This window comes from Salvelinus alpinus, chromosome 7 (genome assembly GCF_045679555.1).
Source record: "Salvelinus alpinus chromosome 7, SLU_Salpinus.1, whole genome shotgun sequence".
Taxonomy (NCBI): domain Eukaryota; kingdom Metazoa; phylum Chordata; class Actinopteri; order Salmoniformes; family Salmonidae; genus Salvelinus; species Salvelinus alpinus.
Window position 1 is genome coordinate 33,761,496 of NC_092092.1, and position 101,054 is coordinate 33,862,549.

General features: G+C 42.8%; 3 protein-coding genes, 1 long non-coding RNA gene and 1 pseudogene across 6 annotated transcripts; 2 read left to right on the forward strand and 3 right to left on the reverse strand.

Moving 5' to 3' along the window:
• Positions 1–31,022: 31,022 nt before the first annotated feature.
• Positions 31,023–32,217, reverse strand: LOC139580842 (uncharacterized). The gene is made up of 2 exons (XR_011676107.1): positions 32,086–32,217; positions 31,023–31,410 (listed from the first exon to the last, which is right to left on the reverse strand). It is a non-coding gene; the product is annotated as an uncharacterized lncRNA (long non-coding RNA).
• A 3,016-nt stretch (positions 32,218–35,233) lies between these two features.
• On the reverse strand, positions 35,234–41,754 carry LOC139581865 (regulator of G-protein signaling 9-like; annotated as a pseudogene).
• Positions 41,755–56,458: 14,704 nt separating this feature from the next.
• LOC139580843 (guanine nucleotide-binding protein subunit alpha-13-like) lies at positions 56,459–67,463 on the forward strand. Its single transcript, XM_071409905.1, has 6 exons — positions 56,459–56,878; positions 57,490–57,716; positions 64,570–64,620; positions 64,725–64,925; positions 65,044–65,178; positions 65,396–67,463. Exons 1-6 carry the CDS (start codon positions 56,596–56,598, stop codon positions 65,630–65,632), a joined length of 1,134 nt encoding a protein of 377 aa, XP_071266006.1. The 5' UTR covers positions 56,459–56,595; the 3' UTR covers positions 65,633–67,463.
• A 4,017-nt stretch (positions 67,464–71,480) lies between these two features.
• Positions 71,481–72,915, forward strand: LOC139581866 (proteoglycan 4-like). Its single transcript, XM_071412085.1, has 2 exons — positions 71,481–72,098; positions 72,166–72,915. Exons 1-2 carry the CDS (start codon positions 71,481–71,483, stop codon positions 72,913–72,915), a joined length of 1,368 nt encoding a protein of 455 aa, XP_071268186.1.
• A 3,796-nt stretch (positions 72,916–76,711) lies between these two features.
• LOC139580844 (BRD4-interacting chromatin-remodeling complex-associated protein-like) lies at positions 76,712–99,852 on the reverse strand. 3 transcript variants are annotated; one of them, XM_071409906.1, is made up of 13 exons: positions 99,625–99,852; positions 97,210–97,261; positions 96,621–96,666; positions 96,385–96,433; positions 96,212–96,277; positions 94,933–96,120; positions 94,790–94,835; positions 94,657–94,706; positions 92,372–92,421; positions 89,409–89,554; positions 80,458–80,552; positions 80,276–80,378; positions 76,712–80,174 (listed from the first exon to the last, which is right to left on the reverse strand). In XM_071409906.1, exons 2-13 carry the CDS (start codon positions 97,235–97,237, stop codon positions 79,693–79,695), a joined length of 2,349 nt encoding a protein of 782 aa, XP_071266007.1. In that variant the 5' UTR covers positions 97,238–97,261; positions 99,625–99,852; the 3' UTR covers positions 76,712–79,692. The 3 variants fall into 3 exon arrangements, with proteins under 3 accessions (XP_071266007.1, XP_071266008.1, XP_071266009.1); XM_071409907.1 differs by lacking the exon at positions 99,625–99,852 and adding an exon at positions 99,377–99,521; XM_071409908.1 differs by lacking the exon at positions 99,625–99,852 and adding an exon at positions 97,399–99,370.
• Between the last annotated feature and the right edge of the window lie 1,202 nt (positions 99,853–101,054).

The following is a 101,054-nucleotide window of genomic DNA, read 5'->3' on the forward strand; positions in this document are numbered from 1 at the left end:
GATACAGAATTCAGCTGATGGTAATAGATACAGGAAACAGCTTATGGTAATAGATACAAGAAACAGCTGATGGTGATAGATACAGGAAACCGCTTATGGTAATAGATACAGGAAACAGTTGATGGTGATAGATACAGGAAACAGCTGATGGTGATAGATACAGAATTCAGCTGATGGTAATAGATACAGGGAACAGCTTATGGTAATAGATACAGGAAACAGCTGATGGTGATAGATACAGGAAACCGCTTATGGTAATAGATACAGGAAACAGCTGATGGTCATAGATACAGGAAACAGCTTATGGTAATAGATACAGGAAACAGCTGATGGTGATAGATACAGGAAACCGCTTATGGTAATAGATACAGAATTCAGCTGATGGTAATAGATACAGGAAACAGCTTATGGTAATAGATACAAGAAACAGCTGATGGTGATAGATACAGGAAACCGCTTATGGTAATAGATACAGGAAACAGCTGATGGTGATAGATACAGGAAACAGCTGATGGTGATAGATACAGAATTCAGCTGATGGTAATAGATACAGGAAACAGCTTATGGTAATAGATACAGGCTACAGCTGATGGTGGTAGATACAGGAAACCGCTTATGGTAATAGATACAGGAAACAGCTGATGGTCATAGATACAGGAAACAGCTTATGGTAATAGATACAGGAAACAGCTGATGGTGATAGATACAGGAAACAGCTGATGGTTATAGATACAGGAAACAGCTGATGGTGATAGATACAGGAAACAGCTGATGGTAATAGATACAGGAAACAGCTGATGGTAATAGATACAGGAAACAGCTGATGGTAATAGACACAGGAGACAGCTGATGGTAATAGATACAGGAAACAGCTGATGGTGATAGATACAAGAAACAGCTGATGGTGATAGATACAGGAAACCGCTTATGGTAATAGATACAGGAAACAGCTGATGGTCATAGATACAGGAAACAGCTTATGGTAATAGATACAGGAAACAGCTGGTGGTGATAGATACAGGAAACCGCTTATGGTAATAGATACAGAATTCAGCTGATGGTAATAGATACAGGAAACAGCTTATGGTAATAGATACAAGAAACAGCTGATGGTGATAGATACAGGAAACCGCTTATGGTAATAGATACAGGAAACAGCTGATGGTGATAGATACAGGAAACAGCTGATGGTAATAGATACAGAATTCAGCTGATGGTAATAGATACAGGAAACAGCTTATGGTAATAGATACAGGAAACAGCTGATGGTGATAGATACAGGAAACCGCTTATGGTAATAGATACAGGAAACAGCTGATGGTCATAGATACAGGAAACAGCTTATGGTAATAGATACAGGAAACAGCTGATGGTGATAGATACAGGAAACCGCTTATGGTAATAGATACAGAATTCAGCTGATGGTAATAGATACAGGAAACAGCTGATGGTAATAGATACAGGAAACAGCTTATGGTAATAGATACAGAATTCAGCTGATGGTAATAGATACAGGAAACAGCTTATGGTAATAGATACAAGAAACAGCTGATGGTGATAGATACAGGAAACCGCTTATGGTAATAGATACAGGAAACAGCTGATGGTGATAGATACAGGAAACAGCTGATGGTGATAGATACAGGAAACAGCTGATGGTAATAGATACAGGAAACAGCTGATGGTGATAGATACAGGAAAGAGCTTATGGTAATAGATACAGGAAACAGCTGATGGTGATAGATACAGGAAACAGCTGATGGTGATAGATACAGGAAACAGCTGATGGTGATAGATACAGTAAACAGCTGATGGTAATAGATACAGGAAACAGCTGATGGTAATAGATACAGGAAACAGCTGATGGTAATAGACACAGGAGACAGCTGATGGTAATAGATACAGGAAACAGCTGGAGGTGATAGATACAAGAAACAGCTGATGGTGATAGATACAGGAAACCGCTTATGGTAATAGATACAGGAAACAGCTGATGGTGATAGATACAGGAAACAGCTGATGGTGATAGATACAGAATTCAGCTGATGGTAATAGATACAGGAAACAGCTTATGGTAATAGATACAGGAAACAGCTGATGGTGATAGATACAGGAAACAGCTTATGGTAATAGATACAGGAAACAGCTGATGGCGATAGATACAGGAAACTGCTTATGGTAATAGATACAGAATTCAGCTGATGGTAATAGATACAGGAAACAGCTTATGGTAATAGATACAAGAAACAGCTGATGGTGATAGATACAGGAAACCGCTTATGGTAATAGATACAGGAAACAGCTGATGGTGATAGATACAGGAAACAGCTGATGGTGATAGATACAGAATTCAGCTGATGGTAATAGATACAGGAAACAGCTTATGGTAATAGATACAGGAAACAGCTGATGGTGATAGATACAGGAAACCGCTTATGGTAATAGATACAGGAAACAGCTGATGGTCATAGATACAGGAAACAGCTTATGGTAATAGATACAGGAAACAGCTGATGGTGATAGATACAGGAAACCGCTTATGGTAATAGATACAGAATTCAGCTGATGGTAATAGATACAGGAAACAGCTGATGGTAATAGATACAGGAAACAGCTTATAGTAATAGATACAGAATTCAGCTGATGGTAATAGATACAGGAAACAGCTTATGGTAATAGATACAAGAAACAGCTGATGGTGATAGATACAGGAAACCGCTTATGGTAATAGATACAGGAAACAGCTGATGGTGATAGATACAGGAAACAGCTGATGGTGATAGATACAGGAAACAGCTGATGGTAATAGATACAGGAAACAGCTGATGGTGATAGATACAGGAAACAGCTGATGGTAATAGATACAGGAAACAGCTGATGGTGATAGATACAGGAAACAGCTGATGGTGATAGATACAGGAAACAGCTGATGGTGATAGATACAGGAAACAGCTGATGGTAATAGATACAGGAAACAGCTGATGGTAATAGATACAGGCAACAGCTGATGGTAATAGACACAGGAGACAGCTGATGGTAATAGATACAGGAAACAGCTGATGGTGATAGATACAAGAAACAGCTGATGGTGATAGATACAGGAAACCGCTTATGGTAATAGATACAGGAAACAGCTGATGGTGATAGATACAGGAAACAGCTGATGGTGATAGATACAGAATTCAGCTGATGGTAATAGATACAGGAAACAGCTTATGGTAATAGATACAGGAAACAGCTGATGGTGATAGATACAGGAAACCGCTTATGGTAATAGATACAGGAAACAGCTGATGGTCATAGATACAGGAAACAGCTTATGGTAATAGATACAGGAAACAGCTGATGGTGATAGATACATGAAACCGCTTATGGTAATAGATACAGAATTCAGCTGATGGTAATAGATACAGCAAACAGCTTATGGTAATAGATACAAGAAACAGCTGATGGTGATAGATACAGGAAACCGCTTATGGTAATAGATACAGGAAACAGCTGATGGTGATAGATACAGGAAACAGCTGATGGTGATAGATACAGAATTCAGCTGATGGTAATAGATACAGGAAACAGCTTATGGTAATAGATACAGGAAACAGCTGATGGTGGTAGATACAGGAAACCGCTTATGGTAATAGATACAGGAAACAGCTGATGGTCATAGATACAGGAAACAGCTTATGGTAATAGATACAGGAAACAGCTGATGGTGATAGATACAGGAAACAGCTTATGGTAATAGATACAGGAAACAGCTGATGGTGATAGATACAGGAAACAGCTGATGGTGATAGATACAGGAAACAGCTGATGGTGATAGATACAGGAAACAGCTGATGGTAATAGATACAGGAAACAGCTGATGGTAATAGATACAGGAAACAGCTGATGGTAATAGACACAGGAGACAGCTGATGGTAATAGATACAGGAAACAGCTGATGGTGATAGATACAAGAAACAGCTGATGGTGATAGATACAGGAAACCGCTTATGGTAATAGATACAGGAAACAGCTGATGGTGATAGATACAGGAAACAGCTGATGGTGATAGATACAGAATTCAGCTGATGGTAATAGATACAGGAAACAGCTTATGGTAATAGATACAGGAAACAGCTGATGGTGATAGATACAGGAAACCGCTTATGGTAATAGATACAGGAAACAGCTGATGGTCATAGATACAGGAAACAGCTTATGGTAATAGATACAGGAAACAGCTGATGGTGATAGATACAGGAAACCGCTTATGGTAATAGATACAGAATTCAGCTGATGGTAATAGATACAGGAAACAGCTTATGGTAATAGATACAAGAAACAGCTGATGGTGATAGATACAGAAAACCGCTTATGGTAATAGATACAGGAAACAGCTGATGGTCATAGATACAGGAAACAGCTTATGGTAATAGATACAGGAAACAGCTGATGGTGATAGATACAGGAAACAGCTGATGGTAATAGATACAGGAAACAGCTTATGGTAATAGATACAGGAAACAGCTGATGGTGATAGATACAGGAAACCGCTTATGGTAATAGATACAGAATTCAGCTGATGGTAATAGATACAGGAAACAGCTGATGGTGATAGATACAGGAAACCACTTATGGTAATAGATACAGAATTCAGCTGATGGTAATAGATACAGGAAACAGCTGATGGTAATAGATACAGGAAACAGCTTATGGTAATAGATACAGAATTCAGCTGATGGTAATAGATACAGGAAACAGCTTATGGTAATAGATACAGGAAACAGCTGATGGTGATAGATACAGGAAACCGCTTATGGTAATAGATACAGAATTCAGCTGATGGTAATAGATACAGGAAACAGCTTATGGTAATAGATACAAGAAACAGCTGATGGTGATAGATACAGGAAACCGCTTATGGTAATAGATACAGGAAACAGCTGATGGTGATAGATACAGGAAACAGCTGATGGTGATAGATACAGAATTCAGCTGATGGTAATAGATACAGGAAACAGCTTATGGTAATAGATACAGGAAACAGCTGATGGTGATAGATACAGGAAACCGCTTATGGTAATAGATACAGGAAACAGCTGATGGTCATAGATACAGGAAACAGCTTATGGTAATAGATAAAGGAAACAGCTGATGGTGATAGATACAGGAAACAGCTGATGGTAATAGATACAGGAAACAGCTTATGGTAATAGATACAGGAAACAGCTGATGGTGATAGATACAGGAAACCGCTTATGGTAATAGATACAGAATTCAGCTGATGGTAATAGATACAGGAAACAGCTGATGGTGATAGATACAGGAAACAGCTTATGGTAATAGATACAGGAAACAGCTGATGGTGATAGATACAGGAAACCGCTTATGGTAATAGATACAGGAAACAGCTGATGGTCATAGATACAGGAAACAGCTTATGGTAATAGATACAGGAAACAGCTGATGGTGATAGATACAGGAAACCGCTTATGGTAATAGATACAGAATTCAGCTGATGGTAATAGATACAGGAAACAGCTGATGGTAATAGATACAGGAAACAGCTTATGGTAATAGATACAGAATTCAGCTGATGGTAATAGATACAGGAAACAGCTTATGGTAATAGATACAAGAAACAGCTGATGGTGATAGATACAGGAAACCGCTTATGGTAATAGATACAGGAAACAGCTGATGGTGATAGATACAGGAAACAGCTGATGGTGATAGATACAGGAAACAGCTGATGGTAATAGATACAGGAAACAGCTGATGGTGATATATACAGGAAACAGCTTATGGTAATAGATACAGGAAACAGCTGATGGTCATAGATACAGGAAACAGCTGATGGTGATAGATACAGGAAACAGCTGATGGTAATAGATACAGGAAACAGCTGATGGTAATAGATACAGGAAACAGCTGATGGCAATAGATACAGGAAACAGCTGATGGTAATAGACACAGGAGACAGCTGATGGTAATAGATACAGGAAACAGCTGATGGTGATAGATACAGGAAACAGCTGATGGTGATAGATACAGGAAACAGCTGATGGTGATAGATACAGGAAACAGCTGATGGTGATAGATAAAGGAAACAGCTGATGGTGATAGATACAGGAAACAGCTGATGGTAATAGATACAGGAAACAGCTGATGGTAATAGATACAGGAAACAGCTGATGGTAATAGATACAGGAAACAGCTGATGGTGATAGATACAGGAAACAGCTGATGGTAAGAGATACAGGAAACAGCTTATGGTGATAGATACAGGAAACAGCTGATGGTATTAGATACAGGAAACAGCTGATGGTAATAGATACAGGAAACAACTGATGGTAATAGATACAGGAAACAGCTGATGGTAATAGATACAGGAAACAGCTGATGGTAATAGATACAGGAAACAGCTGATGGTAATAGATACAGGAAACAGCTGATGGTAATAGACACAGGAGACAGCTGATGGTAATAGATACAGGAAACAGCTGATGGTGATAGATACAAGAAACAGCTGATGGTGATAGATACAGGAAACCGCTTATGGTAATAGATACAGGAAACAGCTGATGGTGATAGATACAGGAAACAGCTGATGGTGATAGATACAGAATTCAGCTGATGGTAATAGATACAGGAAACAGCTTATGGTAATAGATACAGGAAACAGCTGATGGTGATAGATACAGGAAACCGCTTATGGTAATAGATACAGGAAACAGCTGATGGTCATAGATACAGGAAACAGCTTATGGTAATAGATACAGGAAACAGCTGATGGTGATAGATACAGGAAACCGCTTATGGTAATAGATACAGAATTCAGCTGATGGTAATAGATACAGGAAACAGCTTATGGTAATAGATACAAGAAACAGCTGATGGTGATAGATACAGAAAACCGCTTATGGTAATAGATACAGGAAACAGCTGATGGTCATAGATACAGGAAACAGCTTATGGTAATAGATACAGGAAACAGCTGATGGTGATAGATACAGGAAACAGCTGATGGTAATAGATACAGGAAACAGCTTATGGTAATAGATACAGGAAACAGCTGATGGTGATAGATACAGGAAACCGCTTATGGTAATAGATACAGAATTCAGCTGATGGTAATAGATACAGGAAACAGCTGATGGTGATAGATACAGGAAACCACTTATGGTAATAGATACAGAATTCAGCTGATGGTAATAGATACAGGAAACAGCTGATGGTAATAGATACAGGAAACAGCTTATGGTAATAGATACAGAATTCAGCTGATGGTAATAGATACAGGAAACAGCTTATGGTAATAGATACAGGAAACAGCTGATGGTGATAGATACAGGAAACCGCTTATGGTAATAGATACAGAATTCAGCTGATGGTAATAGATACAGGAAACAGCTTATGGTAATAGATACAAGAAACAGCTGATGGTGATAGATACAGGAAACCGCTGATGGTAATAGATACAGGAAACAGCTGATGGTGATAGATACAGGAAACAGCTGATGGTGATAGATACAGAATTCAGCTGATGGTAATAGATACAGGAAACAGCTTATGGTAATAGATACAGGAAACAGCTGATGGTGATAGATACAGGAAACCGCTTATGGTAATAGATACAGGAAACAGCTGATGGTCATAGATACAGGAAACAGCTTATGGTAATAGATAAAGGAAACAGCTGATGGTGATAGATACAGGAAACAGCTGATGGTAATAGATACAGGAAACAGCTTATGGTAATAGATACAGGAAACAGCTGATGGTGATAGATACAGGAAACCGCTTATGGTAATAGATACAGAATTCAGCTGATGGTAATAGATACAGGAAACAGCTGATGGTGATAGATACAGGAAACAGCTTATGGTAATAGATACAGGAAACAGCTGATGGTGATAGATACAGGAAACCGCTTATGGTAATAGATACAGGAAACAGCTGATGGTCATAGATACAGGAAACAGCTTATGGTAATAGATACAGGAAACAGCTGATGGTGATAGATACAGGAAACCGCTTATGGTAATAGATACAGAATTCAGCTGATGGTAATAGATACAGGAAACAGCTGATGGTAATAGATACAGGAAACAGCTTATGGTAATAGATACAGAATTCAGCTGATGGTAATAGATACAGGAAACAGCTTATGGTAATAGATACAAGAAACAGCTGATGGTGATAGATACAGGAAACCGCTTATGGTAATAGATACAGGAAACAGCTGATGGTGATAGATACAGGAAACAGCTGATGGTGATAGATACAGGAAACAGCTTATGGTAATAGATACAGGAAACAGCTGATGGTGATAGATACAGGAAACCGCTTATGGTAATAGATACAGGAAACAGCTGATGGTCATAGATACAGGAAACAGCTTATGGTAATAGATACAGGAAACAGCTGATGGTGATAGATACAGGAAACCGCTTATGGTAATAGATACAGAATTCAGCTGATGGTAATAGATACAGGAAACAGCTTATGGTAATAGATACAAGAAACAGCTGATGGTGATAGATACAGAAAACCGCTTATGGTAATAGATACAGGAAACAGCTGATGGTCATAGATACAGGAAACAGCTTATGGTAATAGATACAGGAAACAGCTGATGGTGATAGATACAGGAAACAGCTGATGGTAATAGATACAGGAAACAGCTTATGGTAATAGATACAGGAAACAGCTGATGGTGATAGATACAGGAAACCGCTTATGGTAATAGATACAGAATTCAGCTGATGGTAATAGATACAGGAAACAGCTGATGGTGATAGATACAGGAAACCACTTATGGTAATAGATACAGAATTCAGCTGACGGTAATAGATACAGGAAACAGCTGATGGTAATAGATACAGGAAACAGCTTATGGTAATAGATACAGAATTCAGCTGATGGTAATAGATACAGGAAACAGCTTATGGTAATAGATACAGGAAACAGCTGATGGTGATAGATACAGGAAACCGCTTATGGTAATAGATACAGAATTCAGCTGATGGTAATAGATACAGGAAACAGCTTATGGTAATAGATACAAGAAACAGCTGATGGTGATAGATACAGGAAACCGCTGATGGTAATAGATACAGGAAACAGCTGATGGTGATAGATACAGGAAACAGCTGATGGTGATAGATACAGAATTCAGCTGATGGTAATAGATACAGGAAACAGCTTATGGTAATAGATACAGGAAACAGCTGATGGTGATAGATACAGGAAACCGCTTATGGTAATAGATACAGGAAACAGCTGATGGTCATAGATACAGGAAACAGCTTATGGTAATAGATAAAGGAAACAGCTGATGGTGATAGATACAGGAAACAGCTGATGGTAATAGATACAGGAAACAGCTTATGGTAATAGATACAGGAAACAGCTGATGGTGATAGATACAGGAAACCGCTTATGGTAATAGATACAGAATTCAGCTGATGGTAATAGATACAGGAAACAGCTGATGGTGATAGATACAGGAAACAGCTTATGGTAATAGATACAGGAAACAGCTGATGGTGATAGATACAGGAAACCGCTTATGGTAATAGATACAGGAAACAGCTGATGGTCATAGATACAGGAAACAGCTTATGGTAATAGATACAGGAAACAGCTGATGGTGATAGATACAGGAAACCGCTTATGGTAATAGATACAGAATTCAGCTGATGGTAATAGATACAGGAAACAGCTGATGGTAATAGATACAGGAAACAGCTTATGGTAATAGATACAGAATTCAGCTGATGGTAATAGATACAGGAAACAGCTTATGGTAATAGATACAAGAAACAGCTGATGGTGATAGATACAGGAAACCGCTTATGGTAATAGATACAGGAAACAGCTGATGGTGATAGATACAGGAAACAGCTGATGGTGATAGATACAGGAAACAGCTGATGGTAATAGATACAGGAAACAGCTGATGGTGATATATACAGGAAACAGCTTATGGTAATAGATACAGGAAACAGCTGATGGTGATAGATACAGGAAACAGCTGATGGTGATAGATACAGGAAACAGCTGATGGTAATAGATACAGGAAACAGCTGATGGTAATAGATACAGGAAACAGCTGATGGCAATAGATACAGGAAACAGCTGATGGTAATAGACACAGGAGACAGCTGATGGTAATAGATACAGGAAACAGCTGATGGTGATAGATACAGGAAACAGCTGATGGTGATAGATACAGGAAACAGCTGATGGTGATAGATACAGGAAACAGCTGATGGTGATAGATAAAGGAAACAGCTGATGGTGATAGATACAGGAAACAGCTGATGGTAATAGATACAGGAAACAGCTGATGGTAATAGATACAGGAAACAGCTGATGGTAATAGATACAGGAAACAGCTGATGGTGATAGATACAGGAAACAGCTGATGGTAAGAGATACAGGAAACAGCTTATGGTGATAGATACAGGAAACAGCTGATGGTATTAGATACAGGAAACAGCTGATGGTAATAGATACAGGAAACAACTGATGGTAATAGATACAGGAAACAGCTGATGGTAATAGATACAGGAAACAGCTGATGGTAATAGATACAGGAAACAGCTGATGGTAATAGAGTTGAAGCTCTTACAGTGTTACTCCATGAACTGCCAACCCACATTAAGAGACAGTGTTAGCCAGATGAGCTGAAGGAACCACATGTCCCTATGCGAGGTGGTCAATCCCCCCAAAACATTTCAGTGACCCTGATTGAGCCAGAAGAAGCCTTAGCAAAACGTGTGTGTGTGTGTGTGTGTGTGTGTGTGTGTGTGTGTGTGTGTGTGTGTGTGTGTGTGTGTGTGTGTGTGTGTGTGTGTGTGTGTGTGTGTGTGTGTGTGTGTGTGCGTGCGTGCGTGCGTGCGTGCGTGCGTGCGTGCGTGCGTGCGTGCGTGCGTGCGTGCGTGCGTGCGTGCGTGCGTGCGTGCGTGCGTGCGTGCGTGCGTGGTGGCTAGTTTATTTGTTTGTGTACACAGGTGTCAAAGGGCTGCTGTTTGGTGAGTAAACAATTGTGGAGTGTATGATGGTGGGGATGGAGAGAGAGAGAGAGACTGTTGACAACCCTGTACTAAACTTGATTGAAGACAAAGGGAGAGCTATGGGGCAGGGACACAGAGGCAGAATTATCCCACTGAGCTAAAGCCTAGAATAGATAATAGCTGTGGGGAACTAGAATAAGTATTCGGGTTTCAGGCAGGGAGGAGGAGGTTGCAACACTGTTGCGTAGGGGTTAAGATCCTCAGGGCTGGTTGACGGTCAAACTGTCAGGCATTTTACCATAATGTAACATACTAGCAGGCATAATGGAACTCGGACCACTCTGCTCACTACGCCAACTGCAAATAGCTGACTGTCTGACTGACTGTCCGCCTGTCTGTCTGTCTGTTTGACCGTCTGCCTGTCTGTCCATGCTTGATTGTCCACCCGTCTGTCTTTTCATTCCTTTGACCGACTTTGAGGGTAAAAATTGTGTGTGTGTGTGTGTGTGTGTGTGTGTGTGTGTGTGTGTGTGTGTGTGTGTGTGTGTGTGTGTGTGTGTGTGTGTGTGTGTGTGTGTGTGTGTGTGTGTGTGTGTGTGTGTGTGTGTGTGTGTGTGTGTGTGTGTGTGTGTGTGTGTGTGTGTGGCTTAACTCAGCTGACAGAGTTCTTCGAATATTTTCTTCGACAGCGTCCCACCTCAGCCAGGTCACTCGAATTCCAATGTGTTATTCAACATTCGTCCAGGTCATCAGGTCGTCGTGAGATGCCGTCAAAAGCGGCCACTAGGGGCAACGGTGAGCACTATTACCATCAAGTAGGCTTAGGGCATTGTGGAGAAGGATGGTGGATGAGTCAAAGCTGCGAGATCCAGCTCCGAGAGTTGCGTGTTCAATCCCACTGCTAGGCACTCGTTTTATTTCATTTTAACCGTATCTCGAGCCTTAACCTTTACCTTAACCTTTAAGAACGAATGCCTAAACTTAACCGTTGAGTTGTTTCTGTTGTAACCCTATCCCAAACCTTAACCCTTACCTTCAAGGTCCCGCACATTCATCATATTTCCCAAGTGAAAAGAGACATTGAGTGACTAAAACATCTCCCATAATATTTCTACACTATTAAAATGCTCAGAATTGAAGAAATTGTATCTTTTCTCTCATCTCAAACTATCAGGAAGCCTGAAAGAACAGGCTGAGTGGCCGGGGAGCTTATATTCATGAATTCACCTTGAACGACAGCACTTTGAAACGCCATTGGGGTTGTTGCCATGTGACAAGGTAAACAATGAGCCAGATGTCATTCCGAGCCTAAATAGTATGCATCAACCCATTTTCTCAGCAAAATTATCTCACAGGGCCCGATTCTGAATTTTTACGTCTTTCTTAGGGCCCATTCCAAAAATGACCCTTTTTTTACGCACTCCTTTCCTACGCACTTCTCAGTAGCTGATATTCATACTTACCTTATAAAGTTGCATAACGGGCTCTGCTGGTGTGGTTCCCCTGCAAGCACTGAATAAATATAATTAAACCCCTGAAAACCTCTTACTTCCTGGCTAACAGATTTTCTCCGGGGTTTTCATACGGTGTACCTTTAATTTTGTCAACAGACTAGACCACATTGAGAGAACGGTTTCAGAAAATCTCGATCAATGAAAGAATGGCATCTATGCATCTCCGTTTCAGCACCAACTGGTAGATAAAAAAAGACTTTCATCTTGTAGATTATTTAGGAAGATTGTAGGATTAGGAAAGTATGTATGATTCATTAAAAAAGGTTTTGGAGAGCATTTACGCAGTGCATTTATTGAGGAATAAAAAAATACAGTGGTTTGATTCATCCTGAACATTTTCATATTCAAGTGAAATCCGTGAAATATTGGAAGGTGGAAAAAAGTTTACAGTAGAGGTTGAACAATAGTCCTATTAATCTACCGTAATTCTCACTAATCATGGAACTGTATGACAACGGTCCCGTCACCGTGAACCGTGCGCCAGGCTCCAGGTTTAACTTGCTACGAGTGGCCTGAATTCCATAATGATACAAATAGGCTACATGTCCCAAATTATTGCACAACGTTAGCCTAATATGATCGCCTAATGCAAGCGACCCTCAGGAACAACTTACCCGGATGTGACAGAGGAAAGAAGTCAAACGAATGGAATGGAAGGATGCAAAATGGAAGCTACAAAAACACTCAAGTTACAGTTATAAATGTATATGGGTATTACTGATGGTGGCTCCCAATGGTGGCTATTAATATATACATGATACAAATTGTTAAATAAAACGTAGAAAATCCCAGGCATAGGCTCTTAATTAAAACATTCTAAAGCGAAAACATCAACTCGGCAGGCTCAGCCCTACAGAAGCCTGTAGCTTGGGTGTCTAAATTTCATCCACGCAAATTATGGGGGCGCACAATAAAAATTCGGAATAACGGCGCAGCTATTTATAGCCTTTTTCACTGTGGAAAACGGGCCGCAATACATGTCATGTTGATATGATTTTCAGTTTGCTTCCATATGACTGGTTTCACATTAGTCTCCAGTATCATAAGAATAAATCATCCAAAACAATTGCTATGTGTATTTACAATCCCCTTCCCCAAAGGGATTACTCATTTATCTAGCTCTTATCAATAGCTCTTATCCATTTATAAATTACAGTGCATGGAGAATGCTGTTTTTCTATCGGAGAAAATAAAGTAGATGCTTTTTCCACTTGGAACCTGCATGTTTGCTCAACCTTATTCGTGGTTTCCTTGCGCGTATAGGTATTAAATCAAGGTCAGAATACAGCGTATCTGTAGACACCTCCGCCACACATTCATTTCTTAGATTTCCACTCCGAACGAATGGCGGAAGAATAGCATGCTAATTCCCATGTTTAAATTCAAGGTCAGAATACGCACAGAGAGAAAAGGCATAAACAGGGAATAACGTTCCATGTAAGTGCTTTTAACTCATGGATTGTTGGATATCAGACAAACAGCAGCAATACACAATAGCATTTATGTTATTTTGTAACTAGTTACAGAATACAGTTCACTGATACACTTCTTCAAAATAATTACTAAAGTCAGAGTCACCTTAGAAGCTTAGACATGAAAACAGCATACAATCAGTGTACTGGACAAGTTATTGGTACCTCTGCCTTAGCATTATAAATTACAATATGATCAGAATTGTATGTATTGATTTTAGCCAAAATATTGATCGACATGAACACTCATGAGAAATAAAGGTGAGAAATAATGGGGAGATATCATTAGACATAAAAAATATATATATAAGAGCCATAAGCCTAATACAGTGTGCAGGACCCCATTGATTCGTACAATTTGGAACACTCACCCCCCTCCTGAATTCTTGAAGAAAAAAAACTATACAAAGTAACAAAATGTGATATCATATCATGCAAAAGTCAATTACTTAGTCTTTAGGAAATGCAACCAACTACAGTGATTGATGGGGGGGAGTGGGAGAGGAGGGGGACCCATGTACCCTCCTTCAATCAAGCATTCCTTCAATCAAGCAGGCTTCAGTCACCCACTTGGCTTCAGTCACCCCCAAGATTGAAGTGGGAGACAAATCCAGCTATGGCCTCCTCCTTGTCAGGCCTCTCACACTGGGAAAAAAGGGGTTCCGGGATGGACAGCTCGCACATCTTTGCCACATACAGCGTTGGATCAAGGGCGACCTCATTGAAGAGGAGATCCAGGAGCCTGTAATGTTTTGGAAAGTTAAAAGAGTACTGAATTGAATTTCCTTTTATTTGCTGTTTATTTATTGATAGTTATGATGCTATCAATTCGTTGATGTAGAGATCTACTCATTCTACAATGTGTTTTCTGGTGTTTTTGAAGTACTCAGTTTGAAATATGCAATATTTGGTCGTACACTTTTTTGTGAAACTTTTCAATGTTTGTATTTGTAATTTTGATGAGTTGATTTTGTATCACAGAATTCCTTCTGTGGTGGTTGCCTGGGAAGCTGTGCAGACAGAGTAGATGTTGAATTTTCTTAAATATCTCTCATTACAGCTTGATGATAGTGGGAAAACAAAAAGAGATGGAAAGTGAAATAATGATACTTTGAAGTACTACTTAAGTAGTTTTCTTGGGTATCTGTATTTTATTTTTGACAATTTTTACTTTTACTCCACCACATTCCAATAGAAAATATGTACTTTTTACTTCCATGCATATTCCCTGACACCCAAAAGTACTTGTTACATTTCGAATGCTCAGGTAGGATGGCAATATGGTCCAATTCTCACACCTATCAATATAACGCGTTGTCATCCCTACTGCCCTCAATCTGGAAGACTCACTAAACACAAATACCATGTTTGTAAATTATGTCTGAGTGTTGGAGTGTGCCCCTGGCTGCCCGTAAAATAAAATAAAAATATATTAAAATTGTGCTGTCTGGTTTGCTTAATATAATAAATTTTATGTATAGCATTTACATTTGAATTTTACTCTAGAATGAAAATTGAATAATTTTTGCACCACTGTACATTTAAAACCAGATACACAACATTACCAAAAGTATGTGGACACCTGCTCGTCGAACATATCATACCAAAATCATGGGCATTAATATGGAGTTGGTCCCCCTTTGCTGCTATAACTGCCTCCACTCTTCTGGGAAGGCTTTCCACTAGATGTTTTAACATTGCTGGGGGACTTGCTTCCTTACAGCCACAAGAGCATTAGTGAGGGCGGGCACTGATATTGGGCGACTGCAGTCGGCTTTCCAATTCATCCCAAAGATGTTCGATAGGGTTGAAGTCAGGGCTCTGTGCAGGCCAGTCAAATTCTTCCACACCGATCTCGACAAACCATTTCTGTATGGACCTCGCTTTTTGCACTGGGGCCAGGAAAGGCCCTTCCCAAACTGTTACCACAAAGTTTGAAGCATAGAATAGTCTATAATGTCATTGTATGCTGTAGCGTTCAGATTTCCCTTCACTGGAACTAAGGGGCCTAACTAAGCGACAAACAGGTTTTTCGAAATGTTTGCAAATGTATTAAAAATAAAAACAAAAATAGCTTATTTACTTAAGTATTCAGATTTGTCTGAGTGTTGAAGTGTGCCCCTGGCTATCCGTAAATTAAATAAAAACAAGAAAATGGTGCCGTCTGGTTTGCTTAATATAAGGAATTTGAAATGGTTTATATTTAAAACCAAATACTTTTAGACTTTTTCTCATATAGGATTTTACTGGGTGACTTTCACTTGAGTCATTTTCTATTGAGGTATCTTTACTTTTACTCAAGAACAATCTTAGAAATAAAAGGTGCCATCTAGAACCTTAAAGGGTTCTTCGGCTGTCCCAATAGGCGAACCATTTGAAAAACCCTTTTTGGTTACAGGTAGAACCCTTTTTGGCTGTAGCTGTAACCCTTTCTACAGAGGGTTCTACATGGAACCCAAAATGGTTCTGCCTGGAACCAAAAAGGGTTCTCCTAGGGGGACAGTCAAATAACTCTTTTGGAACCCTTTTTTCTAAGTGTATGACAATTGGTTCTTTTTCCACCACTGAGCCAAAGAAAGGAATAGGCGCACATGTGATAACGGTTTATTAAATGTCCGGCTTTATGTAACGTTGAATAACGCCGGAAGGAAATCCTTGGTTTGCCTGCCTCCTGAATCCAAGTGTTTGACCCGGGAGGAGGGGACCGTGAGAGTTTTGAATAGAAAAAGGGAAGAAGAGGTCAACTATCCAGAGGAGGAAGAGAGTAAGATTACCCGAAAGGAACTGTTCGTGTTCATTTTATTTCTATTTTACTAGGCAAGTCAGTTAAGAACAAATTATTATTTATAATGAGAGCCCAGGAACAGTGAGTTCCTGCCTTTTTCAGTGGCAGAACGACAGATTTTTACCTTGTCAGCTTGGGGATTCGATCTAGCAACCTTTCGGTTACTGGCTCAATGCTCTAACCACTAGGCTACCTGCCACCCCATGTCAAGGTAAGTCGCTCTGGATAAGAGCGTCTGCTAAATGACTTAAATGTAATGTAAATGTAAGGTCATAGTCTCTGTTACTATGGCGGAATGACAGGCATGTACTCCAGTGTTCTCCAGCTCTCTCCTCTTCTCCCTGTTTCATCTTGTAAATCAATTATTATATGTCTCTGTCGCCCCTAGAGACTCACCATGATTTCAGGTGACCTGTGACTGGGATTAGAATCTTGACACACACACCTGCATACACACATGCACTTGCCCACACACATACATATACAGCGCATTCGGAAAGTATTCAGACACCTTTACTTTTTCCACATTTTGTTACGTTACAGCCTTATTCTAAAATGTATTCATATTAATTCTCATCAATCTACACACAATACACCATAATGACTAAGCGAAAAACAGGTATTAAAAATAAAAACAAAAATAGCTTATTTACTTAAGTATTCAGACCCTTTGCTATGAAATTTGAAATTAAGCTCAGGTGCATCCTATTTCCATTGATCATCCTTGAGACGTTTCTATAACTTGGAGTGCACCTGTGGTAAATTCAATTGATTGGACATGATTTGAGAAGGCACTCACCTGTCTATATAAGGCTCCATAGTTCACAGTGCATGTCAGAGCAAAAATCAAGCCATGTGGTCGAAGGAATTGTCCGTAGAGCTCCAAGACAGGATTGTGTCGAGGCAGAGAGCTGAAGAAGGTACTAAAAAATGTCTGCAGCATTGAAGGTCCCCAAGAATACAGTGGCCTTCATCATTCTTAAATGGAAGAAGTTTGGAACCACCAAGACTCTTCCTAGAGCTCCAGTGTCACACTGGAGGAAACCTGGCTCCATCCCTAAGGCGAAGCATGGTGGTGGCCGCATCATGCTGTGGGGATGTTTTTCAGCGGCAGAGACTGGGAGACTAGTCAGGATCGAGGGAAAGATGAATGGAGCAAAGTATTGAGAGATCCTTCATGAAAATCTGCTCCAGAGCGCTAAGGACCTCAGACTGGGTGAAGGTTCACCTTCCAACAGGACAACGACCCTAAGCACAAAGCCAAGACAATGCAGGAGTGTCTTCGGGACAAGTCTCTGAATGTCCTTGAGTGGCCCAACCAGAGCCCGGACTTGAACCTGATCGAACATCTCTGTAGAGACCTGAAAATAGCTGTGCAGTGAAAATACCTGTGCAGCGACGCTCCCCATCCAACCTGGCAGAGCTTGAGAGAATCTGCAGATAAGAATGGGAGAAAATCAAATCAAATTTATTTATAAAACCTTTCTTACATCAGCTGATATCTCAAAGTGCTGTACAGAAACCCAGCCTAAAACCCCAAACAGCAAGCAATGCAGGTGTAAAAGCACGGTGGCTAGGAAAAACTCTCTAGAAAGGCCAGGAACTCCCCAAATACAGGTGTGCCAAGCTTGTAGTGTCGTACCCAAGAAGACTCGAGGCTGTAATCGAAAGTACTGAGTAAAGTGTCTGAATTATGATGTAAATATGATATTTCAGTTTTGAAAACATTTGCAAAAAATCTAAAAACCTGTTTCTGCTTTGTCATTATGGGGTATTGTGTATAGATTGATGGAAAAAATATATATAAACCGTAAACCATAAACCCTTGTTTCACAGCAGACATAAAAACAAAAGACTCCTCCATGCTAATGTCATGTATTATAATATACAGTATGCATCATCTGACAAGATACAAACGTCTCATCCAGCATAAACAAGTCATGTTGACTAAATGAATGACTGGATAATCGGTGGTTGTAGCTCCCTTTGTGGAGTAGCTTGTGTGTGTATAAAGTCTTTGAGTGTGCGTGAGTGTAGATCCCTCTTTTTTCTGTGGGTGTTTGAATACAGGCTCTTCTGTGGAGTAGCGTTTGTTACAGGGGAAGGTGTGAGACTGGTTCCTCTCAAGGTGTCCAACTCCGTGTTTAGTTTTTCTGCTGCGCTGCCTGACTGCACTGTCCACTGTGCTATTTGCTTGGTTGTTCACCTTCATCATTCTTCTCATAATAAAGTCACCAGTGGGGGTTTAGACATGGGCTGCCACTAGTGTGAAATACATTAGTGAAAATATGTCCACAAAAAAGCATAGCCATTAAAAGGTACCTGTATTATTAGCTTGACTTCAGCCATGAAAGGTGCGGAGAACTCCACCCAGTGGTGGTTGAGCATAACCACTGCCCAGAAGACAGATACAGTAGAATGCCATACACTAACCAGGTTTCCATTTCATGCAGATGAATTACCTGAACCATGAAAAAAGTCAAGACCACACTGATGAAAACAGGAAATGGCAGTACGATTTTATAAATGTCCACAGACAATGTGTTGGTTAGACATGGTGGGATCTTTTTTTGTCTGTAAAATAAATGATGTGAGAAATGGAGTTGGAAACGCCTTTATGCGCAAATATTGATACAATAACAAATCATATCGCAGTAAAATTGGAGTCACCGACGATATGTTGTGTGGTCCTCCCACTACGACTCGTGAAAGCATGCAGTTTATTAGGCTACACATTAAATCAATTAAAGTGAACTTCACAGGGTGGTGAAAGAGCACGGTGATGAGATTGATGCTCCTTCCCAATAAATATCGAGGGTCTTATTCTGGTGACATGATGATTGATGCTTGGCTGCCATTTGACAAATAAAAATTATCTTATCCATAATAATCTCATTATGTAGTAAATTTACCAGCACTGTACAGATTTAGAATCTTAATTTGAGCCAGTTTGCTACAGCAGTAAAATAATCATGCAGCAACAGGAAATGTGAATTATTATGTGGATTATAATTAATGCACATTTTTTGTAGGGGTTGATACATTTTTTGTTAGGGCAAATCAAGTCTGAAATGTTAAAGTGGGAATTGCAAATTTTAAGATCCTTTTAAAAATGTGAATACAATACAAATTTGCAGGAAAATTCTCAGCAACAGACGAGTGATCAAATTAAGATCCTACATCTGTATCTGCAAGCTGTTGGCTAGAGCACACATGCCAAGACCAGAGTGGGCACGTTTTCTACATAACAATTTTTGTGAGAAAACCATCAGTAGAGTTTCAAATTCAATGGAAACTCATTTAACTTGTATTTTTATTCGGTACATGGGAATAAAATTGCTAAAGTTATTTTATGTGCACTACGATTTTAGAATATCTGTCGCCAATTGGATGGAAAACTATTGTCGGTCAGTCTAGTTACACACAGAGATAAATTCATTCTTCACCCTGTTATGGTCATGTTTAGTCATTTATTGAGGCACTTACACAAGTCATGGTATGTATAAATCATACATTACAGTTCAAATGCTTCACATTCTGGTATCTGTAAACATAGAAAAAGGTACAGGGTAAAATACATTCTGACATTTATCTCATTGCACCATCCCTTAGGAATGACACAGCGGAAAAACATAACTTAACCCTAAAGATGAAGACAAAGGCTACCCAACAGGATTCTGTATGAACCAGTGATGTAGACAGGTCACTAAACCTCGGGTCCGAGTCGAGTCACAAATCCCTAGTGTCCAAGTGTGTCCAAGTTCGAGTCCTTTATCCTCGAGGCACGAATCTCTTGAGTGCTAAAAGTTGCTGTCCAACCATTTTTAAGCTACATTTCATTATTATAGTGTTGTACATTTGTAAGGCTAAATAGATACTACAGCTATCTAACATGTTCTGTTCTAGCTAGTATGTTGAAATATGCAGAGAAAGATTTTCTGACAACAGTCACAACAAGTCACTACTGGTCGAGACCGAGTCAAGTCAAGAGTCATGAAAATAGTGACTTGAGTCCAAGTCCTGGACTTGAGTACTACAACACTGTATAAAACAGCAGAAAAGCCAAATGCCAAACTCTACAGAGCAGCAGCATGGCGGAGACACACTGTAGACGTTCTAATGTCAGAAAACTAAACAGAGTTTAACTCACTAGACTATACAATGAGTATACCAAGCACTAGGAATAACCCCTTTTGCCCTCAGAACAGCCTCAATTCGTTGGGGCATGGATATGATTCAAATGCTTCAAGGTGGCTGGATGTCCTTTGTATGGTGGACCATTCTTGATACACACAGGAAACTGTTGAGCATGAAAAACCCAGCAGCGTTGCAGTTCTTGGCACAAAACCGGTGGGCCTGGCACCTACTACCATACCACATTCAAAGGCACTTAAATCTTTTGTATTTCCCACTCACCCTCTGAATGGCACACATACACAATCCATGTCTCAATTGTCTCAAGGTATAAATATCCTTCTGTAACCTGTCTCCTCCCCTTCATCTACACTGATTGAAGTGGATTTAACAAGTGACATCAAGAAGGGATCATAGCTTTCACCTGGATTTGCCTGGTCAGTCTGTCATGGAAAGAGCAGGTGAATACAGTATATATATATATATATATATATATATATATATATATATATATATATATATATATATATATATGTATATGTACTGTTTATTGTTAAGAGATGTTGTGTAAACTCACAGAAAATAAAGATGTGGGATGTATAATAAAGAGCTTTGTTGATGTCAATGGGCAATGCTTAGCTAATAGTAACTTCTGCTACATACAGTGATTTCAGAAAGTATTCACACCCCTTTACTTTTTCCAAATTGTGTTGTGTTACAGCCTGATTTTCAAATGGATAAAATTGCGATATTTTGTCACTGGCCTCAAGACAATACATCAGATGTCCCAATTGAGATGGTTTGGGATGAGATGGACCGCAGAGTGAAGGAAAAGCAGCCAACAAGTGCTCAGCATATGTGGGAACTCCTTCAAGATTGTTGGAAAAGCATTCCAGGTGAAGCTGGTTGAGAGAATGCCAAGAGTGTGCAAAGCTGTCATCAAGGCAAAGGGTGGCTACTTTGAAGAATCTCCAATATAAAATATATTTTGATTTGGTTAACACTTTTTTCGTTACTACATGATTCCAAATGTGTTATTTTATAGTTTTGATGTCTTTACTATTATTCTACAATGTAGAAAATAGCAACGAAAAAATAAAAACCCTTGAATGAGTAGGTGTGTCCAAACTTCTGACTGGAACTGTCTATACAGTCAGATCCATACGTTTTTTTACAGTGACACAATTTGCATCATTTTGGATCTGTACGCCATCACAATGGATTTGAGAAAAAAACAATCAAGTGAAGACAGCGTACATCATTACAGAATGACGACTCACCAAAGGGAAGCATCAGGGAGTGTCTTTTGTTTTGTTTTTGTGTTGGGGGTGATGTCGGGTCCTGGTGTTGGAGCCGGAGCTACCTGGCAGGCCTCAGCCGGTTTGTAGGCTCCCATGCCTCAGCGGGTTCGATAGGCTCCCATGCCGAAGCTGGGTGAACCGGTTCCCGTGCCTCAACCGAGGCAACTGGGGAGGTCTCAGCCGGCTCATCAGGTTGCTACGCCTCAGCAGAGGCGACCGGTCCGCTCCGGATCCCCGGGATCGTCCCTGTGGTTGGCGTCCTGCGGCTGGAGCCGAACGCGCCGGGGAGGGGGTACTATCACATATGCTCTCTCTCCGGCACTGTAGGTTGTCATGCTCCCGCGCCTCAGCCAGATCGACAGGTTCCCGTGCCTTAGCAGAGGTGACCGGTCCACTCCGGATCCCCGGGATCGTCCCTGTGGTTGGCGTCCTGCGGCTGGAGCCGATCGCGCCAGGGAGGGGGTACTGTCACGTATGCTCTCTCTCCGGCACTCTAGGTTGTCATGCTCCCGCGCCTCAGCCAGATCGACAGGTTCCCGTGCCTTAGCAGAGGTGACCGGTCCACTCCTAATCCCCCGGGATCGTCATCTTGGTCGGCGTCCTGCGGTTGGAGCCACGCGTCGGGCAGGGGGTACTGTCACGTGTGCTCCCTCTCCGGCCTCTAGGTCACCAGGCTGCTCGTTAGGGCGCACACCTGTCAATCAGCGTAAGGCACATAATGACATTCACCTGGATTCCATCACCTCCTTGATTACCTGCCCTTCATAAGTCACTGCCTTTGGTATCTTCCCCAGTCGTCATTGTTCCTGTTCTATGTTGGTGCGCTGTTCGTGTTTCTTGTTTTGTTCTTTTATTTATTAAATGTATTCACTCCCTGAACTAGCTTCCCAACTTTCAGTGTTCATCGTTACACATAATACATTTTGAGTTTTAATACTTGGTTGCAAATCCTTTGCAGTGAATGGCTGCCTGAAGTCTGGAACCCATAGACATCACCAGATGCTGGGTTTCTTCCCTGGTGATGCTTTGCCAGACCTTTACTGCAGCTGTCTTCAGTTCCTGCTTGTTCTTGGGGTGCTTTGCCTACAGTTTTGCCTTCAACAAGTGAAATACATGTTAAATTTGATTCAGGTCAAGTGATTTACTTGGCCATTGCAGAACATTCCACTTCTTTGCCTTAAAAAAAGTTGTGTGTTGCTTTCACAGTATGCTTCGGGTCATTGACGATCTGCACTGTGAAGCGCCGTCCAATGAGTTTTTAAGCATTTGGCTGGATCTGAGCAGATAATATAGCCCTAAACACTTCAGAATTTATCAAGCTGCTTTTGTCAGCAGTCACATCATTAATAAATACAAGGGAACCAGCTCCATTGGCAGCCATAAATGCCCACAGCATAACACTACCTCCACCATGCTTCACAGATGAGGTGGTTGGCTTCGGATCATGAGCAGTTCCTTCCCTTCTCCATACTCTTCTTTTCCCATCATTCTGGTACAAATTGATCTTTGTCTCATCTGTCCATTGGATGTTGTTCCAGAACTTTACAGGCTTTTTTAGATGTTTTTTTGGAAACCTCTAATCTGGTCTTCCTGTTTTTGAGGCTTACCAATGGTTTACATCTTGTGGTAAACCCTTTGTATTTACCCTGGTGAAGTCTTTTCTTGATTGTTGACTTTGACACAGATATGACTACCTCCTGGAAGGTGTTCTTGATCTGGCCAACTGTGAAGGGGTTATTCTTCACCAGGGAAGGAACTCTTCTACCATCCACCACAGTTGTTTTCCGTGGTGTTCCGGGCATTTTGGTGTTCCTGAGCTCACCAGTGCGTTATTTCTGTTTAAGAATGTACCAAATAGTTAATTTAGCCACATCTAATATTTTTGCTATCTCTCTGATGGGTTTGTTTAGATTTTTCAGCCTAATGATGGCTTGCTTCATTAGCAGTGACAGCTCTTTGGACTTCATATTGAGTGTTAACAGCAAAAGATTTCAAATGCAAATGACACTTTTGAAATGAACTCTAGACCTTTTATCTGCTTACTTGTAAATGAGCTAATGAGGGAATAACACACACCTGGCCATGCAACAGCTGAGCAGCCAATCGTCCAATTACTTTTGGTCCCTTAAAAAGGGGGGACCGCATACTAAAAGTGCTGTAATTCCTACACCGTTCACCCGATTTGGATGTAAATACCCTAAAATGAATTGGTTATTTAATTTGAAATCCAATATGCTGTGGTAGACAGCTAAAATAATAATAATTTGGTCAATGTCCAAATATTTATGAACCTGACTGTATATACAGTTGAAGTCGGAAGTTTACATACACTTAGGTTGGAGACATTAAAACTTGTTTTTCAACCAAAACCATTTCTTGTTAACAAACTATAGTTTTGGCAATCTACATTGTGCATGACATCTACATTGTGCATGACACCAAACATTTTTCCAACAATTTTTTACAGACAGATTATTTCACTTATAATTCACTGTATCACAATTCCAGTGGGTCAGAAGTTTACATACACTAAGTTGACTGTGCCTTTAAACAGCTTGGAAAATTTCAGAAAATGATGTCATGGCTTTAGAAGCTTCTGATAGGCTAATTGACATAATTTGAGTCAATTGGAGGTGTACCTGTGAAAGTATTTCAAGGCCTACCTTCAAACTCAGTGTCTCTTTGCTTGACATCATGTGAAAATCAAAAGACATCAGCCAAGACCTCAGAAAATAAATTGTAGACCTCCACAAGTCTGGTTCATCCTTGGGAGCAATTTCCAAATGCCTGAAGGTACCACGTTCATCTGTACAAACAATAGTACGCAAGTGTAAACACCATGGGACCACGCAGCTGTCATACCGCCCAGGAAGGAGACGTGTTCTGTCTCCTAGAGATGAATGTACCTTGGTGCGAAAAGTGCAAATCAATCCCAGAACAACTGCAAAGGGACCTTGTGAAGATGCTGGAGGAAACAGGTACAAAAGTATCTATATCCACAGTAAAACGAGTCCTATATCGACATAACCTGAAAGGCTGCTTAGCAAGAAAGAAGACACTGCTCCAAAACCGCCATAAAAAATCCAGACTACGGTTTGCAACTGCACATGGGGACAAAGATCGTGCTTTTTGAAGAAATGTCCTCTGGTCTGATGAAACAAAAATAGAACTGTTAGGCCATAACGACAATTGTTATGTTTGGATAAAAAAGGGGGATGCTTGCAAGCCGAAGAACACCATCCCAACCGTGAAGCACGGGGGTGGCAGCATCATGTTGTGGGGGTGCTTTGCTGCAGGAGAGACTGGTGCACTTCACAAAATAGATGGCATCATGAGGAGGAAAATTATGTGGATATATTGAAGCAACATCTCAAGTCATCAGTCAGAAAGTTAAAGCTTGGTCGCAAATGGGTCTTCCAAATGGACAATGACCCCAAGCATACTTACAAAGTTGTGGCAAAATGGCTTAAGAACAACAAAGTCAAGGTATTGGAGTGGCCATCACAAAGCCCTGACCTCAATCCTATAGAAAATGTGTTGGCAGAACTGAAAAAGCGTGTGTGAGCTAGGAGGCCAACAAACCTGACTCAGTTACACCAGCTCTGTCAGGAGGAACGGGCCAAAATTCACCCAACTTATTGTGGGAAGCTTGTGGAAGGCTACCCGAAATGTTTGACCCAAGTTAAACAATTTAAAGGCAATGCTACCAAATACTTCTGACCCACTGGGAATGTGATGAAAGAAATAAAAGCTGAAATAAATCATTCTCTCTACTACTATTCTGATATTTCACATTCTTAAAATAAAGTGGTGATCCTAACTGACCTAAGACAGTTTACTCTGATTAAATGTCAGGAATTGTGAAAAACTGAGTTTAAATGTATTTTGCTAAGGTGTATGTAAACTTCCGACATAAACTGTATATTTTTTCCATTATTATTTTCTCCATAACTCTACCACCCCTCCCCTAATTGGAGGAACTAATGGAACTACTGGACAACAACACTTTGGCTTCTACTTCCATCTATATACATTTTACGGACACAGTACGTTTTACAATTGTTATCTTTTGTTTGTTTTTAGTCCCATCCTTCAGCTACCCTCAACCCCTCCCATCTATCTCTGAAGAGCATCCAGTTTTGATTTCTATTTGCCATATATTTTTCAACTGTGCTGTTTCACAAACATTCTGAACCTATATACATTTTACGGACACAGTATATTTTACATTAGTTATCTGGTTATTTTTAGTCCTATTCCTTCAGCTCCACTCAACCCCTCCCATCTATCTCTGAACATCATCCAGTTTTGGTTTTCTGTTTCAACTGTGCTGTGATGTTTCACAAAAGTTCTGGACCTTTCTATTCTCATAGTTTCTAAAGATAATAAATTAAAGATAACATTTTTGCTAAGAGTATTATTATATTATTGATCGATTGACTATGACTTTTCAAATCACCCAGCAGTACTATTTGCAGAGTTAGGTAAATGTGGCAATTCTTCAGCCATTCCTGAACCTGCGACCAAAAACAAGCTACTTATCCTCTAACGAGTCACAACCCCGGATCCGGGATCCCCCCCATCAAAAAAGCTGACTAGCATAGCCTAGCCTAAAGCCACAGGGATATCATATAATCAAATGTTCATGAAATCACAAGTCCAAGACACCAAATGAAAGATACAGATCTTGTGACTCCAGCCATCATTTCCGATTTTTTTAATGTTTTACAGGGAAGACACAATATGTAAATCTATTAGCTAACCACGATAGCAAAAGACACAACTTTTTTTTCTCCACCATTTTTTTCCTGCATGGGCAGCTATCAAAATTTCGACTAAATAAAGATATATATAGCCACTAACCAAGAAACAACTTCATAAGATGACAGTCTGATAACATATTTATGGTATAGCATATGTTTTTTTAGAAAAATGTGCATTTTTCAGGTATAAATCACAGTTTACCATTGCAGCCACTATCACAAAACTCACCCAAAGCGACTAGAATAACTACAGAGAGCAACGTGTATTACCTAATTACTCATCTTAAAACATTTCTGAAAAATACACAACGTACAGCAAATGAAAGCCCAACATCTTGTGAATCCAGACAATATTTCAGATTTTCTAAGTGTTTTACAGCGAAAACACAATATATCGTTATATTAGTGTAACAGTATAACTTTAGGTCGTCCCCTCGCCCCGACACGGGCGCGAACCAGGGACCCTCTGCACACATCAACAACGGTCGCCCACGAAGCATCGTTACCCATCGCTCCACAAAGGCCACGGCAAGGGGAAACCCTACTTAAAGTCTCAGAGCAAGTGACGTAACTGATTGAAATGCTACTAGCGCGTACCCGCTAACTAGCTAGCCATTTCACATCCGTTACACTCACCCCCCTTTCAACCTCCTCCTTTTCCGCAGCAACCAGTGATCCGGGTCAACAGCATCAATGTAACAGTATAACTTTAGTACGTCCCCTCGCCCCGACACGGGCGCGAACCAGGGACCCTCTGCACACATCAACAACTGACACCCACGAAGCATCGTTATCCATCGCTCCACAAAAGCCGCGGCAAGGGGAAACCCTACTTAAAGTCTCAGAGCAAGTGACGTAACTGATTGAAATGCTACTAGCGCGTACCCGCTAACTAGCTAGCCATTTCACATCCGTTACACTAGCATACCACATGAGCTAACATCACCCCAGCATTGATTCGAGGCAAAAAGCGCGATAACGTTATCACCACCAAAATATATAAATTTTTTCACTAACCTTCTCAGAATTCTTCAGATGACAGTCCTGTAACATCATATTACACAATGCATATAGAGTTTGTTCGAAAATGTGCATATTTAGCATCACAAATCGTGGTTATGCTATGTAATCAGTCAAAACATGGCATGCATTCTGGCCGGCGCCATCTTGGAAGGGCACCTAAGTTTACGATTATTTATCGATTAGATTGACAAAAAAAATACAGGTTGGACAGCTAATGAAAGATGCATTGGTTATTAATGCAACCGCTGATTTAGATTTTTAAAATTAACGTTACTAGACATACAGTGTGCGTTACAGCCAGACTAGTGCCGCAATATTGGCCGAAAAATACGTTTACATTTTTCCACATAAATACGGAATAAAATCATAAATAGTTCTTACTTTTGGACGAGCTTCCATCAGAATCTTGGGCAAGGTGTCCTTTTGTCCAAAAGAATCGTTGCTTTGTTGTAAAACGTCCACTTCAACTTCGGAACTAGCAGCTAACAGTAGCTACGTGGCACACACATGTCCAAATCCTCAAACGCAATACTACGAAAATTCCGAAAATAGCAATATACTCGCATAAACTGATATAAATCGGTTTCAAATAACTTCGTTATGATGTTTCTAACACCTATACCGAATTAAATTACAGACGGACATATCTAAGGCCGATAACTGAGCGTTTCAAAATGCTATCCTGGGGTCTTGCGTTGCGTAATGGCGGAAGTCGAAAAGGGAGCGCACCTCGTTCCTTGCCCTTTTATAAGCTCTGAGAAATACGTAGAAACACCATTCCACTTCTCATTGGTTACTGACATCCAGGGGAAGGCGGGTGCAGTTCATTTCGATCCATCCATCAGACCTTCGCATGTCCTGTCATGATTTTCGCTGTAGAAAGAGTTCTGGTTCACCCACAGACATAATTCAAACGGTTTTAGAAACTAGAGATTGTTTTCTATCCAATAGTAATAATAATATGCATATTGTACAAGCAAGAATTGAGTACGAGGCAGTTTAATTTGGAGACGCAAAATGTCGAAGTTGAAACTGCACCCCCTGTAGTGACAAGAAGTTATGGACAGTACCAAAACAAATTATCTATTGATTCTGGCTCTTTGCAGCAAAATTTGCAGAGCTGGGATGGTTGTATCCCTCATATAAACAAAGCAAAAAAAGAAACGTCCCTTTTTCAGGACCCTGTCTTTCAAAGATAATTCATAAAAATGCAAATAACTTCACAGATCTTCATTGTAAAGGGTTTAAACACTGTTTCCCATGCTTGTTCAATGAACCATAAACAATTAATGAACATGCACCTGTGGAACGGTCGTTAAGACACTAACAGCTTACAGATGGTAGGCAATTAAGGTCACAGTTATGAAAACTTAGGACACTAAAGAGGCCTTTCTACTGACTCTGAAAAACACCAAAAGAAAGATGCCCACGATCCCTGCTCATCTGCGTGAACGTGCCTTAGGAATGCTGCAAGGAGGCATGAGGACTGCAGATGCGGCCAGGGCAATAAATTGCAATGTCCGTACTGTGAGACGCCTAAGACAGCGCTGCTGGGGGACAGGATGGACAGCTGATCGTCCTCGCAGTGGCAGACCACGTGTAACAACACCTGCACAGGAGCGGTACATCCGAACATTTCACCTGCGGGACAGGTACAGGATGGCAACAACAACTGCCGAGTTACACCAGGGACGCACAATCCCTCCATCAGTGCTCAGACTGTCCGCAATAGGCTGAGAGAGGCTGGCTTGAGGGCTTGTAAGCCTATTGTAAGGCAGGTCCTCACCAGACATCACCGGCAACAACATCACCTATGGGCACAAACCCACCGTCGCTGAACCAGACAGGACTGGCAAAAAGTGCTCTTCGCTGACGAGTCACGCTTTTGTCTCACCAGGGGTGATGGTCGGATTCACGTTTATCGTCGAAGGAATGAGCGTTACACCGAGGCCTGTACTCTGGAGCTGGATCGATTTGGAGGTGGTCTGGTGCGGTGTGTCACAGCATCATCGGACTGAGCTGGTTGTCATTGCAGGCAATCTCAACGCTGTGCGTTACAGGGAAGACATCCTCCTCCCTCATGTGGTACCCTTCCTGCAGGCTCATCCTGACATGACCCTCCAGCATGACAATGCCACCAGCCATACTGCTCGTTCTGTGCGTGATTTACTGCAAGACAGGAATGTCAATGTTCTGCCATGGCCAGCGAAGAGGCCGGATCTCAATCCCATTGAGCACGTCTGGGACCTGTTGGATTGGAGGGTGAGGACTAAGGCCATTCCCCCCAGAAATGTCCGGGAACTTGCAGGTGCCTTGGTGGAAGAGTGGGGTAACATCTCACAGCAAGAACTGGCAAATCTGGTGCAGTCCATGAGGAGGAGATGCACTGCAGTACTTAATGCAGCTGATGGCCACACCAGATACTGACTGTTACTTTTGACCCCCCTTTGTTCAGGGACACAATATTCCATTTCTGTTAGTCACATGTCTGTGGAACATCTTCAGTTTATGTTTCAGTTGTTGAGTCTTGTTATGTTCATCGAAATATTTACACATGTTAAGTTTGCTGAAAATAAACGCAATTGACAGTGAGAGGACGTTTCTTTTTTGCCTCAGTTTATATCTAGCCTTCTATTGGTTGCAAGAATTTTGTATAATAATTTAAATTAAAAAACTTAAACCATCGAAAATCTCTTCCCAACTATTTTGCAATCAATATGACATATATTTGAGTTTAACCATATAATGTTGTAATATTTGTTCTGCCTTTTCTGGTGGATTAAACTGAAATTGCAACCACATTTCTATGGCTTGTTTTAAAAATAGAGTAATTTAGGTGATTATTTCATTTTCAAATAACCGAAAGTGAGAGTTTGTAATCTGAATAAAGTGAAAAAGGCCATTCTTGAACATGGGGTGAGACATACTTACAAATCTGCTGTTTTCAAATAACCCGAAAGTGAGAGGTTTGTCAGAAGGTGGGTGTAGCTGGTGCATGAAGTCAGGCGCAGGACAGCAGAATGAGTGAGCAACGTACTTTACTCAAATATAAAGGCACAAGGTAACAATACAGTTGACCAACAATAAACGGTAATCAATTACGCACGGGTGAAAACAGCACCCGTCGAAAACCAGCCATAACGTACCGAATGAACATAGAAACAATCACGCACAAAAACATGGGGGAAACAGAGGGTTAAATACATGAACATGTAATTGGGGAATGAAACCAGGTGTGTAGAAAACAAAGACAAAACAAATCGAAAATGAAAGGTGGATCTCCGATGGCTAGAAGACCGCTGACGTCCACTTCCGAGCGCCGCCCGAACAAGGAGAGGGACTGGTGTCCGAACGCCGCCAGAAGAAGGAGAGGGACTGACGTCGGTGGAAGTCGTGACAAGGTTGTAATCTGAATAAAGTGAAAAAGGCCATTCTTGAACATGGGGTGAGACATACTTACTAATCTGCTGGAATACCAGTTTGGATTTCAGTATACATTCTGTATGATTGAAGCATTTAGTGAGAGGTTTAATGCTTTAATATTTAATAATTTCTGCCCTCCAAATTCATATTTATTATATAAATAGGCCCGCTTAATTTTGTCTGGCTTACCGTTCCAAATAATATTGAATATTTTTTTCTCAAATAATAAAAAAAACAAGTCGCTAGGTGTAAGCAAATAGGTAAACTGGGATATGACTAAAGAGTTAATCAGGTAGATTTTTCCACCAATAGACATCTTATCTATTTTTGCTAACATTATTGTAGTGAGATCATTTCTTTCTGTCACGCCCTGACCTTAGAGAGCCTTTCTATTTCCTATTTGGTTAGGTCAGGGTGTGATTTGGGTGGGCAATCTAGTTTTCCTATTTCTTTGTTTGGCCTGGTATGGTTCCCAATCAGAGGCAGCTGTCTATCGTTGTCTCTGATTGGGGATCATACTTAGGCAGCCTTTTTTCCAACCTTAGGTTGTGGGATCTTGATTTTGTTAGTTGCTGTATAGCCTGCAGAACTTTACGTTTGTTTTTGTATTTCGTTTTTTTTTTTGGTGTTCATTTGAAATAAAAGTAAGATGTTCGCCTACCACGCTGCACCTTGTTCTCATTCCAATGACGGACGTAACACTTTCTTTAGGGATATTAATACAGAGTATGTCCACTTCACCGTCAGACCGTCTTTCCTGGGAGATGAATTCACCTTTCAGCAGGACAATAACCTAAAACACAAGGCCAAATCCAGTGCTTAATTTGTAAATCGGGAGGTGCCGGAACAAAAAGAGAGAGGTGGGTGACCTGGGGAGTTCTGAGGTACTGGAACGCATGAGATAAAAAAAATCACCTATATAATAAAGCATTGCACGCATATCATCACATTTGTGTAATGGCATAGAGCACCAGAGAAGAGTCACTTACAGAAGTTGAACACATGCCTAGGATCCGGGAAAAATTTGGCCTTTTATAAATGCATTTCATGCCTTTCCACGTCATTTTACATGGCTGGAGACTTTGGCAGAATCTTTTTTAATACAGCACAAATTATCAAAATGCTACTTTGACACTGACAAACTGAGAATCTGAGATCAATAAAAAACGACCTTGTCTTGAATACATCAACAGCCTAGGCCTAAGTGTGTGGAGACCAGTGGCGACCCGTGTTTCAGGGCAGTTTTGAGCCCCACATTTTTAGCTAAAATAAAATGTTTTGCATGTTTTGCCATTAATACGTGTCACATACAATGTATAAAAAAATATATATATAATTCAGTTAATAAAGCGCATACAAACATGGTCTCATTTTTGTTTTCTTGAGTGAGGCAGCTCCAAAATGCATGTGTTTCAGCCTAGCTCAGTGCTTTCTGTGGTGGTGTGGCAAGTCGGCAGAAAATACGTAGCGTTGCACTGTGATTGGCTCAGTGTTCTGTCACTCATGGGGACACTACGTCACCACCAAGGTTAAGGGTAGAGCTGGAAAATTCTAGCCCCTTGGGTGCTGCCATAGAGTTACGTTAGAAGTGCCCATCCAATGAGGCTCAAGGTCATTGGCCACAGATAAAACGATGTCAATTCACGTTATATGTACAGTAGCTTTGATTGGACTGATCATGTCAACATCATACTTTCAAAATCTTAGCTAGCAGTCATCATCATGAATCAAGTCGGCAATCTACTGGCAAATCCTTTTCAACCCTTGTCAAATGAAGAGAAATAATGAAGAGAAATATAGATAAAACGTATCGGTGCTCATCGGCCATTGGACATAAACATTTCCAAGTTGGAAATTGCAAATTCAACAATGAGTGGTTTGGACGGAATCAGTGACAGTGGCTAACTGAAAGCATTGCAAAGCAATCATTTAAAATGATAAACATTCAACATTGGCCATGCTGTCAATGAAGCATGAATTGTGCCGTGCTCAAAACAACTGTTAACTCTGAACTGCGAAAAACTTGACTTCAGCGAGTTCAAGACAACTGGGAAATTGGGAATAAACGAGCTCCGACTGGGAAAATAAATTTTGAACCGTCATCCAACTCGGAATTGTAAATCCGGCATCTTTCTAGAGCTACGACCTGAAGATCAATGACGTCATCATGATTCGACTTTGTTTTTTCTGAGTTCCCAGATGTTTTGAAAGCACCATAAATCCAGAGAATGCCAGACATTGTTGACAAAATGTGCCCACTAAGGACCGCAGCGCCACCTTCCTGTTCAAGTGAGCACAGCACAACAAGGTAAGTCCAAAAACGTATTGCATGCTGCTGCATAAATTAATGTAAATTGCCAGGGAGATATGTATACTGTAGCTAAGAAAGTAAAGCTAAATGTATGTCGTGTAGTAAGATGTTACAAGCCCATGTGCCTCACCCAAAATAATTTGGTATATTTACCCCTCTTAATTCTGCCTACTGTTCTGACTTGGTGGTGCACATGTAGCCTATAACCTGTTTTAGATAAAAGTAATCATCAAATATTGTAAGAGCTTTCATTGTCTGGTTATATGCCCCCTTTATTTATCCTACCGGTTCTGACTTGGTGTACAGGGAGAACACTGTAAGAACTGCCCATGTTCTGAATTCTGTCGCTGTACATTTCAAAAGTGCTAAACAAATAGTTATATTGACCACGTCCATCCTTAAAGGCAGTAAATGAGGCTGAATGAACTGTTTTGCTGCCAGACAAGGCTCCGCTGATAGCCAGGTGTAGCAGTGGTAAGATGTTGGGACTGCTGTTGGGCCAGCTTTATGTAGGCCGTTTGTGGTCACCGTTTGTCACCATTACAGTGCAATTAATATATTGTTTAGTGTTGTGGTGGCTTTGCTGGCATGCATCCGACTTTAAAAAAGAAATCCCCACCAAGATTACATGCTAAAATTGCCACTGGTGGAGACCCATATCGTAGGCTACAATATGAGGGGGAAATGATAGTCATAACAATGCTTTCCAGTTTCACTGACTCACCCAATGATGGGCAGCTCACTCACTGGTGATGGCCGATGAGCTCGTGCCAAAAGCCTCTCTCTCTTGTTTTACTTTGTAAAACAATATTTGCAAGTTGATCAAATATTTTGGTAGACTGTGTTTTCCCTCGATTTGCATTTTAAATATTGCGAAAGCCCTGTTTTGTCTGCATGCTGTTTTTTCTCTAAGGCTTTGAACACACCGACAACATTATTGCGCAAAATAGTACGCAGCATCATCTGGATACGTATGCAACAAAACAAAATGTCTGTCAAGCTGTCTAGGCATACAGTTTGACGCATACGTTCGATAAATACAAGGTATGCACCACACCGAACCACTGCCCTCCGAATTCATATTTATTATATCAATATGCCCGTGAGAGTTGCAGGGTTATGTTTATCAGAGCAGAGAGGGAGAGAGATCATAGAAAGTGAATCTCATTCTAGTTATGTGAGAGATAGCTACTGGCGCTTCTCACACAGCCACGGCCACGTGATGGCCGGCCCAACCCAAATCAACTCTTAGAATATTAGGCCAAGGCTGAAAATCGACTTTTTCACATCGTTCTTTTTTGTGTGTGCAGGAGAATGAAAGAAGAGGCAACTCGAATGAACTTTGATTGCTTTTGTAAAAATGTGTACACTGCAAAAAGTTTTTCATGCCACCAGAGGTATTGGATCCGGTGTTGTGCCGAAACTCTCCCCCCTGCCAGAATTCTCCCCCCCCCCCTACGCGTTCTTCATTGCCGCGCCCGCACCCGGCGGCTGCCCATGTCGCCCCTACCTAAATCCGCTACTGAATTCTGTACTAGTCTATAAATAAATCTCTTTGCCAAAATTCGTCATCCCTCCCATGTCTTATTGGACTATTATTTTTGAAAGTGTAAGGATAATAATTCAGCCATAGTTGTTCTGAAATTATTATTGATTGCCAACATTTTACTCCCTCCTCTATGTTTAATATAACACACATACATTAATTATTAATTTCAGTTGCCTATCCTGACGTGAAGTTCGTTCTATAGAAAGTATTTGACTCTAGCCACAAAATTAAGGAAATTAGAAGGGGGGCAGAGAATCCTGGCAGGGGGAGATTTTCGGCACAATACCGGGCAAATAGGTTCTAGAACAAAACAGTCCAAAATGGAGAGGTGCAGGATCATGTTACGGCAGGATCTGGCTCAAATGAAGCACTGCTAATCTACACTGGATTTGCTTACCAAGAATACTGTGAATGTTCCTGAGTTCGTTTTTTTCCTACTTGAGACCTGAAAATTATTGTCTAGCAATGATCAACAACCAATTTGACAGAGATTGAACATATTTTAAAAGAATAATGGGCAAGTGTTCCACAATCCAGGTGCGGAAAGCACTTAGAAACTTACTCAGAAAGACTCACAGCTGTAATCGCTGCCAAAGGTGCTTCTACAAACTATTGACTCAGGTGTGTGGAATACTTATCTAAATTTGATATTTCTGTATTTCACTTTCAATACATTTGCAAACATTTCTAAAAACATGTTTTCACTTTGTCATTATAGGTTATTGTGTGTAGATGGATGAGAAGAAAATAAATATTGAATCCATATTGAATTCAGGCTGTAACACAACCAAATGTGGAATAAATCAAGGGGTATGAATACTTTCTGAAGGCACTGTATGAATGTCCAGAGCTGAGCCACTCTTGATGTATGAATTGAATGACTGTCATCTGATAGGTGCGAGAGAGTGATCAGTTTGGTTAAAGTAAGGATTAACGGTAAGGATTCAGGTGTGTCCGTGTGTCTCCGTGTGTGGGTGGATGTACGTATGTATGTATGTGTGTGTGAGAGAGAGTGTGTGTGTGTCTGTATCTGTGTGCATTAGGGTTGGGGAGTAACCGATTACATCAGTTGCATGTAATCTGTTTACAAAAAAACTAACTGTAATCAGTTATGTTTCCAGCTAAAATATTGTAATCAGGTTACAGATACGTTTGAAAAACTAGATTACTTTTAAAATTAAAATACATTGACACCTTTCTGTTTTCTCAATGACATTCTATTCAGCATTGAACAAATGTTCTACTTTCAGATAGTTCCACCTGAGCGAGTCTGACAAGTCAGAGACCACTATGATGACACACGTCTTCTAACGCTTCTGAAGTGGAAAGTAATCCCAAAGTAACTACGTAATTAGATTACATTACTGAGTTTGAGTAATCCAAATCTTACGTTACTGATTTTGGACAGGTAACTAGTAACTGTAACGGATTATACTTTGGAAATGTCAGCATTAATGTAAGTGTGTGTGTGTGTGTGTGTGTGTGTGTGTGCGCACGTTAATGTGTGTGTGTGTTACCCGGCCCCCTCATAAGGTGTTAGACTTTCCCAGGGACAGATGATCTCCTTCACCTGCCCTCCCTCCCCTTCTCTTCTCGATGCACCCCCACTCTCCTCATCATCGCCGGAGTCAACGGGGTAGATACTACACTCTGGAGGGATGTCCACCTTGATCTGGAAAAAACTGAAGGAAAGTGGACAGGAAAGAGAGATGAGAGACTGAAAGGATGAGGATCTATAAAGGTGTGTGGGAGCTTACTCTCCTGTGACTCACTTGGCAATGCGCCTGGGCGGGGCTTGGCTGGGTTGCTCCATGTTGATAGGCTGAACGCAGCTGCTGGTCCCGGCTGGGGCAGGACATTTTGGCGTAAGGCTGGCGAATATTGCGGAGGGAGTACAGCCCCCTCTCAACAGACGGCCCAATGAGAGAGCCATACATAAACGAGAAGAGACAGCAGTCCCCCGGCTCTCAATGTCGGCCTCTCCCCACTCCACCCTACCTCCTCCCCTTCCCTCCCACCTACGTTCTGAGGCGGGGGTGCTATCTATGGTTACGTTGATGGGTGAAGAGCAGGCGGGGGTGTTGGGGAGACAGAGAGGGAAAGGGGGTGAGGTGGAGGAAGAAGGGGGGCCAGAGTAGACCGCCAGGTGGGGTATGGGTGCCGTGAAGTGACACAGCTGTAGGGGTTAAAGGTCAGAGGTCAGACATATGGTCAAGGGGGAAAGATCACTGAGAGGTCATACTAATATACCACACACAGGGATAAAAATTATGGGTAAACACTGAACACTGATATAAATTAAGGCAGCATGATCTGGTCTGGCCCTCTGACAGAAATTACTGTGAGTTATCTGTGAGTTCTGTTATGGCATTATGGACTAATGGACAGAGATGGGCACAGTGACTGGATGACACAGTGAAGATGAGATGACAGACAGACATGTGCTGGATATAGACTCTTTATTGGATGGATGGTGCAGAAATGTAAGTTACAATAATGACATACAACATACAGTATGTGTCATTCCACAAATAGGGCGCCTTTAGGGTAGAGTAATTGTTTCCCCATCTCTGTCACGAATCCCGCTTCCTGAGTCTGTTTTTGCCTGTGTTCTGTCCTGGAGTGTTTTTCCGGTGTCCTGGAACGTACCCTGTCTGGTTGCCGGGCGACGTAGCTAGTTGGGAGATCTCTGATTACCCGCACCTGTATCCCATCAGATATCTGCACACCTGGTCCTGATCATCACCCTTCCACTTCATAAGCTCTGACCTGCCATCCATTTCCTGCCGGATCGTTAGCCATGAACAGTATGTTGTGCCAGCGTATCAGCCTCCAGTTTGATAGAGTTTGTTTTGTTGTTTTGTACGTCTTGCTTGCCTTGAACTTACCTCCGTTTGTTCTGTCTACAGTCATTCACCCGGAACACTCACCCCATCCCTGCCTGGTCGTCGGTGGCTTCTGTTACTCCCTTGGATCTGCCTATTCACTCCCATCAACTCACCTCCGCTGCCCGCTCCGCCACCTGGATCTTTCTACCTCCACGTTTACACTTGTAAATAAATACTCACCTTCGTCCTACTCTCCTTGTCCTGGTCTGCTTCTGGGTTCTACTTTAGAAAACCGTGACAATCTCAAGAGGTCAAATTAAGAAAAATTACTATAAAAGTGAAAATTGACACGGTTGACCGTGACAGGATTGTCGATTTCATCTTAAATCATTCATAACTCCCCTTGTGACAGTGTGTAACTGAAAGTCATCAGAAGTTTGTTGTGGGGAGGAGCAATTAAATGCAAGTTTAAAGGTCCTATGCAGCCATTTTAACTCATTATCAAATCACTCATATTATGCTGGTGATTTGACAAAATTACAATCATGGTCTTGAATTGGACTCGCATCTTTCTGGTCTTGGTCTTGACTCGGTCTCACCGCCCATCCAGTCTTGGTCTTGAATCGTTCTCGCTTTAAGTGGTCTCAAACACAACACTGCTATATATACATAAGTATGTGGACAGCCCTTCAAATGAGTGGATTCGGCAATTTCAGCCACACCCGTTGGTGACAGGTGTACAAAACTGAGCACACAGCCATGCAATCTCCATAGACAAACAATGGCAGTAGAATGGCCTTACTGAAGAGCTCAGTGAATTTCAAAGTGGCAGCGTCATAGGATGCCACCTTTCCAACAAGTCAGTTTGTCAAATTTCTGCCCTGCTAGAGCTGCCCCGGTCAACTGTAAGTGCTGTTATTGTGACGTGGAAACATCTAGGAGCAACAACGGCTGAGCCGCGAAGTGGTAGGCCACACAAGTTCATAGAACGGGACTGCCGAGTGCTGAGGCATGTGGCGCGTAAAAATAATCACTCACTATCGAGTTCCAAACTGCCTCTGGAAGCAACGTCAGCACAAGAACTGTTCGTCGGAAAATGGGTTTCCATGGCCGAGCAGCCGCACACAAGCCTAAGATCACCATGCGCAATGCCAAGCGTCGGCTGGAGTGGTGTAAAGCTCGCCGACATTGGACTCTGGAGCAGTGGAAACAGGTTCTCTGGAGTGATGAATCACGCTTCACCGTCTGGTAGTCCGACGAACAAATTTTGGTTTGGCGGATGCCAGGAGAACGCTATATGCGCCAATGCATAGTGCAAACTGTACAGTTTGGTGGATGAGGAATAATGGTCTGGGGCTGTTTTTCATGGTTCAGGCTAGGCCCCATAGTTCCAGTGAAGAGAAATCGTAATGCTACAGCATACAATGACATTCTAGATGATTCAGTGCTTCCAACTTTGTGGCAACAGTTTGGGGGAGGCCCTTTCCTGTTTCAGCATGACAATGCCCCAGTGCACAAAGTGAGGTCCAAGCAGAAAGGGTTTGTTGAGATCGGTGTGGAAGAACTTGACTGGCCTGCACAGAGCCCTGACCTCAACCCCATCGAACACCTTTGGGATGAATTGGAACGCAGACTGCGATTCAGGCCACTTTAGGTCATGCAGTGTAAGTTAGAGCGTAGATGTATGTGATCTAACTGTTAAATTGAATGTTTTATCAAAATGTACACACATAATGTATGAGGAACATAAAAGGCACTCTATTGGTGGAACGACACAGATATGTCACAATAGGTAAAACATGCTGATGACTGAAAGACAGGTGAGAGAAAATGAGATACAGGTGAGACAGGTGATACTGTTCAGTGAGTGAAGCATACCATCAAGACTAAACCACTAAATAACTTCAACATGTAATGGTTTTAAACCCTTGTGTTGGTAGTATTGCTTTCTAATGACAGTTAGACTGATAGACATAACTCTTCTAGCTGTTTTGTCTGATGTATGTATGCTACACTGGCCATGGCAGCACACAGCTAATAGAAATTCAAAATAGTACATTTCATTTCAAATGCTCACTATTTGTCAACTTTGCTGTACTCCAAACTATATGTACAGGTAGCAACTACATTGCTTAGCTTTCAGCTGGTGTGTATCCTGTGTGTGTGCTTGTGTTTGTGCTTATAGAAGTATGTGTATTCATGTCTATGCGTGTTCGTGTGTCTATGGTCTATTTCTTGGACGGGGGCACCTCCTTGCCCTTGTTGCTGAGTTTGCTCATGACCTGTGTGATGTCCACAGGGCCACTGGTGGCCATCCTGGCTCTCTCCTCCTGCTCCAGCTGGCGGGCGATGATGGTACTGATGCTGGGTCGACGCTTCCTCGCATTGGCCTCCAACTGGGACACACTGGAAAAGGGATGGGGGGAGAGAGTTATACATGTCCTTACAATTACAAACTAATTATACCTTTGAGAGAGAGGGGAAAGAGGTGTTGAGGGAGATACCGTAAAACTTAAATGAATAGCCTGTGAGTTTATTTGCTTAAATCACTGAACACAACACATGCCAAGAGGCAGTCTTCTATTTGAGCCAGATATCTATTTCCTTAATGCACACAGTTTTTGCTCATTTGCAAATGTAATTGTTTAATTCCAGCATTTTAATCAATTTCTTCATTTCCTGCACTAATGTGTTATCGTTTACACACTGTGTCACATTTCCTTTGTCTTAGTATGCCTCAAATAAAAAAGTATAACTTTTCCTTGACAGAATAATTATTCTCATCTTTGACTGTGTATTTTCGACAGTTATTACTTTTCGCCACTAGAGGGTGATCGGCCAATTTCTGGGGTAAGGAATCCCAAAGCTGTTGACTGTTTTTGTGCTTTCCAGTTAGCTAGCAGATCTCAGCTGTTAGCAGCCAATGGCTAGCAGTTTCTTACTGGCAATAAAAACAGATGTTTACATATTTGTCATTACTGAATTATTTAATGTAACAAATGAAACATTCAGCCTCATGAACAATTCATGGTAATTCATGGAAACCTCAAACAATTCATTTAGACCCGGCGTTTATTTGAAACAGGCGTTTATTTGCTGAAATATGTGCCGTTGCCCGGCTATTAAAAGGGACAGGCGGCTATTTGAGACTCAGCGTTTAATTGAAGTTTTTCAGTAATCACACCAGTGCAGACAATATGTTCCACTGATCTGACCACACTCTCACACACACACACACACAGCACTGACCTGAACATGTGTTGGTCAGGACAGATGGCCCTCTTCTGAGTGTCCTTAAACACTAGAGACTTCAGGTACCGCCGAAAGAGTCCTATAACACACACACACACTTAGATACCTCCTGTACGAGTATTGAAAGTTTTACTCCAAAATAAGTTAGTCAGGAATGTTACATCATGGCAGCCATTTTGTGTATGATTTTCCAGTTACAGCAGACAGAGGGCCTGTAGTATTAGTGTGGTGAAACTGACCTTCTTCATCAGCATGAAGATGTGTGTCAGCTGCATCCAGTACGTATTAGTGAGGGTGTTTCAACCCTTTAACTGTCACCTCCATGGTCTTGCCGTCAATGTTGATCCACCGGGGGGCGCCACGCGTCAAGAAAGTCCTAACCAGAGACATGGTTAATGTGTGTGTGTGTGTGCTGGTATTACGGTTGCTGTCCTTTCAGAATCACGAACCTGTCACACACTGAAGGCCTATAGGTTCGCCACTGAGCAAACATGTCTATAATAGATATAAAGACTGTTCAGATAACGTATTCATGTCTCAAAGTGGTTATATGCGCTGACTGAATGGAAGTTGATAACCCCCCAACCCCACTGCCCCCCCATAAGACTACCCAGGATGCATCACTCTCTACCCATGATGCTTCGTTAGTAGCCTGTCTGTCCAGTCATGAAAGGCCAGAGCTCCTCCCTGCAGAGACACACATCATCTCACCTGGAGATATATTCACCTGTCAGCAGTCACAGTACAGGAAGTGTTTCTGATAATATATCTGTCTACATGTAACGCAGGTTCAAGTTATTGACCCATAGTGACCTTGTATATAATTAAACACATGCAGCTTTTCTTCTGTCATTACTTGTTGCCCTAGAAGACTAAATAACCCTTGCTCATCAGAAAATGGCATACATCGATAGAATTAATACTTCAAATCGATCTTTAAAGTTCTCTCTTTCATCTCTGCTTCTCTTGCATAGCAAAGATGGTAAGGGACCCGGGAGAAAATGCAATAACTCAACAAATTTGTTGGGACCAAACAACATACAGTTTGACTGGTTTTAAGGGAATTAAAACGACTTCGGCTTGGATGCATATTTTATGTGGTTGAAATACTATCAGCTTTTATGACGCTGATAAAAATTGCACCTTTACAGACGGTCCCTATCGCGCATTCACATTCTCTCAAGAGGCTGAATGAAATAAATCATATTTCTCCACTCCTGTTCCTGAGTCAAAATGTACATTTGGTGTATCATTTTACTGCAAGAAGTGCTTAATTCTGCAGCAGTTAATATTACATTAGGCTATGTGAGAGGTTATAGAACTACAGCCAGGGTCCAGAATTCAGTTACTATTCCATTTAACCCATCTGAACACCACATTTCCCTTGACGTGCCCCGTCTTCTGACTGTCGAATTTGTATAGCACCTCACAATCATCACACATAACATCTTTCGTAAACATCATGCTACTGTTCCGGCCCTCCCTTCTCTTTATTTTCAGCTCTCCATTTCAAAGCTTTTTTCTTATTGAATTAAACTCCGACATCGTCCTTTTTGCCTCAGTGGATCAACGTTAACTTATTCTGCCCAAGTTCCCAAAAGCATTTGGCAATTGGCGTGTATTTGGTGCACTACAGTTAGGACCTAAAGCTTAGGCTTACACACTAACGTCAGATAAAAAAAAATCATTAAAGACAAACCTCAATGTAGCCTATAGATATGAATTGCAAAATAATTATATATTTATGACATTTTTAAGCATTGTTTTCTCTTTATACAACCCGCCCTTAATCCAAACAATATTTCATGACCCTAAACCCGCAGATATAAACACGGAGACATTGGGTTATGAGTCAACCCACACATCACTAGTGTGTGTGTCTCACCGGAGGTCTGTGTACCACCCAGTAGGCTCTCTCCTGGCAGTCAAACACCACGCGATCCGGCTTTTTCCTCTCCTTCCCCGCCCTGCACACAGACACAGATAAAACAGTCAAATTTTCCAAGTACACAGTCTGTCTGTGGATGAATGTATGACATTGTAGTCTATTTCTGCCAGACTAACCTGTACTGTTCTTTAGCCTGCATCACTTGTGAAGACTGTTATACTGCACCTGAAGACAACAGACGTGTGTTACTACATCCACATTAGACAGACGTGTGTTACTACATCCACATTAGACAGACGTGTGTTACTACATCCACATTAGACAGACGTGTGTTACTACATCCACATTAGACAGACGTGTGTTACTACATCCACATTAGACAGACGTGTGTTACTACATCCACATTAGACAGACGTGTGTTACTACATCCACATTAGACAGACGTGTGTTACTACATCCACATTAGACAGACGTGTGTTACTACATCCACATTAGACAGACGTGTGTTACTACATCCACATTAGACAGACGTGTGTTACCACATCCACATTAGACAGACGTGTGTTACTACATCCACATTAGACAGATGTGTGTTACTACATCCACATTAGACAGACGTGTGTTACCACATCCACATTAGACAGACGTGTGTTACTACATCCACATTAGATAGACGTGTGTTACCACATCCACGTTAGACAGACGTGTGTTACCACATCCACGTTAGACAGACGTGTTACTACATCCACATTAGACAGACGTGTGTTACTACATCCACATCAGACAGACGTGTGTTACTACATCCACATTAGACAGACGTGTGTTACTACATCCACATCAGACAGACGTGTGTTACTACATCCACATTAGACAGACGTGTGTTACTACATCCACATTAGATAGACGTGTGTTACCACATCCACGTTAGACAGACGTGTGTTACCACATCCACGTTAGACAGACGTGTTACTACATCCACATTAGACAGACGTGTGTTACTACATCCACATCAGACAGACGTGTGTTACTACATCCACATTAGACAGACGTGTGTTACTACATCCACATTAGACAGACGTGTGTTACTACATCCACATCAGACAGACGTGTGTTACTACATCCACATTAGACAGACGTGTGTTACTACATCCACATTAGACAGACGTGTGTTACTACATCCACATTAGACAGACGTGTGTTACTACATCCACATTAGACAGACGTGTGTTACTACATCCACATTAGACAGACGTGTGTTACTACATCCACATTAGACAGACGTGTGTTACTACATCCACATTAGACAGACGTGTGTTACTACATCCACGTGTGAATGTCTCTCACCTGTTCATACAGCACCAGTACTCCTTTCTTGCAGATGTTTCTCTTAGCCAGGTGTATGGCTGAGAAATAAACATGATTTTCATTTTATTTTGTCATTTTGTTACTTAAACGTATTTGTCCGCAATGTCGATGACCTAACAATAAAGAAAACTTTAACTCTGTTTGTCTTGTTCTGTGTGCATCTCCCCATAGTCTGTGTCCTCTACAGGCCACTGCTGGGCTGGCCAGAAGTATGGTGTCTGAGAAAAGACAAAAAGCACAGAGGTTTGGCATAGAGTTAGGCGTAAGGGGTTGGTTAAGCTTAAGATTCATGAGGTGTTGACATTGTTACCTGAAAGCGGTAGAGAGACGCATCTGGTTTGGTGACTAGTCGCTTATGATCCTGGAGGGGGTAGATGTACCCAAACGCCACCAACATGGTGCCCAGAGCCCACGCCTCCACACAGAAAAGGGGTGGGTGTTCAGGAACCATAATACTAAACAGCTCTGTGTGTGTGTGTGTGTGTGTGTGTGCGTGCGTGCGTGCGTGCGTGCGTGCGTGCGTGCGTGCGTGCGTGCTTGCGTGTGTCCACCGGATGTGTACCAAACTCACTAAAAGTGGCAGTAATAAAGCCTCTCTTGAAAAAGCCAAACCTTGACCCAGAAATTATAAAAAACTATCGGCCTATATCGAATCCTCCATTCCTCTCAAAAAAAAATGAAAAAGCTGTTGCACAGCAACTCACTGCCTTCCTGAAAACAAACAATGTATACGAAATGCTTCAGTCTGGTTTTAGACCCCATCATAGCACTGAGACTGCACTTGTGAAGGTGGTAAATTACCTTTTAATGGTGTCAGACCGAGGCTCTGCATCTGTCCTCGAGCTCCTAGACCTCAGTGCTGCCTTTGATACCATCGATCACCACATTCTTTTGGAGAAATTGGAAACCCAAATTGGTCTACAGGGACAAGTTCTGGCCTGGTTTAGATCTTATCTGTCGGAAAGATATCAGTTTGTCTCTGTGAATGGTTTGTCCTCTGACAAATCAACTGTACATTTCGGTGTTCCTTAAGGTTCCGTTTTAGGACCACTATTGTTTTCACTATATATTTTACCTCTTGGGGATGTCATTCGAAAACATAATGTTAACTTTCACTGCTATGCGGATGACACACAGCTGTACATTTCAATGAAACATGGTGAAGCCCCAAAATTGCCCTCGCTAGAAGCCTGTGTTTCAGACATAAGGAAGTGGATGGCTGCAAACTTTCTACTTTTAAACTCGGACAAAACAGAGATGCTTGTTCTAGGTCCCAAGAAACAAAGAGATCTTCTATTGAATCTGACAATTAATCTTGATGGTTGTAAAGTCGTCTCAAATAAAACTGTGAAGGACCTCGGCGTTACTCTGGACCCTGATCTCTCTTTTGACGAACATATCAAGACTGTTTCAAGGACAGCTTTTTTCCATCTACGTAACATTGCAAAAATCTGAAACTTTCTGTCCAAAAATGATGCAGAAAAATGTATCCATGCTTTTGTTACTTCTAGGTGTGTCTACTGCAATGCTCTACTTTCCGGCTACCCGGATAAAGCACTAAATAGACTTCATTTAGTGCTAAATACGGCTGCTAGAATTCTGACTAGAACCCCAAAACATTATCATATTACACCAGTGCTAGCCTCCCTACACTGGCTTCCTGTTAAGGCAAGGGCTGATTTCAAGGTTTTACTGCTAATCTACAAAGCATTACATGGGCTTGCTCCTACCTATCTTTCCGATTTGGTCCTGCCGTACATACCTACACGTACGCTACGGTCACAAGACGCAGGCCTCCTAATTGTCCCTAGAATCTCTAAGCAAACAGCTGGAGGCAGGGCTTTCTCCTATAGAACTCAATTTTTATGGAATGGTCTGCCTACCCATGTGAGAGACGCAGACTCGATCTCAACTTTTAAGTCTTTACTGAAGACTCATCTCTTCAGTGGGTCATATGATTGAGTGTAGTCTGGCCCAGGAGTGTGAAGGTGAACGGAAAGGCTCTGGAGCAACGAACCGCCCTTGTTGTCTCTGCCTGGCCGGTTCCCCTCTCTCCACTGGGATTCTCTGCCTCTAACCCTATTACAGGGGCTGAGTCACTGGCTTACTGGTGCTCTTTCATGCCGTCCCTAGGAGGGGTGCGTCACTTGAGTGGGTTGAGTCACTGACGTGGTCTTCCTGTCTGGGTTGGCGCCCCCCCCTTGGGTTGTGCCGTGGCGGAGATCTTTGTGGGCTATACTCGGCCTTGTCTCAGGATGGTAAGTTGGTGGTTGAAGATATCCCTCTAGTGGTGTGGGGGCTGTGCTTTGGCAAATTGGGTGGGGTTATATCCTTCCTGTTTGGCCCTGTCCGGGGGTATCATCGGATGGGGCCACAGTGTCTCCTGACTCCTCCTGTCTCAGCCTCCAGTATTTATGCCGCAGTAGTTTATGTGTCGGGGGGCTAGGGTCAGTTTATTATATCTGGAGTACTTCTCCCGTCTTATCCAGTGTCCTGTGTGAATTTAAGTAGGCTCTCTCTAATTCTCTCTTTCTTTCTCTCTCTCGGAGGACCTGAGCCCTAGGACCATGCCTCAGGACTACCTGGCATGATGACTCCTTGCTGTACCCAGTCCACCTGGCCGTGCTGCTGCTCCAGTTTCAACTGTTCTGCCTGCGGCTATGGAACCCTGACCTGTTCACCGGACGTGCTACCTGTCCCAGACCTGCTGTTTTCAACTCTCTAGAGAGCAGGAGCGGTAAAGATACTCTTAATGATCGGCTATGAAAAGCCAACTGACATTTACTCCTGAGGTGCTGACTTGTTGCACCCTCGAAAACTACTGTGATTATTATTATTTGACCATGCTGGTCATTTATGAACATTTGAACATCTTGGCCATGTTCTGTTATAATCTCCACCCGGCACAGCCAGAAGAGGACTGGCCACCCCTCATAGCCTGGTTCCTCTCTAGGTTTCTTCCTAGGTTTTGGCCTTTCTAGGGAGTTTTTCCTAGCCACCGTGCTTCTACACCTGCATTGCTTGCTGTTTGGGGTTTTAGGCTGGGTTTCTGTACAGCACTTTGAGATATCAGCTGATGTAAGAAGGGCTATATAAATACATTTGATTTGATTTGATGTGTCTGAGAAGAAAGCTCTTTTACCTTCTGCCTCTATACTGTAGCAGTTGGTTAGCCATGCCACAATGTCCTCACCTGAAAAAGGTTACAACAAACAGCTATTATAGAGATATGACATCACATGTATGACATCAGACTCATTGATTTAACTGTCACGTGTGCTCCCTCTCCGGCCTCTAGGTCACCGGTCTGCTCCCCCAGTTGTCATTGTATCTGTATTTGTGTCATGTCAGTGCGCTGTCGGTGTTATGTGTTTGTTTCGTTTATTAAATGTATTCACTCCCTGAACTTGCTTCCCGACTCTCAGTTCACATCGTTACAGTAACTCTGAAATGAAAAGAGGCAGTGGAAAGGAGAGAGGGGTGATATTTAAATGCCAGACACCTGCCTCAGAGAGACAACTACATTTCTCTATAGGGATACTGGAAGTTTTCCAGTAAGCTATTTTTTAAAGTGAGAATCCCCTCGAAGCCGCTTTTTGGAGGATATATTGGCATGGGTGTTAGGCCCAAGATGAAGATGAAGTCGAGCACTGGCAAACCGTGCCAATATATCCTTCAAACACCGGCTGCGAGGCCATTATCACTTTTACCAACATATTCAAATAATGATTGACATACAGCATTTTCATTAAGAAATATATTTTCATTCTTCCAAGAGATAGTCCCAGCCCACCCGTTGTATAGTCTATGCCATGCTACGCTATTCTATTTTTTACCAATCCCAGACTACATGCTGTTACAGTGTCTGTAATCAAGGATGATTTTATCAGAAACGGACAAAGCTGAAGTTGTATCATTAAAACTTAAGAGTATACAGTAGGTTCTTTAGCCATCTCTCTCTCCTTCATTCTCTCTCTCATCTTTCTCTCCTTACTGCTCTTCCTCCTACTCTCACTCCCTCCCTGTCGCCCCATGTCCCCCTCTCTCTCCTTCTCGACCAGAGGTTGTCAAGGCGATATAATCTTGAGCTCAAGACCTGGGAAAAAAGGTCCCGGGGTCTGTAGGAGTTACCTAACCTATGGCAGCCACTATCTGAGAGTCTTTTTCTGTTTGCTTCTTTGTGTGTGTTTACCTGTGATAGCGTGAGGTATAGTAGTGATAACCAGTCTCTGGGGTTGTGACTTGACTCCAGTCTTTAGATCCTGCATCTCCGGCATCACAGACTCCACCTCGCAGACAGCAGGAAAACAGGTCATAAAGACAACAGACATTCACCACTAAAGAGGCGGGTCACTGAGACAACGGGTTGTCAAGACAACAGGTTACCATTACAATAGGACAGGAAGTCAACAGGATACTATGATAATGAGACAGGTCAGATCCATATGCATAGAATTACATCTATAGAATCCTATTACTTTTAAATAGAACTATTACTATTAAAGGGACATTTCACCCTGGGGGAATCCGGTCTCATTTTCATCATGTCTGAGGCATTTCTAGGACAGTGAGATGTGTTTCACACATAATTGCCCAAAAGGAAGGCAGGTCAGGGCTTCACGCACTGGATGATACACCTTATGACGGCTTCCGGTATATTGATGGAGAGAGCACATGTAGGTGGAATCAGATTCTGTACCACCTACATCAAAATACAGAACAATACACAGTTTAACCACCCCACTAATTGTATTAATCAGGAGGTTTGTTTGTAGTGATTGAGTAGGGAAACAGTTGCGGGAAAGGTTCTGACAGATGGGTGTGTCTCTTAAAAGGAACTACACTGGACTTTGTGCAAACTGGAAACCGCATATCCTGGCTACAAGGCCCTCCCCCGCCCTCTCTTTGGCAAATCAGATCACGACTCCATTCTGCTCCTCCCTTCCCAAAGGCAGAAACTCAACCAGGATGTACCCATGCTAAGGTCTATTCAACGCTGGTCTGACCAATCGGAATCCATGCGTCAAGATTGTTTTGATCACGCGGACAGGGATATGTTCCGGGTTGCCTCTGAGAATAACCTTGATGTATACACTGACACGGTGACTGAGTTCATCAGGAAGTGTATAGGGGATGTTGTTCCCACTGTGATGATTAAAACCTATCCAAACCAAAAACCGTGGATAGATGGCAGGATTTGTGCAAAACTGAAAGAGTGAACCACTGCATTTAACCACGACAAGGTGACTTGGAATATGGTCGAATACAAACAGTCCAGTTATGCACTCCATAAGGCAGGCAAAATGTCAGTACAGAGACAAAGTGGAGTTTGCATACAGCCACAATAGATACACAGATGATGCAATCGCCATTGCATTGTACACTGCCCTATCCCATCTTGACAAGAGGAAAACCTATGTAAGAATGCTGTTCATTGACTACAGCTCAGCCTTCAACACCATAGTACCCTCCAAAATCATCATTAAGCTTGGGGCCCTGGGTCTGAACCCCGCCCTGTACAACTGGGTCCTGGACTGGTCAAGGTAGGCAACAACACCTCCACTACGCTAATCCTCAACACAGGGACCCAACAAGGGTGCGTGCTCAGCCCCCTCCTGTACTCCCTGTTCACCCATGACCGTGTGGCCACACACACCTCCAACTCAATCATCAGGTTTGCAGATGATACAACAGTGGTAGGCCGGATTACCAACAACGACAAGACAGAGGTGAGGGCCCTGGTGGAGTGGTGCCAGGAAAATAACCTCTACCTCAACATCAACAAAATGAAGGAGCTGATCATGGACTTCAGTTGACAGCAGAGGGAGCACGCCCCCATCCACATCGACAGGGCCACAGTGGAGAAGGTGAAAAGCTTCAAGTTTCTGCGTCCACATCACTGACAATCTGAAATCCTACACCAACACAGAACAAGTGGTGAAGAAGACAACAGTGCCTCTTCAACCTCAGGAGGGTGAAGAAATAAAGACCCTTACAAACTTTTACAGATGCACCATTTGGAGCATCCTGTCGGGCTGTATCACCAACCTGGTACGGCAACTGCACCGCAGGGCTCTCCATAGGGTGGTACGGTCTGCCCAACACATCACCTGGGGCACACTGCCTGCCCTCCAGGACATCTACAGCACCCGGTGTCACAGGAAGGCCAAGAAGATCATTAAGGACCTCAGCCACCCGAGCCACGGCCTGTTCACCCCGCTATCATCCAGAAGGCGAGGTCAGTACAGGTGCATCAAAGCTGGGACCAAGACAGAAAAACAGCTTCTATCACAAGGCCATCAGACTATTAAATAGCCATCACTAGCCAGCCTCCCCCCAGTACCCTGCCCTGAACTTAGTCACTGTCACTAGCCGGCTACCACCCAGCTATTCAACCCTTCACCTTAGAGGCTGCTGCCCTACGTACATAGACATGGAACACTGGTCACTTTAATATAGTTTACATATTGTTTTACCCATTTCATATGTATACTGTATTCTAGTCAAGGCCATCCTATTCAACTATTGCTGCACATATACTATTCTATCCTAAGTATTATTCAGATATACGATATATTCTATCCACATACTGTCCATAATGGCTGTATATCCCATCACATATATGCATACATACATACATTCAGTATCAGTCAAAAGTTGACACACCTACTCATTCAAGGGTTTTTCTTTATTTGTACTATTTTCTACATTGTAAAAAAGTAGTGAAGACATCAAAACTATGAAATAACACATATGGAATCATGAAGTAACCAAAAAAGTTTTGCCGGCCCTCAACTTCGTCTCGGGTCTAACACCCGTGCCAATATATCCTCCAAACTGTAACGGCTGTCTATCTCTTCCTCCTCATCTGACGAGGAGAGGGGAGAAGGATCGGAGGACCAAAACGCAGAGTGGTAAGTTTCCATGTTTTAATAGAATCCACGAAAACAAGACACAATACAAAATAACTAACCGAAACAGTCCCGTGTGGCAACAAACACTGACACGGAAGACAAACACCCACAAACCAACAGTGAAAACAGGCAACCTAAATATGGCTCCCAATCAGAGACAATGCAAAACACCTGCCTCTGATTGAGAACCATATCAGGCTAAATGAACAAACCTAAACATAGAAACACCCCAACTCACGCCCTGACCATACTAAATAAAGACAAAACAAGGGAAAATAAAGGTCAGAACGTGACAGTAACCCCCCCAAAGGTGCGGACTCCGGTAGCAAAACCTAAACCTATAGGGGAGGGTCTGGGTGGGCGTCTGTCCGCGGTGGCGGCTCTGGCGCGGGACGTGGACCCCACTTCACCATTGTTTTTGTCCGCCTCCTTAAATCGCCCCCGTGGCCTCTAATGAGCGGCGATCCTCGCCGCCGACCTTGGCCTGGGAACCCTAGCCATGGGTCCCGAATGGACGGGAGATTCCGGCAGCACCGGAGTGAAGGACGACTCTGTCAGGTCCTGGCTGACTGACGGCTCTGGCAGGTCCTGGCTGACTGACGGCTCTGGCAGGTCCTGGCTGACTGACGGCTCTGGCAGGTCCTGAATGAAGGACGACTCTGTCAGGTCCTGGCTGACTGACGGCTCTGGCAGGTCCTGGCTGACTGACGGCTCTGGCAGGTCCTGGCTGACTGACGGCTCTGGCAGGTCCTGGCTGACTGACTGACGGCTCTGGCAGGTACTGGCTGACTGACGGCTCTGGCAGGTCCTGGCTGACTGACAGCTCTGGCAGCTCCTGGCTTGCTAGCGGCTCTGGCAGGTCCTGGCTGACTGACGGCTCTGGCAGCTCCTGGCTGACTGACGGCTCTTGCAGCTCCTGGCTGACTGACGGCTCTGGCAGCTCCTGGCTTGCTAGCGGCTCTGGCGGCTCCTGACTGACGGACGGCTCTAGTGGCTCGGGACAGACGGGCGGCTCTAGTGGCTCGGGACAGACGGGCGGCTCTAGTGGCTCGGGACAGACGGGCGGCTCTAGTGGCTCGGGGCAGACGGGCAGCTCAGACGGCGCTGGGCAGACGGGCAGCTCAGACGGCGCTGGGCAGGCGGGCAGCTCAGACGGCGCTGGGCAGGCGGGCAGCTCAGACGGCGCTGGGCAGGCGGGCAGCTCAGACGGCGCCGGGCAGGCGGGCAGCTCAGACGGCGCTGGGCAGGCGGGCAGCTCAGACAGCGCTGGGCAGACGGGCAGCTCCGGACAGGCAGGAGACTCTGGCTGCGCTGGAGAAGAGGAAGGCTCTGGCAGCGCTGGACAGGCAGGAGCAACTGTAGAGAGAAACCGGAGAGACAGCCTGGTGCGGGGGGCTGCCACCGGAGGACTGGTACATGGAGGTGGCACCGGATATACCGGACCGTGAAGGAGTACAGGAGCTCTTGAGCACCGAGCCTGCCCAACCTTACCTGGTTGAATGTTCCCCGTAGCCCTGCCAGTGCGGCGAGGTGGAAGAGCCCGCACTGGGCTATGCTGGCGAACCGGGGACACCATGCGTAAGGCTGGTGCCATGTACGCCGGCCCGAGGAGACGCACTGGAGACCAGATGCGTTGAGCCCGGCTTCATGGCACCCGGCTCGATGCCCAACCTAGCCCGGCCAGTGCGGCGAGGTGGAATAGCCCGCACTGGGCTAAGCACGCGTACTGGGGACACCGTGCGCTTCACCGCATAACACGGTGCCTGACCAGTACGACGCCCTCTCACTCCACGGTAAGCACGGGGAGTTGGCTCAGGTCTCCTACCTGGCTTAGCCACACTCCCTGTGTGCCCCCCCCCCCAAGAAATGTTTGGGGCTGACTCTCGGGCTTCCAACCGCGTCGCCGCGCTGCCTCCTCATACCAGCGCCTCTCTGCCTTCGCTGCCTCCAACTCTGCTTTGGGACGGCGATATTCCCCTGGCTGAGCCCAGGGTCCCTTGCCGTCCAGAATCTCCTCCCAAGTCCATGAGTCCTGTGTCTTCTGCCGCTGCTGCTGCTGTCCTTTACCACTCTGCTTGGTCCTTTGGTGGTGGGTGTTTCTGTAACGGCTGTCTATCTCTTCCTCCTCATCTGACGAGGAGAGGCGAGAAGGATCGGAGGACCAATACGCAGAGTGGTAAGTTTCCATGTTTTAATATAATCCACGAAAACAAGACACAATACAAAATAACAAAATAACTAACCGAAACAGTCCCGTGTGGCAACAAACACTGACACGGAAGACAAACACCCACAAACCAACAGTGAAAACAGGCAACCTAAATATGGCTCCCAATCAGAGACAATGCAAAACACCTGCCTCTGATTGAGAACCATATCAGGCTAAATGAACAAACCTAAACATAGAAACAAATAACATAGACTGCCCACCCCAACTCACGCCCTGACCATACTAAATAAAGACAAAACAAGGGAAAATAAAGGTCAGAACGTGACACAAACACCGGCTTCTCGGGCATTATCACTTAATTGTACTCCGGACTCCGACACTGCTCGACCTAATATACAGTTGAAGTCGGAGGTTAACATACACCTTAGCCAAATACATTTCAATTCAGTTTTTCACAATTCCTGACGTTTAATTCTAGTAAAAATTCCCTGTCTTAGGTCAGTTAGGATTACTACTTTATTTGAATAATGTGAAATGTCAGAATAATAGTCCCATGGTGTTGAATAGTCCTTAATAGTCCCGTGGTGTTTATACTTGCGTACTATTGTTTGTACAGATGAACGTGGTACCTTCGTTTGGAAATTGCTCCCAAGGATGAACCAAGAGTTTTAATGACTCCAACCTAAGTGTATGTAAACTTCCGACTTCAACTGTATCTATATTTCTTAATTCCATTCTTTTACTTTTAGATTTATGTGTATTGTTGTGTATTGTTAGATATTACTCCACTGCTAGGAACACAAGCATTTCGCTAAACCCGCCATAACATCTACTAAATATGTGTATGCGTCTAATACAATTTCATTTGATTTGCTGGTTGCAAGGACACACCCAAGAAACACCCACATCCCCAAGTCAACTCATGTTTGGTTGATGTCACGGCCCGCCAGCATTTCTTGAGGAGCAAGCCAAAAAATGAGGCCAAATCAGCGGGTGCAGTTCCCCTTTAAGTTACACAGAGAACCCAGTTTTAGTACCCTGTTGGTAACAGAAGCTGGCACAACAAGCATGGTCCCAGCTAGGAATGCAACAAGAGTTTGTCCTGTCCAGTACAGTTAGTACAAATGGGTTGGATTATCTGCTGGCTGCTGGAGGTGCTAATACTAATCACACAATAATAGATCAGATAATACTGATCACACAAGTTTGTGAAATGCTGTTCACGAAAGTAATGTATTTACACTTTGCACATTGAGAATAGGTGGTCTCATTTTACTGCATAGGTTAGCTCTCTCACACTCTCATTAACACCTGTGAAACAACTAAACATGACTAGCTGGTTAATTGTAAATATAGACAGGCTTTCCTGGGAATGATGTTTTATTTATCCAGAGGAACAAATCCATAACAGCTGAGTTTTAAAAATGGCTACTGTAGGAGAAAATGGCATGCTATGATTTTTTTTTATCATGATGTATTATTATCATATAGGTGCATTGGGTCGACAAACCGGATAATAATACAACACATCACACTCCACTGCCCAGCGTGTGATGAACGAATAGTCGATACTATATATTTTGATAAATAAATATAGCAACACACTGTAGCCTAGATGTCTGCATCTGCCCTGTAGCATAACGATCTCTGATAGAGCTAACCTACCTACCTTTTTGAGACATGCCATCCTAGGTCGGAACCTCTGTCCATGATCCCGTACGTTTCTGATGGTCATGTTGTCTGCCTTCCTCCCCTATTATTCACAATGATAACGGCTACACTCTTAATGAATGTAGCCTAATATTTCTCCAGCCAAAGGGAAGACGCTAGATGCGAAGGAATAAGCGAGCAGGTTATCAATACAATGACCAGCATGCATCGATAGGGATGGAGAGGGAGATCGTATTAGCCAATCAGGGCACGGTTCTATATTTCCACCAGTGAACCACCTGTCTGTCTGCCATAGCCTGCTATATGAAGTAAGGTAACCGATATGCTCTGCATTTATGCAACTGTGTGGTGTGACCACCAGGTGGGGACATTGGATCATACATCTCAGAGCCTAAATGATTCATGATCAAATCATGATTGTAATTTGGCAGTGTTGAATTGTTCTGTTAAATGTTAAATTAGAGCTTTGATGTGATGTGAATAATAAGGTATTTCAATGTTATAATTTTAGGAACAGCTATTTTGTTTAATTTGGTCAACTTTGGTCAAAAATGTGGTCTAAATGAGGATGTAAAAAAGTTTTATCAGGGCAAAATGAAAAGAAAAATCACATGGTTAAGTGATGAGATTAATGTATTAATTTTGCTTTGCAAGAAAGGAATTATATGCTAGATTTGTACTGTACTGTCATTCAAAGCACACTTTCTGGTTATATAAGAGATAGGGGCTTGCCCAAAGGCTTGGTCCTGTGTGTGTGTGTGTGTGTGTGTGTGTGTGTGTGTGTGTGTGTGTGTGTGTGTGTGTGTGTGTGTGTGTGTGTGTGTGTGTGTGTGTGTGTGTGTGTGTGTGTGTGTGTGTGTGTGTGTGTGTGTGTGTGTGTGAACATTAACACAGGCAGCCCAATTTAGCGGTGCAATAATTTCAAGTAGGTCCCTCCCCGTTTCGTTCCGTTTGTTTCCGTTACTAAACGTTTTGCAACAGAATCTGCGTAATGAATACACCCCTGATATTTTTCCACGTATTGGTATTTTGTTCAATCAGATCAGCTCTTTCTACAATAATTGGGTAAAAGATCAGAATTGGGATGCCTGTGTAAACGCAGCCAGTGTGTACTTACATAGAAATCATTATATTTCTATGGCGTAGAGTAGACAGTAGCGTTTCCGCGCTCCTCACATGAACGCGCAAACTCTCTCCCGTGTATCGATGAAGCTGGTTGAAACATGGCGGACTTCCTGCCGACCCGATCCGTGCTAAACCAATACTTCCCTGCTTGCCTGCTTACCAACACCGAGGTTGAACAGCTGAGGAAATCTAAGGCGATTGACAAAAGTATTTCCCGGGACAAAACCTACGTGAAACGACTAGTGAAGATACTTCTACTGGGCGCGGGCGAGAGCGGCAAATCCACTTTCCTCAAACAGATGAGGATTATCCACGGGCAGGACTTCGACCAGCAAGCTCGAGAAGAGTTCCGGGCAATAATTTACAGCAATGTTATCAAAGGTAACTAGGGAGAAAGTCGACTGGACTATATCTGAAAAAACTACATTAACATTCTTAACGTTCGTCTTTCGGGCCCGACTGTAACCTGAGTGGTGAAATCTTTTTGGCAAAGTTACCATTATGATTATAAGTGGAGCTGCTATCCGAAGTTAGCAGCAGATTAGCTAGCTACTGTAGGGGTTTAGCTTCAGAAATACAAATTCCCCGTTTAGTGGAGGAACGCCCGACTATAAACTAGTGTGGGAGTATTGCCGTTTCTAATGTAAAATTGCAATGTTATGTTATAACTAGCTAACTAAATCAGATATACACTAATAATGACGCAAAAAAAAGGCATTAGGACGCCTCTTTAGAAAATTTGACTTCCTGCTGCCAGCTCTAAAATTCAACTAATCTAAAGTTATTCTTTGAGGGGTTTTTTCAGTTTCGTTTGAACAGTGGTGTAACATGCCTCCATAGTGACCAAACTATCTAACTGTGGTTTATATCCTCGAACATTCAGACTTCTTTTAAATCAGCCTTGTTGCCTTCTGATACTTGTCAGATAGGGTTGTGGGCCATAGAGACCCCCGTGTGTGTGTTTAACTCTAAACCCTATCTCTCCCCTTCAGGTGTGCGTGTGTTGGTGGACGCACGGGAGAAGCTTCAGATCCCCTGGGGTTCCCCTGACAACCAGGTGCACGGAGACAATGTGATGTCATTTGACACACGATCTTCGATGATGGTGCACGGCCAGGTGGAGACGAGCGTGTTCCTCAAGTACCTGCCCTCTATCCAGGCCCTGTGGGCTGACGTTGCCATACAACAAGCCTACGACAGACGCAGGGAGTTCCAGCTGGTCAGTACACACACGCATGCACAGATACACACACAGACTCATCAGGCCTCTGCAGACTGGCTGAAGTGAAAGTGAAACTGAGTAGAGACCAGAGACTTGCTGCTGCTTCCTCCCTTGTCTCTCAATGTCTCTCTCTGCATATGTGTTAGTTTGGTGTTTGTGTCGGATGCTCAAGCTGCACGTGCATCAGTCTGTTAGCTGTGCAGACCTCAGCTCTCCTCTCTTGACACCTGGTGTTTCCTAACACACACACTAGGGCTGGGAATTGCTAGGGACCTCACGATACAATATTATCAAGATACTTAGGTACTGCTGCGATATGTATTGAGGTTTTATCATGATTCTGTTGTATTGCATACTGCATCGATTTGCATCGATACTGCAATTTTTTTAAATTGTGTTTGATGTAATACTCACTCTGTCTGCTGCAGAGGAACAAGGAAGAGCCATGAGAAAATGAGTTGGAGTCATGAAAATAAATGCTGATAACGTTCAGTCAAAGTTTGCGTACACAGATTTGCAGACGTTATCGCAGGTGCGGAGAAATGCTTGTGTTTCTAGCTCCAACAGTGCAGTAATACCTAGCAATACAAGCAATGCACACATAATCCAAAAAGTAAAAAGAAAGAAATTAAGAAATGTCGGATCGAATTAGCAACCCAAATAGCACAGGTTGGCTCACCATAAGATGGGGGAACAAGCTATAGATGGAAAAATACATGAGTGTTGGTGAGATGTTTGTTGGTGAGATCGAGTATGATTTGTGCTGGAATGCTGATCTGCTTACAGGCAGAACACACACTCACTCAAAGCCCTGTACCGGCTGCATTCAACACTGACATAAAAGTGACAAAGCAGCAATACAGCAGTGACAGACAGATTTACAGGATGCCAAGGAGCTATATAAGTCAGTGTCAGGCCTGAAATTTCTTGATTTTAGGGGCAAGGCCATCCCCACATACTGAGCACTTGTTGGCAGCTTTTCATTCACTCTGCCGTCCAACTCATCCCAAACCATCTCAATTAGGTTAAGGTCAGGTGATTGTGGAGGCCAGGTCATCAGATGCAGCACTCCATCACTCCTTCTTGGTCAAATATCCCTTACACAGCCTGGAGGTGTGTTTTTGGTCATTGTTCTGTTGAAAAACAAATAATAGTCCCACTAAGCACAAACCAGATGGGATGGCGTATCGCTGCAGAATTCTGTGGTAGCCATGCTGGTTAAGTGTGCCTTGAATTCTAAATAAATCACGGACAGTGTTACCAGCAAAGCACCATCACACCACCTTCCCACATGCTTCACGGTGGGAATCACACATGCGGAGATCATCCGTTCACCTACTCTGCGTCTCACAAAGACACTGCGGTTGGAACCAAAAATCTCATATTTGGGCTCATTAATGTCCATTGCTCGTGTTTCTTGGCCCAAGCAAGTTTCTTATTATTATTGGTGTCCTTTAGTAGTGGTTTCTTTGCAGCAATTTGACCATGAAGGCCTGATTCACGCAGTCTCCTCTGAAAAGTTGTTGATGTGTCTGTTTCTTGAACTCTGAAGCTTTTATTTGGGCAGCTTCTGAGGTGGAGTTACCTCTAAATAACTAATCCTCTGCAGCAGAGGTAACTTCTTCTTTTTTAACATTTATTTAACTAGGCAAGTCAGTTAAGAACAAATTCTTATTTACAATGACGACCTACTGTGGAACAGTGGGTTAACTGCCTTGTTCAGGGGCAGAACGACTGATGTTTACCTTGTCAGCTCAGGGATTCTATCTAGCAACCTTTCGGTTACTGGCCCAATGCCAGGTAGCCTAACCACTAGGCTACCTGCCGCCCTAACTCTGGGTCTTCCTTTCCTGTGGCGGTCCTCATGAGAGTCAGTTTCATCATAGCGCATGATGGTTTTTGCGACTGCACTTGAAGAAACTTTCAAAGTTCTTGAAATCTTCCGCATTGACTGGCCTTCATGTCTTAAAGTAATGATGGACTGTCGTTTCTCTTTGCTTATTTGAGCTGTTCTTGCTTTAATATGGACTGGGTCTTTTACCAAATAGGGCTATTATCTGTATACCACCCATACCTTATCACAGCACAACGGATTGGCTCAAACGCATTAAGAAGGAAAGAAATTCCACATTTAACAAGGCATCACACAAGGGTGCATCGACAGCCGGGAAGTCAGTCTGAGATGTAACAATTTGTGTTTATAACTCTGTGTGGGTGTGTGTCAGGGTTTACGTCAGCCGGTAATAGCCGGCTTTTGGCCATTTTTTTTTTAAATAAATGAAAATCTGATAAATAAAACTGCCGCCAGCCAATTGTGCGGGAAAGAAAAAAAATCATGTTGCTAAATAATGTTTTTTAACCTATTCATTGATTGAAATACCAGTCGATGGAAATGCATTTGACTGGTCATGCTTATCGGTCTATAGGTTCATTTTTGTAGTGCACTGCATATAGAGGCTATGAGCGGAAATCTGTCACGACAGCGTGAGAGCTGCTGCTTCTGCTACAGCTGCTCAAACAGCTCATTCGTTGGCTGCTTGAGTGAAACGTGATTTTTTAAGCCCAATCATTGTGTAACAATTCTAAATGCAATTGTGTGTTAAGTTTTGATAGCCACGATTTTAAAAGCGCTAAAAACATATATTTTTTCCACTGGTAATTAAAGCGTGCTTCCCATTCACCATTCAAGTGGATGTATGCAGGCTTCAGTGCATCACACCACTTTGTAATGAGCTGGAGGCAGTATGCATTTTGGAAACATACAGTCTACTTAATTGTTTGAAGCCTGAATGTTTTACATCATATTATGAGGCATGTCTTACCTTGCTTCAAAGTAAAACCCAACCATAGAAACGTGGAGGCAATTATTTTATAAAGACTTTTCCATATGCCATTGAAACCAGTAGCCTATTTTTCTCATTTGTTTTCAAATAAACTTTCTTTCATTGTCCAGTAGCCAAAGCCACAATCCTAGTCATATTAGCAACCCATGCTTATTTCTGCATCTTTAGATCTCACCTCTTTCTTAATTTCTAACTGATTTTCATCACTGTCACATGAAACAGCTGACATGTATAATGCGCTTTTGACAAGTGTTTTCCTGCTAATTGCATTATGGAACCAACATTCGCACGTTTTGTATTGCCTAGGGTGCGTTGCCTAGGGTGCGTTGCCTAGGGTGCGTTGCCTAGGGTGCGCTGCCTAGGGTGCGTTGCCTAGGGTGCGTTGCCTAGGGTGCATTGCCTTGGGTGCATTGCCTAGGGTGCATTGCCTTATGCACATTGCTGCGCTTTATAATGTGAAGAGATAATCGTTTTTCAACATTTTAAGCAAAACTTTCTGGTCTGTTACCTCAGATTCATTGCATTAAAAAAAAGATCCATAGTTCATACAACCTATCGTCCCACAACTGTCCCAGGGTCTATTTGGAATTGGCTGTTTCTTTCTCGCACAGTACGACAAGCTGACCAATAGAATAGGTCAACAGTAGATTGACATAGTGGCTAGTGATTTTGCTGTTTGTTACTTGTCTTCTTGGCACAGGAAAAGTAAATGTGGCAGTTATTCTAACATCTTCAAAGTGCGCATCGGAATTCGGTAAGGACACACGCCATTGCATCCTCGACTTGCATGTTCTGTTAAGATGAATAGGCCTAGCCATAATCTAAATGTGATTTCTGTCATTCTGAGAACTGTGGGTGGATGCCCTAATCAGGTTGTACGGTAAATTTCTCAAATGTCCTTTAAATTAAAATGCTGCTGATCAAATGTTCGGTGCCACATTTTCCTAACGGGAATCCTGGTGTGTGTGTGTGTGTGTCTTTACAGTAAGAAGGGAGGCAGGATCTGTTACAGAAAAAAACAAGTGGTATGCCTAGCTTTCACTTTTGGGTTGTAGCTGTGGCCATCTGTCAAATGATATCCTGGTTCCCAGTAGCACAGGGCCTGTGTGTATGTTGATCCGTGTGTGTGTATAGTGTAGGCCGTCATTGTAAATAAGAATTTGTTCTCAACTGACTTGCCTAGTTAAATAAAAAATAATTTAAAGGTATTCTGCCTGTATGGACAGACACTTGAGCTCTGGTTTGATCAACTCTACATACTCTGTAATCTTATCCTACTGCACACAGACAGACACAGACAGGTTTTTCAGGCCAGGTGAGTTGTAAAGATAAAAGGCGTTTAGTGTTATTATCGAATGTGTACAGTAAAAAACACACACACACACGATTGTGATCTAATCATCACGAAGACACAAGAATAGATCGTTTTTTAATTTACACTTCTGTAGCTTTCAGGGGTAGAGTGAGTACATGCTCTAACACACACACTCAGACTGGAATGTGAGCCAGACTTGGCTGTGCAGGCTCATGTTTGGGCACGCCACACTTACTGAGAAACAACACCAGACCAGGAGGACAGGGTGGAAAACACACCCAAACTCCGTTACACAGCGCACACACATACAGGCACACGAATGCTCACTTCACATGGATGCACTACAGGGGTTGGCAACTTGCGGCCATTCCACTACAAGGGGTTGGCATCATGTGGCCAACCTGTTTTTTTGAGGGGGGGTCCAAAAACACTAAAATTACCAGGATTCAGTTACAAATTTGTTTAATTGAGGAAATCTATTCCCAAGTTTTCCCACAAGTAAAAATAGACCTATGTGAGCATATTTGATTCTGAGTTTGTACATACAGTGCATTCGGAAAGTATTCAGACCCCTTGACTTTTTCCACATTTTGTAGCCTTATTCTAAAATAAATTCAATATTTATTTTTTCTCATCAATCTAAACACACTACCCCATAATGACAAAGGGAAAACAGGTTTTTAGAAGTTTGTGCAAATGTATAAAAACATAAAACCCGATACCTTATTTACATAAGTATTCAGATCCTTTGCTATGAGACTCAAAATTGAGCTAAGTTTTGTCCTGTATACAGCATTCTTGATGTTTCTATAACTTGATTGAAGTCCACCTGGGGAAATTCAATTGATTGGACATGATTTAGAAAGGCACAGAACTGTCTATATAGGGTCCCACAGTTGACAGTGCATGTCAGAGCAAAAACCAAGCCATGAGGTTGAAGGAATTGTCCGTAGAGCTCCAAGACAGGATTGTGTCGAGGCAAAGATCTGGGGAAGGGCACCCACAAATGTCTGCAGCATAGAAGGTCCTCAAGAAAACAGTGGCCAACATCATTCTTAAATGAAAGAAGTTTGGAACCACGCAGACTCTTCCTAGAGCTGGCCGTCTGGCCAAACTGCGCAATCGGGGGTGAAGGGCCTTGGTCAGGGAGGTGACCAAGAACCCGATGGTCACTCTGACAAAGCTCTAGAGTTCCTCTGTGGAGATGGTAGAACCTTCCAGAAGGACAATCATTTCTGCAGCACTCCACCAATCAGGCCTTTATGGTAGAGTGGCCAGACGGAAGCCACTCTTCAGTAAAAGGCACATGACAGCCCGCTTGGAGTTTGCCAAAAGGCACCTAAAGACTCTCAGACCATGAGAAACAAGATTCTCTGGTCTGATGAAACCAAGATTGAACTCTTTGGCCTGAATGCCAAGTGTCACATCTGGAGGAAACCTTGCACCATCCCTACGGTGAAGCATGGTGCTGGCAGCATCATGCTGTGGGGATGTTTTCAGCGGAAGGGACTGGGAGACTAGTCAGGATCAGGGGAAAGATGAACGGGTCAAAATAGAGAGAGATCCCTGATGACAACCTGCTCCAGAGCATTCAGGACCTCAGACTGGGGGCGAAGGTTCACCTTCCAACAGGACAATGACCCTAAGCACACAGCCAAGACAATGCAGGAGTGGCTTTGGGACAAGTCCCTGAATGTCCTTGAGTGGCCCAGCCAGAGCCTGGACTTGAACCTGATCAAACATTTCTGGAGAGATCTGAACATTTATGTGCAGCGACGCTCCCCATCCAACCTGACAGAGCTTGAGAGGATCTGCAGAGAAGAATGGGAGAAACTCCCCAAATACAGGTGTTCCACGCTTGTAGCGTCATACCCAAGAAGACTCGAGGCTGTAATCGCTGCCAAAGGTGCTTCAACAAAGTACTGCGTAAAGGGTCTGAATACTTATGTAAATGTGAGATTTCAGCTTTAATGTTTATAAATTTGCTAAAATTTCTTGACCTGTTTTTGCTTTGTCGTTATGGGGTATAGTGTGTAGATTGATGGGGGGGGGCTATTTAATCCATTTTAGGTTAAGGCTGTAACGTAACAAAAAGTGAAAGTGTCTGAATACTTTCCCAATGCACTGTATAAAGTTTGTATGTGAAAACTACTTCTAAGACCATACATTCAGTTGTTCCGAACACACTTGAGCTGAAGAGGGAGGCTCACTCTGCTGCAATTTAAGGTGTTTACATGCCCTAATAATTTGAAAGATTGCTCAGAAAACCATGTTTTAATTGGCGTAGGTTTACTTCGATTGTTGACCTTTTGCCAATTCAAGATAAGCAGAGTAAGGTGTTTTTATATGACTATTGCATAATCTGCCTGCTCCCATAATCAGCTTAATATCGAATTATTAGTATGCATGTAAACGTGCTCAATGAAATCAAAGTATGACATTATTGTTATTTTCAAACATAATCAATATTTAGGCTTAGTTGTGGTCAATGTGGTCTTTCCAATAATTGTAATTGAGTTCCGGCCCCCGACCATTCGCTCCGACACAAATCGGCCCGCGGCTGAATCTAGTTGCCCTACCACTGTAGTACACTCACTCACTCATTCACATGCAGCAGTTTTAGGCTGTGTACATAATCTGAGTATTAGTAGGATTGGCAATGAAGCTAAAACACATTTCTCTCCTCTCTCAGGGTGAGTCGGTTAAGTATTTCTTGGACAATGTGGAGAAGCTGGGGGAGCCGGTAAGTTTCTCTCCCTCACCCTCTTTCCCTCCATAAATCACTCTGCCTCCTTAACACCCCCATCCACTTCTCCTGTCTTCTACTCATCCCTCTCTCTCCTCCAGAGCTACATCCCTTCCCAGCATGACGTCCTGCTAGCCCGTAAGCCCACTAAGGGCATTCATGAGTATGACTTTGAGATCAAGAGTATTCCCTTCAAGATGGTGGATGTGGGAGGACAGCGCTCGGAAAGACGGCGGTGGTTTGAGTGTTTTGACTCTGTCACCTCCATACTGTTCCTAGTGTCTTCTTCAGAGTATGACCAGGTACACACACATTGGACACTCACGCAAACTGAACACGCTCACCACACACGCCCTCTGTTTCTCTCTCACACACACAGACACAATACCTAATTTATTTTTTGTCCCCTGTGTGTTCTAGGTCTTGATGGAGGACAGGCAGACCAACCGGCTGAGAGAGTCGTTGAACATCTTTGAGACGATTGTCAACAACCGAGTCTTCATCTCAGTCTCCATCATCCTCTTCCTCAACAAGACTGACCTGCTGGAGGAGAAGGTCCGTACAGTCACATTCCCCGTAATCACAAACTCGTTTACCTAAGACGGTGTGCTTAGAGATGCCTTGCATCGCATGAGTCCTCACTGAAGAAAATGGGCTCTTAGCTTTTCAGATAGAAATATATTGATGTCAAGTGTTGTAATTTGAGGCCAAACCAACCTTCTGATTGTGCTGACTTTCCATGTTATGTTCGTCTGATCCTTGTTCTCGGCAGGTCTTGAATGTTTCGCTAAGTAAATACTTCCCAGAGTACACGGGGCCGGACCACAGCCTGCCGGACGTCCAGAAGTTCCTAGTGGACTGTTTCCGGGAGAAGAGAAGAGACTTGACACAGAAGCCTCTCTACCACCACTTCACCACAGCCATCAACACAGAGAACATCCGCCTGGTGTTCCGAGATGTCAAGGATACTATCCTCCATGACAACCTCAAACAGCTGATGCTCCAGTGAACTATGACCTCCAGAGAGGACCTGAGCAAAACAAGCCTCCGAGAGGACCCCAGAGAGGACTTATTCTCCTGCCTGAAAGAGGACCTGATTGAGGACCTCTCACCTTTTTAAAAAGAGGACCTGCAATAAACCAGCCTTTAAGAGGACCTGGTTGAGGACACCCATGCCTTGGGGAGGACCTTGACGTTCCACTTCTGTTTAGATGTTTTTATTTGGTTTTTACTGCCCTGTGGTGAGTGGATGGTCTAAAGACTGCTCTGAAGTCAGTTTGGCTAGGGACATGATTGAATGCTGGATAATAAGCTCTGTCCCTGGGCCAGTTTGATGTCTACCCTGATGCATACCGTGCTGTCATAGCCCCTCTCCTGGTCCACTGATCTGTGTGACTAACTGATGGAGAAACCATAACGTCTTCATACAACATCTTAATAACCCTTAATCACTGTGTGTGTGTGTGTGCGCGCACGCATGTGTTAATCTGTACTGAGCTATCTGTGTATACCTGTCTAGCCTTAGGTATTTGCGTAAACTATCCTTTAATCAATCATGTTCTTGATCACCTACATTCCAATGTGTGTGTGTATACAGTTAAATGTCTGCCTTCCTATTCCCTGGTAGTTATCTTGTAACTCCGCTGTAAGGACACACACACTTGCAGCAGGCAGGCGTGCCGGTTAGCTAATATTGTTATCTCAGGGTTGTATGGAGACCATTGTATAAACGTCATTATTGTGTCTGTAGTCTATTGTCTAGACCCCTCAAATTCAAAATCTGGACCGTCGTTGCTTTTTTTCCATTTTCCCCCTCTAGTCAGGGACTGGTTTAGACCTGGGACATCAGGTGGGTGCAATTAATGATCAGGTAGAACAGAACCAGCAGTACTCCATACCTCGTAGGGTCATATTTGAATACCCCTTGTCTATATTGGATACTCCAGGTTAAAGCTTTGGAAGAAACGGGCTGCAACGGGGAGGTACTATCTGAACTTGTCCAATAAGGAACGCCTGTTTTCTTTTTTTTTCTTTTTCATTGCACAATGTTTTGAAACGTTTTGCTACAGTGTGCTCTAATGAATACAACCCAGAAGAGCAGAGGGGTGTGTCTCAGACCCTGGGCTGCATTCATTTTGGGAGCAAATGTTATATAACCGTCAGGTAGATCCATACAGGCATGTTAATTCCTATATGAACGTTCTATAACGCCTCCCTCCCCTCCCATTGGTGCCCTCGTAAAGGAACGTGCATTGCGTTAGACAGCCTCTCTGGCCATCTGTTTGATGTTTATAGTTGTACAGACTGACTCCAATTTATATTCTAGTTGAAATGTTTTTGTTTCTTTCCTGTCTATACTGTAACCTGTGTTGTTGACGACCATCGTGTGTGTGTGTATACTGTCCTAATGTGTATAGGTATGCTGACACTGTAAAATCTGCCACCTTTATAGTGCTGAATGACAGCTTGAGGCTGACTCCAGATCAGCGTTTGAACGTTTCTCTCCTGCTAAATCACACTCTGCCTTCACCGTAAGTGTATAAGGATCAACTGTCATAGTTTCCCTCTAGCTACGGAGATGACGCGTCTGTCTTTCCGCTGTACCTCTCTGGCTCTGGCCTTGTACATACTGACACCTGATGCCTTAGTTGTAATATAAAACACTTGGTTTACTTTCATGTGTAAATGGTTGTTTAAAAAATGGGCAGATGATGATGATTGCTGTTTCACACTTTGCCTTGTCGTTGAACAGACTATGGACATGTTTCCTTTTTCTAACAATCAGCGTTCTTCCTTGTTTAATGCCACTCTAACCGTTAAAATAAAACATATTTCTTTAACGAAGTGTGACTTGTCGTTCATTCACGCCATAGACTATAAAGTAGGGGTTCTCTTGTTCTGGACCAGAAGCCTCCGCAGTGTGCATGCTTCAACTCCCCAGGACCTGATTAGACCAAGGTTTCTCAAGTTCAGTTGAACTAAAGAGATCCATCCTCTGACTAGACTGCCTTAAAATTACATCTAAAAAGGCATTACATCTGATTGTTTTCCTACTGCTCTACACAACCTCCTCCACATTTCCAATCTGAATGAAGTATAGAAATGTTTCTAAATGATTATGCGATGATGAGATCTTCATTTATGTCTTCACACCTTTCACATTTTTTTTAAGCAGATTTATGTCAGGACTGAGACTAGACCCCTCAGGAACACTCAACACCTCTTAGAAAGCCATTCTGGTGTGTCTTCGGCATTACGATTTATGTAATTGTCCAGCTGAAAAATACAACTATCCCAGGATTAGTTATTCAGAAGACTGAGGCAGGTGTTCCTCTAACTTTTTACCTGGGCTTTGTTCCTTTCATATTTATTTTGATCCTGACAAACTCGAGTCTGACGGTGACAAGCATACCCATGACATGATGCTGCCCCCATGATACTTGAAAATACAGGGGCAGTGGCGTGTATTCATGGATGCCATGGGAAGCCAGGCTTCCCCATAAAGGAAAAAATATATTTTTTGTTTTTCTGTCGTTCATAAATGTCCTTCACTAGAGGTTGAATGTACAGTGCCTTCGGTAAGTATTCAGATCCCTTTACTTTTTCCACCTTTTGTTACGTTACAGCCTTATTCTAAAATAGATTAAATAAATACAAATCCTCAGCAATCTACACACAATACCCCATAATGACAAAGCAATTTTTGAATAAAAAAAATACCTTATATACATAAGTATTCAGACCCTTTGCTATGAGACACGAAATTGAGGTCAGGTGCATCCTGTTTCCATTGATCATCCTTGAGCTGTTTCTACAACTTGGAGTCCACCAGTGGTAAATTCAAATGATTGGACATGATTTGGAAAGGCACACACCTGTCTATAAAAGGTCCCACTGTTAACAGTGCATGTCAGAGCAAAAACCAAGCCATGAGGTCAAATGTAATTGTCTGTAATGCTCCAAGACAGGATTGTGTCGAGGCACAGATCTGGGCAAGGTTACCCAAATACATTCTGCAGCATTGCTGGTCCCCAAACACACAGTGGCCTCCATCATTCTTAAATGGAAAAACTCTGTTTTCGCTTTGTTATTATGGGGTATTGTGTGTAGATTGATGGGGAAAAGGTTTTATTTAATCCATTTTAGAATACGGATGTAACGTAACAAAATGTGGAAAAAGTCAAAGGGTCTGAATACTTTCCGAATGCATTGCATATCAGTGTCAAGGCTACTGAGGGGAGGATAGCTCATAATAATGGCTGGAACGGTACTTTTGGAATGACATCAACCCATGGAAACCGTGTGTTTGATGCATTTGATACCATTCCACTAACTCCGTTCCAGCCGTTACCACGAGCCCGTGCTCCCCATTTAAGGTGCCACAAACCTCCTGTAGTGTCAAGGCATATGAACTAACAGGTTATAGAGCAAACAACGCAATTATCACAACACATAGGTTGTAAAATGCATTATTTTCCCTGGCTTGCCTTCCCCAGTGATTTTACCCACGCACCGCTTTATGTGATAACTGGCAAAGGGTGTGTAGACTCACTAGGCATTGTAGTGGAGCTGCAGTTTCCACTAGGGGGCAGCAAAGGTCTATTTCAGTAAAATCACTGTCGACTACTAGATACATTATATCTGATGTTTTTATCTTTACAACTGTAACCAATTGCTGTATTGGTAACGAGTGAAATAAAAGTTTTGCAAAAGTAATGTCAGACATTTGGTAACCAGTTATTAATACCAATAAGGCTCCTCTGGAGTTTGTATACATCAATGATGTCTCTCTTGCTGCTGGTGATTCTCTGATCCACCGCTACGCTGACGACACCATTCTGTATACTTCTGGCTCTTCTTTGGACACTGTGTTAACAACCCTCCAGACGAGCTTCAATGCCATACAACTCTCCTTCCGTTGCCTCCAATTGCTCTTAAATACAAGTAAAACTAAATGCATGCTCTTCAACCGATCGCTGCCTGCACCTGCCCGCCCGTCCAGCATCACTACTCTGGACGGTTCTGACTTAGAGTATGTGGACAATTACAAATACATAGGTATTTGGTTAGACTGTAAACTCTCCTTCCAGACTCACATCAAACATCTCCAATCCAAAGTTAAATCTAGAATTGGCTTCCTATTTCGCAACAAAGCATCCTTCACTCATGCTGCCAAACATACCCTCGTAAAACTAACCATCCTACCGATCCTCGACTTCGGCGATGTCATTTACAAAATAGCCTCCAATACCCTACTCAATAAATTGGATGCAGTCTATCACAGTGCCATCTGTTTTGTCACCAAAGCCCCATAAACTACCCACCACTGCGACCTGTACGCTCTCGTTGTCTGGCCCTCGCTTCATACTCGTCACCAAACCCACTGGCTCCAGGTCATCTACAAGACCCTGCTAGGTAAAGTCCCCCCTTATCTCAGCTCACTGGTCACCATAGCAGCACCCACCTGTAGCACGCTCTCCAGCAGGTATATCTCTCTGGTCAACCCCAAAGCCAATTCCTACTTTGGCCTCCTCTCCTTCCAGTTCTCTGCTGCCAATGACTGGAACGAACTACAAAAATCTCTGAAACTGGAAACACTTATCTCCCTCACCAGCTTTAAGCACCAGCTGTCAGAGCAGCTCACAGATTACTGCACCTGTACATAGCCCATCTATAATTTAGCCCAAACAACTACCTCTTCCCCTACTGTATTTATTTATTTATTTATTTTGCTCCTTTGCACCCCATTATTTATATTTCTACTTTGCACATTCTTCCACTGCAAATCTACCATTCCAGTGTTTTACTTGCTATATTGTATTTACTTCGCCACCATGGCCTTTTTTTGCCTTTACCTCCCTTATCTCACCTCATTTGCTCACATTGTATATAGACTTATTTTTCTACTGTATTATTGACTGTATGTTTGTTTTACTCCATGTGTAACTCTGTGTTGTTGTATGTGTCGAACTGCTTTGCTTTATCTTGGCCAGGTCGCAATTGTAAATGAGAACTTGTTCTCAACTTGCCTACCTGGTTAAATAAAGGTGAGAAAACGATTAATGGCTGTGTCCAGGCACTCTGTGTTGTGTTGTGCTAAAAACAGCCCTTAGCCGTGGTATATTGGCCATATATCACAAACCCCCGAGGAGCCATATTGCTTAACTAATGTATAGATCATGTATAGTTTTTTATTCTGACAATAAAGTTAGTCATTAGAGGTAAAAAATAAAACATCTAAAAATAAAACATAATTAATATAATCTATACTGAACAAAAATATAAACGCAACATGTAAAGTGTTGGTCCCATGTTTCATGAGCTGAAATAAAAGATCCCAGATTTTTTTAATATGCACCAAAAAATTATTTCTCACATTTTTTGTACAAATTTGTTACATCCCTGTTAGTGAGCATGTTTCCTTTGCCAAGATAATCCATCCATCTGATAGGTGTATCATATCAAGAAGCTGATTAAACAGCATGATCATTACATAGGTGGACCTTATCCTCAGTAGAGGCGTGTCCATTTTGTGGGAAAACTTTTCTTGAGACTTAACAGCCACCTTCCCAAATGCAAGATGGCTCCAGTCACCATGACAACACAAAGACCCCCCTTGCCTACTTAACCTAATCACATGTAAGAAGAGCAAAAAGACATCATCATCACCTTCAAGAATTTCTACTAAGAGTCAGAAGACATCATCTTCATCATTTTCTCCACCTTCATCAGCACCACCGGCAAAGACAACTAAGACTAAGAAAACATCATCATCTTCCTCATCATTGCAAACTACTAAGAAGAGTAAGTAGACACTGTCATCACCATCTTCATCTTCCACACCATCAACTAAGAGTATGAAAAAGCAGAAGCTCCTTGAGACTTTGATAGTCTCCAAGGAGAGTTTGGTTAAATATCCAGCCCAGACCCCCACGAATCTCAAAGCTACAACAACCACAACCAAGCTCAACGCAGCCCCAGCCCTAGACCCTGCTACAGACACAGCCAAGACTAAACCCAAAGCTACTTCAGTCAAGCTCAACGCAGACCCAGCCCCAGACCCTGCTACAGACACAGCCAAGACTAAACCCAAAGCTACTTCAGTCAAGCTCAACGCAGACCCAGCCCCAGACCCTGCTACAGACACAGCCAAGACTAAACCCAAAGCTACTTCAGTCAAGCTCAACGCAGACCCAGCCCCAGACCCTGCTACAGACACAGCCAAGATTAAACCCAAAGCTACTTCAGTCAAGCTCAACGCAGCCCCAGCCCCAGACCCTGCTACAGACACAGCCAAGACTAAACCCAAAGCTACTTCAGTCAAGCTCAACGCAGACCCAGCCCGAGACCCTGCTACAGACACAGCCAAAACTAAACCCAAAGCTACTTCAGTCTCGCTCAACGCAGACCCAGCCCCAGACCCTGCTACAGTCACAGCCAAGACTAAACCCAAAGCTACTTCAGTCAAGCTCAACGCAAGCCCCAACGAAAGATCCTGCTACAGACACAGCCAAGACTAAATCCAAAGCTACTTCAGTCAAGCTCAACGCAGACCCAGCCCCAGACCCTGCTACAGACACAGCCAAGACTAAACCCAAAGCTACTTCAGTCAAGCTCAACGCAGCCCCAGACCCTGCTACAGTCACAGCCAAGACTAAACCCAAAGCTACTTCAGTCAAGCTCAAAGCAGCCCCAGACCCTGCTACAGACACAGCCAAGACTAAACCCAAAGCTACTTCAGTCAAGCTCAACGCAGACCCAGCCCCAGACCCTGCTACAGTCACAGCCAAGACTAAACCCAAAGCTACTTCAGTCAAGCTCAACGCAGACCCAGCCCCAGCCCCTGCTACAGACACAGCCAAGACTAAACCCAAAGCTACTTCAGGCAAGCTCAACGCAGACCCAGCCCCATACCCTGCTACAGTCACAGCCAAGACTAAACCCAAAGCTACTTCAGTCAAGCTCAACGCAGACCCAGCCCCAGACCCTGCTACAGACACAGCCAAGACTAAACCCAAAGCTACTTCAGTCAAGCTCAAAGCAGCCCCAGCCACTGCTACAGTCACAGCCAGCACTAAAGCCAAAGCTGCTTCTAAGAAGAAGGTGTCACTGAAAGAGCTAATTGAGCTATCCGCTCAGACAGCCAGAGCTGCTGCCACACTATCCAAGGATCCTTTAGCAGGGAAAAAAAGAGAAGCAAGATGCTTCTGGCAGAAGGTGGAGTTTGGGAGCAGTAGAGAGGAGTGGTCAGCCCAGACCCCGCATCCAAGACCACACCACCAGCACAGCTGACCTCAAACGTGACCGTCAGTACAGCAAGACAACCGTATTGGATCATAACCCAACCATAACCTTTGACCTAAAAAAAAACAGTCTACGCAGCAAGACAAGCAACAGGGACCACTCACGGTCAACCACGTTTCAACAGTGCTGGATCGTGTTCAGACCACGAACACTGATCATAACAAAGACCATCTATACAACAAGACCAGATGTCTTTTCACGGTTGACCTTGTTCAAAGCTCAACCACAAACCCCGCCCTCAGTGGTAACCATGAAACTGTTGGCATGTTAGCGCCTGATGCTAACTCAGTCCAGTCGCCAACCCTCAGACCTCACTAACTGGACTAGTCACAAGCAAAAGCCAACACTAACCGAGAGGATAAGAGATCGCAACAGCAACATACAACCCAGCCTTCCCCCCTCCCTTTCAGCCATCACCTCTGTTCCCTCTGCCCCTTCCCTGACCTCTTCAGGATTACCCCACCGTGGCCTGAATAGAGGGTCACCCCACCTCAGCCATTTCTCTCCCTCTCTCTGTGTCTCCATCCCTGTACTCTGATCCTGCCTCTCTCTCCCTCCTCCCTCCTCACTCAATACCCCCCCCCCCCGTATGGACGCAACGCTTGAGATAGGACTCAAGATAATGTCATCACCCTGCTATCTTACTGGCCCAATACTGGAAGGACTGATGCTTCATGCATCTACCTGTCTCCCATTCTCCCCTCCTCCTCCCTCTCACCCTCCCACTCTTTCTGCCCCTCCTCTTTTCTTTCTTTCACCTCTCTCCCTCTCATCGAGGACAGCAACAGCCAATCAGAGCGTGACGAGGGAGAGAGCGCCACTCAACACCAGGAAGTACGGCACTGAGCAGAGGATAATGGGTCAGTAGTGTTTGTCTAGTCCTACTTTATTTAGACTGGCTAACACCGTTAACCTTTGACACCCCTACTCCCTGTAGAAGAGATGATGAGTTGCAGGTGCACTGTCTCTAGGGGAGGTGAGGCTGAAGGAACTGCCTGGCTTGATCGCTAACCGAGCTCCCGTCAACCCCATACAGGGAATACTGGCCCTGCACAGAGATAGGACACCCCGCACACACACTCACTCACACACACTCACTCACACAGTATCTTTTTGATTATCCCAAGATATAGCTCACTTCCAACTGTCATTTTCTATCTCTCTCTAGGATAGCAGTGGTACTACGGGAGGTACTGTATATAGACGTGAGGACAGGTGGAATGGGAGGAGTGGCCATGCTGCTCGCAGGATACTGCATCCTCAGCTACACCTGCAGCTACCCACACATCAGTAAGTGTGTGCATGTGTTTGTCAATTCAAACTCTTTCAAGAAAATCTTTCTTTAATGACTGCGTTTCCCCTCTATAGAGCATGATCGCTGGAGGAAGTACCACTGAGCCCTGGCGGTAAGGGTCAGACTAAGGGGAAACCTCTGTCACTCAAGGACGGAGCCCCTAGTGGTGGAGACAAGATGTGCAGAGCTGTAGTCTCGTGTTACCTGGAAATAAAGGCTAGAAGAGCTGAAGCTATGGCGAGTTCTCTACATAGAATCGTCTGTGAGAGGTGGGAGAATGTGAAAGAGGCAACACTAAGGTGCTGAGCGAAAAAGTCTAATTTCAGTTTCATGTCTTCTAGCCTAGACGTTATATATACACTATATATACAAAGGTATGTGGACACCCCTTCAAATTCGTGGATTCGGCTATTTCAGCCACACCCGTTGCTGGCAGGTGTATAAAATTGAGCACACAGCCATGCAATCTCCATAGACAAACATTGGTATTAGAATGGCCTTACTGAAGAGCTCAGTGACTGTCAACGTGGCACCATCATAGGATGCTCCCAGTTTGTCAGTTTGTCAAATTTCTGCCCTGTAAGTGCTGTTACTGTGAAGTGGAAATGTCTAGGAGCAACAACGGCTCTGCCGCAAAGTGGTAGGCCACACAAGCTCACAGAACGGGACCGCCGAGTGCTGAAGTGCGTAGCGCGTAAAACACGTCTGCCGGGACAGGGGCTGAGATTAAAAATAAAAGAATATAGGACAAAACACACATCACGACAAGAGAGACAACACAACACTACATAAAGAGGGACCTAAGACAACAACATAGCAAGGCAGCAACACATAACATCACAGCATGGTAGCAACACAACATGGCAGCAGCACAAAACATGGTACAAACATTATTGGGCACAGACAACAGCACAAAGAACAATAAAGTAGAGACAACAATACATCACGCAAAGCAGCCACAACTGTCAGTAACAGTCTTTGAATGAAGAGATTGAGATAAAACTGTCCAGTTTGAGTGTTTGTTGCAGCTCGTTCCAGTCGCTAGCTGCAGCCAACTGAAAAGACAAGCGACCCAGGGATGTGTGTGCTTTAGGGACCTTTAACACAATGTGACTGGCAGAATGGGTGTTGTATGTGGAGGATGAGGGCTGCAGTAGATATCTCAGATAAAGGGGAGTGCGGCCTAAGAGGGTTTTATAAATAAGCATCAACCAGTGGGTCTTGCAACAGGTATACAGAGATGACCAGTTTACAGAGGAGTATAGAGTGCAGTGATGTGTCCTATAAGGAGCATTGGTGGAGCACCCTTACCTGCCGATCTATAAATTACATCTCCGTAATCTAGCATGGGTAGGATGGTTATCTGAACCAGGGTTAGTTTGGCAGCTAGGGTGAAAGAGGAGCGATTACGATAGAGGAAACCAGGCCTAGACTTAACCTTAGCCTGCAGCTTTGATATGTACTGAGAGGACAGTGCACCGTCTAGCCATACTCCCAAGTACTTGTATGAGGTGACTACCTCAATGTGCTACCATAGTGCAAATGTTAAAGTTTGGTGGAGGGGGAATAATGGTCTGGGGCTGTTTTTTATGGTTCGGTCTAAGCCCCTTAGTTTCAGTGAAGGGAAAGCTTAACGCTACAGCATACAATGACATTCTAAACAATTCTGTGCTTACAACTTTGTGGCAACAGTTTGGGGAAGGCCCTTTCCTGGTGCAGCATGACAATGCCCGTGTACAAAGCGAGGTCCATACAGAAAGGGTTTCTCGAGATTGGTGTGGAAGAACTTGACTGGCCTGCACAGAGCCCTGACCTCAACCCCATCGAACACCTTGGGGATGAATTGGAACGACGACTGCGAGCCAGGCCTAATCGCTCAACATCAGTGCTCAACATCAGTGCCCAACCTCACTAAAGCTGTTGTGGCTGAATGGACGCTAGTCCCCGCAGCAATGTTCCAACGTCTAGTGGAAAGCCTTCCCAGAAGAGTGGAGGCTGTTGTAGCAGCAAAGGGGGGACCAACTTCATAATAACGCCCCTGATTTTGGAATGAGATATTCGACTAGCAGGTGTCCACATTCTTTTGGTCACTTAGTGTATCAGTATATATCTGAAGTATTTATGTGGCTTTTTTTTTTTTTTTTCTGTTGTGATGAAAGGGAAGGATACTTCAACAGCACTTGTATTACTAGGACTAGTTAAGATTACTTGTTGTGTGAACAGCAACGAAGTGAAACCAGAACCTGTGAAGGGCTCCCAAGCCTGTCCACCTGCCCTCTGTCACTCTTGGACTGTCTTTGTATATGGCTCATGATTTCGCTATACCAGCAACATGCTACGTTGTAAGTCTGTGGTGCCTTGAATGAATTGAATGTGAAATAATGACCAGCAGTATGAGTTTAAACTGGACCCCACAACAAACTGAATGTCTAAACTACCACCAATAATACATTTGTTGGAGAATGTATTAAATCAATCAGGCTGAGCCAGTTTATGATTGTATTCAAAATGAATTTATTATTGACCTATTTTTGCTGTTGTAGTAAACACACAAACTAGAAATGAACAACTGACAGTATTTTGTAACAATTTCTCTTGGAACACTTCAAAGCCAACAGAATAAAAAAGAACTTCATTTTTCTCGTGTTTTTCCTCTGGGGTTTTCCTTACAAAAAATTATAAATATTTATGTTTCACGTTTTCATTTTTTATACCAAAAAAACCCTATACAAATCATGTAGATAGTGAGACAGACCAAAAGAAAGTCAACAGTGAAAACGGGTCAAGAAAGTAGAAATGTATTGCTCTCCTTGGCGGAAAGGGCATAGCCTAGTACCTCAACCCCTCAAGACACTCCTGTGTGAAATTACTTCCCGTTTCCCATATAGTCCACTACTTTTGAGTCACATAGTTACATAGTTACATAGGCTCTGGGTAAAAATATATGGGGAATAGTGTGTCATTTGAGTGTCGACCAGCAGACACAGGGGTCCTCAGGACCAGGGCTGAGAAGGCCACACCCAGTGGTTGTGTTCCTCTGCTCAGACACCGCTGGCACATGAAGACCTTACTGGTGCCCGACGTCACAGCACAGTCAATGACGTGGCACGCAACCATTGGTTGATGTATGCAACGTTTGAGCAGGAGAACACGACCATTCAATCCCTTACTCACTCAGACACAAGACAAACTGACAAACAGGCAGTGACGTGTTCTCCTTCTCTCTATCTAAGGCCTTCAGCCTGTTCCTTCAGTCAGTTTAAAAGCATAGTTTACATACACTTGTCTCTCATCTCTCAACTGTGCGGAGGGAGAGAAGGATAGAGTGGAGGAGGGGAAACTAAGTGTGCTAGGGAACGAGTAACATTCCTCCGGGGTGAGTGAACACACGCACACACAACAAACATACAAACACACCAGCACACGTACACAGAGAGTGGACATACATATATATACACATATATACCTTCCAGGGTCATTGGATCACATGACAGCGAGACATTGCCATGGTTGCGTGTTGACGTCGCTGGGACACACATCACTAACAACACAAATAATAGTGATGTTTCATTTCTAAAAAAGTAACTAAATCTAATCGAAATAAAAAAAAGATAAACATGTCGTAACATTTCTCCCTCAATCTGAGGAGTTAGCTCCCCCCAACACCAATACACTTGTGTGTGTGTGTGTGTGTGTGTGTGTGTGTGTGTGTGTGTGTGTGTGTGTGTGTCTTGGTTCTTCTATACTTGTGGGGACAAGGATAGTAAAACAAGGAAAATTCTCCCTCGTGGGGACATTTCCCACATCCCCATGGGGACAAATGCTATTTTGAGCTTAGAGGGTAGGTTTAGGGTTATGCTTACAATTAGGGTTAGGGTAAGGGGTTAGGTTTAGGGTTTGGGTTACAGGTTAAGGTCAGGAAAAATAGGATTTTGAATGGAAATTAATTTTAGGTCCCCATGAAGATAGAACAAAATGTGTGTGTTTGATGTGTGGGTTGGTTTTTCTATCCTTGTGGGGAACTAAAATCCCCAAAAGTCCCCACAAGGATTGTAAAAAAAATGAAAAATTCTCCCTAGTGGGTACATGAGGACAAACGCTATTTTAGGTTTAGGGTTATGGTTACCATTATGGTTAGAATAAGGTTTAGGGGTTAGGAGTTCAAATCAAACGTTGTCACATGCGCAGACCGAACACAAGTGTTTAGGGATTAAGGTTAGGTAAAATAGGATTTTGAATGGAAATTAATTTTAGGTCACCACGAGGATAGAAGAACAAAACATGTGTGTGTGTGTGTGTGTGCGCACGCGGAGGGGCATCACATACCTTTAAGGTACATAAGAAAAATGTCAAAGATACATTTCAAAAACTGACAGAAAACCAAAAGCTGCTTTAGTAGTTAGACACTCAGAGTGTGAGTGAGTCTCTCTGGCTTGACTATGAAAACTGAAGTATAAAACAGAAAAATAACATATTTCTTGTAGTTGTCAAATCCATCAAATGACTGTGGTATTATACACTGAGTATTCAAAACATTAAGAACACCTGCTCTTTCCTGGTGAATCCAGGCGAAAGCTATGATCCCTTCATTATGTCACTTGTTAAATCCACTTCAATCAGTGTAGATGAAGGTTAGAAGTATTTTTAAGCCTTGAGACATGGATTGTGTATGTTTGCCATTCAGAAGTACAAATGGGCAAGATCAAAAATGTAAGTGCCTTTGAACGAGGTATGGTAGTAGGTGCCAGGCACACCGGTTTCTGTCAACAACTGCAATGATGCTGGATTTTTCACACTCAACAGTTTCCCGTGTGTATCAAGAATGTTCCACCACCCAAAGGACATCCAGTCAACTTGACACAACTGTGGGAAGCATTAGAGTCAACATGGGCCAGCATCCCTGTGGAACACTTTCGACACCTTATAGAGTCATTCCCCGACGAATTGAGGCTGTTATCATGGGAAAAAAGGAGGGTGTTCCTAATGTTTGGTATACTCAGTGTGTGAAGATGTGTAATGTCAGGTGCAAAAATGAAAGGACATTTCTTACAAGGCTTCTTCATGTAAACATTTGAAGGACAACATAGAATTTCTCAGGCACAGAATCATCATCATCATCTTCTTCCTCCCTAAACTTCAGCATAATTGCACGTGGCTAAAGTTGGGGTTCAGGGGGTTGATATCTTCTTCCGGCTCACACCCAACAGGACATGATGTAACACAGGTCATGACCCCTGGCTGTCCTACAGTAACCATAGTACTGTAACCATAGAAAAATGATCTAGATTATATTTCTATGACTGTAACTAACTCAGAGCTGGTTGAAAAGGACTGACAATGGGAGAGCAAAATAAGAAAATAAACAATAACAAACATGTAGCCCCAAGAATGAGCCGGCGGGGCAAAGGATGGGAGGATGAGAGAGATGGAGAGATAGAATGGTGGCACGTCCGTCTGTCAAATCTGTCTGTCTAACATTCTAGAATGCTGTTCACAGCTGCCTCTAGAACCGAGTCTGTGTCGGGCAGGGTGGGCAGGAGGGGCAGGGGGGGAGGGAGGGGCAGGGGGGCCTGGGGGTGAGAGGAGGACAGGTGAGACAGGAACTGAGTCTGTACCGGCTCTGTCGACACCGGCTCTGTGGCAGTAGCAGCCACATTGCCATGGTGATAGTTGCTGTTGTTGCTAGAGGCAGCTTTGTTTCCATAGTTGCTATGTTGAGTCCTCCTCAGGTCCATTATACTCTTAAAAGAGTCTATTCCTCCTCTCCCTCCTCCCCCCGGGTCTCCATAGCCCGACTGGGGGTCTGTCCTGTAAGGGGGGTCTGTGGTCGCCCCCCTCCCTGTCTGTTTACCGCCGTGGCTGGATGAGGGGGAGGAGAGAAGGTCCAAGGGGAGGCAGGGTAGAGAGACGGGAGATGTCTTCACCCCACAGCAGAACTCTTCCAAGAAGCCATCTATGGAGGGAGAGAGAGAGAGAGAGAGAAAGATGATGAGAAAAAATAATGGTTCACACTTTTTCAATGGTCCACACCCCTGCCAAGTCCCGCCTCCTCACCTGGGTCCACCAGTATCATACGTTTGTCTTGTGTCAGGTTCTGGCGCTCCTCTTGGTTGAAGGTCCTGTCAATCATCACCATCTCTGAGGAGGGACTGGAGCGCTGCAGGGAGGGGAAGGGACTTCCTGTTAGCACAACACTTTTCAAAGATTCAAAAATAATTGTGTGTGTGTATACTCACCTCAGCCTCCACCATCAGCAGTCGTCTGTATTTGTTGATCATGACCTGGGTCCTCTTCAATACCTGAGTCGCCATCGACTCAAACTCATCATCCACTGCGGGTTGAATAAAGAGAAAACAATGCATTAAAAATCCATAAATGTATCATTCTTAAGCAGTTCATATCTATAGGCTACATTGAGGTTTTTATTTCATTATTTATTTAGGGACTAACTAAGTTTACCAAATACACACCAATTGCCAAATGTTTTGGGAACTTGGGCAGAAAAAGTTAACGTCAATCCACTGAGACAAAAAGTCTGAGTTTAATTCAATAAGAGAAAAGCTGCGAAATGTAGAGTTGAAAATAAATAGGAGGGTCAGAACAGTAGCATGATGTCTGGGGAAGATTTGGTGAAGTGGTAGAAGAGGATGATTGCAGTGGCAGCTACGTTCTGTGTAATGATCGTGAGACACTATTCCAATTCATTTACAAAATCTACATTTTGACTCGGGAACAGGAGTGGAGAAATATGATTCATTTCATTCAGCCTCTTGAGAGAATGTGAATGCGCGATAGGGACCGTCTGTAAAAGGTGCTATCTTTATCAGCGCCATAAAAGACGATAGTATTTCAACCACATAAAATATGCATCCAAGACGAACTGAAATCTTATCAGAAACATATTTGGTTGTTTTCACAGCTTTTAATTTCCTTAAAACCGGTTAAACTGATGTAATTTGTTATTTTTTTTTTAAAATAGCATTTTGTCCCCAGTCCTTAAACATCTTAGCTGCGTGAGAGAATGAGAGATGAAAAACCTTAACAATGTAAACTAGATTGAAGCATTCATTCTGTCATTAAAGACACTTCTGGTGAGCAAGGGTTGATTTAGTACTCTCGGGCAACAAAGGCATATGGCTAAGCTTCCCCTAAAGTATATTGAATTCAATTGCCAAAATTATTAAGCCTAATTAGTCTATTACATAAATTAATTAAAACATAAAAAACAGGCTACGACACCAGAATGCATGATTTGGCCACAGAGGATTATGAAAAAAGTCTTCTTTGAAAAAAATAAGCTGTGGATTGTTTTAAAATCACATTGCCTCCAGCGGAAGGGCCCACAATTTGGGCAGCGCACACGGCAAATACCAAATAGATGATTGTTGAGTTTCGACTGTCAGTGAAAAGTAGAGAGGCCCAGCCAGGCATAGGCCTATTGCAATATTTCAAAATACAATTACAGGAAAACATAGCTATTTTCTTTCCAAACTATTGCTGTAAAGCAGTGTTTCCCAAACTCGGTCCTCGGGACCCCAATGGGTGCACGTTTAGTTTTTTGCCCTAACACTACACAGCTGATTCAAATGTTCAACTAATCATCAAGCTTTGATTATTTGAATCAGCTGTGTAATGCTAGGGCAAAAAACTAAACATGCACCCCTTGGGGTCCCCGGGCCCAAGTTTGGGAAACGCTGCGGTGAAGAGAAGACATGAAAAGACTCTAATCTGTCTTTTAGTTATCAAAATTCGCAACTTAATTTAATGAACAATATAGCCTTTCTCAGGGATCATCAACTAGATTCAGCCGCGGGATGATTTTTTCTTGTAGACTGCAAATTGACCGCAAGAAGCCCAAACAGATATAATATTTGACTAAAACATAATCATTTTAAAGCTTGCTTACATATTTGAATATGATCACATACACTCAGTGGCCAGTTTATTAGGTAAACCCATCTAGTACCGGGTCGGAACCCCCTTTTTTTTCCAGAACAGCCCAAATTCTTCGGGGAGTGGAAACATTGCTCAACGAGTATCAAGGGACCTAAAGTGTGCCAGGAAAACATTCCCCATACCATTACACCACCGCCACCAGCCTGTACCGTTGACACCAGGCAGGATGGGGCCATGGACTGGTGCTGTTTACGCCAAAACCTGACTCTGCCAACCGCATTACGCAACAGGAACCGGGATTTGTCGGACCAGGAGATATTTTTCCACTCCTCAATTATCCGGTTTTGGTGATCACGTGCTTCTTCTTGTTTTTAGTTAATAGGAGTGGAACTCAGTGTGGTCGCCTGCTATAACAGCCCATCCGTGACAAGGACCGACGAGTTGTGCATTCTGAGATGCTGTTCTGAGCTAACCATTTTCGTGAACAGGGTTGTGTAATTTAAAAAACTGTCCACTGAGTGTCTCTCTCTCTACTATGTGTGGGAATACTTTGGAACAGATTTCTGAAATTAAAATCACTTGAAGCTAATTTGCTTGTGTTTTTACAGTCAATACAAATACTGTATATATACACTGCTCAAAAAAATAAAGGGAACACTTAAACAACACAATGTAACTCCAAGTCAATCACACTTCTGTGAAATCAAACTGTCCACTTAGGAAGCAACACTGATTGACAATAAATTGCACATGCTGTTGTGCAAATGGAATAGACAACAGGTGGAAATTATAGGCAATTAGCAAGACACCCCCAATAAAGGAGTGGTTCTGCAGGTGGTGACCACAGACCACTTTTCAGTTCCTATGCTTCCTGGCTGATGTTTTGGTCACGTTTGAATGCTGGCGGTGCTTTCACTCTAGTGGTAGCATGAGACGGAGTCTACAACCCACACAAGTGGCTCAGGTAGTGCAGCTCATCCAGGATGGCACATCAATGCGAGCTGTGGCAAGAAGGTTTGCTGTGTCTGTCAGCGTAGTGTCCAGAGCATGGAGGCGCTACCAGGAGACAGGCCAGTACATCAGGAGACGTGGAGGAGGCCGTAGGAGGGCAACAACCCAGCAGCAGGACCGCTACCTCCGCCTTTGTGCAAGGAGGAGCACTGCCAGAGCCCTGCAAAATGACCTCCAGCAGGCCACAAATGTGCATGTGTCTGCTCAAACGGTCAGAAACAGACTCCATGAGGGTGGTATGAGGGCCCGACGTCCACAGGTGGGGGTTGTGCTTACAGCCCAACACCGTGCAGGACGTTTGGCATTTGCCAGAGAACACCAAGATTGGCAAATTCGCCACTGGCGCCCTGTGCTCTTCACAGATGAAAGCAGGTTCACACTGAGCACATGAGCACATGTGACAGACGTGACAGAGTCTGGAGACGCCGTGGAGAACGTTCTGCTGCCTGCAACATCCTCCAGCATGACCGGTTTGGCGGTGGGTCAGTCATGGTGTGGGGTGGCATTTCTTTGGGGGGCCGCACAGCCATCCATGTGCTCGCCAGAGGTAGCCTGACTGCCATTAGGTACCGAGATGAGATCCTCAGACCCCTTGTGAGACCATATGCTGGTGCGGTTGGCCCTGGGTTCCTCCTAATGCAAGACAATGATAGACCTCATGTGGCTGGAGTGTGTCAGCAGTTCCTGCAAGAGGAAGGCATTGATGCTATGGACTGACTCGCCCGTTCCCCAGATCTGAATCCAATTGAGCACATCTGGGACATCATGTCTCGCTCCATCCACCAACGCCACGTTGCACCACAGACTGTCCAGGAGTTGGCGGATGCTTTAGTCCATGTCTGGGGGGAGATCCCTCAGGAGACCATCCGCCACCTCATCAGGAGCATGCCCAGGCGTTGTAGGGAGGTCATACAGGCACGTGGAGGGCACACACACTACTGAGCCTCATTTTGACTTGTTTTAAGGACATTACATCAAAGTTGGATCAGCCTGTAGTGTGGTTTTCCACTTTAATTTTGAGTGTGACTCCAAATCCAGACCTCCATGGGTTGATAAATTTGATTTCCATTGATAATTTTTGTGTGATTTTGTTGTCAGCACATTCAACTATGTAAAGAAAAAAGTATTTAATAAGAATATTTCATTCATTCAGATCTAGGATGTGTTATTTTAGTGTTCCCTTTATTTTTTTGAGCAGTGTACTAACAGTCAAAAGTTTAAGAACACCTACTAATTCAAGGGTTTTTCTTTATTTTTACTATTTTCTACATTGTAGAATAATAATGAAGACATCAAAACTATGAATTAACACATATGGAATCATGTAGTAACCAAAAAAGTGTTAAACATATCAAAATATATTTTATATTTGAGATTCTTCAAATAGCCACCCTTTGCCTTGATGACAGCTTTGCACACCCTTGGCATTCTCGGACAACCAAAAAACTGACTGCGAAGATGTTTTGGCACAAACTGAATTTAGGCTAACTAAGCAATGTATAGTGTAAAGAATCATTGTACGATCTAAACTGCTGTGAACTTTCCAAATAACCAAAAATATTGTATTTTCAGATTTTTGAAGCTGGTCTACAAAACTGAAAGTCAAATGCACAATAGCAAAACTTAACTGGAAGCATAGAAATAGTGCACATAGAACCGATCTACTGCTTCTTAAACTTGCTTTCAATGAAAATGACAGATCTATAACTCACATTTCTATGTCAATTTGGTCAGGTTGCCCAAAAAGTTACATATTACAGCTTTAACAGTAGTATTACCCCTTTATGGCAACTATCCTTCTAACGACTGGAGGCTAGTAGGCTACATGAGCACACCCAATGAAACAAATTACTGTATATTGGGATCGTGTGTATGTGTCCCATGTTGAGCTGCCCTCCAAATTCACTACAACACTGCTATTTTGCACCCCATTATCCTAACCTGTAGGCTAATAGTATATTACAGTGGGAAAGTGAAAGTTAATTAGACTATAGCCTATCTGCATTATATCCAACAGATGTGGGAGGAGTGAAGCAGGGTTTTACGCAAACGTGTCTGTGGGAGGAGAGGCAAAGGAGCTAATTTTAAGCGCTGTTTTAATATATTGAAATAATAATTGATCTAAATAGGCTTATTAGATCAACGATGATCAATAATCATAAGCTATATATAAATAAATAATCACTGTGAGAGAGACTCCAAGGACCACATTAATTTACCACTTTACAGTGTAGACAAGGCTAATCTCCCCCGCACTGAAATGGTAGCATCCAATTGAACCACAGTGATGAACCCCAATTTTCCAGCCACACTAATATTTCAACTTTCAGGTCAAAAAAAGGTCAATTAGAACATTTTACAAGGTAGAAAAATAAGAAATTGAAACAATTTCAACCAATTTTCTATTACTCAATTTCAACAAATGGACCCAAAAATGTAGAATTTTTAACATAGAAACTAATATTCTATTGTTCAATATCAACGAGTGTATTAGATCATTAGATTGATAAACGTTACCCCCCCCAAGCCATAAACTGTTGGCAAGCGGTTACAGTGCACCAAATCTGGAACCAACAGGACCCTGAACAGCTTCTACCCCCAAGCCATAAGACAGCTAAACAAGACTGCTAAATAGCTAATCAAATGGCTACCCGGACAACCTTCATTTACCTTTTTTTGCACTAACTCTCTTGCACTGTCTCTATGCACACACACTGGACTGTACTTACACTGACACCCCAACACATACATACGCCCACACACACATAACACGCGCACACATGCATACTGACGCCACACACTCACACTTTCACACTCACCACATATGCTGCTACTACTGTCTACTACTTGCCTAGTCATTTTACCACTACCTATATGTACATAGCTACCTCAATTACCTCGTACTCCTGCACATCGACTCAGTACTGGTACTCCCTGAATTTTTAATGACATGTTATTTTTGGTCATTATTGTAATTTTTTTATCTTTAACTCTGCATTGTTGGAAAAGGGCCCATAAGTTAGCATTTCACTGTTAGTCTACACCTGTTGTTTATGAAGCATGTGACAAATAAAATTGTATTCATAGGCTAGGCCTACTCTACATCACTACGTGCTCATGCATTTTTGCAAACAGTGATTGAGTTATATTATTAGCCTAAAATATGATTATCAAATCCACACATCACATTAGGAATCAAGGTTATTATAGTTTTGAGTTTTTATAATGAGTTTTTCTTTCTTTTAGTTTGCCATATTTTATTTGAAATTCGGTTTAGTTTCAGTTAGTTTTCAGATCCACTTTACTAGTTTTTATTTAGCTTAAGTATTATAAAAACAGTTCAATTTTATTTAGTTTCAGTTTTTGTTTTAGTGTTAGTAAAGAAAGTAGCCTATCTACTGTATGCAGGGGAGGCTAGGAGCCACGCACAGTTGAAGTTGTAAGTTTACATAGCCAAATACATTTAAACTCAGTTTTTCACAATTCCTGACATTTAATCTTAGTAAAAATTCCCTGTTTTAGGTCCGTTAGGATCAGCACTTTATTTTAAGAATGTGAAATGTGAGATTATTAGTAGAGAGAATGATTTATTTCAGCTTTTATTTCTTTCATCACATTTCCAGTGGGTCAGAAGTTTACATACACTTAATTAGTATTTGGTAGTATTGCCTTAAAATTGTTTAACTTGGGTCAAACTTTTCGGGTGGCCTTCCACAAGCTTCCCACAATAAATTGGGTGCATTCTGGCCCATTCCTCCTGACAGAGCTGGAGTAACTGAGTCAGGTTTGTTGGCCTCCTTGCTCGCACACACTTTTTCAGTTGCTGAGTGGCCTTTCAGGTTATGTCGATATAGGACTCGTTTTACTGTGGATAGAGATACTTTTGTGCCCGTTTCCTCCAGCATCTTCACAAGGTTCTTTGCTGTTGTTCTGGGATTGATTTGCACTTTTCGCACCAAAGTACGTTCAACTCTAGGAAACAGAACGCGTCTCCTTCCTGAGCGGTATAACGGCTGCGTGGTCCCTTGGTGTTTATACTTGCATACTATTGTTTGTACAGATGAACGTGGTACCTTCAGGCGTTTGGAAATTGCTCCCAAGGATGAACCAGACTTGTGGAGGTCTACAATTTGTTTTCTGAGGTCTTGGCTGATTTCTTTTGATTTTCCCATGATGTCAAGCAAAGAGGCACTGAGTTTGAAGGTAGGCCTTGAAATACATCCACAGGTGCACCCCCAATTGACTCAAATGATGTCAATTAGCCTATTAGAAGCTTCTAAAGGCACGACATCATTTTCTGGAATTTTCCAAGCTGTTTAAAGGCACAGCCAATTGAGTGTATGTAAACTTCTGACCCACTGGAATTGATACCTTAAATGATAAGTGAAATAATCTGTCTGTAAACAATTGTTGGAAAAATTACTTGTGTCATGCACAAAGTAGATGTCCTAACCGACTTGCCAAAACTATAGTTTGTTAACAAGAAATTTGTGGAGTGGTTGAAAAACGAGTTTTAATGACTCCAACCTAAGTACATGTAAACTTCCAACTTCAACTGTATGTGTTGTATAGTTTTTGAGTTTTTTGGGAGGTCACTTCTTGCCTCTGTTGGGCAGTAATACATAAGGTGATAGGTCAGGTCAAGTTTAAAGGTAGATTTAAGGAGATGACGCGAGATGACGTAGATGCACGAACTAAACAGTAGTAGTGGGTCAATTTCCGCAACAACCAGGAGCGTTGAAGCGCAAGGCTAAACCCTCAGCTCTTTTGGTCCTGTAACTACCACGTTGTAGCAGCATGAAGCGCACCCGTGCACAAGCGCAGATACTCTGTGTGACTGTGTGAGAGCAAAGCATTGCAACATGCCCATCCCAATGGGCGCGCTCGAGCAGATCACTTTTGTCAACTCGATGAGCATCGGTGGTCACCACCATTCAAAGTGTTGCATTCTGGGGATAAGAATTGTCCGACTGGCGCCTATGTAGCACATGGGATATATAAAATGTACTCCTCAGCCTGAAGTGTCCCTACTTACACCAGCAAATAGCTAGCTATTTGAGTGGGGCCGACTGGTAAGACACTTCAGGAGAGCGGTCACGTGTGCTAGTAACGCACAGGTCCAGGGTTCAAGCCTCAGTGTGAGCCGAATCAGGAGGACGTGGTACTCGCTAAGCATGCAGCGTAACACCTGTCACACCTACATGTCAACTCCATGAACTTTACAAAAATCATGTGATCAAAGTTAATGACGTTGCTTTTACCCAACTGCGCCATGCAGCCATCGCCTGCATTGTGGGAGGCTCTATAGTCAACCAATCATTAGGGTGTTTATGTTTTACCCACACAAACGTGACCAAATACATGACTGAAACAGGAACCAATTTGCCGGAATTTATGTTTGCCGGATATATTCAAATAAATGTGATATTTGAGGCTCTCTCTCACTAATTGATTATACAATGTGGAAACACAATACTATATTATGATTTCAGTTTGTGTGATATGGGGGTTAGATATTTCTGCCATGTTGATTTGAGCCTTGCTGTTGGAAAACCACATTATACCCTGACTACACCGCTCACGTCGCACGCGCGAGCGTTGCAAAATAAATTTAGAAATCTATATTATTCAATTATTGCACCCACACTGCTCGCGGTCTGCGTTGCCAAGGGCTAAAATAGAAGTCAGTTCTATTTGTGACGCAGATAGCGGTGCAAGTCCTGCCTCTCCCATCTCCTCATTGGTTTATAGAAGCAGATACCCACGTACCATCTCCTCATTGGTTATACCCACGTAAGTGATTGAAAGACAAACTGTGTTGTAGGTCGTCGTGGTAATACTATGAAAGTTTAGATGCCAATCACCATATAAGTTCAAAGAAGAAAAAGCCTGGAAGGAGGAGAGATGACTAGAAACGATTCGGTTGACCGTTTTATTTGTGGATTAATTGTCGGAGTAGAGGACCTTGTGCATTTCAGGTAAAATAACAACTCAATGTCCATATCCCAGGACAAATTAGCTAGCAACAGCAAGCCAAGTGCAAGCTAGATAGCTAAATTGCCATAAATGTTTAATGCTTTTTGACCTGTACACAAATTAATGTAATTGGTTCAGAGTTTGTTTTGATATTTTAACCTGCGTGTCGTGATCGCTTTTGGTGTGGGGGGACAAAATAAATCTATGCACGATGGCGCGCCAGCGCAGACGGTTAGGGCTCCGTGTTAGTGTCTGACTTTGGGCTGTCGCATATGCACTTCCGGCGGGTGAACAAACAGCTGACCTTGGGAAAACTCTTCCCTGTTGGGCGGAGCTCCATGGAACACGTGGTAGGGGAGGAGTCTGTGCAGTGCGTCATCCAATGAGGTGAAGCGGGCGATGTCAGGTGACAGAACCCCCGAATGATCCATCCTCAACTGCTGTAGCATCCTGGAGAGACACACATAGTACACTTATCACACACACACACACACTCTCGCAGCCCCCCAAGGGGGTGCCCAGCAAAACTGCGGTACGCCACTGACACGCGCATATCTAGTCGCTAGTGAAAGTCTACACACCCCTTGCACAGTCTTCACATTTTGCTGCCTTAAAATTATATCTAAAAAGGATTCAATGAAAACCAATCCAAAGTGAAAAAACAATTATATAAAATTCTACAAATGACTATGAAATGCAAAATGAGGATGTATTGATTGCATGTGTTCATACCTCAGAGTTAATGCTTAGTGGAAGCATCTTTGGCAGCCATTACAGCTGTTAGAGGTCGACCGATTAATCAGAATGGCCGATTAATTAGGGCCGATTTCAAGTTTTCTTAACAATCGGAAATCTGTGTTTTTATTTTTTATTTTTACACCTTTATTTAACTAGGCAAGTCAGTTAAGAACACATTCTTAATTTCAATGACGGCCTAGGAACGGTAGGTTAACTGCCTTGTTCATGGGCAGAATGACAGATTTTTACCTTGTCAGCTCGGGGATTCAATCTTGCAACCTTACGGTTAACTAGTCCAACGCTCTAACTACCTGCTTTACATTGCACTCCACGAGGAGCCTGCATGTTACGCGAATGCAGTAAGAAGCCAAGGTAAGTTGCTAGCTAGCATTAAACTTATCTTATAAAAAACAATCAATCATAATCACCAGTTAACTACACATGGTTGATGATATTACTAGTTTATCTAGCGTGTCCTGCGTTGCATATAATCGATGCAGTGCGCATTTGCGAAACAGGACTGTCGTTGCTCCAACGTGTACCTAACCATAAACATCAATGCCTTTCTTAAAATCAATACACAAGTATATATTTTTAAACCTGCATATTTAGTTAATATTGCCTGCTAACATGAATTAGGAAAATTGTGTCACTTCTCTTGCAACAGAGTCAGGGTATATGCAGCAGTTTGGGCCGCCTGGCTCGTTGCGAACTGTGTGAAGACTATTTCTTCCTAACAAAGACAGCCAACTTCGCCAAACGGGGGATGATTTAACAAAAGCGCATTTGCGAAAAAAGCACAATCGTTGCACGACTGTACCTAACAATAAACATCAATGCCTTTCTTAAAATCAATACACAGAAGTATATATTTTTAAACCTGCATATTTAGCTAAAAGAAATCCAGGTTAGCAGGCAATATTAACCAGGTGAAATTGTGTCACTTCTCTTGCGTTCATTGCACGCAGAGTCAGGCTATATGCAACAGTTTGGGCCGCCTGGTTCGTTGCGAACTTATTTGCCAGGATTTTACGTAATTATGACTGACATAACATTGAAGGTTGTGCAATGTAACAGGAATATTTAGACTTATGGATGCCACCCGTTAGATAAAATACGGAACGGTTCCGTATTTCACTGAAAGAATAAACGTTTTGTTTTCGAGATTATAGTTTCCGGATTCGACCATATTAACGACCTAAGGCTCGTATTTCTGTGTGTTATTATGTTATAATTAAGTCTATGATTTGATAGAGCAGTCTGACTGAGCGGTGGTAGGCAGCAGCAAGCTCGTAAGCATTCATTCAAACAGCACCTTTGTGCGTTTTGCCAGCAGCTCTTCAAGCATTGAGCTGTTTATGACTTCAAGCCTATCAACTCCCGAGATTAGTCTGGTGTAACCAATGTGAAATGGCTAGCTAGTTAGCGGGGTGCGCGCTAATAGCGTTTCAAACGTCACTCGCTCTGAGACTTGGAATAGTTGTTCCCCTTGCTCTGCAAGGGCCGCGGCTTTTGTGGAGCGATGGGTAACGCTGCTTCGAGGGTGGCTGTTGTCGATGTGTTCCTGGAGCGAGGAGAGGGACGGAAGCTATACTGTTACACTGGCAATACTAAAGTGCCTATAAGAACATCCAATAGTCGAAGGTATATGAAATACAAATGGTATAGAGAGAAAAAGTCCTATAATTCCTATAATAACTACAACCGAAAACTTCTTACCTGGGAATATTGAAGACTCATGTTAAAAGGAACCACCAGCTTTCATATGTTCTCATGTTCTGAGCAAGGAACTTAAACGTTAGCTTTCTTACATGGCACATATTGCACTTTTACTTTCTTCTCCAACACTGTTTTTGCATTATTTAAACCAAATTGAACATGTTTCATTATTTATTTGAGGCCAAATTGATTTTATTGATGTATTATATTAAGTTAAAATAAGTGTTCATTCAGTATTGTTGTAATTGTCATTATTACAAATTGTAAAAAAAATAAAAATAATAATTGGCCGATTAATCGGTATCGGCTTTTTTGGTCCTCCAATAATCGGTATCGGTGTTGAAAAATCATAATCAGTCGACCTCTACTGTGAATCATTTTTAATAACATTCTACCAACCTTGCTCAACTCTTAGGGCAACATACATCCATTGTTTTTGTCAAAATTGCTCAAGCTCAGTACATTTGGTAGGGAATCATTGACGGACAGCAATATTCAAACCTTGCCTCAGATTATTTTAAGAAGATTTAAGTCAGGATGGAGACTGGACAATATAGGAACACTCAACACTCAAGAAAGCCATTCTTGCTATTTTGTTTCTTTTTCACCATTTTTATTGAAAACAATCACAGTAAGGTACTTAATTGTTACCCAGAAATTATTTGATATTGAGATAAAAACGGATGCATTGGACCTTTAAGGCAGCAAAATTTGAAAACTGTGCAAGGGGTGTGTAGACTTTCACAAGAGCACTGCATGCACGCACACACACACATATGGCATCTATACACATACACACACACTACTTACATTCCTCCTCTGGTGAGCTGCTGAGGGGCCGGCCTCTTCTGAGCGCTGACCTACAAGAGACACATTTCAATAACATCATCATCATCATCACCACCACACACAGGTCTGTAAACCCATGTTTCGCAACATTTCTATAGGCCACTATTAAAAAGAAGAGGATCCCAACCGCTTTCTATAGGCTAGGCCTACTATATTTATTTCTCAACTTTCCTAATATCAAGCACATTGCTTCACTTTATGAATCGGGGGGCATGCCTACCTGACTAGCATGAAAATGAACCATGGGAAAAGCATCTTCCATTGGCTATTCAAGTGCATACGGGGTAGCCTAGTGGTTAGAGTGTTGTGCAAGTAACCGAAAGGTTGCTGGATAAAATCCCCGAGCTGACAAGGTAAAAATCTGTCGTTCTGCCACTGAACAAGGCAGTTAACCCACTGTTCCCCGGTAGGCCGTCATTGTATATAAGAATGTATTCTTAACTAGCTTGCCTAGTTAAATAAAGGTTCAATTTAAATACAGATGACATGTATTTTTTGACCATGCCCCTGTTCCGTGAATGATAATGGCCCATTCTAAATCTAAACTAATTTCACACATATACTAAATAATATATGTAAAGACAAGAGTAAATTGAAAATAGTCTGATGGGTGAGAATATTATCACTTGTGAATGATGCCAAGCGTGTGCAGTCTAAGGCCAGAAACAGCACAACTTTTCAAATCATCTCATGCATCATGTATCTTAGCCCATGGGCCTATATGTTTTTATAAGGTTTGTATCACAACTAATGTGGCCAAATAACCTCAAACGTAGCCTATAGTCCCAAGACCCCTGGAACACAGTTGGAGCCCATAGCCTACAGAGCCTAGTGAAACATGTGTTCTTATAAGCCCAGTCATTGTTCAATCACGTGTGAAAACATAGTTTTGACTGGACACTATTTAAAAGAGGATGCCAGCTTTCTCGTGCTGCTATATTTTTTGCTCAATTATTAAAAATTAAGCACATTAATACACTTTAAAAACAGTGTATCCTACCTGGCATATTAAAAACGTAACTGCACGTAACCTCCATTCACTTTTCGAGTGCTGTCACTTTCGCTGGAATAATTATCGGACCAAGCTGCAGCGCGATATGGTTTCCACATATTATTTATTAGAAACGCACAAAACAACAAAGAAAGAACGAAACAAACCTTAACAAAGAGGTGTAACATTAGACTAACTCAAAACAATATCCCATAAAACACAGGTGGAAAAAATGCTACTTAAATATGATCCCCAATTAGAGACAACGATAGACAGCTGCCTCTAATTGGGAATCATACCAAACACCAACATAGAAAACTAAACTAGAACCCCACATAGAAAATAATAACTAGAAAACCCCCAAGTCACGCCCTGACCTACTATACCATAGAAAAACAAAGGCTCTCTATGGTCAGGGCGTGACAAGTGCAGGCTACGGATGACATGTTTTTGTTTTTTCTGGGCCATTCTAAATCAAATGTTATTAAGAATAATCTTATGGGTGAGAATATTATCAGTGCTTGTCAAATTGTGAATGAGAGACTGATGAAGTGTGTGCAGCCCGCACAATAAAGCCTGCGCTTGCCTTTCATGTGACTTTTTTCAAATCATCATTAGAGTAGCATCATGCAGCATTAGAATGTATTAGAAATCGAAACATATAGCCCAACGTTTGTATCACAAGTAAAGTTGCATAAATAACTCTAAATTAAGCATATAGGAGGACCTGTTTCTTTGTTAACCGCTCAACACAGAATAGCCGCATGTGCGCACTCCCTGAGAAAAATATCCTTTCTATTTTATTCAGCTATGTTCAATTGTATTGTTCTTACTATAAAATAATGCCACAGAAATTATAAGCAAATCTTGCCTGCTAAATGATCTAGCATAGCCCACAGCCATACGGCATAACATAAGGACGACTCAGAATATGCTATTCTGTTCTTCTGTAATAGGCCACATTTTCTTCATATCATTATGTATATTTAGACCTGCCTAAAATAAATAATGGATTTATTGTGATGGTGTAGGATATATTAAATGTATTTATTACACTTTTTAAAATTCAGATGTTCCAAAGGTCCGCATTAGTGGCTTGTAAGCAAAGCATGGAAGCTGGATATGTTAAACATTTTAAACAGTTTATGTTACTTAACGGTCAATCAATTATTGTGAGACCGGCAGTTAGTTGCATGACAATCACCAGCTGACAACATTTCATGACCGCACACACAGTGTATAACATGTAGAATACCTGTGTGTTTAGCGGGGCGTCTTGGCTGATGTAGGTCATTGTTTTCACAGCTAGGAGACAAATGAGAAACAGAAGTCAGGAGAGGGTTTTATATACATCTATAACAACAACACACAAAAACACAAACACAAACCTTTGTTTCCAAGGAGGTTGACGAGCTGTGTCTGAGCCTGCTTGTCCTGAGGAATTGGGAGAACAAAACAATACAAAAACATCTTATAGAAACGCATACAAAGAGGGTAATAATTAAGTGAGGAAGAGAGTTGTAGTTAATACCTGTGTGTACTCCTGTTCCTGTGAGGCAGTACCAGAGAGAGACAGGGGGGAGAGGGAGCTGCTGTTCTGAGTCTGAGACAGTACGAGGCGCTGCACTGGGCTGCCCGACACCTGCCCTCGAACCCCAGTCGCCGTTCCAACCAGCGTCAGACGCCCCTGGTTTGATGACGCCTGGACTGGGGCAGGGTTCGTACCAGGAAAACTCTGCCATGTTTGGGTCATGGCTCCTCCTACTCCCACCTGGCTGCCTCCCACCTGGATCAGCTGACCTCCCGCCGTCGCCGTGAAGTTCTGCCCGGCGACGAGCTGTACTGTGTTCTGATTGGCTAGCAGGGTTGATTGGGATGGGTCTGAGGGGCCATTGTGGTGGACCAGGTACTGCCCTGGGGGCAGGTTGGCCTGGCCTTGCTGTCCCTGGTTCTGCTGCCCCAAGGGAGAGTGGACCAGGATGGAGCCGTTAGCTGTGTAGTGTCCCTGGGCTGCGGTGTTAACCATGGTGGTGGTTGTGGTCTGGAGTCCCAGGCTATAGACTGTCTGAGCCCCAGCTTGAAGGGGTTTGGGCTGGATAGGTCTGACCAGGGCCTGGGCGCCCCCAGGTCCTCTCTGGATGATGATATTCTGCAGGGGGATGTTCTTAAAGGGCAAGCCCACCTGGTTCACCTGGCCCACTGGGGAGGGGGTGGCAAACACCTGCCCCCCTGCTGCTACTCCCCCCACCGCCCCCCCTACCCCACCACCCTGCCGGAGGAGGATCTGTTGGACCCCTCCCCCACCAAAGGACCCCAACACCTGGATGTGCCCCCCTGCCTGGCCGTTAGGCAGCTGGGACACGCCCTGGAGGAACTGACCACTGGGAAACGATGCTGTCGATGTGGTGACCCCGCTGCCGTACCCCCCCGAGACCAGCTGGGGGGGGAATGGGGAGGGGGCCGAGGGGAGAGGAGGGGGAGGTGGTTGGGAGTCTAGCATGGCCTCTTGTTCCAGAGTCTGTTCAGTGATGTCTGCCTCCATGAGAGACTTCTGCAGGATGTCAAAGGGCTGGTCCTCTCCTCCGCCAAGATCCATTCCTCCTGGAGAAGCTTCTCCCCCCAGCTCATCCTCAATGAACGATAGGCTACTGGAAAGCTGGAGGCCCACCCCTGCTGAATCCTCAAACTCTTCATCTTTGAGGCCGGAGTTAGAGCCAGCCTGAGAGAAAGATAACACTTTATAACTATGCAGGCTCCATCAGTTTATAAACCTATTACCAGCAGGGAAGTGCAGATTAATTTATACTCACAGTGTTACTGGTGAAGAAGGTTCCGGCAGAGCCGTAAGCTGCGTTCGTCACGTCATCCTCCTCAATCTGAGGGAGAAAATACACGTCACTTCACCTGTATGCAAAGCAGCGTGCTAATATTCTATGACTTGAAATGGGCATGGATGAACTAGACCAGAGGGGGAGACACTCACAGACTTGTTGGTGGAGCCGTGGAGGTAGTCATTCAACGCCTGCACATCCCTGGAGGACAGAAGGAGGGAGAGAGCTTGAGTCAGAGAACATCCGAATGAAATGCATTTTATTTAACATTCGTAACCCCTGGGCACCAGATTTATCTGTTCCACTTGCCATTACTAATGCCTTAGTGTTAGATGTTTCTAGATGTGTTATAGATAGTGTTTGTGATTTATGTGTTATATAGATTTACCCTATAATATCCAGAAGACGGCGATCGTCCTCATCATCCATGACACCTGGGAGAGGAGAGAGCAGAGAGAGGGATGAAGTGACAGGGGGGGTGAAGTGAGTAGAAAGAGGTGTAATGGAGGAAAGGATAAGAGGAGATATCCTATTTTAACTGTATACACTAACTATGCTAAAAAGCTCATAAATGCAATATAAGAGCTCTTATTCTAAACCCTCTTGACTATTCTACATTGCTGCAACAATTCTTATGAATGCTTGTGAGCACAAAAGAGTTACGGAAAGTAATGCAGAGACATAGACAGTGAGACAACACAGAGGACGTGCTGGGTGGGTGGGTGTGTCACAGGCGGCCGGAGGCACCTGGGGAGGACGGGCTCATAGTAATGATTGGAATGGAGTAAAATGGAATGGTATCAAACACATGGTTTTTAAATATAATTCCATTCACTTCATTCCAGCAATTATTATGAGCCGTCCTCTCTTCAGCAGCCTCCTGTGTGTGTGTGTGTGTGTGTGGGTGGGTGTGTCAGACTGTATCTGCATGCTTATCTCTGGTGTGGTAACAGTTGGCGACGCAATAAAACACTCACAGCTTTCTGACAGCGAGCATGGAATCATTCATTAACCACCACCTTTTATTTCCTGTGATGGAGTAGTGGGCAGAGTGAGAGACAAGAGAGATAAGAGGGGAGAAAAAGAGAGATGGGAGAAGCACAGAAAGAGAGAAGTTAAGAACAATAGTATTAAAAGTGCAGTATTGCCCCCATCCCTCCACCTACCTTTTCCTATTGAATGAGAGTGAAGCTCCCGCCCCTACCCTTCTCTCTTCTCCTGCACATTGGTCTACTCTCCTGTCACCTCCCATTAAATGAAAATGGTCATCAAAGTGTAAATAACTCCACCCTGTTCCCTTTAAAATGTTGTTTGTTTGGGAGTTGAAGGTTTCCAAAGCATTTGCTTTGTTTTACAGCCAACATTCCACAGAACTAACTCCAATGATGCTGGCCTTGTATCGTGGTGAAAGGGGACATAAAACAGTTAATAATGTGGTGAATAGCAATGAGGAGCAAATCAGTAAATGTAGCCTTAGAATATTCTCAAGGTGAAGCTGTGTATTTTGTTAATTCAGAGATGCAATGCCTAGGTTAAACAAGGTGGTGTTTTGAAAAATGGCATGCCACTGTAGGGGGCCTGTGATGTGTCCAACTGTAGCAACATTTTCATTTTTGACTTCTTTGTATCTGTCATTCGACGTCATGTCGAATTACAAATGTGATACATTGTGTCAAGTCAGTGATGTAACATTGTGCTCTTGAACACATTTAACCAGTCGTTAAAACAAAATGGCGACTCGGCCACCATCTTTGGTTGAGAAAGAACCAAGCCTAATAAGGCTAAAAAAGCAATGCGTCATAAAATGTCTCAGCTACAATTGAGTAGCTCAATGTAGGGAATTGCACGATTAATAATTTATAAAACTGGTCGTTTTGGAATTGTGAAACAACTAGCTGTATTTTCAAAATGTAGGCTGCTAGCCTGTTTTTATGCTAGCAGCCCAGATATCTAGCTATCTGCTAGCATACGCAGATAAGAGTGCAACTTTATATTCAGCTTTCCACCAACAAAAAAAGGAATAAAACAGTAAAACTATATTTTATTTCACAAGTTAAACCGATACACGTGCTCTTTGAAGGATCACTTCAAGTGTGTCCGTTTTAAGATATTTGCTGACAACTACGACACCATCACCAGGTTAACGATGGCTAATCGGCTAGCTAACCTCTAATGAGGTCCCTTTTCAACATTGGGGTTATTTTGTCAGAGGGGCAGGATTAGCTAGCACCACTAAATGGTGGGATATGTCTACACGTGTCAAATAACTGGCAAAATGCACTCTCAATAAAGCCTGGAATATTTAGCTAGTTAAATTTTCCACATTTCACAGAATTTTGAGCATGTGGAAAACAAGCAGCAGTTAGCTAAAACGTTGTTAGCTTGCCAGTTGCCCAAGCTATTGAAAATATTCAGAAAATAGTGTTTCCTCTCCCCTACACCTAGCTTAGTCACCAAGTTAGTGGTCGGAGTAGGCGTACAAGACGATATGGCTAGCCAGGGTCGGAGTAATTTATAAACCAGTTTATCCAAATAATAGTAGACACATTTAGCTCCAATTTAATTTTGAAATCGTAATAACACCCTCCCAAATTGTAGCAGTAATGTGCCATCAGACAAACAGCTAGCAACGACAGTCGTGCCACGGTTTTAAGCTTTGGAAACATCGTTTAGACCACCAGCTGATGTACAGCTTGCGATTTATGTCCAAAAATAGACTGAATCGACAGACAATGATAATCGCATTCGAGCACAAAAAGCCTGTCCTCCCAGCCTCTAGCTGGTCGCTGACGTGCTCTTTCTCTGCTGTGCTGGTGTAGACTTCAGAGGTTACCATTTGTCTTCTATTTAGCTCATCTGCCAGCATGCAATGCAAAACGTCAGATTTCTCTCGATTGGCTGAACAGACATATTTCAATCGTGGAATTTACGACCGCGCGGAGTCTTCAGCAACAGCTCTTTGGGCTAGCTATTTGACCGCGGATTTTTACTTGTAAACATCGGCCTGTTCAAGGTTAGCTAGCCGTTGTCGCCTATTTAGAATCGTCGGATAGAATTCGTTGACACGGCTAAACAGTGTCGATACCTAGGTGTTTTTTTCGATTAGCATAACATAAAGACGACTGAAAGAAGGCAAACCCTTACTCCTGTCTCACTCCTCTTGAAACCCAATATCTCCATTTGGCAACTTTTAATTTGCTCCCCCCTCCTTCTCCCCCTCCTTCTTCTCCCTCTCCCACTCATATTTTTCTCACTGTCCCTGTTCTGTCTCAGATAGATTTCTCTCCACTCTCACTCTCTTCCCTCCCCGAAGGAAAGGAGGAAGGAGGTTGTGTGTGTTTTTTCCTAGAAATTTTATCACAAAATTATAATACACTCAAAGGGAAACTCACCGTCATGAAAAAGCAGTGCCTTGTCAACGGGGTTTCCTCGCCATCACAGCACGGGTAGTGCCGCTCCAGCAGAAGGCAGTAACATCAGAGCATTCTACAGATAGCGATGCAATATTCCATAGAAGTAACATAGAACGGACAAATAGTCACTACACTCTAAATACTGAAAAACTATGTTCTACCATTCATTAAAGTTTTTTTTTTTACTTTCATGACAGATATTTCATAATTCTTCTCCCCTATGAATAGGAAATTGTTTTACAGTAACTTGGCCATTATGAACGGTAGGGGGCGGGCCACTAGCAGATGCCACACCTTGATGTGGCTGATAAAGTAATTGAGGAAGCTGTACATTGTGTCTACAGAGAGATCAGCAAAACCAGGGCGTTATTCCACTCACATACCCTCCAATGGGATATAGGAGGGGGCAAACAGCTTTTATAAGTCATCGCAAATGTAACACAATTAATCGTATTCACAGTGATGCTATGTACACCATTTTCAATCAGAGATGTTTGTAATTCAGTCTATTCTGGTGTAAATTTTATGAATTCATATAGGCCTATTGTGTTCTATATACTACAGACCCATTTCTTATACTTGCATCAGCAGTCTACGCTGGAAAAGTGCAGTTATTTCTTCCTGCAGAAGAATTAACAGGTACTGTACGTGAAGGTGAGGTGTGTGTGACATTGAGAAATGCATAATAAACTCTTCTACACCTACTGTGAAGGTGGCTACTGATATACTACTTTACTATTCTGAAATTTGATTAAAGCTCAGGTTTTGCTTAATATGTGCACTGTCATCCTTCCACTTGCTTTCGCAATGGGGCACAATAAAACATAAACATCATTACATATGGATATTTGCAGTGGTGTAAAGTACTTAAGTAAAAAATACTTTAATGTACTACTTTAGTCATTTTGGGGGGTATCTGTACTTTACTATTAATATTTTGGACAACTTTTACTCCACTACATTCCTAAAGAAAATAATGTAATTTTTACTCCATACATTTCCCTGACACCCAAAAGTACTTGTTACATTTTGAATGCTTAGCAGGACAGGAAACAATTCACACACCAATTCACACACCTATCAAGAGAAAATCCCTGGTCATCCCTACTGCATCTGATCTGGCAGACTCACTAAACAGACTCACAATGCTTCATTAGTAAATTATGTCTGAGTGTGAAACTAGCTCTCCGTAAATTATATATATATATTTTTTAATCATGCTGTCTGGTTTGCTTAATATAAGAAATTTGAAATAATTGATACTTTTACTTTTGATAGTTAAGCATATTTTAGAAAAACATTTACTTTTGATACTTAAGTATATTTAATACTTAAGTATATATATTTTTTTACTCAAGTAGTATTTTACTGGGTGGGTGACTTTCACTTTTACTTGAGTCATTTTCTAT

Excerpts from the sequence above, each read along its gene's own strand:
- LOC139580844 (XM_071409906.1), bottom strand. The coding sequence starts at position 97,237 with ATGATTCCATGCTCGCTGTCAGAAAGCT. Across the intron at positions 92,422-94,656 it reads ACGCCCCGCTAAACACACAG|GTCAGCGCTCAGAAGAGGCC; the intron begins GTATTCTACATG and ends TGTCTCTTGTAG. Across the intron at positions 80,553-89,408 it reads CAGGGAAGAGTTTTCCCAAG|TGGATGATGAGTTTGAGTCG; the intron begins GTCAGCTGTTTG and ends TTCAACCCGCAG.
- LOC139580843 (XM_071409905.1), top strand. The coding sequence starts at position 56,596 with ATGGCGGACTTCCTGCCGACCCGATCCGTGCTAAACCAATACTTCCCT. Across the intron at positions 64,621-64,724 it reads TGGAGAAGCTGGGGGAGCCG|AGCTACATCCCTTCCCAGCA; the intron begins GTAAGTTTCTCT and ends TCTCTCCTCCAG. Across the intron at positions 65,179-65,395 it reads CTGACCTGCTGGAGGAGAAG|GTCTTGAATGTTTCGCTAAG; the intron begins GTCCGTACAGTC and ends TGTTCTCGGCAG.
- LOC139581866 (XM_071412085.1), top strand. The coding sequence starts at position 71,481 with ATGAAAAAGCAGAAGCTCCTTGAGACTTTGATAGTCTCCAAGGAGAGT. Across the intron at positions 72,099-72,165 it reads CTACTTCAGTCAAGCTCAAC|CTCAACGCAGACCCAGCCCC; the intron begins GCAAGCCCCAAC and ends ACTTCAGTCAAG.